The following is a 119,800-nucleotide window of genomic DNA, read 5'->3' on the forward strand; positions in this document are numbered from 1 at the left end:
TTCTCCATTAAATGAGCGAAAAGATTAACGAAAAAATGTGTTTGTACTGTCTCAAATGGTTGTTGCACACAAGCAGGATAGGTCCATCTCAAATTTAAACAGTGCCTCAAAGCTTGCTTGAAAAAATGTTTTGAATGTATACTCATGGAATAGCGCTCTGATTAAATTTTCATTTTTAGGGCTTTTAAAAAGCCATTGTTGTAACATGCCAGTGTCGTAGTGGTATCATGCAAAATTCCAAGTCTTGTGAACCGCGTTTGTTTCTCGGCTGGTGCACAGTCATTGAAGCAAGATATTTTATAGACTTCTATTTGTGGTATCTTGAGGACTTCTGAGCTTTTCCAAGGCTTTTTATGTGGCATGCAGGTTCCATCTGAGAAGCAAACAACACTCTTTCAAATGTGTGTGATTTTTGCTTTTGAAAGTAGGCTGATTCTCAATTATGGAACCCATGATATGACACACAAGCAGCGAGCAAAAGTGCCTGGTTTATTTTACTCATAGTGTTGGCTATAATGCAAAATTAACTTTTTGCCTTTGTGAACTTGCTTGAAAAGGCATTAAAATTTTACAATATCAGAAACGAGCACTGATTGGGGTTAGATTTTTGTGAAGTGCAAAGCAGCAAGTTTTCCAGTCTAGTAAACCAGGTTGAATACTTGACTGGTGCAGAGAAAACAAGTCTCTTGCGTCGCGTGTTTGCTAGTCATATTCATAAATGATCCAAGTCTAATCATGTTGATACTGCAAAGCTATAAAACCTTTAAAGCCATCTAGAATGAAGCTGAGATAATATATGGACAAATATTAAACCTTGTCAAATCATGTTTGGTGAGCATGAGAACGCTTCCTGTTGCCAAATGATTGTAGATTAAACAGAAGACAAAGCAAAATCTTGACGAGTCAAGGAACCAGTGGCTGAACATCATTTCAATTTTACCGTCAAAACTATGCTGTTTTCTGGGAGATTTTTTTCTTTTGAAAATGCACTGATTCTCAGTTAAGGAACCCCTCATATGACAAATTAGTAGCCAGCAAAAGTGCGTCATTTTGCTTTTACTTGCCAGACTGCTGGCTTTTCTTTATGTGAAAAAAACAAACAAAATGGACTTGTCTTATGGAGAAGACCTTCCAAGAGTGTGCACAATGACTATGTTATGTGGCTCAGTGGCCTAATGGATAAGGCATCAGCCTTCGGAGCTGAGGATTGTGGGTTCAAGTCCCATCTGGGTCACTTATATCAGTACTACTCTTGCTTAGCCCTTTAAGAGATTGCAGTCATCCACCCTTGCTTTGGCCAAAAAGTGAAGATGGGAAACAAAATGAAAACCTCTTAAAATTGACTCAATAAATGTGCCAACAGCAAGAAGTGGCCCACCCCACTTCTGTTACCACTCATGTCCCCAATCTTGATCCACTTTTCTGCATCACTCAAAAGCTTGCTTTGCACCATGGTGTACATTTGCTAGAGTCCCATAACTGTTCCATGTTGGCAGATGAGTGATGCATACATTGAGGCTCTTAAAATGAGTATCTTCTTTATTTTATTTGTAGTTCTGGTTATAAATGTGAACTTGCTGAAAAGATTTTTAAAAATTAAATTATCACAGTTTTGTAAGGTGGAATTGTTTACAGTTTTGTAAAGTGGAAACCAGCAAGGTTCCCATTCATGGTTCCCATCCAGGTTGGATTCAGGGCTGGTGCAGAGAAAACAAGTGTGTTCCTCTGCATGGTTTTGCTAGTCATATTCATAAAGGATCCAAGTCTAATCATGTTGATACTGCAAAGCTATAAAACCTTTAAAGCCATCTAGAATGAAGCTGAGATAATATATGGACAAATATTAAACCTAGTCAAATCATGTTTGGTGAGCATGAGAACGCTTCCTGTTGCCAAATGATTGGAGACTAAACAAAAAACAAAGCAAAGTCTTGAATAGCCAATTTCAATTTTACACAATGCTAAAGACCAAATTATCTTGGACATTGCATTTTGATATCTGCAAAGATTTTCTCCATTAAATGAGCGAAAAGATTAACGAAAAAATGTGTTTGTACTGTCTCAAATGGTTGTTGCACACAAGCAGGATAGGTCCGTCTCAAATTTAAACAGTGCCTCAAAGCTTGCTTGAAAAAAATGTTTTGAATGTATACTCATGGAATAGCGCGCTGATTAAATTTTCATTTTTAGGGCTTTTAAAAAGCCATTGTTGTAACATGCCAGTGTCGTAGTTGTATCATGCAAAATTCCAAGTCTTGTGAACCGCGTTTGTTTCTCGGTTGGTGCACAGTCATTGAAGCAAGATATTTTATAGACTTCTATTTGTGGTATCTTGAGGACTTCTGAGCTTTTCCAAGGCTTTTTATGTGGCATGCAGGTTCCATCTGAGAAGCAAACAACACTCTTTCAAATGTGTGTGATTTTTGCTTTTGAAAGTAGGCTGATTCTCAATTATGGAACCCATGATATGAAACACAAGCAGCGAGCAAAAGTGCCTGGTTTATTTTACTCATAGTGTTGGCTATAATGCAAAATTAACTTTTTGCCTTTGTGAACTTGCTTGAAAAGGCATTAAAATTTTACATTATCAGAAACGAGCACTGATTGGGGTTAGATTTTTGTGAAGTGGAAAGCAGCAAGTTTTCCAGTCTAGTAAACCAGGTTGAATACTTGACTGGTGCAGAGAAAACAAGTCTCTTGCGTCGCGTGTTTGCTAGTCATATTCATAAAGGATCCAAGTCTAATCATGTTGATACTGCAAAGCTATAAAACCTTTAAAGCCATCTAGAATGAAGCTGAGATAATATATGGACAAATATTAAACCTAGTCAAATCATGTTTGGTGAGCATGAGAACGCTTCCTGTTGCCAAATGATTGGAGACTAAGCAAAAAACAAAGCAAAGTCTTGAATAGCCAATTTCAATTTTACACAATGCTAAAGACCAAATTATCTTGGACATTGCATTTTGATATCTGCAAAGATTTTCTCCATTAAATGAGCGAAAAGATTAACGAAAAAATGTGTTTGTACTGTCTCAAATGGTTGTTGCACACAAGCAGGATAGGTCCGTCTCAAATTTAAACAGTGCCTCAAAGCTTGCTTGAAAAAAATGTTTTGAATGTATACTCATGGAATAGCGCTCTGATTAAATTTTCATTTTTAGGGCTTTTAAAAAGCCATTGTTGTAACATGCCAGTGTCGTAGTGGTATCATGCAAAATTCCAAGTCTTGTGAACCGCGTTTGTTTCTCGGCTGGTGCACAGTCATTGAAGCAAGATATTTTATAGACTTCTATTTGTGGTATCTTGAGGACTTCTGAGCTTTTCCAAGGCTTTTTATGTGGCATGCAGGTTCCATCTGAGAAGCAAACAACACTCTTTCAAATGTGTGTGATTTTTGCTTTTGAAAGTAGGCTGATTCTCAATTATGGAACCCATGATATGACACACAAGCAGCGAGCAAAAGTGCCTGGTTTATTTTACTCATAGTGTTGGCTATAATGCAAAATTAACTTTTTGCCTTTGTGAACTTGCTTGAAAAGGCATTAAAATTTTACAATATCAGAAACGAGCACTGATTGGGGTTAGATTTTTGTGAAGTGGAAAGCAGCAAGTTTTCCAGTCTAGTAAACCAGGTTGAATACTTGACTGGTGCAGAGAAAACAAGTCTCTTGCGTCGTGTGTTTGCTAGTCATATTCATAAAGGATCCAAGTCTAATCATGTTGATACTGCAAAGCTATAAAACCTTTAAAGCCATCTAGAATGAAGCTGAGATAATATATGGACAAATATTAAACCTTGTCAAATCATGTTTGGTGAGCATGAGAACGCTTCCTGTTGCCAAATGATTGTAGATTAAACAGAAGACAAAGCAAAATCTTGACGAGTCAAGGAACCAGTGGCTGAACATCATTTCAATTTTACCGTCAAAACTATGCTGTTTTCTGGGAGATTTTTTTCTTTTGAAAATGCACTGATTCTCACTTAAGGAACCCCTCATATGACAAATTAGTAGCCAGCAAAAGTGCGTCATTTTGCTTTTACTTGCCAGACTGCTGGCTTTTCTTTATGTGAAAAAAACAAACAAAATGGACTTGTCTTATGGAGAAGACCTTCCAAGAGTGTACACAACCACTACCTTTCCTGGCCCAGTGGCCTAATGGATAAGGCATCACCCTCTAGAGCTGAGGACTCCAAGCACCACATCAAAAATCTTAAAAAAGCTCAGAGGCATATTTGGTAGAAATCATTTGGATAGCTTTCTTTACTTGTTCTGTCCCAGTTGGGAATTTATCCCAGAGCACAAGAACAGGAACCTTTTATGATAGCACAACACCACTCACACAAGTTTTTGGGTTATTATTTAAATTTAGATGAACTTATCCTTATTGTGTACCAGCATCTGAGACAGTATAAAACCTTTTTTTCTTACTCTTCACTGATTTAATGGAGAAAGTATTTGCGTATATCAAAATGCAATGTCCACGTTAATACGGTCGTTATAATTGTGAAAAATTGAAATTGGCTAGTCAAGACTTTGCTTTGTCTTCTATTCTATCTGCAGTCATTTGGTAACAGGAAGGTTTCTCATCTTCACCAAACATGACTTGTCAAGGTTTAGTATTTGTGCAAATATTTTCTCAGCTTCATTCTAGATGACTTTAAAGACTTTATAGCTCTGCTATATCAACATGATTAGAATTGGAGCATTTATGAATATGACTAGCAACCGTGTTAACAATTTACATTATCAGAAAATATCACTGATTGGGGTTTGTTTTTGAATAAATGATTGTCTGAAATGACATCTTTTCAATTTGTTCCTTTCATGTGAAGACATCAGTCTTCAGAGCTGAAGATTGTGGGTTCTAGTTCCATCTATATGGTTGTCTAAACACAAAACAATGTGCAATGTTCTATGTAAAATCTTTTAGCTCAAATTCAGAAATTAAGATTTGTGTATAATGTATTTTCAATGACAGACAGCAGATGGCGCATATGCAGAAACTAGTCCTCATAGAAACTGTCTTCTAAGACAACTTGTAAGATAATAAATATAGTAGCAGAATCGAAGAACATGATTTTAATGCAGCAGAAGGATAGGTAAGTTTTTAAAGTACACTACCACGAGAAAATCACAATAGATAATATATTAATACAACTCCATACAAGCTTATATTAGTGGATCGTCTTAAGCTTACTGCAATAACCAGGTGCAATACCATGCTGCATGTTCATAATGTGAATTAGGGTACAAGTATTACAGTAACTGACTAACTCTCTAACCCTGTGTTTCAGTAAATGTCTGACCTTGTGTTACAACGATCCAAGAGTTTTTTGCCTGAACTCCATTTGGAGTATTAATGTTTCACTAATAAAAAGGGTTATGGTCCTATACCTGTTTCTTTAGACAAATACAATCATGTACTAGAAGTCTGATTAATTTTCTGGAATTTTGATCAAAGTCAGAAAGTTAGTCTCTGGAATCAGAGAACAAATTGGTCCAAGTCAATCTGCCACAGTGGCCTGAAGAATTTGCTTAATTTTTATGTAATTGTTTTGAATATTGAATTTAGATTCTAAGCACAGAAATCCCTCTATCCTCTTTTGTTTTTAAGCCAAAACAGTGTTTCACAATTGTGCACTTGTTTATATAATGGTTAATAGCAAACCCCAATTTCTAACCTTAGGTGTTATTTTCCAGATCACCAATTAGTTTCCAGCAGTCCAAAGCAGGTTTCCAGGTTTGATGAAAGCGCCCAGTGGAGTTGTCAGCAGGGGGCATCATGAAGACAAAAAAGGAATTTCTCAGGAAATTGGACATGTCTTATTTTGTTTTATTTATGCACAATAGGATAATGGTCCATTAGAACCAAGGTTATGACCATGGCATTATGCACAGGTGTGGAACAGTTGTGAATTGTGCTGGAGACGGTCACTTAGGAAGGTTAAATGGGTGCTCTGCCTGCTATGCCAGAGAGCTAGCTCTTGGTAAAGTGGTCAGAGCTCACATGCATCTCCTGTCATTGCTAGCTTTGAGTCCTGGGTAGGGTGGCTGCCTTCAGCCTTCGCTGCACATGGTATCAGAAGTGTGATGGTGACAAACCCATCAGGAGTGTGCCCCAGGTTGATAAACCCACCCCTGCTGTGAGGAGATGATATAGCCCAGTGTGAGGACCCCTGATGAGGGGCATACATGTGGCCCTGGTGGAAAGGGCAGTTATGTGCTTAGGGGCATGTGGACAGTATCATGCGCAGGGGTACTTCCTGTAGGTGAAGGCATTGTGACAGAGACTGTCACTCTCCAAAGGGGAGGATGGTGTGACAGAGACCATCACTTAGGTAGGTTTGGGTGCACTGCCTGCTATGCCAGGGAACTGCTCTCCTGGAACATTTACCTCCTGTTGGTCCTGGGTATCCTAAATGATCCTTTAGGTGCCAAAATACTCATGAAGGTTGAATATACTGCAATACACAAAGAACACGTACAATGCATTTTTTTTTCCAGCCATAGACTCTTCAGTGGACAATAGTATCATTTGGTTTGCCAGTATTAGAATGCTGCTGGAGCTATTTTGTTTTTTCCTAATTAAGAAACATTTTTAATTATTTAATATAGTTAGACTGTGGATTAGGCATTGACTACAATATACATGAGAAAAGAATTCCATCATATGACAACAGTTTGTTTTCATTATTGACTAGTGCTCTGTTTACACTGTAAAAATTAATAGAAGCAAAATATAGGTCTCTAATATAGATTTACATTCACATAAGTGTGAGTTAGGCCAAAAACCTGATGATGCCTTTTTTTCAGAACAGATCCCCTCGTGTCTTCCAGAAAGTAGGCTTCTTAATGAGGACTTAATTTGTGTAACTCTTCTTGGCATCAAATATTTAACCATTTTAACAATTATGTTACAATGATGGGATTGCCTCACCCAACGAAAGCCACTAGAGGGAGATCAATTGAAGGGCGAGCACGTGTCACATGTGCTTCCTCCCCCGCTTATCACAAGCCCATGTATTTGCATAAAATGTGTGTCAGTAGGCCAGCAATCGCTACTGCTCACATGCAGCGGAGATTTAACGAGGCATTTCAAAGTCAGATCAGTCCAGCTGTCTCACCTACTACGCTAGTCATCAGCCAATGAAAACGTAAGAAAGCATACAGTGCCGAAAAGCAGAAGAGATACCCTAGAGGAGCGTGACAGTAAAATACGAAAAGAGAGGATGAAAGGACATAGCACGAAAATCGAGGCCAAGAAATACCTGAAGACGTCCTGTTGTGCGAGCATATGTTACTGATAGTGCGCTTACAGTAGACTGAACAGTCGTTCCTACTTCGTAGATGCATATAGTGAGAGTAGCCTGCACTGGAACCAGTGGAGATTTTGTGGGATTTTCTCTTGAATGGAAGAGGTGTTCTACTATACATTTCACTCTTCTAAGGATACATGTAGTTATTTTAATATACATCACGCTCTTTTAACGGGAACAAGCAGTGACGGCACAATATTGCCCAATTCACCTGAAGGACATAAAAATTCAGTGATGACCACAATTATCTTCGAGCATTTCTCTTCGGGTTTGAATTTTCAATAATCGTTTGTTTTCAAATGGACATCATGACGATATCACCTGAATGGATTATATTTTACAGCGACGCACAGAGAATACTAACACAGATTCAGAATTCCTAACTCTTTTGACCATCCGCGAAGAAACGATGGACAATAGTCCGGGTAAGTGATTATTATCGTATTTATTCCGGCAGTATATTTGCTGCACACACATAGGTAAGGTTATAGGGGTGATACTAGAGTTGTGCTGTCCCTGTGTTCCGGGTGAGGACTCGAACTCTCCCCATACATGGCACAGATATGTCTTTCTTCCTTTTCCACGTTGGTTTATTGTATGTGTTCTGTGGGTTGTTTAATGTTGTCTAGTAGAACACAGAGGGTAATACGTCAATCGTATTTGATCGTACTGTCCATTTTAAGAAATAATTAATTGTCTAATTCGTTCGTTATTGTGAATGATGTGAATCGGTCTGTCATTCAGGCAACAAAAATGTTGGTTAAATTTATAACGTACCGGTTTCGCTTAGTATGTATTAGAGTATACGTTTATTATTTTCTGAACGATATCACCTTTAACCTTTAACCAAACAAAAACAAAGAAAGCCCTTTCGGAATTCTTTGTTGCATAACCTAAGTTGCAAACTTTACCTCACGGTCAGACGACTCATTGCTTGTCATGAAGGCACGCGTACGTAGTATCAAACAGACGAGATCGTTATACGCAAAACCCAGGGTACTCTTTTTCTATATAAAAGGTGTGTGGTACATTGGGATCTTTGGGGTTGTGTAGGGATTGTGCCCCTTGTTGTGTCGCTGTTATTTCTGATCCGTCACTTCCTGCGTCACTACTCGTAAACAAACTCACGTGTATCTTTCTGCTCATCTGGAGTTCCTCAGTTGCCAGCGGTTTTATATATTTTTTACGTTTTTCGTGGTCATATTACTTTTCGTTTCACAACTAATTTATATTCATACACTGTTCGTTTCTCTAAATTATTCTTAAACTGAGTGATAGTAATGTTTATAGAACTCTGAAAAGCGCGTTCTGTCGTCGACCTTGAGCAAGAGGGGCGTGGTTGAGAACTATCGCGCTTAGTTTGGCTGTTTCGCTTCTGCGCCCTGTTCGCGTGGGATTAATTTTGCACGCTCCTTCACTGGTGACTTCACTGTTATTCACACAGTAGTACATGTTTAGTATACTGTACATTTTACCTCCTGTTCATTTTAGACATGGGCCCTCAAAATTAACAGTATTGCCTCTAAAGATTAACTATTAATAATAGACCATCGAATCCGCGTTTGTGAATTTCCAGCACTCAGCAGTAACCTGAACTATGAGGCTGGTGTCGTGAGTTCCAACAGACCTTTATTATCGTTTGAGTGTTAGCAAATGTGGTATTTACTTTCCTCACTACAGTGTGTTTAGGACGCAGTCACCCATGATTTAAAATAACTGCCGGAGCGCCGTAGTAGGCATCTCAAATAGTCCGTCTGTCGGGTTGCCTGTAGTCACGTGGATAAGATCCGAATGCCACGTGCCACGCGTGATTTTCCAAGCCCCCCCCATACTGTAGGCTGTGTCTCATGTTACGTGTGGTTATTCAGAAGGTACATGCGGCCATTAAGTTATTACCGTTACCGTATAGCCTGTTTGTTTTACTTTACGTATAGGAAGCACGGGATGGGGGCAACACTTTTCACCGTTTTCTTCATAAAGAATGTATATAAAATATCCATGATCCAAATAACAGTATAAATGTTACAAATAAAATGTACCTTGTAAAGTGCATGTTAAACCCTTACATACTGAAGCACAGTAGACACAGAAGCAAAAAAAGCATCATAGCAAAACTGAGCCATTGAAATGTTTTGGAGTGTAGCTTCTAAAACATCTTAGTAATCTGAATAATCACCAAATTAATTATAGTTGTGGCAGATAGCATTCTGTGCAGGCTTCATGGGACCAGTTCTGGTAATTGTAGTAGGATGGTTTAAAGCATACCATTCAAACATATTCATCTTTTTCTAACTCAGCAAAAATGTTTTCTTTTTCCCCAAGCCCTATTTTACACGTTAATACATATAAAATTATTTTCACCTCTCTTGCCCCAATTGTTTGCTCACTATATATATATTTTCTTTATTGTTTAACAGCTTTCCTTGCACCAGCTTTTTGGAATGTCCCGAGATGTTCCACTCAGGTGTTTGGCATTGACTGCTTTTACTGGACAGTGGTCCTGCACTACTTTTATGGCAGGTAGTGCTTTGCTGTTGGCTGGAGTGGCATTGCTACTTTCAGTGGCAGTTTGCAATGCAGCACTGTTGATGCAGCTCAAACAACTGTAACCAATGTTCCACTTTCTGCAAAAGTGGGAGAACCAATTTGTTTATCACATCGTCCTGTAACACTTCCTCTGGCCTGTGAACATTAAATTCACCCATCTCATTCTTGTTCAACAAATCCTCAGATTTGTATCTCTGACTGACCCTGTTTAGGCTTTTAAAGAACACACTTTTCTTTGATGAGGAAATGAGACCACACCTTTGCCATCTTAAAATGTGAGCAATTGCCAAGTGATAAACAGGTTTTTGTGTTTCTTTGGTGAGATTGACTCTCTCATATATATATATATATATATATATATATATATATATATATATATATATATATATATATATATATATATATATATATATATACACACACACACACACACACTTCTAGTGATAGACTTTTACTTGTGTGGTAGTTGCCATTTTTGGCATTGTCTACCTTCTTTATCTGTAGTGGTACTGACATGCTGTGGGCATTGCATTGATTCTTTTCCCCCACACTGACCTTGATGGTAGACTATAGTAAGCTTTCTGATCTCATATCCACATTTTTAGCCATGCAGTGTTTGTATAAGATAATGTCTACTACTCGGCTCAAATCTTGCAGGCTGTAACTTCAAAGTCGCTCCTCTGATTTTGGATGCCTTTATTAGCCTACACTTTGCTTGTTTTTTATGCCAAGCCACGCTCCTTCGCAGGTGACTACTTTTATTCTAGGCTGCTAAATGCAACATCTGATCCTCTTCGTCCCCTTCGTTCTTTTACGCGTGTCGACTGTTGGTGACATCAAATGATGAGCTTGAACACGTGAGAACGGTTATGGACATTAAGTAGTTTATGTAGGCTAATAAATCTGTATCAGAGTTAAGATCCATTTGTCGTTTTGACCGTCACTGATGGTCAGGGTAAAACACAATTATTCATTGTACAATTGCAAATTAAAGAGTTTGGTTTTGTTGCTGTATAAAATGTCGAAATGTTTCTGCATAAACATGTAGCCTACCCATTAAATCCTACACATGGCGGATGATGGTAAACATCTTGGCAATCCACGCTATTCTACGTTCTAACCGGCATTATTGACATCGTATTAATAATCGTCATAAGTTATTAATTTTGTGGTCTATATTGTAAGCAAATGTGGTAGGTTATTTACAAATCATGCATTATTTTTATGACAGTAACGCAGACATTGAGATGTTTTCAAATAGTGATAACCGACTTACCTTTTCTCCCCAATTAAAATCTCAGCGATCATGCTGATATCTGCATACTATGCTGGGGTTTTGCCGATGAGTGCTACATTAAACTGTGGATGAATAACATCTAGCTTGTGTGCATGTGGATTTACATGTTGGCCTCAGTCTTGCTGCTGCTTGGTTACTGATTTTGAACTGAGTTCTCACTCTAAATCATTTACAGTACTGTACATTACCTGTGACATCACACTCTTTAAACTAAAGACTAACTTAAAGACCAACGTAAAGTAGGTTAGGTTAACGAGATGGACAAATAACCGGATGCTCAAGGGTCTTCGTTAGAACAACCAGAATTTTGCTACAATAATAGAGCTTTATTCAAATAGCATGCAAATCTGATGAGAATTGGCAAGAACAAGGAAAAAACAAGAACAAGGTCAAAGCCCGAGCCGTACCTCAAGTACTTCGAACCTCAAGTATGGCTTGTCTTGAAATACCATACTTTCGGCCTCATGGACAAGCATTGAGACCATTTTCTGTATCAGCATTGATCCCTGTATTCTAGTGTTCTAGTTCATGGGTATGTTGGACTCTAACCTACTGTACTGTACTAGGATATATTCTGAGTAAATGACAAAGGACTTTTGTAAGTCGCTCTAGATAAGAGCGTCTGCCAAGTGCCGTAAATGTAAATGTTAAATGAATGGAAATGACCAGATATTATACAAATCGCTATTACCTATACACACTGAACGTAGTGGTGCAGCACCTAATGAGCTGTGCTTCATGACAGTAATTCTACCGCACTTTCTCATGTCAGCTTTCAGCTGTTTATACACTTCTGAAAGGGGGAACACAAAGAACAAAAATCAATGCTTATGCATCAAGACCATTAATAATGAAACCATGTTCTCAAATTATGAACTCAGAATAAGGCAACATATAGGCAGCACAGCCTGGAAGTATTTAAAAAAGAAATAGCCCCGTTCTGATGTATATCTGGCATAGTCTCTTATTCATTGATTTTGAGATTGAACTGGAAAGTATATACTAATTATTTGTGAGCTGTCCTTTACCTCTACAGGACAGTCCATGGAAATAGCCAGGGCAATGCGGGCGGTAACATTTCAACGAGCTGAATTTGCCTTGACCCCACGCGGTCAGGCGATAAAAATGCGTGCCAGTTATACTATTTTGACGCAGATTTGACCAAATCTAAAAACTCATTACAGCGCCATTCTTTAAAACCCATCTTGTCCAAAACCCCTTTAAGAAATCAACCTCGTATGCTGAGCAAATGTGACCGTTCTCGTCCCCTCCCTTCTTTCCAAGGTCTTAAATAATTCTTCGACAAAGGTGAGAAGTGATTTTATCTAAGTACTGTAGCGTTAACTGTGTCCTACACGGGACTGCGGAAGGAGCCTCGTGAGTTAGGACGTCATCTGTGTCCACGTGAGTCGTCGGTCAGGTGACTGGCAGCCGTCGGGCACGTGCTAGGCGAGACTTCGCTATGGAGACGGAGGATGCGGCTAGTTCGGCTCCGCATACATGTGAGGTAGTAACGTTCTGATGCATGCGTAGAGTACGGTAGGGGAGGGGCGAAACATGTGTAATAAGGCATTTCCCAGTCATGTGCCTTTGGAACATCTTGAACAGGTCCGGAAAAATTCCCGCTTTGTTCCAGATATGTGCCACACCTATGTTGTTCTAAGAACATTCCAGAATAGTTTAGTAGCCTTTGACTAAAAGCAAGCGTTTAAAATTATGTTCTCGATATTCATCCTGTTTCCAAAGGAAACACCCTGCAACAAACAAAAGCAAACTTGGATTTCTGTCTGTCCGTCTGTCTGTCTGTACCACACCACACCACACCACAGGTGGAGTCATCTTATACGCTAGCTCAACAGGCAGTGCCAGCCCCAACCCTGGCAGCCCTTCAAGTGGGTACCAGACACAGTCACCCTCCTCTCACTCCCAGCCTTCTTCACCAGAGGACATCTTTTTCACTGAGGTTGGGCACCTCAAGCAAAGAGGGACTGGCAGCAATGCCAGTGCAGTGGGTACGCCACCCTCACCCAAGCTGGTCTTCCAGTTCCCTGAAATGAGCAGTATGCCTGCAGTTAACTCGGTTAACCTGCCTGTGACCTCATCAGGCCAAAGCACACACTCCCATCCACTATTGGGCAAGAAACCATGTGGATTTACTGGAACCTTTACAAGTAAGACATTAAGAGGAAATCTTTTCACTTTGCGCTTACCATTTTACAGCTTTGGCTTTTTCTCTCTTTTTCTGTTGTTCTGGTACTTAGTTACTTATACTTAGTTACGGTGGTATACCTCATTTACATGTTCAGCTAATAAAAGATACTGCATATCATATGAAAATATGTTCAGTGCCAACTTGAGAATGATTGAGTACATGCTGTTGAAATTTCTAATCATTTCTTTTGAATTTGTGTTGTATTTGTATGAGCAGAAACAGATGGCATGGTGCTCCTGTGCAAAGTCTGTGGTGATATTGCGTCTGGATTCCACTACGGAGTCCATGCGTGTGAGGGTTGCAAGGTATGTGCTCTCCCACACTGGACACTGCTCAAATTACACATGTTCACATGTAGTACACTGCTCAAAATACACATGGTAAATTTTGTTATCTCACTTGAAGAGTAGACATTCCAAGGGTTACACTATCAGTTGATTATCAGTTTGAGCATCCTGATCTTGATTTGAGATGGCTTCTAATTATCTTGGGTATTTGACACAACTATGAACACACACTTATTGACATACACATGGACCCACCTGTTAAGTTTATGATACAGTTTCTTGTCATTGCTCAGTACAAGGCCACAAAATGCAGTCTTTGTATATCCCAGCTTCTTTGAGAGCTGCAGTCAGAGCACAGAGTCAGCCATTGTATGTCACCCTTGGAGCAGAGAGGGTTGAGGATTTTGCTCAAGGACCAAACAGCAGAGCCAGGATTTGAACCAACAACCTTCCAACTGTTAGCCCAAGTTCACATCCACTAGGCTACCACTGCCCTCATGGGGGGACATAGTCAGGGACATGCTCACAGACACACTCACTGACACTCTCTCTCCTCTGCTTTTTCTCCCCAGGGATTCTTTAGGCGCAGCATACAACAGAACATTTATTATAAGATGTGTGTGAAGAATGAGAGTTGTCTGATCATACGGATGAACCGCAACCGATGCCAGCACTGTCGCTTTAAGAAGTGCCTGTCTGTTGGCATGTCTAGAGATGGTAAGAGTTTTCAGACCCCATTTATATACTATGTACAATGCTGTAATATGAAAAGTAAGAAGAATAATGACATTTTAGATAGATCAAGAGGATCAGAGCTCCATACGCAGTGTTATGCATTTAAAGCACTTAGAATCATCCAATCTCAGTTAATGTATCTGTTTGATGATTAGACATTGGTCTGATTCATCTATACTTTAGCAAAAGAGATGTGGAGTGGTCAAGCAAAGAGATTCACCATCTCTTCATTCCAAGTGTCCTAGTCATCAAATGAATTTGTTTGTTAAGAAATATTCTGATAAATATTCCACTTAGGTAAAATGAGAGTTTACGATGTTTTTTATTCTAAACTTCTAATTATTTTAAGTGAAAATTGAACTGCTTAAATTAACCGAATTTGCATTTTTATAAATCAAAGCTCATGGACTGTAGAGACCTTCCTTGATTCAATCTTTTTTTTTTTCTCCTAAAGTATGGCCCAAGATTACTACTGTTCTACTCTACTTGTAGAACATTCCCTTGTACATAAGGCCAGTTATATATACCCAGATCCTAAACTCAACTTTGTCTATCAAGCAGTCATTTAAAGAGTAAGAACAAAATCGAGCTCAAGAAGAATGAAGCACACAGCACCCATAGCACTTAAAGACAAAATGGACATTTGACATTTCAAAGTAATGTGCCTTTGGAACATTTTGTTCCCCTGAAGTGGTTGGGAGGATTTTTTTTATCCGCTTTGGCCCAGCTATATGCCACTCCCATGTTGTTCCAAGAACTTTCCAGCGTATTCGAATAGCATGTCATTAAAAAACCTTTTAATTGACGTTCACAACTTTAACTTATGTTCACAATGTTCATACTGATTCCAAAGGACACACCCTAAAACAAAAAACTTGAATGAGAATCAATTATAGCTTCTATTTAAACCATGTAATCATTCTTTGTGTGAAGTTTTAAGTGTCTAAATTATGTGAATTATCAAATAGTATTTTTCATAAATTAAGGATCATGGTCTGTGGAGACCTTCCTTGATTGTTGAAATAATGTTTTCTTAAAGCAGGGCTCAACATTACTAGAACACTACCTGCACAACTTACCTTTATACAAAGATGTAGAACTGGCTTCACCTACCTACTTATTCATTCCAATCTGATCCATTCATTTCCATGATCTGTTCCTAATCCACTGATTCCATCCTGATTCACTGACTCCATCCTCTATTCTTCCTTCTTTTTCATGCCTTCTTTCCTCTTTTTCTTTCATTTTATTTTCCTTCCCTTGCATCGTTAGATACTGATTGATGATAGTGTCCACTTAGAACTCACACAAGCCATCATTCACATAACCAACTAAAATGAATCATTTTTATTTTGGAAATTGGGAATGCACAGTGCACAGTGTGTCTCCCACCTGCCTGCACACCTCACATATCTTGGTTTAATATATTTCCAAAGCTTGCTCATTTTTGTAAACCTTTTAGAATTAATTAAGAAGCCAAGTACAACCAATGCATGAAGTGTTTCTCTAGTGTGGGGGAAGTATTGCAAGCCATTTATTTACTGCAAGTCCATCCAGTAAATGCAGAAGTGGTTGTTTGCTTTCTTCATTATGTCTTCCAGTCCCTCTAGGACATGCAGTCTCCTGATAGTAATGTAAAGTGTGCTGGTAATAAATCATTTTTTTCAAGAGTTTGCACACACATTTGGGTCACTAAAAAAGTGGGGAATGATGTGTACAATCATTTATCAACATCACAGGACCCATATCTGTTTTCTGCAGTCTTCTATGTCAACATTAAAGCTGGGTTTACCATTTTACAGATGTTTCTAGTGTGTCTCATTGCAGTGTACAAAAGTGTTTAACTTACATTTAAGTACGTGCAGATATTAATACTATATTAATACATAGTAATATATTATTACCAACCCTGTTCTCAAAGCTATTGCCACCTATTGCAGCCCAGTGAGTATACTTGAGTCTCAAACTTGCATAGTGGAGATTCCTCTTCTGCTGATATCAACTAAGCTCATAACCTTGTTTCTCTTCCCTGGCAGGCAGCTGCTCCATGACTCATGCACCCTGCCATCTCATTCCTTGCATTTGATACCATTATGTGGAGTTTCTTTATATTTTCCAAAAAATATATAAAATAGATAAATAAAAACACTTGAGATGCTTTTCTGAAAGCATATAATTATTGCAAAATCTACATCTGTGTGACTCCTGAAACATATATTCACAAAGTGATCTGATCTGCAGACAATTGTGACACAAGGGAGATGTACAAAATCTCCTTGTGTACAACAAGGTCTTGATGTGAGCCTGTATAACAATTGTATACCACTGAGATGTAGATAATCTGTGTACAAAGGTATTCATACATTTGCACAACTTTGCATTGGCACCATGTTCATGTTCTTTATGTGAATCATCTGTCCCCCAAGTCCTAATCAGCCTCCTGCCTATTCCGCACAATTCACCAGCTCCTTCTCCATACTTGCTTTTTTAACCTAACCCTAAACTAACACCTAATCTGTCATCTTTACCCTTCTGTAGGGTGTTGACTAACTAAAACTCTAGTACTTATTGCTTATTGCACTGATTGTTGCCTGAGATGGCGCTTATGTATTTTGCACTTCTAGGCATCAGCAGTGATCCCTGTATTTCAACGGTATTCTAGTTCATTGGTATGTTGGACTCTAACCTACTGTACTGTACTAGGATGTGTTCTATGAGTAAATGACAAAGCACTTTTGTAAGTTGCTCTGGATAAGAGCATCTGCCAAATACCATAAATGTAAATGTTGTAGGCACCAGTCCCTTGTCTTTTTGCCTTGAATTAGATGTTTCTCTCAGCCTGTTGCTCATCCTCCTCAGGGATGTTACCTTAACTCTTACTGACCCAGTGATGTATTTCCCCAAAGGAGAGGGAGAGAGTAGGAGAGGAGGTGGATATGAAGTATGCATGTGCAGGCAGTATAAATAGCAATGCCAGTGGAGGTAAAGCAGTGGAGAGAGAGAGCAGTGGGGAATAGGAAAGGCTGGAGATGTATCCTCCAGAGTGAACTAAAGTTAACCACTCTGTTCCTTTTTTTAAATTACATCTTTTGCAATTTTAAGAGATTTTGCTTTGTGGAGTGTTATTTGGGCATAATACAGTAGACTATACACTGTTCAGAACATTACACAGTGAAATCCTGCAGTATTTATCCATAAACATTAACATTAGACTAAGGATTTAATGTGTTGTTTATGTAAAGTGACATTTCACATTTGTGCTGTTATTTTTTGCACTTTTCCTAGCTGTGCGTTTTGGCCGCATTCCTAAGCGGGAGAAGCAACGACTATTGGATGAGATGCAGAGCTATATAAACAGACTCAGCAAATCAGCATCCATAGACATTGACTCTATCACACCCACCGAGGTCCCACCGAGTCCTCAAGAGGCCCATTCAGATGAAGCCATTGGTGCCATGTCTGGAGCCTATTGCAACTTCTTTGTCAGTGGGAAGGAGAAAGTGGTGAAGATAAATAAGGACTGCAATCCCTCTTCCTTCCGGAATATGCAGCCTAAGGACTCTGGCTTTTCTCAGTCTATTGTCCAAGTCACACCGCAAGTGTACCTCGCTCACTCCACATCCACAGTAAACCACAATACCCAGACCAGTTCCCTGGTTACGGATCATGGTAGTAACCCAACAACCCAAGCCACTGACAACAGCTGCTACCATTGCACACAGGAACCCCAGCATTCTCAGAGCTACCCTGCCAATAACAGCAGCTATTCTGACAGTGAAACAAGAGGTCAGATGTCCTGCCCCTGGTTATTGCACACTGGGGCTAAAGTTCTGGTATGTGTTTTTTATTTATGCAATTTGTATTCACCCAGTAACTTTAAATTTGTTTTGTAACATTTCTTAGTTTGACTTTCCTAATTTTTCTGTCTCTCTCTGTCTGTGTTCTACAGGCGTGTCCTCTGAACGCATGTCCTGTGTCTCCAGCTGGTCGCTCCAGCCAGCAGGTGTGGGAGGCTTTCTCTCAGTGCTTCACTCCTGCTGTTAAAGAAGTGGTTGAGTTTGCCAAAAGCATTCCAGGATTCTGTGCTCTCAGCCAGCATGACCAGGTCATGCTTCTGAAGGCAGGCACTTTTCAGGTAGGGAACCTGGTGATGCACTTAAGATCAACGCAGAATCAGGCAGCTATCTCATTATGTTCTGAACATGCCTTTGTGTGCTACCTGTGTTCAGGTTATAGTTATGGCTAGGGTTGGGGTTAAGGTTATGGTTGGGGTTGGGATTAGGGTTAGGGGTGGGGTTAGGGTTAGGTTTAACTACTTGTATGTGTTAGGTGCCATGACTCCTTAACATGGTGTTAAAAATATTACAAATGGAACTTGACCATGGAAAAATATCCTTACTGTTATTTTTAACAGTGTGCATAGACTGATGTCAGTTTCTTTACTGAGCTTTGTTTAAATATTTTCTAACCCAGTTGACTGTGTTGTCTGCAGGTCCTGATGGTGCGTTTCTGTTCACTGTTTGATGCAAAAGAACGGACGTTGACCTTCCTGAATGGACAGACGTACACCCTGGATTCATTGCGCGGTCTGGGCATGGGCTGTCTCTTGGATGCCATGTTTGAGTTTAGCGAGAAGCTGGGGAACATGGGTCTGGAGCCTGATGAAATGGCACTCTTCATGGCTGTAGTGCTGGTGTCTGCAGGTGTGTGCACTCTTCATGGCTGTAGTGCTGGTGTCTGCAGGTGTGTGCACTCTTCATGGCTGTAGTGCTGGTGTGTGCACTCTTCATGGCTGTAGTGCTGGTGTCTGCTGGTGTGTGCACTCCATGGCTATAGTGCTGGTGTGTGCACTCTTCATGGCTGTAGTGCTGGTGTGCGCACTCTTCATGGCTGTAGTGCTGGTGTGCGCACTCTTCATGGCTGTAGTGCTGGTGTCTGCTGGTGTGTGCTGCTAATGCTTGCTGACTAGACAATAATTGTTCTGTTTAACAGTGAAAAGTGGAGCCCATCTTTTGAACACTGTGGTTTCAGAACATATTATCTCCATCCACACAGGGAGACCTCTAAGCTCTCTTTCTTTCTGTAAATAATTATTATAAATACTCACCAGCAAGCATGCTAAAGCAGAAGGAGTTTTAAATATGAAGCTTCTCAGATTTATGATTTTAGCCTCCAGGAGCACACAGATATATGCCAAATAATAATAATAAAAAAAACCCTAAGGAATATAGTAATAAACAGTCAAACCAATTCAGGCATGATTGGTTGGCTGGTTCAAACATAATCAACTGCTTAATTCCCCCTCCTAACAGACCGCTGGGGGATCTCCAATGTGGCAGCCGTGGAACAGCTGCAGGAGGGCCTGATCAGTGCTCTGAGGAATCTCCTCAATCACAGGCGGCCAGACGACATTACACTCTTTCCCAAACTGCTCCTGCGTCTGCCTGACCTCCGTACACTCAACAGCCTGCACTCCGACAAGCTGATAGCCTTCCGCATTGACCCCTGAATGAGGGACAGGAAGCAAGAGCTGGATTTTATGTAAAAAAAAAAAAAACCCATAATACTCTTGCCTTGATAAGGGTAAGCACACAGTATCAGTCATGCATAAAGCTAACTTTGAAAAGCTTAAGAGAGGAGTGCTGATTCTTAAGTCGAATTACATTGGGCACTTGAAACTTGCCCAGCGAAGACTGCAAGACATCATTCCACTTTTAGAGTGACAGCACTGGCTCTGGAGAGCAAATTTTCAGAAAATACAGTTTTGGACTCTTCTGAAGAGAATATAGCTGGAACTGTGGAAACGGTAAACGGGATCTAAGTGAGTAGAAGGAGGTGTTATAATGATGGGAATAAACCCTTAGTGGACCCAGACAGGATATTACAGGTAACATTAGTTTGACTTTTGAGAAAAGACTTGAGATTTGATGTCTTCACATCATACCTGAATGAAAAATGTGTTCTGTTATCACAGATATGCAGTCTTCAGCTGGCTCCCAACCCTGCAGCCATGATGGGGTTTCATACATACTGTACTTAGATACAATCTATGTATACATTATTACAGATATAGTTATTGATTGAAGTCATGATAGTAGTCTGTCAGTTCAAGTATTAGGAAGTGTATTATTATCAGTTTGCTTGATTGTTTATCACTTAATATTACTATAGGACTTTTTTTACCAGGACAATGGTTCTGCACCAGGCACAGTTAAGTGTGTTTGAAGATGTTCTCATATTGTACATGTTGTAATTATGTTATTTTCAACTACTCTGAATGGATATACAATAGTTTGTGATATAATTTGCAGTTATAAAATCACAAAAAAATCCTAATTTTCTTAGGAGTCTCTTTTGTGGGGGAGAGAAGAGTAAGTGGGGTACAGTTCTTCCTTTAATTGAACTACACTATTTCCATATTTATTCTATATATATATATATATATATATATATATATATATATATATATATATATATATATATATATATATCAGCATATCAAAAAGCAAATCATGTATTAAATGGTACACACATGGTGTATTTCATCAGTGATACACCATGTATGTACCAGTGACACACCTTTCTAATGTATATTTTGTAAACGTATAATGTTTATCATATACCATAGAAATGAAATCTAATAAAGGGAGATCACGTATGGGTGTCATTCTAATCTAATAAAGGGAGATCACGTATGGGTGTCATTCTAATCTAATAAAGGGAGATCACGTATGGGTGTCATTCTAATCTAATAAAGGGAGATCACGTATGGGTGTCATTCTAATCTAATAAAGGGAGATCACGTATGGGTGTCATTCTAATCTAATAAAGGGAGATCACGTATGGGTGTCATTCTAATCTAATAAAGGGAGATCACGTATGGGTGTCATTCTAATCTAATAAAGGGAGATCACGTATGGGTGTCATTCTAATCTAATAAAGGGAGATCACATATGGGTGGCTTTCCTTCTGTGTTAGGCGCTGCATATTTCAACAGTGGACTATTGCTGTTGCAGTCTGTGTTAGGCGCTGCATATTTCAACAGTGGACTATTGCTGTTGCAGCTCGCCATGCTCAATTGTTCTTCATGCTGCCGGTGCACAGTGGTTGCCTGGCAACCATCGCTCATGCACTGGAAAATTGGCACCGCCAGCATGCAGAACAATGTGTGTTCTGCCCATACACCGGCAGTGCGACTGAACTATATCTATAAACACGGGGTGTAACAGTACAGGGAAGTATCGGTTTGTTTCACACCACAGTTTGGACATTGTGGTTTGGAAAAAAAGCAACAAAAACCCCAGATGCATAAGGCTACATTTTGTTTTCATTTATTTTGAACAGAGGGTAGTGCAAGTTACAGTTGGTTCCATGTACTGTTGTATAATCCTCCCTGAGGTAGTTGGTACAGCCTGCAGTAAAATATAAAATGTAAACAGTGAACATTCCCTCTTGCATAGGTCATATTTTTATTTTAAGGTTAGGAGAAGAGAAGCAATAGGATTTCTTTTACTTGAACTTTGAACAAGGAAGAGGAAGCTAAACAAATAAACTAGTCAATGAGGTGATTGTGGCCTAATATTGCCTCAGGTAGGAAACAAACCACTGCAGTCACCGAGTTGGCTAAAAAGTGACTCAAGTACAGTCAGTAGGGTTAGTGAGTGTGAGGAGGGTTAGGGTTAGTGACTGTGAGAAGGGTTAGGGTTAGTGTGAGAAGGGTTAGGGTTAGTGAGTGTGAGAGGTTATGGTTAGGGTTAGTGAGTGTGAGAGGTTATGGTTAGGGTTAGTGAGTGTGAGAATGGTTAGGGTTAGGGTTAGTGAGTGTGAGAAGGGTTAGGGTTAGTGAGTGTGAGAGGTTATGGTTAGGGTTAGTGAGTGTGAGAGGTTATGGTTAGTGAGTGAGAGATTATGGTTAGGGTTAATGAGTGTGAGAAGGGTTAGGGTTAGTGAGTGTGAGAGGTTAGGGTTAGTGAGTGTGAGGAGTGTTAGGGTTAGTTAGTGTGAGAGGTTATGGTTAGGGTTAATGAGTGTGAGAAGGGTTAGGGTTAGTGAGTGTGAGAGGTTATGGTTAGGGTTAGTGAGTGAGAGATTATGGTTAGGGTTGGTGAGTGTGAGAGGTTATGGTTAGGGTTAGTGAGTGTGAGAGGTTATGGTTAGGATTAGTGAGTGTGAGAGGTTATGGTTAGGATTAGTGAGTGTGAGGAGGGTTAGGGTTAGTGACTGTGAGAAGGGTTAGGGTTAGTGTGAGAAGGGTTAGGGTTAGTGAGTGTGAGAGGTTAGGATTAGTGAGTGTGAGAGGTTATGGTTAAGGTTAGTAAGTGTGAGGAGGGTTAGGGTTAGTGTGAGAAGGGTTAGGGTTAGGGTTAGTGAGTGTGAGAAGGGTTAGGGTTAGTGAGTGTGAGAGGTTATGGTTAGGGTTAGTGAGTGAGAATGGTTAGGGTTAGGGTAAGAGAGTATGAGGAGGGTTATGGTTAGGGTTAGTGAGGGTGAGAAGGGTTAGTCTTAGGGTTAGTGAGTGTGAGAAGGGTTAGGGTTAGTGAGTGTGAGAGGTTATGGTTAGGGTTAGTGAGTGTGAGAATGATTAGGGATTAGGGTTAATGAGTGTGAGAATGATTGGATGTAGAGTTGAGATGATATGGTTATGGGTGTGTGTGAGAGGTTATGGTTTGGGTTGAGGTGTGGAGGGTAGGGTTAGTGAGTGTGAGGAGGTGGTAGGGTTAGGGTTAGTTAGGGTTAGGGTTAGTGGTGAGTGAGGTTATGGTTAGGGTTAGTGAGTGTGAGAATGGTTAGGGTTAGGGTAAGAGAGTGTGAGGAAGGTTAGGGTTAGTGAGTGTGAGAGGTTAGGGTTAGGGTTAGTGAGTGTGAGAAGGGTTAGGGTTAGTGTGAGAATGGTTAGGGTTAGTGAGTGTGCGAAGGGTTAGGGTAAGTGAGTGTGAGGAGGGTTAAGGTTAGGGTTAGTGACTGTGAGAAGGGTTATGGTTAGTGAGTGTGAGGAGAGTTAGGGTTGGAGTTATGAGAACAATATGAGAGTATACATATAGGATTTCAGTACCAAATACGAAAACAGATTCAGAAAATATCAGATTCAGTGTGTTTTTGTTATTTGTACTGCCATCCAGATGACAAATCTGTGTCACACATCACACAAGCATATATGGTCCCATTCCACCTTATCAACTTAACCTGTTTAGCCATTTTTTTATTGATTTTTTTCCCTTCCTTTTATTCCTACTGTAATTGTAATTTTGTTGATCCTATTTTTTGTTTTGTTAATCAAATCGAATCATCATTGAATTCTTAACTTTCAGAACTTGGTGAGTCATTACTATCATTTTCAATTAGAAACTAGGATTAATTTAAATTGGTCTTAATTTAATTATTAATTAAAATTATATTAATTTTATTATAGTAAAATAAAGTAGTTTATGAGACTAATTACACTGTTAATTTGCTTCATTCAAAAAAACAAACACAAACAAAAATACAGTTTATTATGTACAGTATTTATTATGTATTAATTATGTATTTTTTGCACGGTGAATCCAAATTCTGATATTTTTTTTTATAGTTTCATAGCCATAGTTTTTGGTTCCAATATACTCATATGTCTTTATGTATAGTTTGGAAAATTGGTATCAAGGAAGGCGCAGCCCCTCCACGTTGGCAGACTACTGCTGCAGAGATACATTTTTGTACAATCATATAATTGTACTTTTTATGAATACATAATATATATTTAATATAAATTTTAATTACTATCACTTAAAAATCTTATGTTATAAGAAAATTCTAAAAACAGATTCAAATTCAGCATAAAAGTACTATAAGGCACACCTATTTTAGTTTGCAAACATTTTCAAAGGAGAAAGATAAACAGATCTCTTAGAGAGAGCTATACAGAGATATCCCAACATCTGAGAAACTGGGATTTAAGAAGCTGGGAGCACAGGTTTGACTGATTGCACATAATTACTTGAGAGCAACTCTGTGGCTCCTCCTTGTGGCCAAAGGCTGCCTAGGACCTTATACTGTGTCATTTTCACTCATGGCAGGAAATAGAGTCCTTCTCATTTACTTATTTAGAGATCTTGCCATACACAGAAGTTCCAAATACACTCAACTGCAGTAATTAGAGAAGTGTTTTTGTCTTTTTTACAAGACATTATTCAGTCATAGAGAAGACAGAGATAGAATGGAACAGGATTGATCTCAAGAAGCCAACTTGGTCTGTATATCCTCTCGTACCCAGAGGTCTATGCACAGCAAATAAGGAAAGCTTACTCTTTCTGCTGCTGGCAACCAGGGTAAGGAGGGTTAGCGAAAATTATATGAAAGACAAAGGAAGGGGCACATTGATAGGATTTCTAGTTATCCACCATTGCATTTTAGGGCAAATACTAAAAACAGCTCATCAATGATACAGACAGGTATGATAACAAAAAAAGCCATCAAATGTTTATTCTATATTCTTCTTTTTCCTCCTCCTCTTATTATTTTGATGATCCCCTACAGTACAGAACAACAAAAATTCTACATTCTAACAAAAATTAATGTTAGTATTAATTAGTATTAATGTTAGTATTAGTGGTTTCTTTTAGGAGTTACCACTGCATAATATCAGTTGTATTAATTCAAAGGTTTTATCTGGACCCAAAAGCCACTTCATTAATAAATACAATAATTCTTTTAAAATAATTCTTTAAAGTAGAATCACTGAGAAAATATGATAGAACTCTGTTCACTGACAAAATTACATATTACCCTAACCCTAAGTACATCAGAATTTGTTATAAATATATCATAATTATAAGCATTTTAATTAAACAAATCTGACACTGATTTCAGTCATATTTAAACATTTTTGCAGACCCAAGCATATAGAATATCTCACAAGGTCTTATATACATATGAAGTAATGCACATATACATATGAGGTAAAAGGCTAAGACTAGGTCATTACTGGGTCATACAACAGTTCAGAGATCCAAAGCATACTTCCAAAACAACAAAGGTTCCCTGACTGAAATAAGGTTTCACTGTGGTCAGCCATTTCTCTTGACTTCAACCTGTGAGCTAAGATAAGGATAACCAAGTGTGAAGGTCATGGAGAGATTTTGTAAGGAGGATTGGGCTCAGGGATCGTCTTCAATAAACAATGAAAACATTTTTTCAGGGTCATACTTGCTCATGCTTACCAAAGGTGACAAAGTTTCTGGAAAGTACTAGTGTTGTCATGTTGCTCATTGTGACAGTAGTTGTGATAATCTATACCAGACAAAATTTCATATATGAGCAATACATATATATATATATATATATATATATATATATATATATATATATATATATATATATATATATATATATATATATATATATATATATATATATATATATATAAAGAAAATAGCCAGATGCAAAATTGATGCCTATGTTGTTTTATGTTTTTTACCCATTTTGCATGTTTACAGTGCATGTAAGATTTTTAGGATCTGGGTTTAACACTTCTTAGAAGTTTAATATATTGTACAGTGAATGCTAGTCCATTTATTACCGTCTTAGTAGCACATTGCTGCCCTCTACTGGCCAAATCCAGACCTTAATTGAAAATAGTCTGGTCTTAATATACAGACACATTTATGAACTCTGTGTATTATGCAAGATTAAATAATCATAACGAAATACAAACATTTGTTTAGAACCATTATCAATTAAAGCATCTTCCCACCTGCGAGCCATCTCTTATATTACAAAACAATATAGTGTTATTTGTTTGACATTTCTTTTCCCAAGACAGGCAATATATAACTCCACAATATTCTGGGTATTTTTCCAACACTAACAAAAATTAAGATACTTACTTCACAATTATACTTACATGCATTCAATACATTAGGAAATTCAGGTTGTATTCCAAGACTGATAGAGAAACAATCTATTAGTGTAGGCAGTATGTTTCTCTTACAGCTACCAGTGCTTTATCCAGGGCTGGGAAGCTGCTAGAATGGGGAGGAGAGTAATAATGAGTGACTGAGAGATTAACCTGGAGGCAGAAGACCAAGCAGTTAGTGTAATCTGGCAGGGCAAGAACACACAAAGGACAATCTCACACTCGAATGACAGTCACACACTCACACTATGTTTTGGAACCATAAACATTAGACTGCCTTCAGACATACTAAACAGCACAACTTACACTTCTTTGGACATTAGGACATTTACTAATTTGCTTTGAGGAATTATTGGAAAATCTAAGAAAGGAAAAGGACCCTAAGAAGGAAAATAACCAAGGAAACATGACACAAAACAAGGTATGGGTCTTTTAATGTAAATATCATGTAAAGGAAGATAATATGCAAGATAAAACACCAAAAAAGGGAGTAAGTGAAGTAGGTGAATAATTCTGTGGAAAAAATTCAGCCATGTGATACAGAGTTTGAGAATTTGCCTTTAATTATCAGTGAAAGTGTTCAGTGGTAGCTCAGTGGTTAAAGTATTTATTGTAATTGGAAGGTTTCAAGCCCCACCACTGCCAAGTTGCCACTGTTGGGCCCCTGTGCAAAACCCTTAACTCTCAAGTTGTACTCAGTCATGACTGTAAGTTGCTTTGGATAAAAGTGTCAGATAAATATAAGTTATTTTGCTGGATATATATATATATATATATATATATATATATATATATATATATATATATATATATATATAGAGAGAGAGAGAGAGAGAGAGAGAGAGAGAGAGAGAGAGAGAGAGAGAGAGAGAGAGAGAGATTCTGTGGTCAGAATATTTTTTAATAGTAACAGTAATCATAGTTTTTTGGTGGGTTTTTATCTATAATTGGATTAAATTTTGAAAGTATTCTAATTACTTGTTTAATGGGGAGGCTAAAACCTCACTGGGCAAGATGAGTTTAAATCTTTTTGATAAATGTGTATTAGAAGAATTTTGTAGAAAATTAGATTAGAGTGTACACACAATTCAACATTGCATTCACCTGACACTTTTATCCAAAGCAATTTACAATTCAGACTGAACACAATCTAAGCAATTGAGGGTTAAGAGCTTAGCAGTGGTGGGGCTTGAAAAGACAACCTTCTACTTACTACTCAAATACCTTAACCACTGAGCTACCATTTATGGAACTTGGCAAATAATCTTAAACATAGGGCCCTGCATATGTTCATGAGTATAGAGCACAAAGTGAATGTTCTCATTGGGAATTGAGCCCATAACCTTTGTTACACTCCCTCCCAGTTCCCAATGAGAATGTTTACCTTCACTGCCAGGTGAGCTACAGGTTGTTCATTCCTCCATTTGTTCATGAAAAAAGAAAGGTGTCTTAATGGACTTCTACTTGAAATAAAATCATAGCATACATTTTTGGTTACAGGTCACCCCAATGGTCGACACTGTGGAGGTACATGCAGGTAATAACAATTAACCATTATTCTGTCTCTAAAGACCTTCTATTAATTTTGGCAACTATTAGAGAAATATTTTGACAAATGGCTCAATATCTCGATTTTCCTTGTAAACCTCCCAAAATTTACATATCAAAGAAAATCTGCATGTAATTGAAAGTTGTTAGTCTCCATTATAACGTGTTCAAACAGTAAGTTAGTCTGGTCAGGTTTTCAGTTTTTTGCTCTTTTGACCAGGATGTCCTGCCTACTGTTATACTGATAAAGCATTCACCTGGGATGACAAGAACATCAGATGTGTCTTTGTCCATAAGGTAGTGATTCTAACACAGCACTCAAGAACAGGGAAAACCTCAAGAAAAAAAGAACATTAAAAATTAAACAACAGATCATAAACTTATTCTGAACAAATGTCTTTACTTTGCAAGGTGTATTTTATTCTGATGCTTCAACTGTTTGTGACTGTGGCTGTTGTGACTCTTTGCACATTTTAGTAAGTAATTCCTGTTTCCTCAAATAGTATCTTACTGGAGTATTTTAGCAGTGTTTTTGATAGACTTTTGTATTTCTTCATTTTGGTGTTTGTGAATTTTCTCCATATGTAACGTTCTGTTTCTCTCGCTCTTCAGTGCGCCTGTGAAGTTTTATATTCAAACTCATCCTGTGTTATACTCTGCCTGCACGTGAGTAAGTCACTGTACATTCGTAAAGTATGCTCAATATGACAGCCACTTGGTAGTTAAAAATTTACAAACTAATCTATTTTTTTATTTTTTTTATTTCAGTCTTCTGTTCCTTGGGACATATTTGACCTTGGCTTGCTGTGGAGATGTGAGGTAACTTGTTTGTCTGATGTTGATATCTCCAGTACTGACACATCTTCAACACTTCAACACTCTTGTTGAGCTAAACAATAGAGCTGTTACAAAATTACATATGACAGGATATATATGAAGTTGTGTAAGGATAGGATGATCACAGCCTGGCATCAGCATTAATTCACAATCTTAGACTCTGCCTAAAGTTTGCTTACCATTGACGCAAGCAAGATTTATAAACTGTTTCTAACATATACTTGATCTGTATTACATTTAAAAATAAACAATCTCCATTATAGGAGGCAGTTCCCTTGGAATCTCATTCTGCTGACTATCTTTGTGAGTATCTAGAAAATGTACGTTTATGTATGTTTACCTTTTGATTTTATATTTGACTTTATATTTTTTGGTGTGTGTTCATTATATTGGTTTTGCATGCACAATTTCCTTCCACCTGATCAAAAAGACGCTGTGCATGGCTGGGACTTTAGGCTTTGTGTCCAGGTACAGGACTGCTTATCCATGCCTTGTTTTGCTCCTAGCATTACACCACCTTCTAAATTACACACTATTATGGTCATGTCTAGATTTAGGGTTAGGACTAGGTTTAGAGTTAGGCCTAGGGTTAGGGTTAGAGTTAAGGTTAGACCTAGGGTTAGGGTTAGAGTTAGGGTTAGGCCTAAGGTTAGGGTTAGCACTAGTTAGCATGTCAATAACTTCAATAACGACTAATGTAAGACAGTTTCATACAATGTCTAAAATCTTTCTAATCATTCTTTCTAAATCTGAAGAAAGCATAACATATATATTTCACTTTTTAATATGTGTCCTGTATTTGTGTATTGTCCAATGCACCACATAGGTTGCTTCTATAGTGTGTGTACACATTCTCTTGTGTGTATCCACATTCTCTTGTGTGTATCCACATTCTCTTGTGTGTATCCACAGCTACTACAACACCAAGTCTGTATTGCTCTGCCTTGTCATCACTGCCACGGTGTGCTTCTGTGTCACTGTCTTCAGCTTTCAAAGTAAGGTGAGTAAAGGATCTGGTAACCACCTCTAAATGTCTGGCTTACACTATGAATGATAATAATAAGATTTAACACAAGCTAAAAAAGAACTGGTAAATGAACGTGTGGTATATTCATTTCACTGTTGATTCTCTTAATACATATGAATGATGAGAGTAGTCTGTAATCACAATTTCTTTCCCTTATCCTAAAACAGAATGGCTGAATTTGCTAGTGTGCACGGCAACATAACCAAGTGGGATAATAAAAAAAAAGACAATAAAAGTAATTACCATGTTAATGCTGTACTTTCACCTATTCATTTCTGCATTATTTTACATTGTGTTGTCCATGTATTTAGACATTAAAATTGTGACTTTTTCAGTTGTTTTATGCTTTTTTTGCATTATGTTTTTAAAAGCATGATCACCCTCCTCATAATGGTGGGTGATGCATGCCTTGTCAACCCGTAGGTTTTAGATGACATTAAGGTTTTATATTACTAGGGTTAGGGTTACACTTTTATATTACTAGGAATAGGATTAGGGATAAATTTAAGGTTTTATATTACTAGGGCTAGGATTAGGGTTAGGGTTAAAGTTTTATATTAGCAGGGTTAGGATTAGGTTTAAGTTTAAGGTTTTATATTACTAGGGTTAGGGTTTGGGTTTTATATTACTTATGTTACTTTGAAAGTGCATCACTGAGTAGATTTTATTTAAACAAAATATATATTATAGTATACAGTGTGGTCCATGCACAGACAAAATAACAAAAATGGTTTTGTCGGTGTGTTTCCACACATTTGAAATGAATCTGCATTTTGCCACATTTTTGTCACTCTGTGTCTGTACCTGGATATTGTCCACCTGTTCTCCTTCCTTCTACATCTTTTTCAGAATGCATTTTTTATTTTACATTATAGATTTATGTACTTCCCCCCTACAGACTATATAGTATTTCCATCATTTAAAGTGAATAATTATACATATAATTTCCATAAAACATCATATTACTGTGTATCCTTTGCAAGTAACCTACAATAACATCTGTTCTCCTTGAAATGCATCAGATCAGGTATATTAGATCATTCTTTTAGATCTTTTAGAACTTTTCTTACTCTTTTTCTTATGATTTCCTAGATTGATGTGTCCTCTTACCAGGGACTTCTGATCATCCTTTGCATGGTTCTGCTCTTCTGTGCAGTGCTTATGGGTTTTGTAGTCCCATTTGGATATGTAAGTTTCTAGTAATAACTAGGCCACAAAATGTAAATCCCTTTATATCCCTTTAGGCTATAGAGATACCTTAAGGCCAGCTCCTTAACATGATTGAGTAGAACAAAAGATTTAGACTTATCATGGTAAAACCACTCTTATTACAGTATACTTGCTCCTCAGGAATCTTTAGTAATCTTACCGTTTCATAGGTTCCCTGGTTACATGGACTCTATGGCAGTGTAGGAGCAATCGTCTTTACTATGGTATGAAATGTAAAACTTTCCAGAAGGGATTAAAATGTTAAATAGCCAACATTTAAGATGTGACTGCTGTGTTATCTTTTGTCTTTGCTTGGCTTCCTCCACTTGCCTTACTTCTCTTTTGGTCTCTCACAACAGTTTCTGGCATTTGACACTCAACTCTTGATGGGGAAACAAGCATAATGCCATAAGCCCTGAGGAGTACATTTTTGCCACCCTGAGTCTGTACATGGATATTGTCCAATTGTTCTCCTTCCTTCTACATCTTTTTGGTGACAATGTGGAATAAGCCAAATACAGTTTTGTATACTAAATCAATGTTCTCATTCTGCACTCATACTGAAGTTAATCCTATAATATGCTGGGGAACGATTGGTAAGAGAATAATTCTCACCTCATTCTTTCAGATAAGAAAATATAAGAAAAGGCTGATAGCATTTACTCTGAATGTTCAAAGCCTTCTTTCAATCATGCAACATTAAAGCCACTGCAATCAATATAAATATCCTACAGATAATTGCTGTTGTTTAAAATTAAATAATTGCAAACCATTTGTGCATTCGTTACTGGTTCATCCTGACGGTATTTTAATCTGATTATTATTTCTGTACTGTCACCTTTTTATCCCAGTTATTCTCCATATTTTGTGTAATATAGTTCTGAAAATGTGCTAACACTTTGAATATTGTGAAATGTACTTCAAAATGATGATCTGACTCACCGCATTAATCCATGTGTATTGGAACACAATGAAACATATTCCAGTGGTGTCATTGGTAAGGGGGTTGTGCCTTAAGGCCTACTCCCCTGGACCACTAATAAAATATCTGTTAATAACCTGATAACAGTGACTACATTTCCTCTTCTTCTTATTCTAAAACAGCTTCTGTTCTGAGGAGTTTTGTCATAGTTTCCTTTGAAAAGTTAAAATGCTGACAAATAGTAAAAAAAAAATTAAGAAAACTCAAGTGACCAAAACAGAGGCAAATTGTATTTTTTTGCTTGCTGTGACCATGAACAGTGCATGTCTGGTGTAAGGTTACGATGATCACAGCAGCGCATTACTCATAACATGCCACAACATGGTAAGCGGGCCAGATACACTGCCTGGTATAAAATGTGCTTTAGACTCCCATTTTATATGTAAAAATTCTCTGCTCTTTTCTAAGTACAAGGAAACACATCAAGATTATAATTTTTGGTAGTAAGAGAATTCCACTAAATTATTATAAGTTAGCTTTTAGCTTTGTAAACAACTTTGTTATGCTTTGTTGTAGATATTGTGTCAAGAAACTAGATATTGTTTCAAAATTCAAGTAAATAAATCAAATAAATAAGTCAAATAAATACAAATAAAGTATATTTTAAAACTACTTGCTCTGTTCTAGATCTATGCTGACAAGTCATGGATTGAGATCTACATAGTGAAACATTTTTATTAAAAAAGGGAAAAATTAACAGATGAAATTCAAAAAAAGAGAAAAACCAAGAAAGAAGTTTTCATAAAAAACTGAGTAACAGAAAACCATCAATTGTGGCACAGGAAGACAAACTTGCTGGCTAGCTACACCAGCTAACATCCTACAAAACCAATATGTGAAAACGCCTCTGCTCCCGCTAACTGTACAAAATGAATTAATTTATAAATAAGGAATATGTTAAAAAGCAGTTCAAGAGACAAGCCAAATATTTGTTCAATAATCAAAATGCTGGATTGATAGATAAATCAAACCTGATGAATTCTGAGTTTATGGGCAGCTACCAAGGTTTGGGAAAGTGTTTAATCATTTTTAAATCTCCCAACCCAATACAACTAAGCTGAAGAGACTTGTGAGTTATGCTATGAAAATATATTGATTAGAGATTTCACAGAAATTGCATATTTGTATACATAATCAAAACATGTCCGAATTCAATCTTAATACAAACATGTTATCTTTATTCTAATATTTTACTTAATTTTAATATGGAAATTACTTTTATGATTTAAAAAATTGAGATCTACAGGACATGACATTATAAGACTAGTAACTTAAGGCATGTATTTTACTCACACTGGTCTGTTTTCTATAACTTGTTTTATAACTCTAAAAAGGCAATAGTATACTAGTACAAAACTTGCAGAAATACACTTTAACCCTAACCCTAACCCTGACCCTAATCTAACCTTTATCCTAATCCTAACCTAACCCTTTAAACAAATACACATTAACCCTAACCCTAACCCTTGTTTTATAGATTTGGAGGTCATACACCATATATTTATTCTGAGGCACATTTTTAAAACTCTGAATTCTGCAGGTTTGAATTATAATTTTGTTAGTATTCTTTTAGGTGTTCTGGACTGCATGGCTTTTATCTAATGAACTGCTCCCATTATAGCAGCCAAATGTTTTGAAACTATGAAATAAGCTGTACAAGGCAAGAACAAAAATAACATGTCAGTGATTTTATAGTTTAAACAAAACAAAAACTTCTGATTTCTATTCTTAATAAATGGACAAACTTGTTTCAATCTACACTGAATTAAACAATACTATCCTATGCACTGTTACCTAGAATAAAAATAGCTTAATTTAGCTGTATTCAATTGTAAATAATATGTGCTGCCTCATGGCTTTTCCTGATGTATTGAGTTAAATTAAAGAAAATTTATAATTCTATAAGTCTATATCTGACCATTCACCAACACAATATTTTGGTACTGTTGCTCAGGAAATGCATACAAAAAAGAGGCTAATGATCAGGGCAAAAGATCATTAGAGGCTAAAAACTAAAATGATGGTATTTTTACATTTCCTTTTAAACATAGAGAATTTAACTTTGGAAAAATGTTTCGTTATGCTTCTAGGCCTTCTGTGCGAACACAATATATACCCTACAAAGCACATCTATCTTTTTAAAAAGATTAAAAATGAGTTATAATCTCAGATAATTTACATATTTTAATATCTTATTTCAAAGTGGAAAACAATAAATAACAATTTGTATAAAAATGTAAAAACATGATTTAAAAACAACACTGTAATGTAAGAATTTGTCATTTCATAGTTTCAAAACCATATTTTATGTTTTGGATTTGTAGTGACAACTTATACATTTCAGCTTTTATATGATAAAACCCATATTCATTCCTTCATGAGGTGAACTCCTTGTTTTAACCTGTGAATATGTTTAGTATTTTCCACACAGAACAAACAACTAAGTCACATTGACAAATAATATAAAAATAAGAATAGAAATAGAAAGAAGAAAAAAAAAGTAAAACAGCGCAAAAACAAGATTAGGGGGGGTCTGCCTGATCTTGTGCGGTGATTTCAACCCAAGATCACTGTCTGAGGTTACACACAGATTTCCCAGAAGGGTTATAAGGTTAAGATCCACTTGTAGTACTTTTGGAAAACCAGGCTCACATTAAAAAATTCAAATGGCTGCTTAATTCTAACTGGATTAAAATCAGCTACTGACTTTAAAAACTTATGTCCTGCTTTCTTCAAAAGAATCTTGTCTGAAATCACTATACAGCTTTCTAGTGGATGGCTTTATCTTTGGTAACAGATATAAATAAAATTCTAGAGGAAATATAGTTAACTACAACAAAAACATTTTCCTCACACAACCACTGAGAGTTCAAATATTCAAATTATAGCATTGTGTTTTCAGTGTAATTTTAATGCCAAACACTTTGTTCTATGAGCTTAATTTTCAGTTGGTTCTAAAAGAAAGGGTTACTATTACTACTACTGATGACCGCTGACAGTTATTTTTTGTATACAAAACTTCTTAGATTCGCTTTTAGAAGCAAATAATTGGTATTTACATTCATAAACAGTAACACAGAGGCATGGCCTTTGATGTTACTTTGAAGACACTGCTCTGAAGGGAACCTACATACTGTGGCTCTTAGTGTTTTATACAGTAAGCCCTTACATCATATTTAGATGCCATTATGAAGGCATTATATCACATAATTTTGATTATCATAGATGCCTTTTATTTTTCATAGCTTTTGAGGGAAACCTGGGACTAATCAGCCAAATATAACAGCACAGGAAGACCAGTGAACATAAACAAAATGTGTCTGGGTGGCAAAAAATAATGCAAATGAAAACACATTTCTTAAAGATTCATATTCATTCAGGAAAACGGAACGCTGCCCTAGAAGTTCCTTTTCTAAGGTTAATATTATCTATTAAAAATAGAGAGGATAAAAACAATTAAAAGGTCTGCCCAAATGTGACATTACAGCCAAATTTTCAACTGGAAAACAAAAACATACTAGACATATTAAAAATCACCAGAAAACAGTACAAAAATACAGAAAACAGCAGCACTGTGAAGAAAGCTAACTCCCATCCCGTCATATCCCTGTTTTGCTTTGAAGGAAAGCTCCTCCTATATCTTAACGGTCTTTTTTTCCTGAACCAAGTTTCTTTTTCTGCACACAATTAATGAAAAACCCAGCACCGAAATCTTAGACATGTCTAGTTCCGTTTCTATAATGTACACAAATAAAGTCCAGATAACACATTACCTGCAGAGGCCATTTGTCCTATGCATACTAAAATCACAAAAAGCCTAATACAACTCAGTCGGCTCATATATATCAGAATCAAACACATTGCTGTTGCAGCGTATTGTGACACACATTTTATATAACACTATGATGGTACTAGTAAGGTGATGTGAAGGCCTCATCATAATATGTTAACAGAACCTTTTATGAGACATTTGGGCAGCTAGAAAAATTAAAACCACTTAAAGTCACTTCTAAACAGAGAATAAAAGTGATTTTAGATCCTCTGTTTAGCTTTTTGAGTTTGTGCATTTTTAATTCAAATTTGTTTAATTAAACAATGTGTTAGTATTGCAGTTACAACACACACTCCAAGAGTCTACTGACAATCATTCACTGCTCATATTGCTTTTCTGCAAAATAAACAACTTTGATTTAGAGTGACAGCAAGTCACAGCTGTTTTCAATAACTTTAAACACCTGTTTTGCATCATGTGGTACGTTTTTCCAGATAATTAAATGTGTAATTATATTGCAAGTATGTATTTGTGAATTATAATGTAGGGCAGGTTGGTTCAAACATTGGAATTAATATATTTACTTCATCATATGAGCTAATTTTTTGTTTGCAGAATTTTTCTAGTTTGTTGACCTGATGACTGCTTCAGACTGAGAATGTGTTTATCTCTTCGGAATCTTTATTATATAAGACAACCTGAAGACTTAATGCCAATTAAATTATTCTATCATTTGTATTAAAACGACCAAATATTATAAATAAATAATGATTGTCTTTTGCAATTAAAAAATAATAAATAAAATTGTGATACTAGTTATATAGTCACATTTTCTAAAATTCTGTTTTTAGAAAAACTGGGATGATGAAGAAGTGGCTTTAAATGGTTTGCTCAAGATATATTGTCAAAAATATTAAAATATCAAATTCAAAATAAAATGCATTGTTCAAGTCTGAACCCTAATCTGAACCCTAACCCTAATCTGTACAAAAATGCCTTACTGCTTCTGATTGAAAGAAAACAAATTAACAAAAAATAGAAAACCAAAGCTTGCATATTTTACCAAAAATAAAATAAAATAAAGACACATTGTGTTTTAACTTTCTTTACCTCGGTTCTACTGGTAGTCAAAATTATTTCTTAAAAATAAGAATTTCTGTTGCATGCCCAAATATAACACACTGTGTCTTTCTTTACCCTTTTATGAATTATCATTACTATTTTTATTTATTTTTTTCACTTTTTGTTATCAAAATAGATTAAAGCTCTTTCTGCAACATCTCCCACCTTTGGTTGAGTGGCTCTTGAAGAGCCAAGCAAATGATGAGTGATTTTACTTTCTATTCTGCAAAAAAAAAAAAGATGTTTTCCGTTTGTCATCCATGTATATCTCTGGGTACTGCTCTTCAATGGAAACCCTACAATCTCTGTGGCATTTCCATTATCCAAGGCCACATGTATCAATCTTTCCATTTCCTGAAAAACAAGACCAAACGTTCTGTATCACAGTTATAGGCAGCGTGAACATTTACAGCCTGCCCAATTTGAAGGAACCATAGATTGATCAAATGTGTCTTGTCCAGCTGAATGTGGTAGCATCATTAGTTTATGTACAGGAGCGCTGATAATGGATCTAGAGATGAATTATTCTGTATGTGTCATGTGAATCACACAGAGGTCACGCACAGAGGTCACACATAGAGGTACACATAGAGGTCACACATAGAGGTACACATAGATGTACATATAGAGGGCACACATTTGACAAAGCGTGTTGCTGCTGTCAAAGTGAAAACCAAAAAAGTATCAATACCACTAAAGCTAATCAAAATGAGACAAAAAAAACCAATCAGTATCCATCAAAGCCAAAGAATTTTTTTTTTTAGGTTGTTCACAAGCTCTCCAACTATGGAATGTGCCTTTCAGTTCTGAAGTGCAGGAGTTTCATTTCAAAAGACAATTCTGGATGTATTCTTTTCATTTCATTTGAAATTACAAAAAATATTGTTATTACTCAAAGACAAATTCTCACACACGCATATTTTTTTTATACCTTAGCTTCATTTGCTATGCTGGTACGAGTAATTTGTGTGTTCTGAGGGAGTTTCCATGGGAACCTGTTGTTGTTGTCCACTGTTTTCCTGCAAATAAACAAAAAGCATTTAACAAAACAATCGAGCAGTGAATGAGCAAGAGAATGAAGAATGCATGTTTTCCTACAAGGCTGACATGTATGTCTTACCTCTAGTGGGACACTAGAGGGAGACACTGGGGTGTATTGTGGGATGTAAGTCCCTTGCATAGTTGTACTTGCAGGCATATACTGTGAACATCAGACAATTTTTGTTTTCAGACAGTTGTATTTTCTCACTCTCCCTACTTGAACGACACATCCAGTTATTAGTTATTAGTAGTTGTTGGCATTACCAGTGTGGACTGAGTTACAGTTTTCCAGTGTAGACACAAAAGTAAGGAGGAAGGAGTGGGATACCGTGCCAGTGCTCCCCAGGGAAAGGTGTCCGAGCTGCTGGGTTAGAGGGCCCATCATGGAGGTGGGCTGAATGGACATGGTGTGGTCCATAGCTGGGGTCAGAACGGTCCCCTAAAGAGTCAGAGCAATAGGTTAGAGGGGGACTTAAGGTGTTTGTTTTCAATGCATCACATGTCAAATAGCATTTTTATTTGTGCTATATATTTTGCTCTCTCTCTCTCTCTCTCTCTCTCTCTCTCTCTCTCTCTATATATATATATATATATATATATATATATATATATATATATATATATATATATAGAGAGAGAGAGAGAGAGAGAGAGAGAGAGAGAGAGAGGTTGGTTGGTTGTTTTATCTCAGTTAGTTTCCCAATACATGTCTCTAACAATCTGGGCCCTGTCACCAAAGAGTATGAAAGTTTCATTCTTAAACTTCAAACAGGGTGATCGAAGTAACACCATCTTTCAATCATCTTATGAGGATGAACACTTTTAGAAAACTCAGGTAAGCATAATTAAAGTATAATACCGGTATTTCATGGCACATAGCAATAAATAAGTAATAAGTATGGTCCAAAATGCAACATGGCCGACAACACATTATGGTCACAGAAGAGGTGGGGTGGCCACCTCAGACTTGATAAGAACATATACTGGTTACATTTATCCAACAGTAGAAGTGGAACTTTGTGCTAGTGAAGGTGTCCAACCCCCTCTGGGTACCAACTACTTGTGTGCCAATAATGTTTGATGTTAATAACAGATGCCTTGTCAATCCAGAGAGACAGACACTCGTGAGCTCAGATGCTCTGGCTCTTCCAAGTTGTCCATTGCACCCTCTGGCTCTGATGTCTTTTCATGCCTCTTCATGGACTTCCCAGGTTATAAAAAAACTATGTTCTTGTTGGACAGTGTCAAGCATGGGGTCGAACACGACATAACTACTACCAGCCCATATATCCACGCTTGCTCAAGGTACCCAGACCCTGCCAAGCTCACTGTCGCTAAGACTGAGTTTGACAAGAACTCCTTGGCATTGTGCAGAGGTCCCACACTTCATGGGCCCCACCACTGCACACTGACAAGAAACCGGGTGGTCGTTGGCACCCATGTTGGTGAACCTCTATGTAAACCTCTGTGTGCCCCGTCTAACTGAACATTCTGTGTGCCTTCTATGTGTACCTCTATGTGTGCCCTTTATGTGTACTTCTACCGTATGTGTACCTCTATGTGTCCCTCTATGAGGTGCTAAAGGGCAAAGCTACCAAAGTAGCAGGAGTAGACCAGTGAGAGATTCCTTGCGTTTGATGCTGCAAAGCGCATGCTGGCTGATGCCATGCTTGTGCCATGCTGATGCCACGCTTGTGCACCCCTCACCTGACATGCACATCGCGATCACCACAGATTTGTCAGACTATGTAGTGGGGGTGGTGTGTGAACAATAGGCCAAAAGCACATGGCATCCTCTTGCCTTCTTCAATCACCAACTCCACTCTAATGAACACAATTATAGCACCTTTGATCATTAACTACTCCTCCTTGGTGATCTGACACTTCCGATTCCTTCTGGAGGGCCATCCATTCATGGAGCCCATGAACCAAAACTGTTAGTTTTCACCACGGCCAAGATTTCTGTGCTGTGGTCTGCTTGCCAACAATGCCAGCTGGACTTAATCCGAGTTCACCACAGTCAGTCAGCATGCTGCCAGGAAGGACAATCCAGTGGCAGTAATGCTCAGTCATGGCAGCTGAGCACCTGGCCATCAACAACTTATGGATGGCAGCTGATGAGGTTTCTGACCTAGAGCTCCAAGACTGCAGGACCGCAATCTCTGGCCTGGATATCCCATTCAGCAATCCTGGGAAGACACTCTACACTGATGTCTCCACAGGCCAGGCCAAGCCTATTGTCCTGACATGCTTTTAACACCATACTTCTCTCAGCAGACAGAAGGCTGATGGCCACTACGTTCATCTGGCATGGCCTTAAAAAGGATGTTCATGATTGCACTAATGCATGTGTGGCCACTCATGGGTCAGACAAGATGCATCAGTGCATGTCAAAGCCCCTCTGGCATTTTTCCTCTACCTTTGATGACCTGCATGTGGATCTGTTGGAACCCATTCTAACATCCAGGAGGTTAACTCACCTCCTCACACTCATCAACAGAACCACATGGTGGCTGCAGGCCATTCCACTTTCATTGACATCCTCGGAAGTAGCCCAGGCATTCACCAGGTCATGGGTTGCTCGGTTCAGTGTACCACTGAACATCTCCTTTGACAACGGCCCTCAGTTCATTTAGGAACAGCATGGCTATAGGTTTTGGTTACACCTAACCCCTAGGCCAACAGGCTGTGTGAATGGTTCCATCGCTCTGTGACAAGGACTGGGTTGACAGGATCTACTGGGCTTTAGATCGGCCCTTTAGAAGATGTCCAGGCCTCCTCAGCTGCACTCATCTATGGCCAGGTGCTGCGGGTTCCCAGGGATTTTCTTCTATATGTCACTTTCAGTTTTCGAGGGCTGACCCAGCTGCCCTCCAGCCTCAACTCTGGACAACCGATACCATTCTGGTGAAGTTGTTAGGCTGTGAGAGGCTGGAGTCACCCATGCGTAGGAGCTAAGTTTCAGCTTTGCTCATCTTTGCTTCGGTGTTCAGGTACAATAAAATAATGTTTTCATCCTCTGGATTTTTATTAACCCCAAGTTCACCACAGTGACTTAACTAAGACCTTCTTTAACAGTTAATGTTTTATTTCATTTTCAAAGTTCAAAGTTTTTTTAAAAATCAAAACAGATTGGTCAACACATTTACACAATATCATGAGCCCCATCAAGACCGTGTCCAGTAAATAATATTAATATGTATTAATGTATTAATGTATTGAAATGCATTAACTGGAGTCTGTACATGAAACCTGATGATGGACCTCATGATATTTTAGTGAATCTCAGCATACAAAAAGAATCCCAAAATATTGTGATATTATTTACCATATTGTCCAACCCTAAGAACAACTAACATCTTCTAATGTAATTAATGGAAATGATTTAACACTTACTGTTGGCTGCATGAGGTATGACTGATGATGCATCCAAGAGGGACTGTGCACCTGCAGACAGAGAGAAAAATCGTTAAATTACAAAATCATTAAAATAAAATATAACATTTCAAGTGCCTGTGACAGGTTTCTTATACAGGTTACTACCAATTTGTCATTTTTTCTGAAAATTTGAATTTATTTGCACTTATGGTTTAACAGTTTTTGAAGTATTGTAAAGCAATGCTCTCCTCCAAAAACTGTAACAAATTTATCTTGGTTTAGAAACTCTATTATGGAGCAAAGGTGGATTCTATGCATGTTTCAAAGACACACATAGATAAAGATAAATATTCATAGAGCTAACCCCAAATCTAACCATAACCAATAACTACTGGTACAGAAAAACAATTACAAATAAACCCCCCCCCCAAAAAAACAAAATAAATGTTTTATTGCTTTGAGAATATGTGGTCTTTATAGCCACCGAATGCATGCACTAGACTGTGTACACTGTAACATGCAACACGAGACACTTGAAATAGCAGACAGTCTGAATGTAAAATAGATCCTGTAGCTCAATAGGGAGGGGTCACCTATACTGTACTGAACACACACACAAACATGCACACACATGTATATACAAGCAGTACACATTCATACACACACATGCATGTACAGACATATGCACACACACACACACACACACACACACACACACACACACACACACACACATATGCACACGCAAACACATGCACATGTACACACACTGCTGCATTCTGCAGATTCCTACTCAACAGCTTTTCCTGACAAGAGTTCTTGGTTAAGTTTTTGTCATTTCTAGACTGGACATCTACTCTTCCTTCATATGCTACCATTCTTCTAAAAGGCACTTAGACTACCAACCTCCGAAGTTCTCTCACATGACTCCTCTAAAAGGCACCTAGACTAATAACCTCCCAGGTTCTCTCACAAGACTCTTCTAAAAGGCACCTAGACTAATAACCTCCCAGGTTCTCTCACACGACTCTTCTAAAAGGCACCTAGATTAACAACATCCCTGGTTCTCTCACACGACTCTTCTAAAAGGCACCTAGACTAATAACCTCCCAGGTTCTCTCACACGACTCTCTCAGTGAGATCACCCCCATAGCTGGAAGAAAAGCAACATTCTTGTCCTTGCTTTTGAAGCCTCAGTAGGACTTAGCTCTATGATGCCTTATGGTTTAAACATACGCTGGTGCTGTAGCTCCATGTGGAGATGCTAGGAGCAGCTTTAATTAAGTAAAGCTATGTATTAGTAGCCTTGCACCTCAGTGGAGGAACTAAATTCCTCTGAACTCAGAGCTTCTCTGTCTCTAAACTCCTTCCATCATGGTCTTAAGATGTTCTATGGCCAACCTGGTCTATGAATCATTCATAGCAATGCAATACATCTGGGTCTATGTATTTCTGGTAATGTAAATGCACTTAAAGAAAGTTCAGTTACAAAATTACTAACTTCAGAAATGCCGACTGTTAAGTTACTATGAAGTAAACTGGACTATTTTATGTGTATAAAATTTGTCTACCATACCTAACAACTGCATGCAATTCACCTAGTATAAGTTTATCAATCTTGTGGAGTCTCTGGTTTTTCCATTTGAGGAACAGATACCTATGTAAACATTTGAATGAAATTTCTTGATCTAAATTACTATGGAGGTTACTTAAAGGTTGTCATCATACAAACAAGCATATTAATAGCCTGAGAACACGTTGAGTGAGTTTATTGTTATGTTGCATATGCAGGCTAGAATTGGACTCTAATGAACCTATTGTCCTTTACTGCAACATTTAATAAAGTTCTGTATTTTAAAAAGATCCTGAAACCTTTTGTGCATTTTTTTTTTTAAATTGATGAGCTCTGAGTGTCAGGTCTGAAATTTCAGTGCTAAGTAAGAAGTCTTTTTAGAAGACATGAAAATGTTAAACCCACTTTAGACACCTGAACCCATGAGGCCAGAGGGAGCTGGTCATTGACCTGGTAAGATGGGACTTGAGAAGGCATGTATGGGGACAGGGAGGCCTGAGTAATCATTCTGTTTGGGGCAATGCTGTAGGGAGATGAATAAAACCTGTGAAGGAAAACAATACAATCACAAAACTCATGAATACACTGGAACATTTGCACAATTACAGAACTGTGGCATATAATAAGTAGGATAAAAAATTGAATGTAGATCTTTAAATCAGAATCACATAAATGTCTCATTATGACTGAAGTCCCTCAGATCTGTTGTAATGTTTCACAGTATTGTGTAATTGAGTGCTTCCTGTTTCAGTTGACAGCCATTGCTTATATATGTTCAATTTCAGTATGTGCTTTTACCTAATCTTCAAAGTAACCATGTCCAGTTAATTAAATGCAGGTAGAAATGAAATGTGATATAAGAGATACTACAAATGAGAACTGGATGTACATTCTACTCTGTATATTAACAACACATTATTAATAACTGCTAACTTGTTATCAGAAAAAGACTGTTCCTTAAGTATTTTTAAAAGATGTCTGTACAATGCTTCTGTCCTTTTGACTCACCCATTCTGTAAGGCTGTTGGGTCATATGTTAGTGTCATTCCTCCCTAATAGGAAATGATAGCATGTTGCTCAGACTCTCATGTGAATTAGAATTACCATGTACATGTCATGCACTCATTAAATCATGAATAATGATACTAAATGCTTTCCAAGGCAGAATTATTTTTAACTGAACAACTGTAGTTCCTGAACTATCATATCAAATATGAAACTGAGGCAAGTAAAACACCCACACACATTACCCTGTAATTCCCCTTAATAGGTACAAGAACATGCAGTCGACTAAGAGTTTGGAAGCACCAAACAAATTACCGTGTCAGGGTCTCTTGCCCAAGGTCGACCATTTTGCAGGTACTTTCCCTGGTTCTGCCGCTTTTTTTGTCCCCCGTCTGCAAACTTGCATAACAATGGTTCCGTCGGCACTGAAATTGAGATGGAAAAGTATTAAAGCCCTGTGGCCAGCTGAGGCTTAAGGCACCTGAACACACAGAAGTGAAAGTGTGACAAACCAGCAGAAAGAACTAACTAAACCTGCATTCTTAAGGCCAGTCTCTGCAACACCTTATTTTCTTTTGACTTGAGTTTAATAGGGGCTTAGACAGACATGAAAACAGAACCAAAATTTATTGGTCATGAGAAAAAGACGAATCAGTCACCTGAATTTCAGATGCACAGACACTGAAAGTAAACATACCTGGTACTCCTGGTGGAGTTTTTATATATTTGCCATTAAAATGTTGAATGATGGATTCACATTTTTCTGTTGATTCCATCCTGTAAAACAAAGTCTTTACTTACTAAATGTAGTGATTTACTACACATGTTTAACATAGCTGAACAAAGAGCAAGCATGAGATAAAACAAGGATAAACATCAGAGCAGCTTGTCAGACATAGAGAGCTAGCTTCGAGACCTGAAAGGATTCAAACCCAATGCTGATTTAGCCACAGTTCTGTTTGACAGATAGCTAATTACCCTGCTTGAGTTCTTTTTGACTTGAGTTTTCAAAAATTTAGCCACAAAGCTAAGATGATAGTGGTTACAGTAACACTCCATAATGCGTGGTTTTTTGGGTTTTTTTTGGTGGCTAACGTTAGCTTGTTTCTGATGTTAAGGATACTGCGTAGCTTTGTTCTGTTTGGATGTTGCTGAAAATCTCTTTGTGAAGTGCCCAGGTAATCAGATCAGTTTGTTGCTTGTCCTGATATTTTATCTGTGCCTGTGCTCTCACAGCTAAATTCTCAAACGTTATTTACTTCTTACTCATCACTATTCATGACTGTTTCTGTTATCAAACAAACATCTAAGCACTGAAATAAGTGTGTGTAAGTGCTTTTACCAAACAGATACTGCTGTAATGGTTCATCTGTGTCTAAAAGATTCATTTCTGCTTATTTGCTGGCCAGCAATGTTGACATTTCACAATGTGCACTCAAGCTTCCTCTGTGGTGAAGGCCTTTGGAGGCAGAGCTGAACCACAGAGGAGAGGGAGGGGGAGGGGCCTGGTAGTTGTACTTGTTTGAATTTTCATGCTAAATCCACTCTCTTCTCAATCCTACTAACTGCAGCTTTAATAGGAATATTAGCATTTTAGCATTAGGTATATTAACATTTCTTTAAAGAAAAAAATAAGCAAAAAGATCTAGATTAAATTTATTATCCTATTTATTATATGCCACAGTTTTGTAATTGTGCAAATGTTCCAGTGGGTTTTGTGATTGTATTGTTTTCCTTCGCAGGTTTTATTCATCTCCCTACAACATCGCCCCAAACAGAATGATTACTCAGGCCCCCCTGTCCCCATACATGCCTTCTCAAGTCCCATCTTACCAGGTCACCCTTCTCACTCCTGCTGGTGAACAATTCTGTGCCTTCTCTCTTACCCAAACTTCCTTAATTTCTGAGCTTATAACTAAATCTAGCTCCTCTACCTGCCAACTTGATCCTACACCCTCTCCCCTTCTTAAGAAGTGTTCCTCTGCTATTTCTGCTCCCATCTGTCATCTCATTAATGCATCCCTTACTTCAGAATATGTTACTTCAGCTCTCAAACCTCAGCTATCATTCCCATTCTTAAAATGCTGCACTAAATGCTGTACTTCTTGATAATTCCCAGCCTATTTCCAATCTCCCCTTTTTAGCCAAGGTATTAGAAAAGTTGAGCCTCTCAACATCATAGGAATCACTAATATGGTTCTTGAGTGGTTCATCTCCTATATTTCTAATAGATCACATTTTGTCAACTTTGGTAAAGACAAATCATACACTGATACAGTCACTCAAAGTGTTCTCCAGGGATCAGTCCTTGGTCCTCTACTGTTCATCTATATGCTACCCCTTGGTCAGATTATCCACAGGCATGGTCTCCATTTCCACAGGCATGGTCTCTAGCACTGTTATGCTGATGACAGTCGGATTTATAATAGCACCAAGGCTACTAAACCTCTTCCTTTACTCTCTTGTATCCAATATTTCAAACGGTGGATGAACATAAACTTTCTAAAATTAAATCCTGACAAAACAGAAGTTCTCTGTAGGAGGCAGATCTTTTATCACTTAGTGTCATGGCTCCAAAACTCTGCAACAGTCAACCTCAATCTCTCCTTCTCTGATCTTCACTTTCCTTTCAAATCCCAACTTAAAACATAACTCTTCTCTCAACAATTTTCATCACCTTCATTAATTAATTAATAAATCACCTTCATTAATAATTAAATTGTTAATTAATGTGTTAAATGTGTTAATAACGATGTTAAATGTGTTACATGTGTTAAATGTGTTAATTCATGTGTTTGTTTATTTTCTCTCCATGTGTATTGTTACTGCAAAGCAAACTTGAGTTTGAGAAAGGCGCTATATAAATTAAACTTATTATTATTAAAAGATTAGAATTATTGTTGTAAATAGCATTTGAATTTAGTTTTAGGATTTTGAGGAAAATGAACACTGTAACCCGTTTTCCTCTGCATGTATAGTGACTTTTCACTAAGGCAAGACATAATGAAGATGATAGTGAAAGTGGAAAATTTATTTATTTTGAAATGTTATATACATCACTTGACTTATGCACATCCAATGATTCATTTTTCCATCTTACAAATAAAGTCAAAATCTGTCGTGATCTGCAAGTGCTCAGTCTTAGTAACAGCAGAGAGGACCGGAGAGCGTACCTTGCAAAACCCACACCTCGGCTAGTACCGCTGGCATCGCGGAGGATACGTGTGGAAATGACCTGGCCAAAGGACTTCAGCATGGCCTCCAGTTCCTGCTCATCCATTGACACGGGGAGGTTGGAGATGTAGAGGTTCGTGGGGTCCTGTTCCTGTTGCTGTAAGGATGATAGTTGAGGAGAGGAGAGAAAATTACTGGGAATGTAAAATACAAAGTTTTTAAAAATGGTGAAATGATAGTTACACATCAGAGTATAAACTTTAAGGTCTGCATACTTTGATTTTCTAGGCATAATGCAAAAGTTCTATTACTACTTCTTGCAATCCCAAATGCAAGACTTTCGTCAGATAGAGGTCTCCTGCTCCTAAGCTTTGGAACTCCATCCCTCAATCGCTTCGTAACTGCTCTACTCTCTCTTAAAGCTTAATAAAGGCTGCACATTTTTCCTCTTCGTAAGTTGTTTTTTGTGTTTCTTTTGTTGTTTTTTCTCATAATGAATATCACTGGAGTTGTGAAAGGTGCTATATAAACTGCATTTCTTAGTATTTTTTTAATTAATATATTACTAAGAGTAATATATCATTGATCAGCCATTAAAATATACTAAATCATTACTTTGAATTAAAGTAATTAGTAATATTTAAGATATTACTATTATTGCTAAATAACTATTCTAACACTGATCATTTATCTGATATGTACTTTATATGTTAAATTGGTGGAATTATATTGTGTCTTGTACCATATGTCCAAAGAAAACTTTTTTACATTTTCAATAGGAAAACACACATATCCTTTTCTACATGCTGAGTTACAATAAGCTCATCAACTGTCTCACCATTCTTATCCATAAGTATAAACATGTTTAATAATGTAGCAATATTGAAGAATAACACAGTTGTTAATGGCAAATGGGAGAATTGATCATTTAATTATCATGGCCCAGAAAATATCAAAATACCAGTGACCATGCAATATAAATGGCCCATTATAGAGTCAACACACTAAATTCTGCTCATTCTTCAAAGTTTCACACACCTTATCAATCAACTGCCATACTTAACACCCCTTTTACATCTCAAGATAACAAATTTAAGTGTGCCACATATATGGACAAACAAGGAAAGTGGAAACAACTGAATCATACATGGCTGACTTTAAATATAACGAAAGGGTGACTGCTCTGTTGATTATACTTTATTTTGCCCTTTGAGAGTGAGAGGTAACAGTGTAAGAGTGAGTTCTTTCTGCACTGGGCAGACTGGGTTTTTTTGACAGATTTATTTGGCAGAATCAAAGTCAGATTCAAAGAGAGACATGGCGAGCCAGTGAAAGCCCGTAATCATGTGGGTCCTGCAGAGCACAGCTCCACAGACGGTAGGACCCTTTAGAGAGAGACAGAGACAGAGACACACAAAGAGAGACAGAGGGAGAGAGACAGAGACAGGGATAGATAGAGAGAGAGAGAGAGAGAGAGAGAGAGAGAGAGGGAGAGAGAGACCAACGACCATGCAAGGTTTTTTTTTCGCTAATTGGCCCTACACAAGCACACAAGGGAGACTGCAGTTGAATAGGACTGAACTTAAAATGCACATGTAAGAAAAGAATAAGACTGCCTGGATAGCAACTTTTATTTATTTTCTTTACTTATTTATTTCTTTACTTATTTTGGTTGATGTAACGTCCATGTAAGTACCATGCCTCAGTTACAATTCAGTATTAGACCACACTGTGTGCTATGCCTGAATGTATGCACAAGTCGTATCTGCTAATCTGATTGTGTGTGGGCAGGTGTGTCGCTGAGCACTGTCTTCAGCATACTCTCTGGGAGTCTCACAGTGGGATGTCTGAAGGGCACAGAGGGATCAGCTTAATAGGACTACAACAGAACTATTCACCAAGCACACAGGCACACAAAAGACAGACACGTGTGTAGCAATGGAGTGCACCCAGACACACAAGCTAGCAAAGGTATAAACAACACACACACACACACACACACACACACACACACACACACACACACACACACACACAGACACACACACACACACACACACACACACACACACACACACACACACACACAGACAGACACACACACACACACACACAGACAAAGGACGCAGCAGATCCAAAGAAATCACAAAATGTGGAACTGGGGGGTTACAAGTGTGATTGCACAGCCTGTTGTCTTGCTTTTTCTGCCCTACCCCAACCTCCCCAACAAACACACACATACACATATAGACACACATACACATACATGCACATACAAAACTCACACAAACACACACATACACACATATAAACACACATACACATACATGCACATACAAAACTCACACAAACACACACATACACACTTATAAACACACATACACATACATGCACATACAAAACTCACACAAACACACACATACACACATATAAACACACATACACATACATGCACATACAAAACTCACACAAACATACACATACACACATATAAACACATATATACATGCACACACACACATACATATAAATACACTCACATACACAAACACACACATACACACATATAAACACACATACACATGCACACACATACGCACACATACATGTGCACGCACACACACACACACACACACACACACACACACACACACACACACACACACACACACACACACAGAAACACAGGGTGCATGGATTTGCCTGCATGTCTTTGGGTGTGCCAGTGATTATACAACCAAGCTGATGAAACCCTATCATAAAATATGAGGCATGTATTACATCACTGTCAGAACAAGGTTTGTGATTATTTGTGCACGTGTGTTTGTGTGTGTGTGTGTGTGGTCTGCGAGTACTGACATTATAATGGGGACACAGTGATCATGCCTTACACTGGAAATATGTTTATTTTTATAAAATGGATTATAGTTGAAAATGAGTTACCTTAGCCATCTGAGCTTGAACCCCATTAGACTTTAGGGCAGTTACAGCTTTTTGTGCAGCTGCAGGACTGTCAAAGTCAACAAAGCCATAGCCTACACACACACACACACACACACACACGTCGGATTTATTATGTGAACGATGGTGATGATATTATTACTACTACTACTACTACTAATAATAATAATAATAATAATAATGTGAAAAGTAGGTAGAATAAAATAATTCTTTTAGCATCTTACCTTTGCATTTATTAGTAGTTTTGTCCAGAATGGCCTTGGTGGACACAATCTTCCCATACCTTTAAAAACAGCACAGAAAGGTAATGTGCAATGTGAACCACTTTCACACACACACCACACACACATGCACACACACACACACACACACACACACACACACACACACACACACACACACACACTATTCAAATGCCAAGCACTTCTGATATCCATGTACTCACCATTTTGTTGTTTTATGTGCACGTCTGTGTGTGTGTGTATGTGTGTGTGTGTGTGTGTGTGCATGTGCGTGTGTGCGCACAGGTGTCCCTGTCTCAATACAGCATCTGGCCTCTGCAGTGTTGTTTTTAGACAGGTTGAGACCCTAATCCTAACCTAACCCTAACCTTAACCCAACCCTAACCGTAACCCTACCATAACCCTAACCCCTAACCGCCCAGTGACAAAAGTTATTTGTTTTTCCCACCTGTCTTTCTGTCTGTCTGTCTGTTCTGTCTCTAAAAATAGCCAAATGCCCCAAAGTTTAAAAATGCCTTGCTTCAGTCATTCTATTCTATTTTGGACATAATCTGCAAAATTATTTATATAAAGTACCTATGAACAGTCCCTGATGAAGATGTCAATAAAACTATTCAATATGTGTCTTGCAATACTCAGAAAGGACTCAATAATTATTGTAATGTATAGGTGCACTTAGTCATTATGATGAGTATGCATCTACTGATGCATTAATTATTTCATGTTAATGGCATATCCTGACATTCACACAATCTAATAACTGAATCTATGGTATTATTGGAAAATGTTATTCAAATTCACAAGGAATGAAAGCCAACAGGTAAATTACCACAGTCTTATTTAAATAAAGCTACCACAGTCTTATTTAAATAAAGCCAACTGTCCCAAAACTTTTTCATCTATAATTCACAATGTGAGAAAGTGTTTTAATTAGAGGGCAATAACTATATTAAAGACATGCTGTCAGCTCAGTGCAAAAAAACATTTTTATTTATTATTATACATGGTAATTAGCAAGTACAATGATGTGTTGCTGAAATATTCTATAAAGCGCACGTGTATAGGTGTTGTAAGGTGGGATTCAGTCTCCCTCTCTAAATGACTCTTTGTGTGTTCTTGTTCTGCACAGGAGTGAACTCTCCCTCACTGCTGCTCCTGTGTGAACTCTTCCTCACTGCTGCTCCTGTAAGGGCAGGCGATGTAACCCGATTCCCCTGCCCTCTGTTCCTGTCCTCACTCCTCCCTCTGTTTCTTACATGGCCTTTCTCTTCAGGGTCCTAGTGCACTGTGTCTGTCTAAGCAGCAACAGGAGGGGTATCTATTGCACTTTACAGCACTTCAGACCTGATGATGTAATTATATCTGGTGATGTATTTGCCCATCTAGTTTGGGCTACCAAGTGGCACACTCAGTAAACTCTATGTCAGCTTTGAATCTCAGCTGTGATGTCACTAAGAACACAGATCATAAGTAGGAAAGGCAGGATCCCTCTCTCTGTGCTATGGTAAATTTGAGCACTTGAAACATTTGCAGAAATGTTTTGTTGAGTGGCTAGTACGTTAGATCCAAAAGATGTGGAAAGCTTTATGTACATTATCAGAAACATACAGGTTTCAACCTGAGAAAAGCCCTATTACATGACTACATGTTACAATTTTGTAGTTATGAATAATCGAGAGGGCTGGGTACATAATAAACAACGACTGAATACTATATGATAGTACTGAACTGGTAATGGTGTTAACTTGCAGAAATTTAGCCATGAAAGTTGCTGCAGGCATAATTTCATTAAAGTTTGATATTTTTATGTTTTCACATCAAAAGAGCATTTTTGCCATTTGTCTACAAATTGTCACAAAAATAGGGAGATATACAGATCAAAGAGATCCCTTGTAAGGGTTGGCACCAGGCCGAGGTCCCCTCTGGCCACCAGAGGGAGGCCTCGAGTCAACACAACACTACTAATCAGACTTGATGCCCAACAGTTGGGCTAGCTCTATAAAAGCCCAGTGACCCGGTCATTCAGTGAGCCAGGTGCCTAGCCAGTAACTTCAGGTATTGAGATCTGCGAGCCTGTGTGCTACACCTCATTTCTTCCCTGTGAGGGTGTCAGTGTTTTTACACGTCCCCTCTCCTCTCCAGCTTTCCTCTCTGTCTCTCTCCCAAGGCTTCCCTTAGCCATTCAAGTTCCGCTCCATTTTCTGGTTTTGTTTGGGAAGTTTTAGTTTTGTTTCCCCAGTGCATAGGGATTGCCATTCTTCCCATGGCGTCCTTTGTTCTACCTTTTTTCCATGCTCGGCATGGTGTTTAGTTTTTCCTTTTGTTTTACCTGATCCGAGATCTAACTGTTCTGCACACAGGCCTGCCATTATTAGAGTGTGGTTGCTCACCCAGTAGGCTGTCAGTGTCATCACCTAGCTGACCTGCATTCAAGCCCACCTTACATCCTTGCTCCATGCTAGTAACTAACCTCTACAGACCTGGCTGTGAGCATGTACCGACATTCCTGTGTGTGTCCTGCTGATTTCCACTCAAACTGACACGTATAAGTCTGTCTGTAGGCCATTTGGCACCAGTGAGTGGTGGAAGTATTTATGTGAAGCAGAACTTTATTATGTTACAGAAGTATAACTGTTAACAGTGCAGACTATTTAGCTGCTACAACTCCAACTTGACATGACCTTTAACATTGTATTTTAGGATTACGCATTACAGGAATCCTAGGTCTTATTAGTGGGATATGAACAAACAAGTATGAAGTATGAAAAACAAAAACTACAATATTTTGTATTTTAACCTGTAAAACATATTCAGCATTTAATATTTTAATTTTCGTTAAAAGAAATATCATATTAGAAGTTAGTCGTTTCATGGACACAGTAGCAGATTTTTAAAATATTCTTAATTATAATTAATGGATAATTATTTTTTATTAACTATTAATTAATTATAATATTTCGCATTTTCCTAATAGGTGTTAAACAAATATTAAACAAACCAACAAAGTACATCAATGAACTTTTATGTTTGCAGTAGGCTATTTCATGATGAATATCTCTAATGTTTTTCTCCAAATAAGACACATGCACACACATGTGTAAAATATATAAGGTAGATTGCTAAACTAACTGAATGAATGTAAGAAATACAATATGGAATTACATATTCACCTTGTTTAGGAATATCTAAAATGCACATTGCAGATACACACTGAGGAGAAAGTAGATTAGAGCTGGTTGTAGATTAGATTAGAGCTGGTTGTAGGAAAAACCTTTCCTTGGTCAAGATGTCTTAATTTTGGCTGCTCTGAAGCATTTTTCCAGAGTGTAATCACTCACAAAGGTGATGGCCTGGATAAAAAGGCTCTACAGTGATCTTCCCTTCATGATCAAAGGCTCCTACTGATCTTCTCAAAATGTATGATACAGATTGAGTATAAGCATCTCGAAACCATACCATTTCAGACAATGTAGCATTAAGCACTGACTCAATGATGGTAATGTAGGATAGGACCAATTCTGTCTGAATGAGGACCAGTACTATCTCAAGTAAGCTGTTACATACAATCATATTTCACATGAATTAATGAACTGAATGAATGAACAAATATACTGGTGGGAAATCACCTTTTGTACACTTGGGAAGTAATAACCTGCTCTGTGTTCTGAGAAATCTAGCTACTGTTTTCAAAATCTCTGCTTTCACGTAAAATGTTGCGGTCCACTGAGTGCACTGTAAAGATTAGGGAAAGTAGCAAATGGTAAATTACTTCATATCAACAATCAGTTAGCATTGCTACACAGCTTCATCTCAATAATTACTTAGCATCACTGCACAGGTTCATATCAACAATCACTAAACCAGCTTCGTCAACTTGCATCACCATGCCATCCTTGTCTCATAAAATTCTGCTCACATCATCACAATTCCTGACACCCTACACATATTGAATCCTGAAGACTATTGGAACAGACAAGAACACTTCAGGTTTGTCATCATATGGGAGAACAGAATTTTCAACCAAGCTGCTCTTGTCTGAACTTGGTTCATCAAAACCATCCATGATATTTTGTTCTGTATCTTCCACCGTACTCAACATTCCTAAACCCCAGTGAAGAGTTTATTTCATCATGGAGGTGGATGATCACCAGCCCTACAGACACATGCCCCTTCACCAGGAGATGGAAGAGGCCTGTGCGAATACACCTGAGGGTCAAGCTATGCATGGATGCCATGGGTGGATGTGTGACACCAGGAAACACTTCCACCACTGTCTTGGCTGTGAGAACATTACTAGTGATGTAGATTCAAAAATTCAATTCAAAATTTATTTATATAGTGCTTTTTACAACAGATGTCACAAAGCATCTTTACAAATGTCCAAGTCCAAGCACCCAGTGAGCAAGCCAAGGGTGACAGTGGCAAGGAAAAACTCTCTAGAGCATGAGGGAGAAACCTTGAGAGTAACCAAGACTCAAAGGGGGGGCCTAACCTCCTCTGGCCAACAACGGGCACAATAATAACAGTTTAAAGAGAAAAACAAATAAATAAATGAAATAAGCAATTAATGTTTAGTCCAACTTTCTAGAGGTCCTAGTCTTGTCCCGAGGTGCGCATGTGTCCAAGACCCAACCCGCAAGAGAACGTCCGTTAAGGGCAACGGAGAAGTAGTTGGCTAGGGTGGAGATGCTTTAATAAGAAGGTAGATATAATATTAGCATGAATATTGTTTAGTGCTCTCTACATATGCAGGTGAAACACATCTGGACAAATCCTACTCTACAGCTTGTTAGCATGTTATTTGCAGAGCAATTTTTTCCACAGCAGACATTCCAGACTTATGTCTATGAGGGACTGTATGATATAGCTGCTGCCAAGAATAGACATCAGGTGGTCTTTCCATATGTTAACTAACATCATGTTGAGTCTTTCTATATATTAAATACCATTAGGTTGAGTCTTTCAATTGCATCTGCTTGGTGTCTGTGGAAATAGCAGAATCACTGCCATACAAATTATTTAGAAAGATTATAAAAGCCTTACAATTACAATTTCCATTCCAGATTAAAAAGAGCTCAAGCCACTTGCATCTTGCTGTCCCGAGGACTGCCACCATGTGGAGGTGCTCGCCACTTTAAGATGGACTCCCAGGGTTTTGTTTAAAAATAAATGATTAGTGGTAACTGAGCCTGCACTTGCAAGTGTTAAATGACTTCCCTGTTTCTATGAATCTACAGAAAAATATCAAATTTGGTACTGTGGGGTCATACCCCATGTAGGACTGAAGTATACAACATTTACGGTGACACTTATGCTGGATTATATATGGGACATGGAACATGAAACAACGCCACATTATTTTTCACACATACATAATAATGAAAATAATGAAAATAATAAAATAATGAAAGAATCATTATTATAATCTTTTTAATAATATGTTTATGTGAAACAACACAAGTAACAGAACTTGGTATGACTTGCAGAGAGAGTTTTCGATGCTTTTCTCCTTGGGGAAGTTTACCTGAGGACATGGGGTGCTCAACCTTTTTCCAGCCCTGTGGCCTCTTCTCCTTTTGCTTTCAGTCTCTCATGTGCTCCTTACCTCATTTGCCCTTGTGTTTTCTCTGTAACTCTTTCCCATGGCTCTGTTTCTGACAGCTCTTTACTTTCTACACACCTTTTTGCTCTGTGTCTAAACTCTTTTCTGTCTTATTTCATGTGTCTTTTGAGTAGGCTACATGATGAGAACTACATTTTCCTTCATACATGTTTGGAGACATGGTTTCAAAAAGGAAACAGCAAGAGTGCTGTGATATACTTTGGCTTTGAAGCGAATAAGGATGGAAAGGCAAAGGACATGAACAAGCCAATATGTAAATGGAACTTCAGCACATCTCCGGCTAAAGCCCATTTTACACCAGAAGTGCCTCTGCAACACTTTTACACCGGACACAATGCACACAATAAAAACTATTCCTGCAGTGACAATCGGATTGTGTGTTAGCTTTATCTTAGCCTCGTCCTCGTGGTAACGATGATAAAATATCTGCTGACATCTCAGTAAAGATGACTGCATTTTACCTGCATGGTTTAATCTAAAATGGCTTTTGTTCTTTAATTGTTTTTTTGTCATATTTTTCCTTCAAAAAGTTACAAATACTGATGAATAGTAAAAAAAAAATGAGTTAAAGTCTAGACTTTTGTGGAGGTTTCCATTATTGTTGTTGAATAACCAGTTATGGGCTTAAGGGTACTAACACATCATATGTGGCCAAACATCTGAAGGAGCAGGTGACCTGTACAGAGAGCTCCAAGAGGCTAAGGACTGCTCCCGTTTTCAATATCACTGAAACATTTAACAAGGTGTCTCATTAAACTATCACTATCGTGATAAATGTTTATTATCCTATTCTTGGGCTAAGAGCCAAAAGGGATAACGATAGCTAAGATAACTTGAAGTTACCTTAAAGCATCCAATAATAGCCTCAGCATTTATTTGTGTCTGGGTGCTCATTAAAAATAAAAAATTTGTACTGCATTGCATTACATTTGTACTGCACTGCCCTACGTGGACTGCACATGCTCAGAAGGTTGTACACTTCCATTTGTTTGGAGGGAGGGGTGTGTATATATGGGGTGGGGAGCAATCCTGTGGCACAGAGGAAATCCACTTGTTTATGTTAATGTTTACTGTAGCTTGGAATCAGCTCATTACAATGCACAGCAATGCATAGCTTGTTATAATGTAAATATAGCACAAAGTTTACGGTCTTAAAAGCAAATGGAGCACATCTCTATCAACCTACAAACTTAAATATAAAGACTAAAACAATATTATACCTTCTTTTACATTCTAACAGTTGTATTTATCCTTTGTGTTAATAGCATTTGGTGAATTATTTATAAAATGGCTGCTAGCAACGCTCCACAGGGTCAACTGTAGGATACAGCACAAGAAAAGTGATGTCAAGTACAACAACACAGTGAAAATCAATTTCACTCTGTTGAAATGTATACTCAGCAACCAGATGGCATTGCTAATGAAAGCAATACCGTTCACTGCTAAAGACAACATTAACATAGCTACATGAGCAATATTAAACCAGTGAGCACACTAACTGGTCAGAGAGCCTGCTAAAAATGTCCAGATAAAGGCATTCACATGATATTGGCACTCCTATCTGTATGAGCTATTGTTACAACAGTGCAGGTCACTATATAAAGCTGCTATCACTATGCTTAGCCCAGACTTTAATAAGCTAGCTATTATAAGTACAGCTAGCTATTTCTGACATCAGTCCTGCAGCCTAAAAAGTATCACCACAATAATTTGTCATATTCATTTAATTAGAGATTAATGATTCAGTATTACAATATTACCCCCTGATTCAATATTACATTTATATTTGGTTGCTGATTTGATATAGGTTGTGAGTTTTAAAGCACTGGACTGTGTAATGATGAATGATGTGATATTTTTGGGGACTTTTTACACAGAAACCGTGCTTAGAAATGTTTCTTTAAGCTGTTCTGTGTCAGGTGGTGATTGGAGATCTAAAATTACTTGTCACGGGATGCACCCCCCCACGAGTCATGTCGTACGGCCTGCCGCATGCAGGGGGGTTCACTCGTGTTTGTAGCCACACCTCCGTGAAGGCACGCACCTGTACGGGGTTAAGTGTTAGTGTGTGTGTGTCTATTTAAACCCCCGTCAGTGTGTGCCTCACCGTTGGTCATTGTTTGTTTGTTTGCGTCTGAATGTAATACCCATAATCATATTTGTCTAGCCTGTGTTAAATGTTAAATGCTTTAGTGTTAAGTGTGTCGTGTGTACATCGTTAATGTTACTTGTGAGTGCCACCATCGTCTATGTTTTTGTGTCATTAAATGTTTCACTCCGTCGAGAGAGTCTGTGCGTCCTGCTCCACACCCTTCGGCACTCGTTACATTACTAAGAATCTTACTGCTCAAGAATAGTGATTTGTCACTAAATCAGTTTTTTCCACACCCCTACACCATTTTTGGGGTAACATTATACCAATATATATATATATATATATATATATATATATATATATATATATATATATATATATATAATTTAATTATAAAAAAAAGTATATCAGTACATTTAGCTAGTTAGCTGAGGCTGTGAGCCGGCAGCATAATAATGGTAAGGGTTTATGTCTTTACATTGTCTAACAGTAAAAAATAATTTTATCCAAGTTACCTATCTATAAATTAGCTGCTTTGCTCATCCTTCATTAACCTGAAATGTGTAATATCTGCACCACACCCTCCTCTTGATCCTGCTTCCATAAGACAGCATGTATGTCCATCTGGTTGATCTTCGGTCTTCATGACTGTTGGCGGGGGGGGGACACCTGGGACTGGCAGGTACTGAACCATAACTCAAAGTGTCAGTAGTCACCTGGGACTGGCAGGTACTGAACCGTAACTCAAAGTGTCAGTAGTCACCTGGGACTGGCAGGTACTGAACCGTAACTCAAAGTGTCAGTAGTTCTAAAGCACTAAAGCAATAAATCTGAAACTGAAAACATCATTTGGAGCTTCAAAACACTTGGGGATTAAGCCCTGAAGACCTCCCCCAATACCTTCAAACACACCCATTTCCTGGACATGCATTAAACCTACTGAACCAAATCTGAGTACCAATACAGTTTTCTTTTTTTAAATCTAGACCTCTGATTCATCTGGGTCTGGGAATCTAGCCAGTGGAAAAGTAACACAGTAGTCTTCAATCGTCACTGAGAAGCAGCAGTAGGGTCTAAGTTACCCACACACCCTGAATTTATTCTTGCTACTGTCACTTTCCTCTTTGTTTCTTTGGCTTGTGCTGGCAACTGATGAAAGCACATATGAACACTGATTAGGCCAAATGTTTTGTTAATGTGTATGCCCTTAACAGTTTTACTGGTGATTCATTGAACACTATGGACAATTTGTCTTTCCACAGTCTCATTTTTAGCTGCTCATTTCCACCTGTATGAGAGGGAAAGGTTAGGGTTACCTGTGCCTGATCCAAGGTACAGACAGTTAGCCATTAGCTACTTTAGCTAGTGGTAAGTTAACAAAATTCAAGCACACATAACTTGTAACGAAACAACAGCTTGCCCAATATCACCTTGAAAATTGTCTGTATTAAGTAAATATGGGAAGAGAATGTGTCCCTTTTGCTTAGACTTAAAGCTAACCTGCAAGTGCATTCTATTGCTACATTTACTACATTTACCTTGAAGTCTGCCAGTTTATAAATGTATGTGTACACTGGTGGTAGTGTGCATATAACCATTTTTAAACCTGTGCCCAACACAATATTAACATTTCCTCTGGCAGTAAGGTCCAACTTTGTTATTCTATGTAATTCTATTTAGACTGGCTATTTAGACTAGACTAAAAAAAGCCTCTTGTCTAGAAGAATGGATCTGTACATTCTGTACATTGTGTACATATATATACACACACAACCATATACATTGTACATTGTGTATATATTAATAATATACATATATTGTACATACATTGTTAATATATTTTGTGTGTATATATATATATATATATATATATATATATATATATATATATATATATAATAATAATTTATTTTTTTATTTTTTTCTCTATGCATCCCGGTTTTTGTTTTTCCTCAGTTTGGACAGAGCACTCTCAACCATTTCACTGCGAGTTATACTGTGTATGACAGAATTAAAAAAACTAAATTATCAAGGCAGATTTTAGGTAATGTTAGAACAAAACCCCTTTTGCTTTATCTGTCTTTGCACTTCAATCTACACAAGGGTCAGTCAAAAGGAACAAATCATTCATCACTACAAAGCACAAGCATCACATTGACTTACGGCTGACAGAGCTTGACCAAGTCCTGGTCAGTGGTTCCTGGGTGGAGGCCTCGAATATAGAGATTCGTTTTGCTCAGCTGTTCTCCACCCGCTGCACTACTGGCACTGCTGCTGTTGGTGTTGGGACTCGGGGGAGCCATCTGGTGGCTGGAGGACACATATGCCTGCTGCAAAACACAAAGAAAACCCATATAAGGTCAGGAAGTGGATAAAAACATTTCATTTCTCATCATTATTACCATAATAATAATCAAGTATCTCCCACATCAATGCATTCATACTTATCTAACAAACCAGCTTCCTCTAAGGTTACTTGTATAGAATTTTAGTATCTGTACATACCAAATCACCTATATTATTATTTATTGAAGCATGAATTGTGTCATTAAATCACTGAAAAAAATAATAAAACCAATCAATTCAATCAGCCAGTAAAAGAACTGTCAAACAAGAGCTGTCAAACCTCTAACTGTATGTATTTTTTTTCAAAGTAATTATCTCAAAGTAGTCTTCTAGAGTTCTGATTATATAGACATAATTAACAATAGAGTCTTTAAAATTAGAATGAAGCTGCATTACTGGACTGTATTCATCCTGCACTGTAAACAGTGAAAGCTGGTGATTGTAATCAGAAAAGGCTTGTTGCTGTAAACAGTGAAACCTGAACTATAAACAGTAAATCCTGGTGATTGTAAACACTGAAAGCATGTGATTATAAACAGTGAAACCTGGACTGTATATAGTGAAAGCTGATGACTGTAAACATGTAAACATAAAGCTGGTATGAAATTTAAATAACTCTCTGTGGTAAGGGTTATACTACGAAATACCAGAAAGGGGCTATATGGAGCTGTATGGAGCTTTGCTATCATTAATACCACCCAAAGCTCTTAGAATCAACTCCACCCCACTTCCTCGCTTCAATGGTTCAGTCCATTGTCTTTGTTTTCTAATAATAACACTGTACAACCTTCAAGCATGCATAATAGAGAAACCTCATTGAAATGTAAAGAAATATTCCAGGGTTATTTGTCAGCTGTTTGGTGGCAGTGTGAATCATTGCTGCACAATGGGAAATGAAGGGATACACAGTCCTAAGTACCAAAGCACTCTCTGACAACCCACCCACTAACACCACCACATACACCATGCATCAAATAGGTTACGTCAAGATACATATCACAGTGAAGTTATACTCACACTTAAGTACCATTTATTTCTCTAAAGTAGAACCAATTTTATCCTATACGTGATAGTAAATTACTTTCAAAGATCCTTCCTTTAAATGTCTTTATATAAAGAGTCCAAATATACGGACAATTTGTTGCAGGCTTTTTTTCTGGGAAACATTTTCAGAAGCCACTCCTGAAGCTTTCACGAATGCATCAAAGCATAAAGCACTTTGAGACTCTGGTGTTGTATTGCATCTTTAGCACTCTTAATATCCAAGCCATCCTTAGTGACTTCTAATCACATGCACACTAGTTTTTCACTCCATCGTTGAACACTTGGATGAGAGAAACACTTATTTCAGACACATGGTAAGCATACCATAACAATTAAAATCTGCTGGTAAGGTGTGAACATCCCCTGTTGGAAGATGATAGAATCCCCAGGAACTTACAGATTTACATGTGGTTTTGTGGCAAGGACGGAATCCGGGGTTTGCAACACCGTCACAAGGGATGACTCCAGGTAAGTTCAACATGCTCAATTTATTAATATAAAGGTGAAAATAAACTGAAAAGGAAAATAAACATGTTTAGTAAGCATTAGTAAGCAGTCTTAACTATAACCACGGTATTTAACTTCAGTGCCATTCCAAAATCAGGTTGATAGTAGGACATCTGCAGACAATCAATAAAGGAGAGCACTCTCTCTACCTCCCTTAAATATAGCAAGCCCCACCCATGGTCTTGTTTTGGTTCTTTCTGAACCTTTCCACCCTTACATCCCATCTTGCATCCTTTAGGTCCTCAGGCAGCAGACCACTTGTGGTGCCACACACCAGGCTGTGTAATTGGATGGCAGGTCTTTCAGTGCCAAAGGCCTAAATATTACCCCAATGTCTCTATTTCTGCTTTCAAACCTAAGTTGATCCTATTCATGTAGAGTTATTCATCTCCTTCTTTCAAAAGCTTCCTTCCCTTTTTTTTTATAAAGTATTTATTTTTCTAGAACGTACGTTTTAAAGAGACCTTGGATGTCAGAAGGATGCTATGTGAATAAAACATGAAAAATATTTTTAAGAATGGAAAATAAGAACAAACAAGTTATGTACTATGTAGTGTTTATTTGCAAAATAAATGAATGAATGAATGAATGAATAAATAAAATTTGCCATTATTGAAATATTGATAGCAATGTGGAGAGTACCTTTCTAGCGTCTGATATGCACCTGATGCTCAGTGGGCTAGAAGGGTGAAGATGAGAAGGTGTTGACTATGCATCTGAGATTCCCACTACCATTGTACAGATGGCCAATAACAGACTGCCACATCCTCATCATGTTAGTGCTCAGCAGACTGAAAATGTTGGAGTATAATGAGTAATCTTCTGGTTAAACATGCCGAAATGGTGAGGTTAACCTTAACACTGACCCTAACCATAAGAATGACGTTGACCCTCTCTCATTAGTTTTTTTAACACCAGCAAAAATCACACTTTCAGTAACAAAAGCACAGATTAAAAAATCTATTTAAATTATAATGGATTGATGAAGAGATGTCTACAAGATCCAGATCCTTATATTCCAAACTGGCTGCTTGTTTTTGTTTCAGCCTTCCCTCTCTCCATGTGTGGAAATGGGTATGTGCAGGATAAACAGAAAAATCATTTACTGTAACGTGGAGGTTAAAGCAGGATGCGGGGACAAGTGGCAGACACAAGAATATACGTTTATTTTCACACATAACATATAACACTTAGCACGCAGGCTAATGGGGTTAAACACCGACAACACAAACGCGTAAAATGATAGACTTTTATTCACGTATGCTAATGACACAATGAGGAGCAGGTGTGAGACACAGGGGGGCGTGGCCACTTTGACAAACACACACACACACACACACGGAGGCGTTTGGGGGGAGGGGCTGTACCGTGACAGAGCCCCTCCCCAACAGCGTGACTCCCAGCACGCCAGCCTATTGGGCCGCGGCCCCCAACGGTGAGGCCAGAGGACCGAACGACCAGACACGGGCCAGCGCAAGCAAGACAGAGGGGGAAGGACAGGCACCAAGACGACAACAGACACAAGACACAGGGACGGACACGCTAACAGGCACAGGGACGGACACGCTAACAGGCACAGGGACGGACACCAAAGGGGACAAAACGACTGGTACAAACAACGTGACGGGGACAGACAGTGACTGGGACGGGTACAACATTATTTAACAAAGCTATTATATTAAGAATATTATACATGAAAAGCTATGAATATTAGAAGCACACAGCAAATTCGGGTTTTAAAACCTTTTATTTTTTGTAAGGAACGTTTCTTGACTAAAGGGAACACATTTTTCTCTTTGTGACAAAGTTCTCAATTTAAGCAAGGCTTCTGCATAGCCTCAGCAAATTCTTCATTTCTAAAACAAATATTTATAATCATGATTACTCAGCATTTGTATAAAAACAAGTACAACTGCCCAATTCAAATTTAATGTATTTGCAGAGGCAATAAAAAATGAAGAAAATGTACTGTTTAACCCATATAGTTCTTATATTGGATTTTAACTCCCAAGAACATAATGAATGAAAAATTTCTGATCAACAAAAAAGTCTTAAACTGTGATATTTACTATGACAAGTAATGTGATGTAGCATTGCTTGCCTTTTGACCTGCACATATTAATGTTAGCATCATGAAAACAACTGACAAAGAGCAAAACATTAAGCAGATCGAATTTTGCTTTTCTACTTTAACCTTATAATAAGACTCCTTCTTTTTTGTTTCTGAGGGAACCTCCTGCTCCTTATTTAGGCTCTTAAAGAGGTTCAGGGAAGGATGAAATATCAAGTTAGGGCAGGTGATCAGACCTCTGGTGGACAATATATAAATCTCTTCCAAGACAGGTGGCGTAAGGTGTCAAGTGTCACTCTGCTAGTGTAGTGATGCCCTCAGCAGGGACGCACCAGAAAACAGGTCCAATCTCACTAAATACAAGTGCATCCAGAAGGCACAGTATCACAGTATTTATTTTGTATACTATTACAAGATCCAGCTAGTCTCTTTCAGGTGTACAAGGACGTTGCACATTCAAACGGCATTTAAGCCTGAAAGACATTTGAAGTGAGGAGTCGTCATTTCTTTATGATGGTAGCTCATGATGGAAAAACAATTTATATTTACACCGTTCACACTCACTGACAATGTCCAGAGTGCACAGTGGCGCACATTTTTACACACACACACACACACACACACACACACACACACACACACACACACACACACACACACAGGCAGAATCTTGCTTTCACATGCAGGCAAGATCTTATGATATTCTTAGATGAAGATTAAGCAAGGACAGGTCTCTAACAATCACAGCATGAATGTAGAATGATGTAGAATGAGTAAAGATCATGTGCATGTATTATGTACATGTAAAGGTGTAGCAGTGTATGATGCAGGACTATTGGTGATTCAATCAGAGTACTCAGTAACATGAAAACTTTGGCAGCCATCCAAATGTGCTTGAACATTTGAAAACCACATTAATCTGTAGCCAACTAACCCTAACCACTCTAATCAGTGGCTGTCGTTAATCTGTGGCTCACTAACCCTAACCTTAACCCTGTCATTGTAAAAAATGAATAAAAGGCCACAAGCATTATTTCTATTGCTTTTGATTTCCACTTCATTATTAGTTCTACTTGTTTCCACATTACTATTTCCACTTCAGATGTCCATTAAGTTGAACAGGATGAGGGAGAACTAAACTGACAACATGATCCTGGTGAAAAGTGCAGCAGTGGAGCAATTTCCCCAGCTATATCAGACAGTTCAACTTACCTTAACCCAGTTTCCCCAACTAAATCAGACTGTTCAAACCATACTAACCCAGTTTCCCCCACTATATCAAACAGTTCAATTTATCCTAACCCAATTTTCCCAACTAAATCATACAGTTCAAACTACCCTAACCCAGTTTCCCCAAATAATCACAGTTCAAACAACCCTAACCCTAATCCAGATTCCCTAACTAAGTCAGAGAATTCAAAATGGCTGTTTTCCCTCAATTTCACAGTTCAGTGAGCCGTCAGACCTGGAACCTCTCTGTGCAACACAATTATTGATTCACCAGCATACCTGTGAATGAATGAATAAGGCATTTCCTATAAAGTGCATCAATGGCTCCTCTGGTCTTATTTAAGACTGTGGATAGCAAAGAGCAGAGCGTTCAATTAAACATCTACACATCTCCATATATGTTCTTTAATCTGAGGAGACCATGAGGAACCCTATAGTTCGAAGATTTCCTGGATGTTCTTAAAGGACTTCTCTTTGACTTGTCTTTGCTGAACTTTGTAGACAACACCTACTCTGCAGCTGTTTCTAACTTGATAACAGATCTAAGAGGACAGAAACAGGCTCAAGTAAAGCCTACCTCTACCTCTAGCCCTAAATCTAACCATGGCTCTTCACTTCAAGGCCTCTCACTATTACAATCAAAAGTGTCATTAAAAATCATTTGAAAACAGCAATAAACAAGAAATAAAGAAAAGGGTGCCTATAGTAATATGTATAGGTCACATATAGTCGCACACGCAAAAATACATTGTTGGAAGAAAATGTAAATGAGCCCAAAAGAAAGCAGACAGAAGGACAAGCATGGAGACTCACTATTTGGGAAACTTCCAAACTGAAAGACAGACTGACACAGTGGCTGACAATCCTGCAACTTGATGATAGATGAAGAAAGCAGACAGAACATTTCTATAGCTATGCAAACCCATATCTGACCCACTTTGTACTGGTTTGACAGTGACAATAAATAGTGGCTTACTACACAGCATATAAGGCTCTGGAACGCAGACTAAAAGCCTGACTTGAGAGGGAAAAGGTGAGTTCTAGAACCAACTTTTTTGTTCCAAAATACTCATATGTCATTATGTACAGTATGGAAAAGTGATACCAAGGAAAGTGGATCCCCTCTGTGTTGGCAAACTACTGCTGGACACTGAAGAGGGACCTTCCTGAGGCCAAATATAGACAAAACTCACCTGTACATTTAGAAGTAAGTTTGCACATATCATAAGTGTAATAACAGCATTATTTCTGAATAAATATTATAGACATATAATATTTATTATATGTCTATAGAGTTTAAAGGCACTGTCACTTAAAAACCATACCTGATTAAAAATACTAAATATACTAAAAAAATACTAAAAACAGAATTAAATTTAGCATACAAAGTACATTGGTTCACCTATTTTAGTTGGTTGGCCAAAAAAATATTAAAATGTTGTTGCCCCATGCTATGGGTCATTCCTGTTAGAATCATGTGTTTTTATTGTTGTTTTGTTTTTAACGTGTGGGCACAATGCAGTTTAAAGCTACATATATTTGGAGGCAATCTAAAGTAAATCTAAAGTTAATCTAAAGCTTTAAACAGGAGCTGTACCTTTTCTTTGCTTGTTCTTATAATGCAAGAGGTTAAGCACGTAGGATCATAGCTTCTTATAACTGGGTAGCTAAAATTGATCAGTGTAAGTCTTAGAGTTCACATGGGGCGCATAAAATCTCTAGACATCCACATAAGTGTCCCCACCCCCTGATGTCCCCTGCTATAGCCCACCACACCTCCACCCTAGCCAACTGCTTCTCCATTGCTTTTAACAGACGTTCTCTTGCGGGATGGGTCTCGGACACATGCACATTATTGGAAGAAGAATAGGACCTCTAGAAAGTTAGACTAGACATGAATTTAATTTTGTATTTATTTTTCTCTTTAAGATGTTATTATTAAGGTGTCTGTTGTCAACAAGAGGAGGATGCCCCCCCCCCCCCCCCCTTTGAGTGTCGGTTCCTCTCAAGGTTTCTTCCTCAGGCTCTGGGGAGTTTTTCCTTGCCACTGCTGCCCTTGGCTTGCTCACTGGGGGCTTGGACTTGGACATTTGTAAAGCTGCTTTGTGACAACATCTATTGTAAAAAGTGCTATATAAATACATTTGGATTTTGATAATTTGTATAAGTGCTATAAAGGGTTCAGAAATGGAAACAGATCATAGAAAGAAAACAAAACCCATCTAAACCATGCTCATCTCTGTCACATACATCACTTCCCAGCTTCAGTCTAGATTATTTGGTTTATTTTTGGTATGAAGAGGGACCCCGTGCTGATGACTGCAACGCAAGATCACTGCAGTAGAGCAAAGGATCATAGGACTTCCCTCTTTTTTCCTCCCAATGTCAATGTGTGATATTATGCCAGAGAGCTATTTTTGCGAACCTTGCCACATTCCTGCTGGATGACGGGCGACATCAGGATCTAGTACAGACTTGCTCCGTCCCTCACGTCCCTTCTCTGTCATTTCTATGTAACTTCTGCCTTCAGCCTGTGCTCGCTAGGTTGCTGTTCAGAGTACAGAAAAGTCAAATGTGGTATTGTTTGCTGTCTATTGGTAATGAGTGAAATAACTGTACAACATGCTGCCAAGAACTGCAGCTATGACAAGTGTTCTATGAGAGTATTCGGACAAAACACTCTTCGGACAGAACACTCAGAGACTCGCGCTCTTCACACTCGTACAAACATTCACAAAGACCTGGCCAGAATGATATTTGTCATTAGTCTATGATTAGTCCGAGCCATTAGTCTAAAATACCAAATAGCCACACACTTTAATTTGCTGAATCAAAAAGAAACATTTACAAGTGACCAAACAAGATCCATCCTCTAACAGTAATACTAGAATGCATAGAAAGAGAGAGACAGAGACTTAAACATGAATGAACTAGCACTAATGATAGTTCCACTATTAAACCATGAGTTTCAAGTGGCAGAAAGGGTTCTTTCCAAAACCAAACTAGTAAAGAAAACAATAGTACTGTAGACTGCTGGGTGCACAAGCAGTGCCATAGTGGGAAACCCATAAATACATGAAGAATGAAATTAGGTACAGCAAATAAAACAATCATGTCAGAGAAATTGGAAATTAATATTTCTCTATATTCAAGTACCTCATTACTTTTTGCATCAGTAAATTAAAAATCACACATTTTACTATCTTTCTTGGATTCTCAGGAAGGCTACAAAACAATATTTTCTTTAGGTTATAGAGCCTAAGCTATCTTTAACATGGCACAGCAGTTAGGGAATTATAGCCAGGATGTCTGGGAAGTGTAGTATTAAGTAACGTCATTTTGAAGGCAATGTGGTAACCCAAAACCCTGTGCCATCTGGTTCTACAATCGCCACCCGCTCACAAAGGGCCTTTTTTCATCCATCACCCTTCATTTATTTTGTGTTCGTGCCTTTGTTTATCCTCATGGCCCAGGTACAGAAACTAGGCAGCAGGTCAAAAGGAAGGAGAGAAAAGAGAGATGGCAACAGAGATATGTCCGGAATTCTCCACATGTGCACTTGACCTCTAGATGAACTCCACACCACAGCCAAACTTTACACCGCCATGGAGGATACTTTTTCAGTGCCATTAATGTAAAAATGTAGCTTTGGATATTTGGTCAAGGACACCCCTTTTCTCTAGCAAAGAGAGATGTAATATCATATTATAACATCCTCTTCAGTGTTCATCTCTTGAAAATATTTAGGTACACAGCGTGAGCAATACCATCATCGCAGACATAATCACGTCTTCTATTTCTGTGATCAGTGTTCTAGGTTTTACATTGTTCTAGGATTTTCTCTTTGTGAAGCATAACACAGCCCTATCACTCCTTCTGTAGTTTTATACGTCCAGTAATGGTTTAAAGCTGCAAGCCAATCTTTTTGACAATGGTAATGTGATGCAACATATAACTGATACATTTATGGATTGCTGATTCTTCAGATCAGCCTCTATAAATCATGAGGGCTAACAGATGAACGCTCTATGTGTGCCCTGTGTGTCACTGTGAACCCCGTCACATGTCGGGTTGTGGCAGCTGGGTTGGAATGAGCAGGTTTCGGTTTGTTTTTCATGCACACAGGGGACCATACTTCATCAGAATCATTCTGTGAATAATAGCACTGCTAGAGTATTATAGGTGTTAAACATATACTCAGTATAGAGACAGGTAAATACTACAAACGTAATCTCAAAAAAACTACAAGAATAATTTAAATTCTTCATTCTTATATATGCCATGTTTTAACATAATAGTTACATTTTTATTCTGGTCAGTAATATTAACCTGGTAACACTGTGGTGAGGTTCCTATATAAACTACTTTTTCAGATTTTAACCTGTGTTGACATGCATACCACACTCATAGCTCCATTATCACTTATGGAGTGAGGTTTTTAGTGTCATGGGCAAGTTGTATATAGCAAGATTGATAAGTGCAACAGTATTTTCTTTTGCTATATAATCAATATTATTGAAATAGTTCATCTTGGTCTCCTTTTACTTATATTGGATAACTTAAGCAGACACATAGTATACATGGATGGACTTCCAAAATTTTACAATCAAATATAGTATACTTTCTTTGAAAACATCCTGTTTGTGGCTTTAGGTTGTTAGTGAATTATTTGGTCATTGCTCATATCAACTTAAAAACATGTAACTATATGATTTAAAGAAATGATAATATATTAATATATTGACAATTATGAAATCATAAGGGAGACCATGTTTAAAGCTTGTTATTTAAAAACCAGGAAGCCAGTGATCACCACCACAGTTGGTAAGAAACAGGGTGGGAGAAAAATTACACTCAGCTTTCCACAAGTTACATTAACCGCTTCCTAAACAGTTCTTCATTATTTTGTAAAATCTAAATAAATAAAATAACTATAGTGCTTGATTAGATGGCTGTTATTGTCTGCTGTCTAATTCTTTCAGCTAGGCTTCCATTGGTGTTTTAAGGCCTTCCTGTTATGGGGAAATTAACAGCACATCAGAGCCTCAGAATCCAGCCCTTTTTACTGAGTGATGAATGTTTGTTCTTGAGAAAAACTAGCAGTACAATTCACTGGCGTTTTGATTTTAACAGAATAGGAATATAATATCAGTGTAAAATAATAAATAAAATGAGCTCTGAATTACACCCTCAGCCTATTGCTTTAAAAGTACAAAGTTGGCTTCGGATTTCGTACGACTAATAAAAATGTCCATACAGCTGTCAGATAAGTTTCACGTAAAGACTTCTACGAGATTAACTTTCCTTACACAAATAGCTTTGGCTGTGCAGAGAAATAAATGACTGTAACCACCGTTTCCAGAGAAGCTTTATTTACCCATGACGTTCAAAAGCCTCGTTAGTCCTGGACAGTTGCGTGATTAAGGACGGACACATTTTAATCCATCGTACACACTCCTGCAGCCCAAACCAACACGTCAAAACAATACGGATCGCAGATGTTAAGACAATCAGTTTGGTCATGCACTGATGCGCAAAGGTTTTTACATATTTAAACAGCACCTATATTTACAAAAAAACTAAAATGTTCATTTTCATTGGTCCTACTTTAAATCTTCTCAATCACAGCATTTATTATACTCTCGACCAACATTCACAACGAACTCTCGAGTGTAACTTTGTCTTCGCTACAGATGTGTCACGGATGTGTAAGGACGGACATTTCGAAACTAAGTGTTCGTGAGTCATGATCTCAGATATACATTTTAGCCTCGAAATGTGTGGCACAACTCACATCCTGCATTATGTAAATCGTGTAAAGCAGGCGTGAACAGTGCCGCAAAAAAGGTAGAAATGAGGACAATACAGAGCCATCGTAACACCTCCGGATTTAGTCGAACGCTAGCGCAGCCCGTTTCCTCATGTTGCCACAGAGGCAGCGCCGACACAGTGTGCTCTTTCAAGGGGTGGGGCAATCTGCCCTCGCAGAAAAGTCTGCCAAACTCGGCGGATTCCAGTAATATAAAAATGATTCGGGCGATCCAATTTATGGTTGTCTTTACCGCCCTAAATTTGAGTAAAGGTAACTTTATAATAACTAATAGAACATCTCTATCTTCTACTTCACCTTCCTTTCTACTATATCCGAGGTGCAGAAACGCGCACGCACACTCTCTCTCTCTCCCCCCCCTCTCTCTCTCTCTCTCTCTCACACACACACACACTCTCTCTCTCTCTCTCTCTCTCTCTCTCTCTCTCTCTCTCTCTCTCTCTCACGTCGTTTTCCAGCGTTCCTAGCAAAGTTTCTGCCTTCCAATGCCTCTTTGTCGAGTCCAACAACACAAGCGCTCTTAAAACTTAAGGCCTTTGAGAGGGTTGTTGCTGATAAATCCAACCTACAGAGAAACGGTGACTTTTTACACACATAACGAGATAGATGAAGAAGAACACAGGAGGTTTGTTCAGGAAAGCTCAACTTCTCCGTTTTTGAACGCTTCGCCCTCAAGGACACTGCAGCTTATTGTCAAGCATAAAATTGGTTTCTATCGCGAAAGATAAGAAAACGCTCATATGGGCAACCCCGTCCGGTGTAAGTTAAAAGCTCGCATTAGCATTACCTTTTTACTGTTTCTGCTGTTGTATCCGTTGTATGGATTGATTCCTGTCCTTGGCGGTACGGAGAGGAGCATTTTCTCAACGCTATGTCCGGAGCGGCGAGTAGTGCCAAGGCTGCCAGCTGACGTCAGCTGGGGAAGTTAAGCTTGGACCCGAGGGGAGCGAGTCGAGTCCCGCCGCCCGAACTGCTGCTTGCGTTGAGTCGCTTTAGCTCCTCTGGATCCTAGCGCCGACGATTACAGTCTTTACACAACCTAGAAACGAGCAGTTTATGAATTTCCATTGTAAAATAAACAATACGTGTGCGCATCTTTCCAATATTGAAAACTGAAGCTTGAGTCTGATGTAACAAACAAAACAATCATGTCTTACCCAGATGTATCATTCTTTTTGAAATGCTTAACCACATCTAGTGGTCATTATTTTAAATAAGTATGGTATACAGTTTTAAAAATGGTAAGTATGCAATAGCCAACAGACTAAACCGAGCGCGGTTTGGGCACGAACATTCGACCTAATACTTAATTCATGCTCTTATATTTCTTCTTGTGTTTAAATCTGACATTCTTACTTCGAATATTTTAATTTTCAGTGAGAAGAATTTAGATTTTTTTTAAGAATAAAATTGAAGTCTATAGTCTATTGTAATCTATTATAATCTAAGATAATAAAATTTGACTATCATGCTTCAATTTAATTGTTATTAAATTGTTATTAAGCTTTTATTATCTATTTCTTTTATCAAGGGTTAGGATTAGGGTCAGGGTTAGGTCTGCACCTCTGTGTCCACCCTGTGACCCATTTTTTATAGTTTGTGCACCATTACATTCCTTATTAAGGTCAGCAAAATAATTAGAGTACTACTTTCATTTAGAGCTGCTTATCTAATCTTGCTAAAGTGACGTTTGTGTTATTTATTACCTTTAGAATTACTTAGTAATTGGGCATGAAACAGATGTGAGATAGATATCTGGTAAACAGATATGAGATAGTTATCTAGTAAACAAATATGAGCTTAGACATCTTGGAGCAGCTACTAAAATGGCCTGCAGCCTGAGACACAAAGTGACATTGTGCCATAACATGATGGAACCAACTCTATCGGCCCATAACCGTGGCTACTATAATGTTGTATGGAACCCACTCTATCAGCCCGTCACCGTGGCTACTGTAATACTGTATGGAACCCAGTCTATTGGCCCATCATTGTGGCTACTGTAATACTGTTTGGATAGCAACAGGTCTGTTGTCAGGCAACATACTCTGTCTGTCTAAGGCATTTTGATTCGTAAATCTACACCGATTAGTTGCGTGCCAGGGCATTATGTTTATATGTATCTGCTTGTGTGTGACTGTGAGGGGTTATTCTAGTTGGATACCTCTTTCTAAACACTGCTAGGTTTGCTTTTAGCACCTTAAAGAATGAATATATGGCCCAAAACACAGAGACAATAATAAATAAAATAAAAAGTAAAGAAGCACAAATAATGTTTCCTGTCAAGCTAAGCTTGGACAACAGTTCCACTACTGTCTTCAGATTAATTCTTGATCTGTTTCAATAAGATATTAAGAAGCATACACTGCATACACATTTCCTATATTTTCTGGTTGTATTCTAATAAAGATAAATAATTGCATATGGTCATTAAATCATTATATTTTTAATAAAACAACAAATCTAATGGTGGCCTCCTCTCTCTACTCTCAATGTACTGTATATATGTGTGTGGGGGGGGGTATGTAAATTCCCCACTCTCCCTCCTCCAGATGGTCTCTTCTTCCTACAACCTCGGGTCATCTATCAGAGGCCTGGGAGCTTGAGGGTCCTGCGTAGAATCTTAGCTTTTCCCAGCATTGCTCTCTTGTGGACGGAGATCATGGATGGTGTTCCTGGGAATCACTCTCCCCGTTTGGGGGTCACAGCCCTAGTGCTCCAATTACCACAGGAACCACTGTTGCTTTCTCCTTCCACATCTTTTCTAGCTCTTCTTTCAGCCCTTGGTATTTTCATTTTCCTTCTTCCTGTTACTATCACTCTGTATTGCCACATCTATCACTATAGCCCTCTTCTGCTGTTTGTCCATCATTACTATGTCCAGTCGGTTAGCCATTACCATTTTGTCAGTCTGGATCTGGAAGTCACACAGAATCTTAGCTTGGCCATTTTCCACCACCTTCGCAGGTATATCTCACTTTGACCTCTGAACCTCCAGCCCGTACTTGGCACAGATATTTCTATATACTATTCCAGCCACTTGGTTACGTTGTGCCATGTACACTCTGTATGCTAGCATCTTGCATTCTACTGTTATGTGCCGGATTGTCTCAAGGACATCTTTGCACAGCTTGCATCTGGGGTCCTGTCTAATGTGGTAGATTCCAGCCTGATCTTGTATTCAGAGTTTGTTCCTTTGCTGCCATGATTAGTGCGTCTGTGCTGTTTTTCAGTCCAGCCTTTGGTAGGATTTCTCCATATTAGTCACCTTCACTATCTGCTGGTGGTACATACCTTGCAGGGGATTTTTGTCCCATTTTCCTCCCTTGGTTCCTGTTCCTCCTCATTCCTAATGTCCTTGGGTTTCTACTATCTGAGGTACTCATTAAGCACTCCGTAATGTCATCATCCTGGTGTACTCCTGGATCTTGGTACAGTCTCAGAGTGCCAGATTTGGGATGAAACACTGTGCATTGTGAGGAGTTTCCTTGTCTTTATGTCAGTGGTTTCTACCTCCTCCTTTGGCCAGCTGATTATGCCAGTGGGGTATCTGATGGCTGGTACAGCGTAGGTCTTGATAGCCCAAAACTCAAGCTCTCCATTAAGCTGACTTCTCAGGATTTGGTGTTCATCTGTAGCTGCTTTCATTGTGTCCTCTTCATGATACCCTTTCCATATGGGATTCCAAGGTTCTTTTAGCTGCCATAAACATCTGTTACGTTACCTTCTGGTAGTGTGATCCCCTCTGTTCTAGCCACCTTCCATCACTTTGTAGCTATCCAACTACACAAAACCAGTCCAAATGACATTACAATGTCATTGTTGGATATCCTGGTGAGATGGATTAGTGAGTCAATGGCCCGTTAACTTCTGGCATACAGCTTGATGTCATTCATGTACAGGAAGTGGCTGGTAGTTGTTCTGTTTTGTAGCTGGTATCCAAAGCCACTTTTGGTGATGATTTCACTAAGGGAGTTTATGCAGAACAGCAGTGGGGACAGGGCATCTGCTTGGTAAATTGTGCTTTTGGTGTAAAGTTGGCCCCTGGGGTCATCTTCCACAGACCCACTGAGTTCTTGATGAAGGCTCTTAGAGTCTGTTGATGTTATACAGCCTCAAGCATTCCAGGATCCATGTGTGGGCAATGAATCATAGACTTTATTGTAATCAGTCCAGGCAGTGCACCGGTTGGTCTGTCTAGTCTTACGGTCTCAACTGGTGTTAGGCTGCTCGTGTTCTTGCCAATGTCTTTCTGGGCCCAGCTCATGTACTGAGCCATGTTCCTACTCATCATAGCCACAATTATTTCTGACAGGGAGCTTTGATGCTGTGTAGAGACAGGTTATCAGCTGGTACTTGCCACTTTCTGGGGGTCCTTCAGGCTCAGGACTGTCTAGCCTTCAGTTACTTCACAATTCCCTGGACATCTGCTAACAAGATGGTTACTGGGTCCTGGCATCGTTGTGTGATGCCTCCTTCTCCCATATGTTTTCCAGTATTGTTCAGTCTCCAGCTTTGGTGCGTCAGTTCTTATACTATTGCTCTGCTATATTAACCTGCCAATGGCTCATGTAAGAACACCCTGTTTATTCTGTAGATATATCACTCAAAGAGGTAAAAAGATGCTCCAGGAGCACATATAGGACCAAACTGCTAGAGACAAGAAGATGGAGCAAGATCAGCAATGGAGCACCAGCATTCCAATAGTCCTCTAATATTGTCTTGCATTTGTTCCAGTAGATTATCCTGTCTGCCAGCATCTGACACAGACCTTGGTGATATTCATGTCCAGGTCAACAACTCTCCACAACCAGCTTGATTTCCAACTCTCATTGTTAGGGAGGCAGGCAGGTAGCATTAACATCTTTAACTGGAGACAACTCCAGGTCAGGATTTGAACCTGTGATCTCCTATACCAAGTTCAGTGGTATAACCCAGTGAGCAATTGGCAATGCCACTAGGAGCCTTTAAGTTAGTGATTATCCTGCACATGTAATTCATGGACCATATAAATGGTTGGTGGAACATTTGCTACCACTTTGCTACCACTTCAACTGATCAAAAGTTGAACAGTTAAATTCTGATTTTTCTGATACTCTACACATCCTATTTCTGAGGCCTTCCCAATGGATAACCAAAAGTACAAATAAACTAAAAAGCGGTGTAACGGTGAGAGATAAGGAGGTGGACCCATATGCGGAGAACAGCAAGATTAGGGGCAAATCCAAAATCAGAGTTGTTGTAGTAGTCCAGGGTCATAGAGCCAACATGGAGAGTATGTGCATACATGAGCAAACAAACAAAACACACAAAGGCAAACAGGGGTAGCAGGCTATAACAAAGACTAGAGAAAACTCGGGGCTAAGAAACACGAAGGCTAGGATACACGGAGTACAAACTTACAGGTATACCGAGACAGGCTTTCAAAAACATTTACTAAACACATAAACGCACAGATTCAAATAAACACAACCATTCAAATAAACAATACAACCAAACAATGAACAGGTGGGGTGGAGAAAATGAAACTATGACATGGTACTAAAATACACAAGACAGGGAAAACATGGCACACGGAAGCTGGGAGGGACTAATCATGACTCTGTACTGTGTATTAATAATAATAATGATAATAACAACAAACATATGCAACAAAATAGCTTCTAGAATATAACTATAAATATTAAATACATAGCATTTAAAGGGTTATTAGGGTATAATACAAAATATTATGATATATGCTCATGCATGATGTATTAAATACAGTGACAAAGCCTTGGCAAAAGGGTTTCCTTTCATTTTAAATAAGGAGGAAATCTATGCACATAAGATACAGCACATAAAAAAAGGAATTAATAAAACAAACATGTCAATAATTTTAGATTGTCTTGTTATTTATGCTTACTGCTTGTCAACTTAAAATATAAAGATATTTGTAAATAATTAAATGTGTAGTAAATAGTGTTGGTCAGTTTTTGCCCTTGTAAATGTTCAGATGTAAGGACCAGTCTGAGTGTCTCTGTGTATGGCATACAGGCACTAGCCTCAAAGAACCCCAAAGGGTGATATAGATGTGCTAATCCTGGAGTCTCATTAAGAAACAGAGAGTGGGTTATAAAGGAATAAAGACAAATATATTTTGAATTGATAGCATGTAAAGTCAGCCACTAAATTCATCTTTTGAATAATTTGTTTATGAAAGTAAAGTCTTACATAGAATAGAATGCACAAAGAATGCAGACAAATTTATTTTCAACTTGACACATGTTTAATACTTAAGCATATATATATCAATTTATTACAAATATTTACAAGCCTATTTCTATTTTATATTTATTCTATGAATATATGTTGTACTTTGTAAAGGCCATTGTTATGTTTTACAGCAGTTTGAAAATTTTACACAGTGGCCCACAAAGAGTTATAGTGTGAATGTTAGCAATTCATATGAGCATCAGGCTTCATGAAATTAGAATGTATATTCAAATAGAACCACTCATTAAATGTGTAATTAACAGAAAAGCTGGATGTCCATGGTCAAGATTTGTGGCACAAATTAAATCTTATGCTTTGAGCTCACAACTGTGTTGTGCTATTATTAAAAAGGTTCTCTTAGTTCATCTTGGAAATTTGTTGACAAAGCAGCATTGAGTTGCTACTTTATATTAGACCAACTAAACAATTTCTGTGATACACAGTGATTTCTCCATAGGCATTTCTCCAAACCATAATACTTTGTTAAAAATCACAGAAAATGTTACTTTTTATTTCACTTTGGTGCATTAGCTTGGTATCACACTACAGGTGAAGCAAGACCAAAGGCAGCAGATTGGTGAACACAGGAGACCAGCTGGAGTATTACACTAAAAGAATATGGACTTCACATTCCAGCTGGGAGTCATTTGGAGAAATAGATTCCTGTCAGGGGAGAGAGAGAGAGAGAGAGAGAGAGAGAGAGAGAGAGAGAGAGCAAAATAGGAACAAGGAGACAGAGAGAGGAGAGAGCAGAAGGGAGAGAGAGTGGGGGAGAAAGGAGGAGGGGGAGTGTGAGGGGGAGAGGGAGGAGGAGGAGTGGGGAGAGGGAGGAGGGGAGGAGGGTGTTTGTACATGCTGACCATTCCTTAGGCCTTATCTGCATAGCCAGTTTTGTGATTGCCCTTTCAGAGAGAAAAAAGAGAAATAGCATTTTACTGAACCAGCGTACCAGTGGCAAAATAAGAAAAATATGCTGACTTCTTATAATTCAAGAAAAATTAATCCAGTCACAAAACTAGCTACAATGAATTTGAACATAAATATGCTCCTTTGAGATTTCCCCTTCCCAAGAGAATTTAGTGGGCTACAGTATGTTTAAGTAATCATGATAACTAATAACTACATGCAACTAAAAACAATTAGATGAAATAAATCTTCAGTAACCATTTTGGGCTTATTTTTTGGATAAATATGCTTTCAGACAATGCAGTTTCATGAAAAAACAAATCTAAATTATTATAACTTGCAAGGATGATTGTTAGACTTTCTGCATACAACAAAGTAAGGAAAGCATGATAAAGCATGATGATTATGTCTGCCTCTCCCGCTGATTTCTGCCTACAGCACTATGAAACTCTTCATGTGAGTTTGTGCAAATCCCATTATTAATTTCCATTATTCTCCTAGATAACCTAATTTGTATGTTGCTTACCTCATGTTGTAAACCAATTGTTAAATCACTCCTAGTTATGTTTACAAGAAATCTTATATAAACAAATTAGACAATATATTAAAACTAGTAGTTTGTAACTTAAGTAATTAAGTTGATTATCCGATTGCTCTACCCATTCCAGGGTTTGATTTACAAACTTCATTCTAAAACCAGGAGGTAGAAATTGGTAGTAAATGTATGATTCGTGCTTGATTTGTGGTGATTTGTGCTGGATACTATGTATTCCTATGTCCTAAGGAAACTCTTCCTCCCATCACAAAACAAAGGCTACTGAATATGCATGACTTAGGCATGACCCCCTTCCCCACAGAATGTCTATGGGGGAAGACAAAGACTTCACCTTTTCATCTTATAAAGTCAATAACCTCTCGCTAAGCAGCTAGAAAGATTCGAATCTCAGGTTGTCTTAGTATGTTTTACAATATTTGAATTTTTAATGTTTTCTTCCTCTTTGTTTATTAGTTTACTAGTTTCTTATCATTAGTGTGTGTTGCTCATCACAGCTTATATCAAGCAAACCCGTCTGGGTGGGCTGATTAAGACAGGAGTTCCATTGTACTGCAAGTGATGAACCCAAACTCCTGCTTCAGAAAGACCTGCCTATGAAGGCCTATGGCTCTCTGTCTGAGTCAGCTCAGAAGAGCCAATCCCTCAGTCCAAGAATCCTGGTCTTCTCGCTGTTATTGGTCTTCATCACTCATGCACTGCCATCCAGAACGATTTCAAAGAAAAGCAGACTCTCTCTCTCAGAGCCATCAGACAATTTCAAGGAAAGGATGCTATTTTTCAGTGCCATTCCTGCGTTCAGATGAAAGACTGACCCTCTCTCTTAGTATGACAACCTGGTGGTCCAAAGTTTATTGATTGATACCCTCTCGTTCTCCTAGCGCCATCAGGATGACTCCAGTGAGACACATGCTTCTCCTTTGTCCCCCAGATGGTTCTGAGTTGTAAGAACTGGCATTTCCTTTTACGTTACCAGTTAGTATCAACAGTAACTTTATTGTTTATTAATCAGATTCGATTAGTTAACCCTCTCCTCTCATCTGTGATACATTCTCCTCAGCCCTATAATTAGTTTCCCCCTTCTACTGTGTCACAACGGTTCACTTTCTCTCCTGATCCTCCTACCATACTGTATGCGTTCATTACAAACTTTATTTGGTTAATACATTTTCTTTGTTGATCTTGTTTGGGTGATAAGTAGATTACCCGGTTGATCAGTCTCATAGGCTGCTCAAAAGAGTTTCTTTTTTCTTTTTGTTTCTTTGGGTTTTTTTTTTTTGTTTCTCTCTTTCCTTTATTAGCCTAGTTATATACCTTTCTCCACCACAAATTATTTGTGATAAATTTTGTTTGGTTGCAAAGTTAGGATTGTTATTCTGTTGAACCCGACACTCCTGGTCATTAGTAGAATTTTAGTCAAGGACTGTTTTCTTCTCTATACTTATTCAATAAACATACCTTACTTATTACGTCTGTGAGTCGAGAGTGATATTCTAATGTTTGGCAGACGAGAAATAATCACATATCGAATTGGTGTCTTTCATGAGTTGAGTAATGAATACATATTTCTCTGTTAATCATTTCTCTCTGTTAATTAATTTTATCAACTGTAACTGATAATGTATTAAAAGTGTTAAAACTGCTACACTTATCCATTTGATAACTGTTGTTTTATCTCTTGATATTTTCTGTGGTAAATACATTGCGCAAACATATTTTCAGTATTTTAAATGATGTCCTATATTTATATTATATGTCCTATATTACCATTATGAGCTTAGGTAATAATATACACTCTGATAGGCTGTGTGGTGTATGTCCTTCTCTGGCCAAAATAACCAGTGTTATGCTCTGTGAAATGTGCTTGGATTACATGTTAGTATCAAACATGCAACCTGTTATCAGATGCCCGAGTCACTGTTTTATAAGTAGAACTGCCCATCCCCACATATACCACCACATATACACCCCCACATATACACCCTCACATATACTCCTCCCTATATATACACCCCCCACATATACCCCTCCCAATATATACACCCCCCACATATACCCCCCCACATATACCCCTCCCCATATACTCCTCCCCATATATACCCCTGCCCATATACACCCCCCACATATACCCCTCCCCATATATACCCCTCCCCATATACTTTTACGAACCCCAGGAACAACCCTCAGTCCCGCACAGCCACGCCCACTTGCACCCCCCATCCCCATCACCCCATCTGACTCACCTCATTCTAGCACACACCTGATTTCCATTCCCCTCATTACCACCCCGCTTTATAAACTTCCCTGTGTACACATCGCGAAGTATTGCTTTACGTATGTAACGTACTAAGCGGTTTCCCGGTTATTGACTCCTGCCTGACCCTCGGACAGTACCCCGTGTTTTAGCACCAGACCGACAAGACCACGCTTCCCTGTCTGATTCCACGAATTAGTTTGTTTGCTAAAATAAAACCTCTAGCAATTGGACCCTCTTCTGTGTGTGTGCAAACATTACAGAATACTTCGCCACTCATGGATCCAGCAGGAGGTCTCCATGGCCGAGCTACGTGAAACCGTTCAAAGACTTTCACAGGTGGTTCTTACCATGACTACTGTGACTCCCTCACCGTCTCCCGCGGTTGCTCATTGCATTCCCGTCGCCGTCCCTGAGTGGTTTAATGGCTCTCCGGATCGATGCAAAAACTTGTAGTGTTCCCTGTACTTCTCCCATTATGCTATGCAGTTTATCACCGACAAGGACCGTGTACAATTCGTCTCATCACTACTGACTGGCGAGGCAGGTGCGTGGGGAACCGCCCTCTGGGATGGCCAGGACCCTGCAGTACAGTCAGAGACGGAATTCTACAATCTTTTCAAGGCTGTTTTCGATCATCCTGCAAGTGGAAGAGATACGAGTTCCGTGGAGTCGCCGCTGGCAGTGGCTGGAGCAAAACGGTGTTGTGCCGAGGGGAGTCAACTACGCTGTCTGAACTGATCCAACTCGCTATTACCGTGGAATTCCTTCGATGGACGCATCAGCCCTTACAGCGCGCATCTCGCCCAGTGCTTTCGTTCTGGAGAACTCTAACGGTGAATCCCCGAGCCGATGCAAGTGGGTCGCTCGCGCCTCACACGCAAGAACGTGCCAGACGATTCGCCCGTGGGTTGTGCCTGTGCTGTGGCGCTAACGGTCACTTCCGCGACTACTGCCCAGTCCGGCCCCGTGAAGAGAACGAGAGGACTTCTACGTTCGGCAGACACGTAAGAACGTCTTCGTTATCTTATGTTAATCGTCCGCTTACACTCCCTGTAGTCCTTAGGGCCGACGGCAAGTCTCTCTCGCTCTGTGTGGATTCAGGTGCAGCAGGGAATTTTTTTTTTGCTTCGCTACACGACTAGGAATCCTTACACTCGCCTTAGATCCCCCGCGGCGTGTTAATGGCCAACCTATAGGTGAGGGTGTAGTCCTACACAACTGTCTCGGTCACACTAAAGACCGGCTTGTTTCATTGAGAGTCAATTCAGTTTATGCTTTTACCCATGTACTGTGACTCCATTATACTGGGCTTTCCCTGGCTGTCTACCCATGACCCTATTATCTCTTGGTCCAAGGCTGAACTACTATCATGGCGTAAACACTGCTTTCAGAACTGCATGTCTTTGCCAGTCTTCTCCACTACTGTCAAGAGCCCAGAGATGCTAGCACTCCAGTCTATTCCTCCACTCTATAGACCCTTCTCGGACGTGTTCTCGAAGGTTGGACCGACTAAACTCCCACCTCATCGGCCTTGTGACTGCTGTAGAACTCCCTTCCTGGGGCTCCCCTACCCCGAAGGGCTAAGCCTTGCCCTCTTTCCTGGCCAGAGGGGGCTGCTATGGAGGTGTATGTTGCTGAGGCACTACAACATGGTTTCATTTGGCCCTCCACTTCTCCAGTTGCTGCTGGATTCTTCTACATGGGGAAGAAAGGAGGTTTAAGGCCATGCATAGATTATTGGGCTCTTAACAAGGTGACAGTAAAGTATTCCTACCCTCTTCCCCTCATCTCTTTAACCCATGAATGACTGCTAGGAGCAACCATCATGAAATTGGACTCGGTAGCGCTTACAACCACATATGCATATGTGAGGATGAGGGGGAATACGGCCTTCATCATGAAGTGAGGCCACTATGAGCACTTAGTAATGCTGTATGGGTTATCTAATAGTCCCTCAGTTTTCCAAGCTTTTATGGATAACTTCGAGATAATGAGCATTGAGTTCCTGATCACATACGTAGACGACATCCTTGTGTTTTCCCAATCCGAAGTGGAGCATGCGGATCACGTAACGGCCGTCCTGACACGTCTCCGACATGGCATATAAGCGAAGTCCAAGAGCTGCATCACTTCTCTAGGGTGTACCGTCAAACCTGGAGTCCTCTCCATGGACCCGGATAAGGTGACTGCAATCCAAAATTGGCCTAAACCCACCACTGTCAAGGAGTTGCAACAATTCTTGGGTTTTGCAAACTTCTACAGAAGGTTAATTTGGGGGTTTGGTGACATGGCTGCTCCCCCTTTCCAACCTCCTCTGGTCACCGTCCTCAGTCCAACGGGAAGGTCGAATGTGTAAATCAAGAGGTTGGAAGGTTCTGCCACCAGTACTGTACCTCACAAACTGACTGCCACAAATTCCTCCCATGGGCAGAATATGCCCACAACTCGTACACTCCTCCACTTGGCTCACTCCAATGTGTCTACGGTTATCAGCCAGCCCTCCTCCTGTGGGTATAGAATAAATCCCACCTTCCATGTGTCTGTTAACCTGTGCACTATAGTCCTGTGTCTGCAGCCACAACCCCCATCAACCCTCCTGCCCCTGTGGAGAACCCTTCAGTAGCTCATTGCTCCTCAAGTCCATAGCCCTACCAGTCAATTGTGGGTTCTCAGGGCTGATGACCTGGACCCCTCTTTGCTTGCGGACTTCCATGCTGCTCATCCAGATCGTCTGGGCCCTAGGAGCCATGGTAGTCCCACGACTCCCTGTTCTCTCTCTCTGTGTCTGTGTGACCGGATTCCCATTTCTCCTCCCTATCTACTAGTCATGAAATATTGCTTTACCTGTGTGCTCTACCGAGCATTTCCTTATCCTATGTCTTTTCCTGGTTACTTATTCCTGCCTGCTTTCTAGACCTCATCTCCTGCCTGACCCTTGGATAACACCTGCATGTGACCCTGACCACACTTGCCTGTGATTCCATGGATTGGTTTGATTGCTAAAATAAAACTGAGATATAGATGGATATCTCCATCCATCCACACCCCCCCCCCCATGCTTTTCTTTAACGATTCAATTAAATAAAAAAAAAAAAAAAATTGTTTGGTAAATTCCAGAACGAATCAAACTCTTGGACCCCACCCATCACTTTTAGGATTTGCTATGAAATTGCTTCAAATAACTGGTATTATAAAAGCATAACAAAGGGATGAAATATGCTGGTAAGAAATTACATCTGTTCTATACTGTTGTAAATGTATGCCAGACCATATGCCCTTAGATACCATAACACATTTGGGGGGGGATTACAGTGGATTATAATTGATGTCATTCCCCTGTTAGAATGAATTGGGGTTGGCCACTCTTTGCAGGTAGTTTTAGGTCATTCTGGACTCTGTGTCCATGGAAGTGAGGGTGAGGAAGAGAAATGTTATTGGCTCTTTAGCTGTTGACATGGGATTCTTTAATACTTAAAATGTTTTTAGTGTTAACTTTCCACAGGTGACATGTCCTTGTAATGAATCAAATGCCATGTACTGTTTTTCCTAATAAACTGGATTTAAACAACCTTAATGTCAGTCCACACACCCACACAAACTTCTCCCAGCTATGCTTTTTCTCTCATTGCTAGGCAGTATGTCTGGCCAAACTTCACCACTGACCAGGCATCAACTACAATGACTGATGCAGTTTAAATGTGTTCCCCATACAAGAAATGAAACAAGCCACTGACTGTAGAAGCAGTTTTCTAACAACCTGGAGACCACAAACCTGGGTATGACGTATTTTTGTCTAACAAGAACACATGCCAACATTTTCAGTTTGGTAGAGATTGTGGCCCCAACCTATGCATTCAACATGCCAACAGTTTTATGCTATGATGAAAAGTTAGATGGTGCCACCTTGTGTTGGAGAAAGAATGCATTGACAGGTTTATTGGCTATTAATGTAGAACTTTGGGAATCACTCCATATATCTGTATCAGGTTACTGATTTACTTCTGTATCTGTGCAAGGTGTGTTTCTGTGTGAGTGAGTATATACTAGTGAAATATTAACCTTCTAGTTATTTTATTTACACAAGTTATTTTATACAAAACTGACACAATGAGTGCTTTGTTTAGATTCTATGATGTGCTATTACTGCACATTGGTCAGACACAACCTAAGTTATAAAATGAACAGCAATTATGTTATGCTCCTACTATTGTTCTGATGATTCTCCAGTTTGAGAACTATTTGATAAATGTTGGAAAATTACATGTCTGCTGAGGCCTGTCCCCTCTGCTTCAATCTAGTAATGTGCAGCCAAATTATAAGAACAAAGTGAAAGCGTCTTGTGGCCAAGCAAGGGAGACAGGAAGCACTTTGTTCTTGGAGATAGCCATCAAAGGGTAGTGGCTATTTTCATCCCTGTTTTCCTGATTCAGGATGAACTCTCCAAACTGAAGTGGGATAAAAACAGCTGACCGCAACTCACACCTCATCAGATAACAACTATGTGAGGGACGTTGGAAGTGTCTTGAGTGCGTCACTCTGTCTCTCGGTGTGTTTAAACTGCTTGTTTATGGACAGACCAGGTGAGCACTGTGTCTAGACTTGGTTAGACACATGACTGGACCAGCTGTGGAACAACTATTTACGGGAATCCTGTAGAAGGTACAGGAAGAGAAGGTTTGGCAGTTTGTGGTTTTGAGGTTTTATACTGCCATTTAATACTGACAATGTATGAATTGTGATTTCAAGATGAGATCTTATGAGATCTTTTTAGCATGCAGCCTGCTGAACCAACAGCTCAAGGGCCAGATAAGTGCAATTACATTGTGTGTGTGTGTGAAGTTAACCTTGCCTAAGATTTGACCTCATCTTACCAACCTATACCCTGCCTTGTCTAGCAACAGACCTTCCATGCTGCTGTTTGGAGTAGATAGGGTTTAAGTTAGGATTAGATTTAGGTATAGGGTTAAAGTTAGGATTAGATTTAGATATAGGATTAAAGTTAGGATTAGATTTAGGGATAGGGTTAGAGTTATGGATAGATTTATAGTTAGGGTTAGTGTTAAAGTACACTAAGGGTGAAAACTACAACTACTGTTAGCCAGCATCCTCAAAGCCTAGTGGAAACATTGTGGCCAAATTCACTGCTTTCTAGATAATCACCCATAGGAAGAGGAACTGAAAATCTTAATGTGTGCATAGTCTCTACTGGACAGCAGTGAGGTCAGATGGAAAGAAAAGGGACCCTTTCAATTAAGTCTTCTACCTCCCACAAAATATAAACAGTTTAATAAAAGGTTTTATGATTCTTAGAAAACCTTCATTAGACACATATTGACAAAAACTATCATATTGCACAATATTATCATTTAATAAATGAAGCAAACACACCTTGCAGAGGAAACGCTAATATTTTCAGAGTGCGATTTCAAAATGCGATGGGAACAAAATCAGTCATTTGACAAAGTGGTGGGAACATGTCCCCAGTGTCCCCAGCATAAATTAAGCCTATCGTATCCAAGCACGGTGATCCAACCATCACAATAACTGTGCAGAAATAATTGGTTTCATTGTACAAATATGGAGACACTATTCTTCTTTTTCATGAAATATATTAATATATTCACGAGTATGTGTGCCTGTTTCATGACTGCTTTTACTTGTTCCACATAAATAAATACATAATCAAATAATTACATGCAAAACGTTTAAAGTTCTTGTTTACCTCTCCCTTCCACTGGGTGGCAGTAGGAACAAAACCATGTTTTGTTAAATTCAAAGTTTCAAAAGGTTACCATCATCAAGTGAACTGTCAGTATTCTTTCATTATGTAGACTATCATAATTCAGACTTTTTTCCTTGAACTTGGATTAAAAATGAACATACAGGAAAGGTTTTCTACCCAGACCGTTGCATAAGCTTGAATGCTTAAACCTCTAGCAGAGACTTCCTTAGTCTGAGAAATTCAAAAGCGAGTCCTTTATATTGAACTGACTTCAAAGATACTGACTGGCTTTTGTTACATCTCATTGAGTGTCTGTCCTGTTTTGACAGGAAGTCATAAAATCTTGATACAGGCTCTTTCCAAAACCAACAACACCCATCAAGAGGATCTAAATGTTAGGTTGTTTGAATCCAGTATTTTTCTTTCCATGCTGTATGGAGACAATGACAGCATTGTGCATTTTCATGCTTGATTTTCTATTGATGGTTTGAATTACAAAAAAAGAGGAAGAAGCATAGAGCAAAAAGTTACGTAGACTTTACTGTTTTCCTCACTAATAGGACCATCTAGCTTTATGTAAGAATTAATGGCTCAGTGAGCATATTGATGAACTTAATATAGCAGCAGGTAGGCAGGCATGGAACAACACAAACTGATTTCCAGTACATTAAAACAACTGGCTTCATGATTATATTCTATACTATACAGTAGCTCTAAGCAGTCCAGAGCAGAATGATAAGCAGTATAATGTAAGTTTATAACACAATAGAATAAATCATTAAAAAGAAACATACAAATGTTTATTTCTCCCTGGGTGCCTAGGTAACAAGATACTGTTTTGTTTTGTTTATCAAATGTTACATGTACCAGTGTAAAAATAAAAATACATTGCTCAAAATTGTGTAATAGACTGTATGTATGATATTCCTCTGTAAAAACATGGAAATCCAGTCATAGGGGATTTTATTTTAGACTGTGTCTGCCAGTATTAACTCACAAAAACCCAAAGCTCATTTCATTAAAAATAAATAAATAAATAAAACAAAAACAACAACACAATCTCATCAGACTCTGAGCATTGGTCCCTGAGAGGCAGCCTCAACCTGGAATACAGTGTTGTTCTGAAAATAAAGACTTTATTCATTCCTCTCTTACTGGAGTACTTCATTTACAAGTTTATCTTTTTCTATATAAGTACTTGCAGAGTTTTCATGCAGTTTTTCAGGGGATTATGCCTTTGTTTATGCTGATACACTGTGGCTTCTAGATGAAAAAAATTATCAACCATATCCATAACTCATCAAGGGTGTTCTCCGCTGGTTCCTGCAGAAGCCATGAAGCTCTGCTGTCTGAGATTTATGAGATAAACTCATGAAACAAAAAGTAAGGCACATGTAGGTGGATATGTTACAAGATGAGTTGGCCCTCATGTTCTGGGAATGAACTTCATACAAACAGTGAGATTCCTGCTTGTCTGGTGGTCTAACAATCCCATGTACAAAACCCTAACCACCATATGGGATCATTGTGACGGGAGCCCAGGCACAATTAATGGCATGTGTTTTCTACAGAGTCAGTAGTTTGATATATTTGAGGGTGGGTAGAATGATAATTATGATAGCTGTTTCTTAATGGGCATGTTCATCTTATGATCATTTTGAGTGTTTACTAATGTATGACTGCACCCATGATTTTGGCTCCCCAAAACTGTTAATTTTCCACAACTTAGGTAAAGAAGCACTGTTGAATTGTACTGGCGTTGTGTCATTTGTTTCACATGGCAAGGCTGTGGGAACTTTGAGAGTTTGAAGTAAACTGTAAAAAAAAAATAAAAATTAACAGATGTGGTGGCTCGAGCACTGTTGTTTCAGTAAACTATTAGGTTTGTATTTGATGTACTAGGCAGGCTGACTTAGATTGTCATTGTAGGTGGAGAAAATTATTGATTATATTCATACATGTATAGAACAATATGTTTAATGTACTAAATGATGGCTTATTAAATTAAATGGGTTTGGTTTAAAACCTGGCCTGATTTATACATATTATGATATATACATGAACAGGCTATTTGATCTTAAATGTAATACCATTAAATATTACAAATGTCAAAAAATGCACCACTTCAGATTGTCACGCAACCATTTATTTTGGAAAATGTTAAATAATTAGACTATATAATACTGTTAAATTATAAGAGCAGCAGACACGCTTCTTATGGGGATGCTAAAACACTTACCATAATTAATCAGTCATTTTTGTAAAGATGTATTTGCTGCAATATAGACTGAGAAATATGACACTTTCCCCAAAACGATGACATTTATGGCATTTAGCAGACGCGCTTATCCAGAGCGACTTACAAAAGTGCTGTGTCATTTACTTATAGAATACATCCAAGTACAGTAGGTCAGAATTAAACAAACATACCAATGAACTAAAATACAGGGATGAATGCTGATACCTAGAAGTGCAAAATACATAAGGTCTATCTTAAACAATGATAAGTGCTATAAACAATAAGTGCTAGAGTTTGTTAAACAATATAAACAATGCCCTATAATAAGTACTAAATTAGTCAGTCAATAAGGGAGCAGGGTCAGTTGTCCTTTAAATATTCTGGAAATAGATGGGTCTTCAGTCTGCATTTGAAGACTGCAAGGGACTCTGCTGTCCAGACAACAAGTGGGAGTTCATTCCACCACCTTGGAGCCAGGACAGAAAAAGTCTCGATGCTTGTCATCCATGAGACCTGAAGCAAGGTACTTCAAGCCGAGCCGTACTTGAGGTTCGAAGTACTCAAGGTACGGATCAGGCTTTGACCATTGACCTCATGTATGAAGGGGCTGGTCCATTTTTGGCTTTGTAGGCAAGCATCAAGGTTTTAAATCTGATGTGTGCAGCTACAGGGAGCGAATGAAGGGAGCGCAGCAGTGGAGTAATGTGTGAACTTCAGAAGATTGAAGACCAGTCATACTGCTGCATTCTGGACAAGTTGTAGAGGTTTGATGGATCTTAGAGGAAGACCAGCAAGTAGCGAGTTGCAGTAGTCTAGCTTTGAGATCACAAGAGACTGCACAAGCAGCTGGGTAGCTTCCTGCGAAAGAAAGGGTTAAATCCTTTGTATGTTACAAAGGAGGAATCTGAAAGATCGGGTTAGATTAGAAACATGAGTTGAGAACGACAATTGGTTGTCCAAAGTTACGCCCAGGCTACGGGCAGCTTTGGATGGTGATACCAGGGAGTTCTCAAAGAAAACTGTGAGGTCATGGTAAGGGTTGGGAGTACCTGGGATGGACAGAGGGTGGAAAAGAAAGAAATAATTGAGCGTCATCGGCATAGCAGTGGTAGGAGAAACCATAAGAAAATATTACATCACCAAGAGAACGAGTATACAAAGAGAAGGGGGCCCAATACTGAGCCTTGTGGAACACCAGTGGAGAGTCTACATGGTTTGGATGTGGATCCTCTCCATGTCACCTGATAGGACCGTCCATCCAGATAGGACTGAAACCATCTCCAAGAGCCAGTCACACCAAGCCTGGAAAGAACAGAGAGAAGAATGTTGTGGTTCACTGTGTCAAAGGCTGCTGAAAGGTCTAGAAGAATCAAAACAGATGACTGCTTGGCAGCTTTAGCGGCATGAAGTTTCTCAGTCACTGCTATGAGGGCCGTCTCTGTAGAATGTGCCCGTTTGTAGCCAGACTGATTGGGATCATGCAGCTGGTTCTGGGTGAGAAAGAGAGACAATTGATTATAAACTGCTTGTTCAAGGACTTTTGAGAGGAAAAAAGAAGTGATACTTTAGTTGGTAACACTGGAGATGTCAAGTGTGGCCTTCTTGAGGATTGGTACCACTCTGGCGGTTTTGAATGCAGTAGGCACATATCCAGAAGATAAGGAGTTGTTGATGATGACAGAGATGAAAGGAAGCAGATCTCTTGCAATTGTCTGGAACAGAGCAGAAGGAATTGGATCCAGCAGACATGTAGTCAGATTGCTGGAAGTCAGGAGTTAAAGAATTTTATCTGTGGAGAGAGGAGAAAAAGAAGTCAGAGAGTTGGATTTTGGGGAATGCATGTTGGTTGGAGTCAACAGAGGAAAAGGACTGGTGGATTGCTGCAACCTTCTCCTCAAAGAAGGTGATATAATCCTCCGGAGTAAGAGACGAGGAAGGAGGGGGAGGATTAAGGAGAGAAGAAAAAATAGTGAAGAGCTTGCATGGATCAGATGATGATGATGATGATTCGAATTTCTCTCTGTAGCAGGATGACTTTGCAGATGTTACTTCCAGTGAGAACTTGGAAAGGAGAGACTTGTATGAGCTGAGGTCTGAATCTACGCGAGATTTCCTCCACCGCCTCTCTGCAGTCCTTCATTCTCTCCTGTGGCAGCGAAGTGTTTCTGTTAGCCAGGTGGCAGGTGGGGAGGACTTAGCAGGTCTAAAGGAGAGAGGGCACTCATTCATTGATGAGGAGAGTGTAGAAATGAAAGTATTTGTAACTGTATCCAAAGAGAGAGAGGATAGAGAGTCAGGGTGAGGAAGGGTGGACAAAATAGTAGAAGTAAAAGAAGAGGGAGTTATGGAGTGCAGATTGCAACAGAGGAAGGAGGAACATGTTAGAGAACTGGATGGAAAGACAAGGAAGGGAGAGAGAGAAGGATAGAAAGTGATGGTCCGAGAGGTGGAGGGGGGTGACTGCGATGTCCAATGTTGTGGTGGTACGGGTGAAGATCAGGTCCAGAACATTGCCTGCTTTGTGAGTCGGAGGAGAGTGGTTGAGGGTGAGGCCAAATGCTGTCAACAGTGGAAGGATGCAGGAGGAATGCAGCTTGTCTGATGGAAGGTTGAAGTCACCAAGGAGAATGAGTGGATTTCCTTCCATGGGGAATTGACTCAGAAGGATGTCGAGCTCATCAATGAAGTGATCTAGGGAATCTGGAGTGCGGTAGATGACAATGATAAGAAGATTGGTGGGGAAAGACACTGTAATGGCATGAAATTCAAAAGAGGAGATGGAAAGTGTAGAGAAGGAAAGTGGAGTGAAACGCCACTCACAAGACATTAGTAAACCTGTGCCACCACCCCTTCCAAGACGCCTCAGAGAATGGGTAAATGAAAAGGCAGAGGACAGGGCAGCCGGAGTCGCCGAGTTCTCAGGGGTGATCCTACACTTCCTGGCTCTGACAGAAACATGGAAGTGGAGGGATGCTAATGCTGAGATGAAGTCAGCCTTCTGGACAGCAGATTGGCAGTTCCAGAGCACTCCTGCCACCATGATATGTGATGGTGTGAAGCGTTGTGAGTCAGTGAGGTTGCTGAGATTGTGACGTCTAGGATTGTGTCAAGGAGACCTGTGGGATATGTGGACAGGAATTGTGAAGCACATTTCAGATGCTCGATTTGTGGATGTATGAGATAAAAGATTGAGATAATATGAGAAGATACTTAGCTGAGTTTGTGAAGTCCTGTAGGTGAGATGTAGATGAACTGACTGAATACACTACCAAACCTCCAGATGTTGATTAGGAGTCATCCTAATTTAACTCAGTTCGATAAGTGCTGAGCCCACCCCTCTGTTCACACCTAAGGTCAGGGCGAAACTACACCTGTAGTGAGTAATTACCACTACCAAGCAACTAAAAACTAGGTTTAGACAACAAGCCTTGAATTTCACAGAAGACAAAAGTAAGTGAACTCAGAGCCTACCTTAACCAACCAGATGATAATCCAACGAGACAAACCAAAGCACACTAAATCATACTCCGGCACAAGAGTGAATCCTGACCGGATCTTGAACTTTTTCCCCACCTGTGTCGCTTTTTTCAGCGTACACTCTACGCGCTCGGGGTTGATTCGTTAAAAAAGCTCACCGCTGGGTGATTGGCCAATGAGCGAATTGTGCGCTGATGGATCGATATCGAAGGGTGTTGCCACCCATTGGCTCCTCTGACGTCACACACAACAACGTTGAGTTGGGGACTGGACCCCACGTTTGCCTCAGTTACATGTTACTACCAGCAAAGCGGTGAACTGGGAACTAGAGAAACGCGTCCACCTTTATCACACGCTCCTTGTACGGTAACGGTGGCTGTCACGGGGAACAAAGGCGTGCTTTGAGCACGTTGTTACCTGGACGCAGAGATGCTCGCGGACATCTAAAGAACGCAGACACAGGAGCTTCTGCGCCAGGATGAGCACAGTTTGAGTCATGCGTTCAAATAATCCTTAAGCGTGTGTGGCTGGAGGAGGCTTTGGCTTTTCTCAAGGTTCTTTGCGACAGTGTGCGACTTCCCGTGATCACCGCTCGTTTTATTGAGCGGCGCAGGGCAGAAAAAGAGAAGGCTCGCGCACAGACTGCAGGGGTCTGCAGGACTGCACCTTGGCAGGAGCAGGGCTTCCTCGCGCTGGTCTCTTCATTTTGTGGTGTTTTATTTTAAGTTATTGACTGAAAGCAAGAAAACATGTTGCGTTTGATAGCGGACGTGATGTTTGTCGGAGTCCTCTTTCTGGGGTTTTTGCAGAGTATAGAGGTGATCCTTCCTGCGAGGGCTATCGACGGTGAGTAGCACTTATTTCTAAAGTTAACAGAGGCTTTTATCATTTGATTTTTCAGAACTAATGTACGGCACTTCACTGCCATTTATGTGTGAAGACTTGCTACATTAGTACGCGATTTATTTTCATAAGCTACCGTGCTAACGGTATGTCCAATCAAGCGCTGAAATCTTCTTGGCTAAGAAATTGTGTAGTTTTGCGTGTAGGTTTGCATTACTTGGTAAGTAGTCTACAGTCATCTTCGACCTCATTAAGCATGGAGAGTTTGTGGTCATTTCGACTGAATCTCAGGGTGCGGAATACATCACTGGTTTGTTGCTGGAGGTTCAGGATCATGTCGGGCTGGTATTCTGAACTGTCAAGCGTTACTTTTAGCAGTTTCCTTAATGCTTAAAGTGAATTTGCTTACTTGAGCTGCAAAATGGACGGCTTCGAGGAGCTTTGGGAAGACTCCTCTAGCATACTAAGATGAATTTTGTCTCTTCGCCATGTAATGGAATTTCTTTCTTTCCAAATGAACGCCGGTGTCTGATCATTGCCCCTCTTTACTGTCAGTTGGGGACGAGGTCCATTAACTAATCATTGCACCGCGTCTTTGTTAATTATTCTGTTTCTCAAGCTCAGTCTGAAGTGCCATCAGTGGGCAACATCCATCTTAGGCTGCGTTGGCAAACAGGCCCTATAGTACCAGGTCTGTTGGGTCCAAATCCAGCTCACTGCTACTGTGCCCTTGCTCTGTTCCTGACACAGGATCAACGGTTTATCTGTCTTAACCTTTCTCTTTCTCGTTTAAGACTGCACAACAGCGCTCAGCTTTAACCGTAGGACTTTCTGAGTATCGTAGGGTGGTAAGTTAACGGTGCATATGCAGAGGACATGCAACAGGCGAGACACCACGTAGACTCTCCAGATGCCCAGCTGCAGCCTCTGGAAACAATTACCCGGCTGCCTTTGCTGCACTTTCGAGATCAAGGGATAGGCGTGTGGCCGAAGATGCAGACATTTTATTTCTTTTTTCCAACTTTTTCTTTTTCTTTTGGCAGAGTAGGGTTTTTCTTTACATAACTACGATCCATGTAGAATTCCCTGAAATAAGCAGTGCAGTAGACCCATTTAACATCTGGTTAAAGATGTAAGTACACACTTGGGCATATAGCAAAAAAAGTAACTCGGTACTAGTTTTGTATTTTATTTAACCGTTTGTCTTTGTGTGTGTGTGTATTAATTCATATGTCCCATAAATGTTTCCTTGTCTTGCTGTGCATATTCAGTTGTGTTGCAAATCCAAATAATTGCTGGTGTAGTTGCTTCTGTTAGTGCCACACTATTGTCTCCAAGACAACCATTATTGCTGAAATGAAAGTAGTCCTCCTTCCCTGTAGAACCAATGTTTGTGTTTGTTGTGTTTATTATTACATGGGTGCTCTTCAGTTGTCATTACATAGGCAGTCAGATCTTCATTCTTTACCTTAGTGATTTATTCATTTATTCATTTAGCACATTTAAAAATAAACCCTGCTGACCACAGTGCTGTGTATTCTAAAGAATTCAATGAGTTGAAGGGAAAAATGTAACAAACAAGATGACAAATTCATCTTCAGTTTCCTATTAAAATATATAAACTCTCCATGTTGAAGCACTTTGCAGTACATGATGCTGCTTGACTTTAGCAACCTTTGATAGTTATATTGAAAGATGTTATACTCATAGAAGCTTTGCCTTATAGAAGTGTCTGTGTTGCTTGAGTCTGTCACTTGCCTTGGCTCTGTCATTTGTGTGTTGATTACAAATGAATATTTAGAAAAGCTTAAACGTAAGCATCATGCATGCCATATAACACACAGAGTTGTTGATGTCTCCTTAAATTAGGGTTAAGCCTAACCTAACACTGGTCTTTTAAACTCACAACGAGGCACTCCTCAGCTGCTTCCCATGGCAATGTCTTTTGCTTCCATGACTAGTAACCTACCCCTGTGAGCAATTGACATTTTAAGAGGTCAGTGTTGTAGGCAAGTACAGTGTGTGTGTCAACAGGACAGAGAGTCAAAGAAAAAAGGGGAAGTAGGATGGTTTTGGCAGAGGATTGAGATAATAGAAAAATACAGAAAGGGAAGACTGGAAAGAAAAGGAATAGAGAGAGTTTAGACTCGCCCCCTTTCACTTCTCCACTCGCCTTCTCGGCCTTCTGTGAAACATCTGGATTGAGAATCTAGGAAGCATGTATGGAGAAGCTGGAGGAGGGGTGGACTCTCTTTCTCTCAACTCCCCCCTCCCCCAAACCTTTACCTCTCCTTTACCCTTAAACCAGATGGATCTCTTTGCTCTATTCTTAATCACAGGAGGGAAAGTAGCGTATTTCAGAAGTGCTCACTTGGTCTTTGTGTTAGGAAAAAGTGTAGATGGAGGGAATTTTAGCCATTTATAAATCGGAGTAGAGTGTGGCAGGGCTGTTTGTACACACACCCCTACCCCTTCTAGGTCTATCACTGCATGATGTGAGTGTTGCTACTCTCAGATGGCCTTTATCCACCCAACCTGATCTGACTGCTTCTGTCCAACAGAACGTAAAGTTTGTCATGCTCTTCAGCTGTTTTGGTGACATACTGGGGTCTCCCGTGCTGAAGGTGGGGACTCTGGTCTGCAGGCTGATGCATGGAGCTTTTGCAGGACAGGTGATGTTCAGGGCCAGAAGCAACATTACTCATTCCACAAAGAGCTAATGCAAAGGGACAGACCCCTGATGGAAAAAGAAGGCAAGAGGATTTAAACAGCCTGTTGTATGCATTGGCTGGCCATGTGAGGAAATGGGATTTTGATCAATCATAATGGCGGTCTGAAACAAGCTCAAACACACTGAATGGGAGAGGAGAGTGAAGGTGCAGTGAGAAGGAAAGTTGCCACGTCTCGAGGAGCTGTGAAGCGAAGACCCACCCCTCCTGTCAAGTCTGCTTGGTAGCTGTTGATTCTTGAAAGCACTTCTGATTAACAAGAACAAACACAAAGCGTTTGCTTTGGCATGCTCCAAGTTTTCAGTGTCTGGTCAGTCTTTGCTTGTGTTATGGGATGACTGCTTGGCTGTTAGGTACCTCCTCTGTTTCCTTAGTGTTATCACTGGGTTCTGAGGATGTGGATTTATTTGGGTGCCCACCATTTTAATAATTTCTGTTGGATACATATACGTCTTGGTGATTAGTTTGTTTTAATTATGATCTTTACCTTTTATGGAGTAACTCCTTTTCTACTTTATTTTATACACAAATCAAATAGGCTTAGTCATGTAGTTGGTGTCTTCCCCATGGATGTTTGATAGCCACTGAGTGTTCCGCAGTTTCTGTAGAAGCTGTCTAACCTACAAGAAGGGGAACCAAAAGTTAATTTTAGCTGATTAATCATCTCTGTACCAACTCTTGAGTTGACACCAAGTTGATGTCTGTTGTTCGAAAATCAAAGTTGCAGTCATTGTTTGTTGCTTTGTTTTATTAAAAATGCAAAATCATTTTCTTTTTTGGGTGAGTCCTGAGGCATCCATATTGAGAACTCTTTGGTAGTAACTTTAACCTGCTCTGCCAGTGTGAATGAAGCTTCTTACTCTGTCAAATGTAGAGACACAATTTTGGAGTCACAAGTTAGATTCTAGGACCCCTAGAAAGTTGGACTAAACATTAATTGCTTTTCATTTTTTAAATTAATTTTACTCTTTAAACTGTTATTATTGTAGTTTAAACAATAGTTGTTGTTGGTCAGAGAAGGATGGGTCCCCCCTTTGAGTGTCGGTTCCTCTCAAGGTTTCTTCCTCATGCTCTGGGGAGTTTTCCTTGCCACTGTTACCCTTGGCTTGCACACTAGTGGCTTGGACTTGGACATTTGTAAAGCTGCTTTGGGACAACATCTATTGTAAAAAGTGCTGCATAAATAAATCTGACTTGACTTTGACTCTCATCACTTGAATGTGAACCTTTTCAGCCAAAGTTTTTGAATTTAGATGTTGCAGCCAGTACTGAAATCCCAACATACAATTACTTTGACTAGCATACATTTTAGATAGCAGTATACATTTTTTGGCAACTGTGAAGAATAATAGCTGAGTGTAGATTGTAATTACAGAACACTGGTAATATTGTTATTTTTATGTAGTTGATTTGTAAAACCATGTTCATGGCTATAGTCCTTTCTCTAATAGAACCCTAACCCTATGGTAACCCTGAGGTCTGTTTACATCCATAATAGAACCCTAAACCTGTGGTAACCCTAACCCTGAGGTGGTTAAGGAACTGATGACTCAGGTAGAGTTGGACTCGTCTGTTGTTGTGGTCTAATTGAATTTGAAATTGAATCAAAATTTAGAAAGAAAAATTTAGAAACTGTGCTGTTCGGCTCACAAGTGGTATTATCTGTAATGACATTATGTAAATATTGAGATTCTTAAAATGGTTAATGTGCAATAAGTTTGATTATGTTGTTAATATTCATAACATTTAGTCAGTCACATGAACACTGCTCAAATTTCGTAGGCTGTTGAATTGGTTGAAAATTGTTTGCAGATTCAGCAGTCATATGTAGTTTATGTATTTTTTTTTCAACCATTTGTGCTTTGCCTTTTTAGGCAGTACAAAGGTTGATGGTGGTATTTTTTAAGGTGTCCAGTATTACAATCTACTGAACCATATAACCGTAGGTCACTGTATGACGGTCTTTATAGGATGGACAGAATTACTCCATCTTGCCTGTAGATTGATGGCACCTAATACATTTTGCTGTATAAATTAATTACAGGCTTGCCTGTGTTGAACTGAGGTCAGGTTTTTGTGTTCATTCAGGTGTGGATTATGCATGTTATAGCAAAAAAAGAATTCTGTAGCAGTCTGAGCATTGGGTATAGTCTTTAATCTTTTCTAAGATTTAATTAACCTTAGAAAAGAGAATCTAATAAGAAAATAGTTACAAAAGCATTTCTAAAGCCTTAGGTCTTTTCAGTCCTTTAGCAGGGCAAATAGCAGATGGAAGAAAACAGCGCCGCTGCTAATCTGGCTAAGAATGGAACTCCTACGTTCCTACCCTACCATACCCTAAAACAATCCCTATCTGAATTATGTGAAGAATGTAGATTTAAACCTGACTGGTAATCAGATTTAAGGTTGCCAGTTCAAACCCCACCACTGCCAGCTTACCACTGTTGGGCGCCTGAGCAAAGCCCTTAACCCTCAGTTGCTCAGGCATAATTGTAAGTCACTTTGGATAAAAGCGTCAGCTAAATGCCGTAAATGTAAATGTTTGAGTCTGCAAGAGGACGTTACTGGAAAAGTGGTGGGTTTTTTGCTATACTGGACAAATGGTGTTCAAGGAGAGGTTACTATGGAGGGAAGCAATGCTCACCCCACCCAAAACATTGCTTCCCAAGTTTGCAAAATGGTTCTGTGAAGGATAAGAAGTTGAAAAGAAACATTCTGGTAATTGTACAGATTGTTAGAAATTGGAGATACTGTAGAGAAGCACTATACCACCATTCATCCATTTTAATAGAATTTAATTGCGATTAAGGAAGCAACACTATTTCACTAAATAAAAAACATCACATTATCCACGCACCACATGCTTGTTCCTGTTGTTAGCTGCTCAGAGCTGTGCTCTTGGGCATGTCTAGAGCGGTAACGCACTCACCCTAACCCTGCCAGTCTGGTAATGCACTCACCCTAAAACCCTGCCAGTCCGGTAACGCTACCAGTTCAGGGTTCAGAGTAAATGTCCTCGTTGCTTCTCTGCCCCTCCCTTTTGTTTCCTTGCTTGTTTGTTGTAACAAAAGTCAGCTTTGATGGTCTTTTAGACAGTAGGGGAATTAGTCAGAATTTTGCTTCATTACATGACAAATCGGGAGCAAATTCATTCTTCTCCCCTCCTGCTTGCCCACCATTACAGAGATATGGAGTCCTTTTTTGCTGCCTGAAGGCGAACAGGAATGAGGAAAGATGGCAGGGGGCTGTTTCATCCACTGTACACACACCGGTGTCACACAGACCAGTACAGTTGTTGTTGGTTTTTTTTTAAATTAAATTAAATTTAATTTTTTACATTTTCGACAGTCACACATGCATGCCTGTGTTTCCTGTGTTTCCCAATGTTTCCCAGCTTAGTGTTCAGGAACAGATTGTCTCTCCTCACTCCTTTCGTTATGGCTGCTTGCAGTGTGATTACTGATCTGACCTGCAGCTGCATTTCCTGTACTTGCCTTCTTTTATGGACAAGAAGATTTTTCCTTTGGAGTAAAGAAAGGGCTTTTCTTTTGGAGTAAGTTTTGTGGATATAAAAAAAAAGTTGTCTTCTCTTGTGTTTGGACTGTGTAAAGATAACTCACTTGTTTTGGTCTCTTGTTTTTCCTTAAACTTAAATGCCAAAATCTAAAATTTGAACATCCAGCACCTTATAGGTGTAATTCAAGATTCACTCGACATTGGAGAATAGCAAAATCCGAAAATGTTAGGAAACTTGGAAGTGGGGCGGGGCCAGTGGAGAAGAAACCTGATGGAAAATGTATGTTTAATGTTATGCTGGCCTAAAACACATTCCCCAATTACGTATATTTGTTTATTTTGTAGGATGTGGTAGAAAGAACAGGGGTGGTTGTGGTAGTGTCTGAGATGGAGGTGGAGACAGTAGGTGAGGACCAACCCTCTGTGTGTTGGTGAACCAAAGTTCTGTCACTGTTTGTTGTGAACTGCTAGGGGAAACCTTTTTTTACCCCACAAGTCTTGCTTACATTTGCTGTCTGATGGGCTGTGTACAAGTTTTATCAGGTAGACTAAACTTGAGCGCTTCCCAGGCAGTTGGGACGACATGGAAAGGGAGGGGGCTGGCAGAAGTTCTGCCTTTAGAAAAGGGTTTCAAGATCAACATGCAATAGTTTTACCCACATTGGTGGATCATATCCCCACAGACCCATGCAACCTGCCACATCATCAGTCAGGCAAAGGCCAACATTTGAATAAGTCTACAGGCATGTTCAATGGCGGTCTGTAGTATTTAGATGAAGATATTCTGTATGACTGTGTTGTCCAGTCAAGTACTGACAGTTTAAAGAAACTTACAGAACTCTGGAACAGTATTATATATTCTGTAAGTCTACCACAGGACTAACATTAACCCTGCCCCTACCATAAGACTGTTGTACTCCCACCCCCTTCAGCTATTAACCAATGTGTTCAACCTGTACTGTCATTTAAGCTTTTACATTTAAACCTTGTGCTCAACTCCAGCAACACAGACTATAAGGGGGTAAACAGGTAGTACACAGCCTTGAAAATGTTTTCAGATTTAACTGAATTACAATTAACAATTCAATATTCATTGACACAAATTACTAACTAAAATGTTTGCACAAGTATTAAGTTCCAGGGTTACACCAATGGAAGACACCATAATTGGTGTATAATTGATCTAAGCATCTAAATGATCTAAGCATAATTTAAAAATCATCTTCAAGGGAGTTTTTAAACTACATTTAATTAAAGTAATATTGGTCAGACTGATTGTCCAAGTGTTTGCATATCACTCTTGGATCGGTTTTGAGGAAATGAAAACTGAATCATATTAACCATTCACTGCCTAGACAAGGCTGTCCCTCAACAGTGTGTCCAGCAGGACAGAGACTGGGGAGGCGGACACTTGACTGAAGTGACTTGTCAGTTATTTTAAGAGCTCTGCATACAACTGGCCTGTACTGGTGAAAAAGAATCCAGTACTGAAGAAAAAATACAAGCACATCTGGAGTTTTCCAGAAAGCATCTGAATGACCCAGCTCAAATGTGGGATAAGGTTTTATGGTCAGATGAGACAGCAATGGAGTCTTTTGGGTAAAATTCCAAATGCTGTGTTGTGCAGACCTAATTCTGCTCTTTCCTCAGCATACCACACCCTACCAGTGAAGCATGTGGGGGTAGTGTAATGTGGGTGTCTAGTTAAAACTGAAGGACAGACGGATGGTGCAAAACACAGGGAGACAGCCAAATCCAGTCTGATAAAACTAAAGCTTGGGAAGGGACATCTCCTTTCAGCAGGACCGTGATCCCACGCACAAGGCCAAAACACAAGAATGACGACTGACTGAACAAAAAGGTGAATGTTCTATAATAGCCCAGTCCAGATCTCAGTCCAATCAAAATTCTGTTTCACCATTTTTAAAATGGTGAACTCCACCCGAACAGACAAAAGCAGATCTGTCAGGAAGAACATCCCTGGTCAAAGATGGTAGGAGTTTAAAACTATTATTGCAGCAAAAGGTATTTTTTTCAGCATTTTCATTTTTATTTACTCTTTTAGATCTGCTGACAAATAATACATTTAGACATTTGAAATTATTTTATGAGCATATCTATTTGCAATAAAAAAACAAACAAAACAAAACTGGCTACATCTGTGCCAGATGTAGTACTGCTGAATATGACAGCTATTAAGGGGGAGGTGGATACTGTAGTGTCTGTGCAGAAGAACAACCAGAAGAGACCATTTCTGTTCAAGGAAACACTCTTTACTGCAACATCGGAGCCTTTTACAACATACAGCCAAGCATAATGGCAGCCCTCTTGGGGAACGCAGGGAAGAGAAGTAGATGAGACACACCACAAAGATGGCCAACACGTTGCTAACATGCCAGTTAGACTAAAATACATGACTAAGCTAAGGTAACACATGCACACAAATCGACCACGTTTAAAAGTTTAATCAAATTAAACACAGTCCACAGAGAAGCGCATGGCATCCTCGAAGTCTTCATCATTCTCTCCTCTGCTCTCTTGGCCGGCCAACTCCTTAGATGCAGAGGCTAAGGTTGAGGTTAGACACTAGAGTTAGAGGCTGGGATTAGGGTTAGGGTTCGAGGCTAGGGTTTAAGGGTTAGGGTTAGAGGTAGTGCCACGGTATGTTTCAAAGGCTGTAGTATAGGGTATGGCTACCTTTCACACATAAAAAAGGCACATAAACATATAAATCCTGTGCACAATACAATAACTTGAAACAGAGACATGAATTATCACACAGCTGCTGCAATCTATGTACTTCAGACTCTTAACCTATCAATCTCTGTGCTGGCATGCAGGTAGGCCCACCTCTTTTTGGAGGTTTCCTGATTGGCACATTACAGTTGGACTTTGTTGAAAATTTTAACTGCGGATTAGAGCCTAGGTGAGTCAAAGGGGTGCATGCATGTGTGTTTGTTTTCAGAGCAAATATTTTAGTGACAAGTCTCATGTGTAGCTATATTCATCTTGAATCATAGAAGCTTTGAATTAAGACATGGTGAACGAACGATCGATCGATCGATATATATTTATATTAAAAACACCAAGCAAATAAACTTTTATATATATCTTACTTTGTTGCTTAACTTGGGCTGCTAACGTCTTCAACTACTTTACCTGGCTGTTTCCACTGGCGCCAGGCTCTCATTGTGATGTATGAGTGTCTGAGGCTTTGTGTATTCAGCAGGTACAGGCTGCGTCACTAATGGTTTAAACACATGTCCCACTGTCACGGCCTTTGAGTGCTGTTCCATGTGCTAGTATGCACAGAATTAAGCATTGTGGTAAGAAAAGCATTAGGATGAGATGCAAAGAAAGCAGAAAGAGGAACCAAAGTTAAGACTTAACAGTTGCAACTAGGTTTGTGGGTTTATTTTCATTGTACAAACGCTTGTGGTTGCTGAAGTGACTTGGGGTGTGTGTGTGTGTGTGTGTGTGTGTAATGAAATGCACAGATATTCCACAGTGCCAGAACCTCGTATAAAGACCCCCTTCATGGCTTTGCAGTAAGGGAAAGCCCTAAAATAACTACTGGTCACAGTTTATTTTGAAGAAAGCACAAGCGCGCGCACGCACACATATAGTGGTCACCTTAGACATGCATACCTAAGATGGTCTAAAGTCTCTGTGGTAGAAACATATTCTGGGCATATTCTTCTTCAGAAGGTTCATAGACATTAACTAATGCAGCAAAGCAACATTTACCCACCACCACCTCATCAATGTACAAAGATTTATGAAGCCCATATTAGATTAACTGACATTTAATTCTGTCATTTGACATTTCATGACACCATGTGAACATTTCCTTTGTATGACAGTATGTGTTCATCATACATTTGTTCTGTATGCTACACAAGACATTAATTGAATTTAGCAATATTTTTACATGTCCACATTTATCTTTTGTTTCCTTCTTTCTTAGTTTTCATTGCATTGTCATTGTACTGTTACTGATGGCAGTGCATGAAGCTGCCAGAATTATTTGTTATTGAGTACCATATATCCTTTGTGTATAAGTGGCATCATTACATTTTTAGTGTATTCTTGGTTGCATTTCAAAGTCCTGACTTTATGCAGGCATGGATAAACTGGGAAAAAAAAAAAACTCTGAATGAACTGAATTTAGCTCAGTGTATCCAAAATCATGGGAAGTAAAATTCCCAACAATCTTTCAGCACCATTCAGCAGGGCTCATAGGTGCTGGAAGTCAGAGTTTAGTTACAGAATTTTCATCCTTGAGTTATAACTGTTTAAAATTCCTTCCTTGTGTTCTTAGTTGTTATTGTTCTCTTTCACTTTGCTGATAAAGTATCCAGTGCTAAAGCCCAGGCTACCAAACCTGACAGTTTAGGATTTTCTGGGAATAGAGCTGGGAGTAAGAGTGGGGTTTTGGACTGCATCCTCATTTGACTCGGTATAGAGAAGCAGTGAATAGAAGTTGCCTTTTTTTGCCTCTTTTGCAGCCAAACCAGAACAAGATGTCCTTTGATGGCCTCTCGACTTGTTGCATCACTGGCATTGGTCTGGGAACACTGACCTGGATATTTAGGGCCAGACTGGTCCAACACCAACTCTGAATAAGTAGAACTGTTGGAGAAAGAGACTTTTATATAAGATTAAAAAAACTGAGAAGTCCTGGCACACTGGAGAGATATGGAAATTCAAGAAAAAGTCGGAACAGGCATTTGAGCAAGTTATTCACAGACCCAGACAGCAGCCTGCAGGGCCTGACTACAGAAGAGGGCCAATGACATGCTAAAAGCTAAATGGAGAATTTTCCATAAACTAGCTTAGTTTTACATCAATTATTATATTTAACCTTTGTTAAATCTAAATAGAGAATTCCTCTTACAAAGGCCATGACCTAACATAAACATCCTTATACAGTTGTGTAGTTTATGAAGTTTTTGGAAGTGTGAGCGCATTAGATATGCTGTGTACTGATGTGTAGTTAGGCACTGGCCAAAAATACATGGTCAGTCTTAAAGGTGCCATAGAATGACTTTTTATTCAGTATTTTTAAATTATTCTCTCTTGTCCGTGCAGAAAGTATGCGACTTTGGTTAGGGCAATAAGTACCCAGATTCAGTTTTACACAACCTTTTGTAACCATATAATTTGGCCTTAGAATGAAACGAGCTGTTTCCTTTTATACAACCCTTTTTTGGTGCGCACATGAATAATTGATAAGCTCTGCTCTGATGGGCTTGTTTACGGTGAGGCACCACGATGGCTCACACGGAATCAACAGGTCAAAATTAGTCACTGCCCAACTGTGTAAGCTGTTCATGGAGCATTTAGGCTCCACATGTTAACTTGTATGTTTGAGCCTGCACCTGAATATATTTCACTTCCCAGCCAAAACTGACCATTTCCACTTCAGTTTTACATGACTTGGTGGAGTGATGGAGAAGCTAAGGTTAGATAGAAGGAGCTAGTTAGGTAGCTAGCTAGCTATAGGCCTAGATTAGACATCTCTGAACTAGTTAGTTTCTGAGTTATTATGGCTTGTTGATGAAATAGAAATTAGAAATTCACTTGACAAAGACATTGACAAAGATGCATCTTGTATTGTAGATGTATATGACAACACAGGCTATTATTCTGGATGAGACAGGAAAGTAAAAACCACCGCATAATTAGTCTAAATAGTTTGTCACTGAGTGTGTGTACACATGCTTAATAATTCAATAACTGCAAAAAATCAGATTTTGTAAGTAATCCGATTAACGTGCACTTGGGTATTGTGATGATGGGAAACCTCTGGGTTTACATAAGTCATGCAATAATTGTATTTCTACTTTGCAACCAGCCAATAATCACATGGAATGATGTGACAAACTTCAGACATTTGCAGATATGTATCTTCAATTTTTTATGGTCATTAATAGTAGGTAATGTTGCCATTTTACAGCTTTCTCTATATAGATGCAAAGACGCAAATCATCTCTTTTTCATGGAGCATGTGCTGAGATTATTTCTGCTCACCACATCGGGCCCTTAATGATCTATCTGGTTAGAGAAGGCTGTCTATCAGCTTTCTTAATTTGATTTCTAGGCCATACTCTGTTCTAAGAAATCATGGTATGCTGTTTGCATGTCCACTTGGATTTCTCCAGTTATCGAATATGATTGGATTATTAAATGCATGTAAACACAATCATTATTAGGTACTCAATTAGCTAGCTAGCTTTGGTCATTACTTGGGGCTTGCTAGCTAATGTTACTTGCTTTTCATCTCAACAACACAAAGTAAATATATGTGGTCCAGCCACATATATTTGAACCTGCAATGAAGGACATTTTTTTAGACACACACACACACACACACACACACACACACACACACACACACACACAGAGAGAGAGACAGTTGGTTTTGGTGTTATGTCTTGTTAATGAGCTATAAAGGGACTGACAAACATCTCGTATTGTAGATTTATAAGACAATGCAGGGTGTTTATTTGACACAGGCAGGAAAATGAAGTGAATTAAGTATAAATAAGCCAGGTTGTCGTACTTTTTAGCTAGCTAGGTATAGTAGCTAGTTGCTTGATAGTAGTTAATGTTACCCAATACTAGTTTGCTTTCGAATTTGACAACGACACAAAGTAAATTAAATTTGTTATTTTCTTTTGTGTTGTTTCACAGTAAGCTAATGTTTAATTAATTGTTTTCTAAAAGTCTTCGTATAATATTAGGTAATTTGTATAATTTCAGAATATTACGATAATTCTGATCATTCTAATTTAATAGCAGTGTATAAACAGCAGTATTCTCCAAGGCTCAGTTCTCCCTGGCAGCAAAGTAGCTAATTGCCTCAAGACTTCATAAGAGTTTAGGGCCTGTATAAAAGTATAATGTATAACTCAATATAAGAGTCATTCAACAATTTACTGAAAGTCAGGCGTATACAAATAATGCTGTCACATCATAGTTACGCTGGAATATCCATACACAAGAAGGAAATAAATGGCTCTAAACAGTGTTATACAAATGTACACGGAATTCCTTCTTAATGGGCATTCAGTGCTCAGGCTGAGGTGAGAAAGTGTGTTGACTCCACTACATCACAAGAGGAGTTGTTTTTCCAAGACTGACCAGGCCCTGCAGGCTGGTGTCTGGGTCTGTGAGTAACTTGCTCAAATGCCTGTTCTTCAGTAACACTGAAAGCTTATGTTTACATTATTGAAAAGCTATTACCAAGTCAGACAGAAAAACCACAAGATTTTCCCCCGGTCTGTTTTTTTTTTTTTTTTTTTTTTTTTATGCTTGGTACACTTAGAAGGTTGAAGAATCTCTGGCGCTCTGTCACTGCCTTCCACCATGTTTTCACAAAACAAACCCACATTGCGTGCTGCTCCCGTGTCTGGGAGACCAGCTAACGTTGGCTGATGCTGGACAGCATTTAATCTGAGTTTTTCTCGGCATGGTAATCAACCGCAGTTTTAACGATAGATAAAGTTTGAAACAATAATGCTACCCTTCGTGTTTACTGTAGTTTACCATGAAACTGGGATCCGTTTTGTCCCTAATCAGCATGTTTTAAATTTGGATATTAAATATTGGTTGTAGCAGCTCATCTAACTGCATAAGAATATAATCATTTCAAATATTATGTTAAAAAATATACATTTTTTTTTTCCTAGTAGTGTAGCTTTATATAGGAAGCCATGTATCATATCATATATATATATATTTTAATCTGGACTTTTGCCAACAAATATTCAATTTTTTTTAGTGATTAGTTATTGCTGTTGCTTCTTTCTTGTGGTTTTGCAGTGCTGAAGACATGTAGCCCTAAGCAGTTTGTATGTAAGGACCAGGTGACGTGCATCTCTAAAGGCTGGCGGTGTGATGGAGAGAAAGACTGTCCTGATGGATCTGATGAGGCCCCAGATGTCTGTAAGTCCAAGTTCATAATCTGATAAGCTATTTTAAGATCTTATACATGTTTTGCAGTTCTAGGTATCAGCATTGATCCCTGTATTTCAACAGTATTCTAGTTCATTGGTATCTTGAACTCTAACCTACTATACAGGCTAGATTATGTTCTATGAGTAAATGACAAAGCACTTTTATATATAAACACACATAATATATGATTTTTTTTTTTTTTGGCAGCTCAAAGCAATGAAAGTTGCAATTAATCAGGCCCTCTATCCCTGATCTTACCATCCCTGATCTCACCATCCCTGATCCCACCATGCCCCCATCCACCAACATATTTGACCCTAACCCTAACCCTGGCTTTTCTAGTTATGGCCAGTATATTGGTGAGGTCACAAGGAAGCACAATTCATCCAAAACAATATCAGCACACAGAAAAATGTATACTTCTTTTTCTTTCAATTCTCTGGATCATTGTTTTTCCTGTCTAACCCCTGCTGTGATGTCTCACTTGTGCTAGTTCTTCAAACTGAAAAACTTTATTTGACTGTGCTGATATTCCTGGACCAAAAGAATGACCTAACCAGCGACTGACCAGCGATTGAGTTCACCAATGAAAATCACTGCCCCTGTTTTTCTACTTAAACCTTTTACTTTATTGCTGACAAGGTTCTGAAATTATCTTCAAGGAAGTCTGTTGTTGCTCAGGGAATGTGCTCTGGATCTCGGAAAGTTTACAGCTTTGAAATGTCAGAGCAAATTTTTTCCCCTTGCAGTCTTTAAGGCAGGTTTGGGCTTCGTCAATTGCCTTCTCAAAGTCCTAGTTTATGTGCAGCCATGGCGCAACAATAAAAACCTCTTAAACCAGAACCATTTTTTTGGTTTAGTACACTGTCACTCAAAGGCAGGACAAGTTCTGATTTTGTAATTATTTAATTTCCTACCTGAATCCTAGCCTCAGGGAACCAGTGCCCAGCTTCATTCAGCCAAAAGATGTAATGGATGGCCCTCTCTCCTCAGTCGCCTTCTGATTTCATGCTTAATAAAGTTTCTCTCTCCATAGGCTTGACTTGCCTAGTGGCCGTGCTTAAAGAGTCCTAGAGCTGGGAAAGGATGCTGAGCAGTGGTGGCAGGTACTGAGAGAAGGGTTCATGGAGGGAGGGTTAGGAGTCAGGAGTGTAGGGTTCATGGAGGGAGGGTTAGGGGTCAGGAGTGTAGGGTTCATGGAGGGAGGGTTAGGAGTCAGGAGTGTAGGGTTCATGGAGGGAGGGTTAAGGGTCAGAAGTGTAGGGTTCATGGAGGGAGGGTTAGGGGTCAGGAGTGTAGGGTTCATAGAGGGAGGGTTAGGGGTCAGGAGGGTAGGGTTCATGGAGGGAGGGTTAGGGGTCAGGAGGGTAGGGTTCATGGAGGTAGGGTTCATGGAGGGAGGGTTAGGGGTCAGGAGGGTAGGGTTCATGGAGGGAGGGTTAGGGATCAGGAGAGTAGGGTTCATGGAGGAAGGGTTAGGAGTCAGGAGTGTAGGGTTTATGTAGGGAGGGTTAAGGGTCAGGAGTGTAGGGTTTATGGAGGGAGGGTTAAGGGTCAGGAGTGTCGGGTTCATGGAGGGAGGGTTAGGAGTCAGGAGTGTAGGGTTCATGGAGGGAGGGTTAGGGGTCAGGAGAGAAGGGTTCATGGAGGGAGGGTTAGGGGTCAGGAGAGAAGGGTTCATGGAGGGAGGGTTAGGGGTCAGGAGAGAAGGGTTCATGGAGGGAGGGCTAGGGGTCAGGAGAGAAGGGTTCATGGAGGGAGGGTTAGGGGTCAGGAGAGAAGGGTTCATGGAGGGAGGGTTAGGGGTCAGGAGAGAAGGGTTCATGGAGGGAGGGCTAGGGGTTGGGAGAGAAGGGTTGGGTGCTAGATGAGGGGTGCATGAGAGCTGCTGTGTTTTGTGACCTGCTCTTCCCATCCCCTGGTTCAGTGTCTGGAGGGGAATGGAGACCCTCAAATGATAGTCACTTCCCCACCCTGACTCCCCCTTCACACATAATCTCTGCCCCGCTAATTCTGGTTGTACTGTGGGATACTAGTTCCAGTCCAGACTTGAGAATATTAACCAGTCTAGTTTTAGAACTTTTCTGTGAACTTAAGTATGTTTGTAAAGTGGACGATTCATTTGATGTTGATCTCAGATTCCATTGCACCCCAGGTCCACTCCAGGTGTGCCTGTGTGTCAGCGTGCGAGCGTGGGCATGCTCACACTGGCTGATGTGAGTAGATTCCCTGACGTAGGTGTGGATGTGTGTGTGGGGGGTGTGTTGATGCAGATGCCCTCAAACAGTGAAAGACTGAAGCATGATAAAGGGGTTTATTTATTTACATGGTGGGATTTCACTGTGGCCTTTGTTGAAGTGGCCCACATTATGGGTGAAGTCAGCCTCTGTGCCCCCTGCAGCTGGTTAAGCCATCCTATGAGGTCTTCTCCAACACAATGCCAAGCTTTGTACTGGAGCACTGGACTTGAATGAGCGAGTAAAGCAATATGCCTGCGGGACCACAAACTTAGCATCCTACACTGCTCTACACCTACACTACCCTACATTACACTGCCCTACATCTCTACATCGCTCTACACCTACACTACCCTACACTGCCCTAGAGCCCTACATTGCCATGCAATAACCTACAGCCCTACTGTTACGAGCCCAACCTAACTTGACAAATAATATGGCTCACGACTAACAAAACTAAATACACCGGCCAGCTTGCAATATGAGTGCTATCCCTACGTGATGTGAGAATGTGAAAGTTGGTCTCTCTTACATGTATGTTAGCTTGGGGAGCCACAGAAAAGTCAGCTTTCCTGAAGTCAGTTGCCATAATGGCTTCAGGTCACCAGAAATGACACCAGAGAGGCAAGCACCACTACTGGGTAATCTGTTCAGTTTTCTTTAATTTTTACATTTTCTAATTGGTGGAGGCAAAACCAATATAAAAACATAGTCATTGGGAAGGGAACTCCACTTGCACATGGGGTAAAAGGGAAAAGGGTTTTGGAACCAGTACAACAGGAGAACTCCAGTCGCTCTGTCCAGATTCAATAGCACTTATCTTTTTTAATATGGACCAAATCCTTCTTTACCATAATTAGGTTACTAGACGACAAACGATAGGGAATCACATCCCCAGTATCCACATCATTCCATCATTCATGCATTGAAAAAGTAGTTAAGCTAGGACAATCCCCAAACAAATTTTGGAATTCTTGCACTAGACTCTGAATATCTTCCTGCTGTTCTTTGAAAGGTGAGTAAGATGTTTACTTAATTCCTGTAAATATGAGGAGTTCTGTAACCGAGCACTAACCCACTCCACCCTCCCCATCTCATCTTGCTCTAAGAGTGGAGTTCCAGACTCAACTGTCTGATTAACAGACATGGATGTTATGGACACTTTTAAGAAATCTCCACCCTCTACAGGATTTGATGTTTTCAAAAAGCAGGGTAATAGTCACCACTTCCGGACAGTGATGATGGAGCTTTAATAGATGTCACCTGCTTCTCAGCAAAAGACCCACAGCACTCTCCCCTAGAGATGCCACCTCGCGATCTTGATTTTCCTCCTACATTAATGCCTCTGTATTAAATTGTTTGCAACCACATCCCCAGAATAATGGAGCACACATGGTGTTAGACAATTTCATGTTTCATCTGATTTCTTGACTGTTTGAAACACAGCTACTCCATGCACAACCCATAATTGAGCCTGAGGTTTTACTAAGGTTTACCAGAGAGCCTGAGCACAAGTAACTACACAGCCCAAAAAATGTCAGGAAACATGAATCTCACAGAGGGTTTTGTAGCCACTGGCATGATACAAAAGTGGATGCCAGCAAAATCATTCCCTAACAAGAGATGAAAACCTTTTACAGACAAAGCAGGCACAACAGTTAATATACTAGTGATAGCAAGGTTTTTTATATATATTTATATATAAAATCAAACAAATATATTATTTCCCAGCACACTCTATTAGGACTCAATCTGGCAACTCAAAACCATCTGCTGAAAGATGAAGTTTCTGTTAACAGCAGAAACTGCGCAGCACCAGTGTCTCTCAAGATAGTCACAGGAGTTTCAGGTTCCCCCTCAGCTATAGATGTAAACCCCTCTGTGACGAAGTCAGAGACCTGCCCCATCATCGCATCACCTGCTGGACATTAGCGATACCTGATGCAACATGTAGTTGAACCAGATAAGTAGACTTACCTGAGATCCTTGTTCCAAAAGAGTGGTTGCTGGAGCAACCCTTGTACAGGTCAGAAGGGTCCATGCACATAAAAGGAGCCATTTTTCATATCCAGAGCACCAATTTTACCTTCCTAAGTCTCCATCACACCCTCTGAAACAAAACTTCTGTAAATGGGAGGCTCGGCTCCTACTACAGATTCTACCTCAGACTGGGCAACAGGGCTGACTACTCGACTGAGCCTTAAAAATATCTCAGTATTAAACACATGATAACATTATTGTGGACACTTCAAAATACCATCACTGCATTTAATAAAAATTCTTATTTCACCAGTGACGGACAAAGCAGCCCTGCTTTAACAACCTCTCACATTCACTACTGTGTGGTGCTTTGATCGTGTCTCTCTCTCCTCACTGCTATGAGAGATATGCCAGAGCACAGCAGAAAGTGGTGTGACCTCAGAACTTCTCCCTCCATCAAAAAAGATTAAATTAGAAGTATAGAAATATTTTGGTTAGAAATAAAATTAAGTGATCAGACAACTGGCCAGTATACATGGTGTCAGGGAAACAGCAAAGTTAGCCAACACAACTGGCCAGCTCCATGATCATAACTTGAAGCAAATGATCACACTTATGATAAGCTTGGAGTCTAATTTGAACCACGTGATGATGGTTTGACAGTTAATTTTTTCTAACAATAACATTGTGTGTAAAAGTTCTGGCTAACTGGAATGATGAGTCTGCAACTTGACCTAAAACTGATGGGCTGACGGGTATCTGGTTGGGCTCAGGTTTGTATTCTAATGATTGAAGTATTTTGTAACTAGATGATGGATGCGGGTTTATTCCAAGGAATATTCCAACGTTCATATATTTTCTCTCTCCTGTATGCACTTTCTCTCCAATTAGTAATGCCATAGCCTATAGCAAGCTAGCTAGGTGTGAATCTGTTTATCATATCTGTGTGGAAGGAGGGACCTCTTTACTCTTTGCAAGGAATGATAAACAACTGAGTAGTTTAGCAGTTATTTGCTTATGAGGTGTTAAGGTTGGGGTTCTCATGGGGTCATTTCTGCGTTCTCATTTTCCTCTCTGTCCTCTTTTACTTGAGGGACCCTGTCATGGAAAGCTGAATTTCCATAACTTTAATAAAATAAAGAATTTTGAAGTAATATGTAAATTTGTTAAATTTATGGATTGTTTTGAAACTTTCATTCCATATATGAAATTTAAACTGCAAAATCATCCATTTTAAAATCGCTCTTTCTCTGATTTAATTGGAACAATCTCACATATTCTGCCTTTTTAGCTTACAGAAGTTTAGTCTTGCCCGCTTCTCAGGCAAATTTCAGCTCTGAGCACTTTTTGAATGAGGTACAGTACAGGGCAGCCAATCAGAACAGTGCTCATTTGCATGTAGGCATTGTGGTTCTTTAGACTCATTGCAGTAGACAATGTAATTTTTCTTTTCTCCAAGCTGTTAATCACTGTTGGTTCCTACAAAGGAGTTAAAAAGACACATACATGCCTCAAAACTTTGGCTGAAAAGGTTCACATTCAAGCGATGAGAGAGTCAGTCAAGTCAAATGCATTTATATATCACTTTTTACAACAGATGTTGTCACAAAGCAGCTTTACAAATGTCCAAGTCCAAGCCCCCAGTGAGCAAGCCAAGGGTGACAGTGGTGAGGAAAAACTCCCTAGAGCATGAGGAAGAAACCTTGAGAGGAACCAAGACTCAAAGGGTCCCCCTCCTCCTCCTGACCAACAACAGACACTATAATAACAGAGAGACTGTTTATTAATATTTCTTATTGAAATACAGATGACACATGCTGCTTTCCCCTGGCAAAGAACTGGTTTAGTCTACTTGACAAATTATGACAACATACCATTACATTTCATTCTTTTCAGAGAGACTTATCATCTAATCATATTTCCCCAAGTTCTCTACAAGTTCTTCTTGGTATAGCAGTGCTCTTTGGCCAGAGAGGGCATCAAACTCCTGTATGTGTGGTGTGATGGTGTTAGCAATTTACCCTGGTATATATGACTATGGAATTTAGCTTCATGAAGGTGAAATTATAAACCTGTAAGCGCTTAGAATTTGGCTCATAATGATGTGCTGCTGTAAGAAAGGTTGAGTGTTTTCATTGTCCAATGTTTCTTTGTAATGAGCTCCCATGAGTTTATCAAGCGCTACCTGAATTAGCTAGATAGTATTGATGGTTGCAAAGGAGCTGACGAGCAAGAAATTTGCTACCATTATTTATTTATATTTCTCTGGAGGTGGATAAGCATTATCTTATTTGGCTCTCTAAGGATTTATTTACTCTGTTCATTATATAAAGTCCATCACTCAGAGTTTAACACATTATATAGATTGAAGCAGCTGGTTGTGACAGGGAGCTTGCCTTCTCTTTAGAGAACTCCCATCCCAGACTGCAACAGACCTTTGTGGATGAGCAGCTGCTGTTCTCAAATCTTGTCACAAATTTGGCTGTCAGGCAGGTTCCCGATTGCATGTAATAAGTCTCTTTATTTTGCAGAAGCACTTCCAGTGTTAACTCTTGTTTTATTGAGTTTGATGTCAGGTTTTTGCAGCACAGAATGGCTTTTGTCCACAGCACAAACACCTGCTGATGCAGGGTGCTTGTGGGATTCCACCATGTTTTCTTAGCCAACCAGACAGAGATGGGGGTGGAGTAATGAGGTGTTGAGGAGTGTCTCATAAAGTGACTGACAGGAGGTCAGTGTAAACATAGGTTGCTAAGGGAGCTCTAGATACAGATCGGAACACAGCCAGATTCCTCTTCCCTGTGCACCCTCCGACCACCTCCTTTCACACTGACTGCTTTCAGAAGGCCATAGAACTCTGCAACATTCCTCACGTCTGCTCAGGGCTTGATGTTGAATCCCCTGAGCTCCGCCCGCAGACGTCACGGTAACATGAACAGCAACAGTCTGTGGCTGCATCTGGTTTCCATTAAGAGTCATTAGCACAAACCATTAGCAGAGCTGACTGGCAAAGCTCCTATATATACACATATAACATTTTATTTATTTATTTATTTTTGTCAAACCATGTAATTTTTGGCGCACCACATAGAGTCTAACGGTTTCTGTCTGCTTGCCAATAGATGACTATCAAGGTGTGTTTTGACTCAAAAGATGAGACACTCCATGGACATATGGGAACATGCCTTGGGTCATGTTGGAAACTCCAGAGATGTTGTGTTTATCTGGTAATCTGGGGAATTGCTCACATGTGAGGACAACAAAAATGGAGCTCTCTCAGTTAGGAATGCTGAGGAATATTATCTGTTCTTCACAAAACAATCTGGTAAAAAGCAAAAAAGTAACCTGTAATTATGAAACATTCGTGTGTGCCATAAAAGACATGGTGGCAATTATGGTAGTGGTGCCATAATTTACTACTTTACCTTCAGATGTCTGTGAAGTGTTGCTCCTCTGTACAGTCATCTCTGCCTTGCCAAAGAAAATGTCTTTTGGGTGTGCTGAGACACGAGCTGTGTCACACTCTCCCCCTCCTCCTCCTGGGTCAAAAGCGCCATGTGACACGTCTTATTCCGGCTTTCTGTGCCACCAAAACCTCACAAGCACATTTCACCCTGAACAAAAACAACAGTTCTCCAGGCCAGGTACTTCTCCAGGCTTCTACTGGAACTCTGGGACATAGCGCGTGACCCCTTATAACCTCATATTGCAAGAGGCTTGAGGACCTGGTATCTGGCAGAGCTAAGTGTTCACAGTACAAGCCCTCTGTTCACAAGACAGACACACACACACACACACACACGAACGAACGACAGTAGTGTTAAGATAACTGCAGTAATTTAAAAGAACATTTAATTATTTTAAATTATTGGTTGTAAAACACTATTGTGGAGTTCATGCCATGCACATTTAGAAAACAGTGGTTTTGCCGCACCCTTCACTGCACACACAGTCAACAAGTGCATTAATGTGGGCTACAGATCTGTAATGGTGGTAGAAATGGCCCCTGACTCATCTGAGCTCCTTGTTGGTTTTGTTGGGGATGTGGACGTGTGGGTCATACTGACGGCGCCAGCAGTGGTTGATTCACTGCAGTGCTTTACCTGATGCACAACCTCCATATAAGCATCTGTCATTATCCATCTCTGCTTCTGAGAGACTTATTCAGTAAAACATAAAGAAACCTTTTGGGTTTTTGCTTACAGAACCCACTGATCATATAACAAAGTAGCATACAGAATCTATCCTGTTTTTGAATATTCAGAATTGAATTGACTGGAGCTGATGAATTCAGCATTCGGTGTATATGATGAAGATGATGATGATTAAAAGTCTTTTTGGTGTCTCAGAGTTCCGTTATTACTATCAGAGCACATTCAGAGTGGTGTTTGTGTGTGTGTGGGGTGCTGGTTTGTTCAGAGTGGTCTGTGTGTATGCAATACTGGTTGCTTTTGTGCACCACCCCAAGCTAGTTTCTGTTAGAATGAGCAACTGAAATGAACGCAACTCTGAACAAGACAAGTGTTTTGTTTTTATTTTTTAAAAAAAGCCCCCTATCTGACTTCCATTATCAGTGGAAGTGTTTCACTAAAATCATGCCAGTGAAAACCAAAGGAACTCGTAGGATAGTCCTCTCTGCTTCCTACTTATGGGCTGCTGTGGTCTGTTTCTCTCTCTCTCTCTCTCTCTCTCTTCTCTGCAGGTTTCCTCTTGAGCTGTCTCGTCTTCTCCCATTTTTTCTTTCATTATTTCTTCTTTCCATCTTTTTTTTTTTTTTGCAGTGTCGACCTTCCTTTCTTTGTTTCTTTTTGTGTGTTACTATAAAATGGGCCACCAGATGTAAGTTTGAACAGGAGACAGTGAGAGGAAGTAAGAAAAAATGGAGCGAGGAGGAAGAGAGGGAGAAAAGGAGCCAAGATGAACGGTTTTATCTGCAAGCAGGGAGCGAGAGAACAAGCATCAGGGTCAATATATTGGTAATGTTGTGAACTAGGGTTAAGGTCAGTATATTGGTAATGTATATAAACTGAAACTCTGAGGAAACAAGACAAATGTGGAGAAATGGGTTCAGTGTTCACTTGCATGTTCACGTGTATGGCCCACATTTGTATTCACATTTCTGTTCACATGTATGTACACGTGTGTGGCCCGTTTTACTCGACCGATTATTGACATGAAGGTGGGCTATGAACTCTCTTGATGCCACACATGTATGGAACCGTGTGCATGGCTTCCGCTGGTTTGCTGCTCTCTTCATGATGGTCCATCGCTAAGCCCTCACACTTTTGCCTTACTCATGCTACTGAAAAAAAAACAGAAGGAAAACAGGATGTAACCTCATTCCATGTACTTGATTTAGTGCTGCACATGTGTTTTCTGGAGCAGAGCGTTTGGGGGGAAAAATACCAGTGGAGGGACTTGACTACACTTTTCCCATTTTACATAACCTTACCCTAACCCTCTGTGTGGCTCAGTTTACATGCAGACAAAGTAATGAAGATATTGGCTTATAAAAATGCAATAAAGACTGAAATATCAGTTGAACATGATTAGGCTGTTGTGTGTAACCTACTAAATGTCTGGTGTGGGACTAGGAAAACTCTGTGTTGCCCTTTTAAACAGTGTTGTCCCGTATGTTGGGCAGGCCCTCACAGTCGAGCATCACGCTGTCCACCCAACGAACACCTGTGCCAGGGCACTGAACTGTGCATCACTGCGAACAGACTGTGCAACGGTGTCTCTGACTGCCCGGACGGTGGTGACGAGGGTGCACACTGCAGAGGTATGTTGTCACTTTGTCATAGTTGTAAGATACACTGCTGTCTTACAGCCACACCCCTTATGTGACTGTCTGTTTAAGCTCAGTACAATGAGGTGTGTGTGTGTGGGTGGGTGGGTGTGTGTATGTGGGGGGGGGTGTATTTGTGTGTGTGTGTGCGTCCTCAGTAGATAATATGGCAGTGGGTATTTATATTGGCTTTGTTGGTCATGTGTGCGTCTGAGTCCATTGATCATGTGTGCATTTGTCCCAGGCTAATATAAATGTTTAGAGTAGATGGTAAGCAGAAATGTATCTTCACGTAAACTATCAATGTGTCTTGTGAAATTCTTGTATGTGTGTGTCCACAACAGACCACACTACAGCTTGGGAAAACAAATCGTGCAAGTTGGAATAGCCATTTTTAATAAACACACTGCTTTGGTTGGCCAAACATGCAAGCCTTTTATCGAGTGATGGGACCCTTGTCTTTTATTATGGCATGCACTTCTGTGTGGCCCTAACCCAACCCTCCATGTGGCCCTGGCCCAAATCTCTTGTGTGTATAATTTTAGTTTATCATGATAAGCATAGGAATTTGATTTTCATTTCTCCCAGATGATATGGTATGTTGCTGTGTACGAGGTAATTTTTAAAATGATATTTTACATGAAGTGATGAAGGTTGCTCCTTGTAAGCCATTCTTGTTCAGGATTTGATATTTTTAAGCAGTTTATTGTATTGGGTTATGGAGTGCCACCAGTAGGCCTGCAAGTGCAGTATTACTGCCTCATGATTGGTCTCCATCACACAACATGTCAACGTTCTTCAGGGAACCTTTAGTCTATTTTGTCACCTCTGACGAGCCATCCTGATCCTTTCTACGTGCCAACATATCAGACATGTGCTAGATGTCTATCAGTAGTTTGCTGACCTTAACCTCTCTGGGTTTATGAAAAAGCACTGCTATTGTGCATGTTGTCTGCAAGTGCAACCACACTCAGACAAGCAGGGCAGATGATAACACTCAGACGAACCCTCAGAGTGAGTCTGAACCTGAAGCAAATGATCTCTAGACAATGGCGCAGGGTCAGGCCACAGAGAGATGAGCAAACAAGCCTCCTGGAGTGGGGGGAGCATTTCCTACTGTGTAATGAAATGAAGTCTTACCTTTGGAGTCTTACCTTTCTGTTTCCCTTAGACATCAATGGCTGTCACACTGGTCGTCTGCTGTTATAGCCCATCTGTGCTAAGAAATGATAAGTGGTGCACTTGTTCGGACACATTGTTTGGAGCACCTGTGTTGTAATCGGCTGCACTTTGCTTGAGTGTGCACTGCCTGTTCATCAGAACGATTCTTGACATCCTCCTCCGACCCCTTTTGATGACGACGTTATGTCCACAGGATCCTCTTTCACTGGATGTTTTTCCTTGATCACACCATTCTCAGTATACTCTCGACACCGCTACATAAGAGAACCCCACAAAGCTGGCAATTTTTAAAAATATTGGCCCCAGCACTGGTTATGCTGTTTGAAGTTACTCAGATCACTTGAGTTTAACTTGCTCACCTGGTTTATGCTGTATTCTGGGGTCATGTGTCTAATTTCCATAGAAGGATGCTCCAGTGGTGAAAGGGCAGGTGTCTCTAATAAAGTGGCTATTCTGTGTGGGTGGGTGGGTGGGTGGGTGCAGTTTCTGAATTTTTTGAGATTAAAATATTAGCAAATGAGTATACAGCTACCGAATGCTAACCTTCCTATTTTGGAAATCTGACACATGATAATAACATGATGGGGAAACAGGACATAGTTCAAAGAAAAATGTATGTTTAGGAAATGGTAGTCAGTGATGGTAAACCAAAAGCTCAAAGCTCTAAAGTATTGGAGATCATAAATTTATATAAGTGCTATAATTGTGAAATCTAAGTGGAGATTAGCTTTATTTCTTCCACTGAAAATAAAGCGCTGAAGCCTAATATTGTAGCGTAATATCTAAATATATTTGAGTTTTGATTATTCTCTTTGACACTTCTGTGACACTGTCCCTTCTATGAAAATGGTATCGCCCTCAAATAATTGATGAGAATTATTTAAAAACTGAAGTTTTGTGGACTTCAGAATTTACACTTGATCAGGAATACTATACATCACACTTACATTCTGATCCTGTACCTTAACATTATGGTTTTCCTCATTGGTGACATTTTTCTACGTTATTGGATCAAAAAGTTCTATAACTGCATTCTGCCTGAACAAAGCAGAACCAAAGATTTCAGTTTTGATAACTTAATGTTATGTTGTTGAAAAGAACCTCTGTTAGATTTCCTGTGTGACCCCTGTCTTTTGTCTGAATTTGCAGAATTGATTTCAAACTGTAGTATTGCTGGTTGCCAGGACAACTGTGCTGTCACACGGATGGGTCCCTTATGTTACTGCAAGAGTGGCTATGAGATCAGC

General features: G+C 39.3%; 4 protein-coding genes, 1 long non-coding RNA gene and 1 other non-coding gene across 19 annotated transcripts in view; 4 read left to right on the plus strand and 2 right to left on the minus strand.

The window, feature by feature from the left end:
- Positions 1–1,161: 1,161 nt before the first annotated feature.
- Positions 1,162–1,234, plus strand: trnar-ucg (transfer RNA arginine (anticodon UCG)). Its single transcript has one exon. It is a non-coding gene; the product is annotated as a tRNA-Arg (tRNA).
- Positions 1,235–5,823: 4,589 nt separating this feature from the next.
- Positions 5,824–9,435, minus strand: LOC118240393 (uncharacterized). 2 transcript variants are annotated; one of them, XR_004775395.2, is made up of 2 exons: positions 8,451–9,435; positions 5,824–6,467 (listed from the first exon to the last, which is right to left on the minus strand). It is a non-coding gene; the product is annotated as an uncharacterized LOC118240393 (long non-coding RNA). The 2 variants fall into 2 exon arrangements; XR_004775394.2 differs by lacking the exon at positions 8,451–9,435 and adding an exon at positions 8,234–8,389.
- On the plus strand, positions 7,035–28,207 carry nr1d4b (nuclear receptor subfamily 1, group D, member 4b). Of its 5 annotated transcripts, none has more exons than XM_081705506.1 (9): positions 7,035–7,747; positions 12,996–13,337; positions 13,595–13,683; positions 14,238–14,382; positions 17,686–18,233; positions 18,350–18,535; positions 18,893–19,103; positions 27,791–27,827; positions 28,059–28,207. In XM_081705506.1, exons 1-9 carry the CDS (start codon positions 7,648–7,650, stop codon positions 28,081–28,083), a joined length of 1,683 nt encoding a protein of 560 aa, XP_081561632.1. In that variant the 5' UTR covers positions 7,035–7,647; the 3' UTR covers positions 28,084–28,207. The 5 variants fall into 5 exon arrangements, 4 of the variants coding, with proteins under 4 accessions (XP_081561632.1, XP_081561631.1, XP_026873348.2 ...); XR_004775393.2 differs by lacking the exons at positions 27,791–27,827; positions 28,059–28,207 and adding exons at positions 19,713–20,287; positions 20,375–20,823 and having other exon boundaries at positions 7,037–7,747; XM_081705505.1 differs by lacking the exons at positions 27,791–27,827; positions 28,059–28,207 and adding an exon at positions 19,713–20,823 and having other exon boundaries at positions 18,893–19,143.
- Positions 27,841–31,987, plus strand: LOC113582018 (protein lifeguard 2-like). Its single transcript, XM_035520487.2, is given in 11 exon segments — positions 27,841–28,135; positions 28,250–28,314; positions 28,451–28,504; positions 28,607–28,657; positions 28,939–28,978; positions 29,106–29,143; positions 29,588–29,675; positions 30,795–30,890; positions 31,082–31,135; positions 31,271–31,300; positions 31,302–31,987. Coding segments are annotated over 10 exon segments (621 nt in total). The 5' UTR covers positions 27,841–28,135; positions 28,250–28,264; the 3' UTR covers positions 31,422–31,987.
- A 563-nt stretch (positions 31,988–32,550) lies between these two features.
- Positions 32,551–72,166, minus strand: LOC113582002 (RNA-binding motif, single-stranded-interacting protein 2-like). Of its 6 annotated transcripts, none has more exons than XM_081705237.1 (15): positions 71,695–72,162; positions 61,667–61,782; positions 60,043–60,209; positions 50,144–50,202; positions 49,902–49,993; positions 46,958–47,115; positions 44,482–44,561; positions 44,100–44,209; positions 43,788–43,831; positions 43,185–43,323; positions 41,225–41,275; positions 38,157–38,267; positions 37,908–37,988; positions 37,719–37,806; positions 32,551–37,141 (listed from the first exon to the last, which is right to left on the minus strand). In XM_081705237.1, exons 2-14 carry the CDS (start codon positions 61,748–61,750, stop codon positions 37,726–37,728), a joined length of 1,257 nt encoding a protein of 418 aa, XP_081561363.1. In that variant the 5' UTR covers positions 61,751–61,782; positions 71,695–72,162; the 3' UTR covers positions 32,551–37,141; positions 37,719–37,725. The 6 variants fall into 6 exon arrangements, with proteins under 6 accessions (XP_081561363.1, XP_081561365.1, XP_081561366.1 ...); XM_081705239.1 differs by having other exon boundaries at positions 43,230–43,323; positions 71,695–72,156; XM_081705240.1 differs by lacking the exon at positions 37,908–37,988 and having other exon boundaries at positions 71,695–72,166.
- Positions 72,167–92,592: 20,426 nt separating this feature from the next.
- The window catches only part of LOC113581997 (low-density lipoprotein receptor-related protein 1-like), a 98,616-nt gene continuing 71,408 nt past the window's right edge, over positions 92,593–119,800 (plus strand). For 2 of the 4 annotated variants that reach the window (XM_081705529.1, XM_035520618.2), the window contains exons 1-4: positions 92,599–93,162; positions 107,232–107,354; positions 117,228–117,365; positions 119,703–119,800. The exon at positions 119,703–119,800 is cut by the window's right edge and continues 22 nt beyond it. In XM_081705529.1, the coding sequence (XP_081561655.1) occupies positions 93,066–93,162; positions 107,232–107,354; positions 117,228–117,365; positions 119,703–119,800 (456 nt within the window). In that variant the 5' untranslated portion in view covers positions 92,599–93,065. Of the gene's footprint in view, positions 93,163–107,231; positions 107,355–116,285; positions 116,584–117,227; positions 117,366–119,702 lie in introns of those variants that run through there. The other 2 variants (XM_081705531.1, XM_081705530.1) reach the window with 2 other exon arrangements.

Source organism: Electrophorus electricus, chromosome 22, assembly GCF_041902795.1.
Source record: "Electrophorus electricus isolate QZ-2024a chromosome 22, ASM4190279v1, whole genome shotgun sequence".
NCBI classification, from domain to species: Eukaryota; Metazoa; Chordata; class Actinopteri; order Gymnotiformes; family Gymnotidae; genus Electrophorus; species Electrophorus electricus.

Coding starts and splice junctions, on each gene's coding strand:
- LOC113582002 (XM_081705237.1), bottom strand. CDS start 61,750: ATGTTGAACTTACCTGGAGTCATCCCTTGTGACGGTGTTGCAAACCCC. Junction 49,994..50,143: donor AACTACTAATAAATGCAAAG/GTAAGATGCTAA, acceptor GTGTGTGTGTAG/GCTATGGCTTTGTTGACTTT. Junction 38,268..41,224: donor CATACCTCATGCAGCCAACA/GTAAGTGTTAAA, acceptor CTGACTCTTTAG/GGGACCGTTCTGACCCCAGC.
- nr1d4b (XM_027017547.3), top strand. CDS start 7,648: ATGGATTATATTTTACAGCGACGCACAGAGAATACTAACACAGATTCA. Junction 13,338..13,594: donor ATTTACTGGAACCTTTACAA/GTAAGACATTAA, acceptor TTGTATGAGCAG/AAACAGATGGCATGGTGCTC. Junction 13,684..14,237: donor ATGCGTGTGAGGGTTGCAAG/GTATGTGCTCTC, acceptor TTTTCTCCCCAG/GGATTCTTTAGGCGCAGCAT.